Raw genomic sequence first — 124,553 nt, forward strand, 5'->3', positions numbered from 1 at the left:
AATAGATTTTGACATTCCTGTAAAACCTAAAAACATCATCCCTTACGAAACCTCTTAACCCAACCCAAAATATTTAAACAGTCTCATTAGCAAAACCCAAATTATCTCTGCACGATCTTTCCACGGCTCTTCTATGTGCTCAGTGGATGAATGAATGACCAACCAACCATCCACACTATAATTGGTCGTTTATCTGAAAAAAGAAACAATAAGTAATCATATTAACAAAACACTAAGGCTTAACATAGTTTATATCTATTTGATGACCATCGCCAAACTTGTTTAGCCAACTCATTCGACAAACCTTGTGATACTGCCTCCGTTGCAGCACCAATACAGAATGAATGAGATAAAATCCTTTTACCTTAAATAACTATTTGCATGATAACTGGAGAACTTTTCAAAATTTTAACTTAGAAAGAGGAATTCCTGAACTTTCTACATGTACTGGGCATACATTTTCATGAGGAGTAGCTCAAAACTGAACCCATCTGCCTTTCCCTTGCTTGATCAGTTTTTGATCTCCTTAATAAGATTTGCAAAGTTTCACCTAAGGGAGTACATCATCAAATTGTATGCCGGAATGGCAAAACTTGTTAGCCGACATTAATTTGCTAATTTTAAAGGCTCCAAAGCAAGCTAAAACAACCGCAGTGGTGAATCATTGAATCTCAAAAAAATCATTACAAATGGAGCCCAAATTCTTAACAAAATCACCCAATAGTTGAAATGAAATAGGGGACCTGTTATCTCGAACAATCGATACCTTAACCCAAATCCCTTTCAGCATTTGCTGTATAACAAATTCTTTAAAGATAGATTTTTTTTTTTTTTTACCCAAAATTTTAAAAACTGAAATGCCCAATAACAATCTATTTAGTGAAAACCAGACTGAATTTTATTGATGACAAATTGTATAGCATCCTGTATGTTAGAATCAGTAGCGCCCTTTTTGAGATTCACCATAAACCGATTCCTCTCATCCCGTGCATATAAATATGCTTTCCAAGTGATTGATGATAACGATAAACCCAGCAATCGACTTCGTTCTACATTCTTCCACTAGAGGTGCAAGGGACCTGAAAGACTTAGAATTGAAATGGGACAAGGATTCTGCTATATAATTACTTTTGCCATTTACATCTCTTGTTTTTACCCATATATTTTTAACCAAGCAGATTAAAACAAATCTTCTCAATAAATTAATAACAGGGATCAATTTAGCTTGAAGAGAATACATTACCCAAACAACTCCCAAGTTGTCGCCAACTCAGAGCCCCATACTTCCAAGGCTACTACTATTGGAAAGAGTTCCAAAAGTGAAATCATTTTAGTCCATTTTTTTTATTTTTTGAGGCCATCCAGTGGCTCCCTTTTCCCTTGGAAGTAAATACCAAAGCCTTGGGAACCAGCTGCATCGGTGAAAATATCTAAATCCCAATTGGATACAAAATTACTTTGCCAAATCGTGGAACCCTTAAAATTACTTAAAAGCACATTCCAGACTTGTAAATCCTCTTTAATCTGCCTAGATGTTCGCATATGCTGGTGTGGATTTTTTAAAACGGCTAATGCTCCAGACATATGTTTGGAAAAAGCCCTGGCTAATGGCATTATCTTTTATGTAAAATTAAAGAATGTAACACAGACTATAACTTCTTAAATGTTGTTTTGTTAACGCCTAATAATTGGGAATTTCTCACTTCGTTTTAATTATTTTCTCTTCAGTTAAATGAAATTCCATTCTTTCAGTCACTAATTATACCCAAAATTGCAGACATGTACTAGGCCAGACCATTTTTTTCCCTTGCCAAAGGAATGCCACATTGTTAAGCAACAGACATTAACATTTTCAATAACTGAAGGCAGTGAGAGGATCCAACTTTCCTGATTAAAAGAAAATCATTTAATTAGTGAATAGTCGATTGTAAACCTGAAACCTTTTAAGCACCCATTCTAAAAACACATAAACTCCCATAGGTTCTGCCCTCTATATAGACAGAACTTAAACATATCAATAGCCTATAACTAGTGATGTCGCGAACATAAATTTTTCGGTTCGCGAACGGCGAACGCGAATTTCCGCAAATGTTCGCAAACGGGCGAACCCGGCGAACCGCCATAGACTTCAATAGGCAGGCGAATTTTAAAATCCACAGGGACTCTTTCTGGCCCCAATAGTGATGGAAAAGTTGTTTCAAGGGGACTAACACCTGGACTGTGGCATGCCGGAGGGGGATCCATGGTAAAACTCCCATGGAAAATTACATAGTTGATGCAGAGTCTGGTTTTAATCCATAAAGGGCATAAATCACCTAACATTGGTCTTTCAGCCAAATTTACTAATACTAAGTAAAGATTACTTAGTATTAGTAAATTATGCCCCTACTCGTTATACCGCGAGTAGGGGCATGTCTATTAAACAGTGAGCAGCCTCTGGCTGCTCACTGTTAAAAAAAAGAAAAACGGTCCCCCCTCCCTGAGCGGGTAGGGGCCCTAAAGTAAAAAAAGGGGGGAGGACCTATTGTCCTCCCCACCGGCCCCCACCCCTGAGCGGCGGGTGGGGGCCCTAAATCAGAATAGGGGGGACCTAATGACCTCCCCCCTGGCCCCCACCCCTGAGCGGTGGGTGGGGGCACTAAATTATAATAAGGGGGGGACCTAATGTCCTCCACCCGGGCCCCCACCCCTGAGCGGCGGGTGTGGGCCCTAAATCAGAATGGGGGGGACCCTAATGTCCTCCCCCCTGGCCCCCACCCCTGAGCGGCGGGTGGGGGCCCTAAATCAGAATAGGGGGGGACCTAATGTCCTCCCCCTGGCCCCCACCGATGAGCGGTGGGTGGGGGCCCTAAATACTAAAAAGGGGGGACCTAAGGTCCTCCCCCCTGGCCCCCACCCCTGAGCGGTGGGTGGGGGCCCTAAATACTAATAAGGGGGGGACCTAATGTCTTCCCCCCTGGCCCCCACCCCTGAGCGGCGAGTGGGGGCCCTAAATACCAATAGGGGTGGGACCTATTGTCCTCCCCTCCGGCCCCCACCTCTAAGTCTCTACATTTACCTGTCACAGCACTCTGATTGGTTGGTTTGAAATCCACCAATCAGAGTGCTCTGTGTCGTTTTACACAGCGTGGGAAAGTTCTTTGGAATTTTCCCACGCTGTGTAATTTGACTCATAACACTCTGATTGGTGGATTAAGTAACCAATCAGGAGGTGACTAGGGGTTGGGGGACCCCTAGTCACCTGGGGGCATTTTTTTTAGGGTCCCCACCCGCCGCTCAGGGGGGAGGACATTTGGTCCCCCCCTTATTAGTATTTAGGGCCCCCACCCCCCGCTCAGGGGTGGGGGCCAGGGGGGAGGACATTAGGTCTCCCCCCCCATTTGTATTTAGGGCCCCCACCCGTCACTCAGGGGTGGGGGCCAGGGGTGAGGACAATAGGTCCCCCCTATTGGTATTTAGGGCCCCCAACCGCCGCTCAGGGATGGGGGCCAGGGGGGAGGACATTAGGTCCCCTCCCCTTATTAGTATTTAGAGCCCCCCACCCGCCGCTCAGGGGTGGGGGCCAGGGGGAGGACCTTAGGTCCCCCCCCCTTTTTATTATTTAGGGCCCCCACCCGCTGCTCAGGGGTGGGGGCCAGAGGGGAGGACAGTAGGTCCCCTCCTTATTAGTATTTAGGGCCCCCACCCACCGCTCAGGGGTGGGGGCCAGGGGGGAGGACATTAGGTCTCCCTCTTTTTCTTGTTTAGGGCCCCCACCCACCGCTCATTAGGTCCCCCCCATTTGTATTTAGGGGCCCCACCCATCGCTCAGGGGTGGGGGCCAGGGGGGAGGACATTAGGTGTCCCCCCCCCTTATTCTTGTTATTCCTGAGCGGTGGGTGGGGGCCAGGGGGAGAACATTAGGTCCTTCCCCCTTTTTTTAATTTAGGGCCCCCACCCGCTCAGGGAGGGGGGACCCTTTTTTTTTTTTTTTTTTAAACAGTGAGCAGCCACAGGCTGCTCACTGTTTAATAGACATGCCACTACTCGCGGTATTGCAAGTAGGGGCACAATTTACTAATACTAAGTAATTTTTACTTAGTATTAGTAAATTTGGCTGAAAGACCAATTTAGGTCTTTCAGCCTTTTGGTAGATAACTCCCTAATACCGTGGGAATTAGGGAGTTATCTACCAAGCGGCTGCAACAAAAGTCCCGAAAAGTCCGGAAATGCGGGAGGGATAATGTATAATAAACACAGGTTACTGGCTATGGGAGGATAATGTATAATCACACAGGTTACTGGCTATTGGAGGATAATGTATAATAAACACAGGTTACTGGCTATGGGAGGATAATGTATAATAAACACAGGTTACTGGCTATGGGGGGATAATGTATAATAAACACAGGTTACTGGCTATGGGGGATAATGTATACTAAACACAGGTTACTGGCTATGGAGGATAATGTATAATAAACACACAAAAAAAATGAATGCAGCTTCAGAATTAATCTAAATTGTATGCTGTCTAGGAGGTGGGAGGGTCTGGGAGGGAGGGTCTGCTGCTGATTGGCTGGAATGTGTCTGCTGACTGTGAGGTACAGGGTCAAAGTTTACTCAATGATGACGAATAGGGGGCGTACCGAACATCGCACATGTTCGCCGTCTGCGGCAAACGCGAACACGCTATGTTCGCCAGGAACTATTCGCCAGCGAACCGTTCGGGACATCACTACCTATAACCAAACACCAATGGGTTTTAAACCCCCAGAGACCTTAACACATGACTTTCCATAGTTCTGCCCTCTATATAGCCAGAACTTAAACATATCAATAACCAATACCATTTAACTCGATAAATGATCAACAAATACCCTTAGGACTCCGCTGAGACACGTTAGCCTGAGCCTTAGGGGGGAGCTGCTTGGTAGCATAATACTTATCCAATCCCTCGTCCTTCATACCACAATGCACATTCTTATAAACAGATAGTTTTTGATGAAATATTTTGCCATAATTGTACCCAGACAAACCACCAAAATTTTTATAAGCCTCCAGTATTGACTCTAGATGTTGATTCAGCAGTCTGTATGTGTGTATGGACTCAGCAGTGTGTGTCTATGGACTTAGCAGTGTGTGTGTATGAATTCAGCAGTCTGTATGTGTGTATGGACTCAGCAGTCTGTGTTTGTGTGTGTGGACTCAGCAGTCTCTGTGTGTGTGTGTGTGTGTGTATGGACTCAGCAGTCTGTGTGTGTGTATGGACTCAGCAGTCTGTGTGTGTATGGACTCAGCAGTCTGTGTGTGTGTGTGTATGGACTCAGCAGTCTGTATGTGTGTATGGACTCAGCAGTCTGTGTGCCTGTGTGTGTGTGTGTGGTCAGCAGTCTGTGTCTCTGCGTGTGTATGGACTCAGCAGTGTGTGTATGAATTCAGCAGTCTGTGTTTGTGTGTGTGTGTGTGTGGACTCAGCAGTCTCTGTGTGTGTGTGTGTGTATGGACTCAGCAGTCTGTGTGTGTTTGTGTGTGTGTGTGTGTGTATATGGACTCAGCAGTTTGTATGTGTGTATGGACTCAGCAGTCTGTGTGTGTGTGTGTGTGTGTGTGTATGGTCAGCAGCAGTGGTGTATCTAGGTTTTGTGCTGCCCTAGGCAGATCATCAAAATCATTTGCGAATGTGCATCCTGATTGGTGCATTCAGCTTATCCTCAGCCCACAAGCGGTCTTAATAAATCTCAGATTCCTGTGCTTTATATTGGTTCGAATGCGGATATTAGGGATTTTGATTTTCAAAACATTTCAGTAACATATGTTACATTATTTTTTCTGACCGAATCCTTTAGTGAATCTGCAAATTATCAATGTGGCTGGAATTCGGTCATTTTCAATGGATTTTTTGTGAATATTTTTAGAGAATATTTAGTGAATAACCTTGATTATGTCTGCATTCAAAGGGGTATGTTCACAGAACAGTGAATTGAACATTTTTTTTACAGCCGTTCCTAACTTGTCATCAAAAACACTTTTTGTCAATTGTCTTTTTTTTTACATTTATTTTATTTATGAAGTGTTTCTTTTTTAAAGTATCAATAGAAAAATAGTAATGGAAAGCACACAGAACATGCATTTTGTAGACACACTTCATGCTCCACTCCTTTAGAATGCATGTTTCAATAATCAGTGTCCTCTTGAATGTATATGATGTACATCAGTGATGCCCAAAAGGTAGATCCCCTGATGTTGTAGAACCACAACTCCCATGATGCATTGTATGCTTTTAGAATGCCTTAAGAATGACAAAGCATCATGGAAGCTGTAGTTTTAATACATCTGGGGATCTACCTTTTATGCATCCCTGGTGTACATAGTAGAATGGTGCATAGGTTTTTCCAACACATTGATGGATGGATCATATTATAGGAGATACATATATGGTAACTAAATAGCATATTTCAGTAGAAAGAGATGCTATGCAATTACCAGAGTTATGTTTATTTATTTTAATTAAATGGGGAACTGTTACTAATCCCCAGGATTTTTAATACTATGTTTACCTATCCTTACAATTAACAAATAATAGTTTGTGCGGTATTAAAAATAAAATTAAATCAATAAATACACATCTTTCTCCTGCAACTGGGTGCCACCATTTTTGATCTCTGCCAGTCATTGTTACAAGCTTTCAAGCTGGGCGAATTTATCATTATCCACCCAATGATCAGTCAGGATCTAAATCCAACAAAGTAGAGATGGAACTGATTAGTTACAAATAAGGATTATTGAAGTGATCAGTTGTCCATATGTCATGGTAAAACAAAATCATTCTTGCCAATCTTACATAGATTTATATATATATATATATATATATATATATATATATATATATATATATATATATATATACACTAAAACAAACAGTAGCATGCAACTTAAAAAAGTGCAGGGAATAGTTCGAGTTATTTAAAGAAATCCCATACATTCACCAAGATCATTAATCTTAATTTTCAGTGTGCTACACCTAGGTAACCAAGGGTTACTCAGTTAATCAATTAACTTTTTTTTTTTTTAATATATCAGTGAGAATTTGTTGATTAGTACAAAGCTGATTGAAGAAAATCCCATGACTCCTTCAGGTCCAGCAATCTTGGTTGCTGGAGGTTTTGCACAGCATGTGGTCTGATTACCTTACAGTGAGAAGTCAGTGTTATCCCATTGTTCAAAACTGGTATTTTAACAATTGATGTGGAGTTTCTGAAGATCATGAAATATCATTCCCCTGATGGCCTATAAAATAAGGTAGTTATTAAAGTGTCAGATGAGGAAGCTGTAAAACAGGGGTTTACTCTTTTCCCTCCCATCTGGCGCTGTCAGTTTGAGCAATTGATTGGTGTGGATACCTATCTATATTTCCAAACAGTAGCAGCAAAGCAGATGCTTCAATCAAAGTGCAAACTAACAATTATAACATTGTCTCCAGAGGTGGATTTATTCCAAAAAATACAAGTAAATTAGATAGAATCATGGTATGCCACATTAATTATTGCAGCCACGACGATCATACCTTGTTATTGGAAGTCGACTACTTAACCATCAATTAAGGAAGCACTGATTTTAGTGCTCGATAACAAAAGGTATGAACTGGCATTGCGAAAACCCTCACCTCAAAAAATTAATTTGCAGTTTCATTGGGATGCCTGGGGAAAATGTTTCTCCTGTAGACAATTCCACACGCCCTGTACAATATATCAAGACATCCAATTGGTTATATTACTCTCTGTATTATAGTCTGACAGGAACAAATCCACTATTTTATTATTATACATTTGGATAGTATCCGTCCCCTCTTAATTATTTTCTTATTTCTACTCGTTTCTATTGTTAAATGTTGATTTCATTATATACAAAATGAATGTGAAATATGTTTTATAAAATCCTGCTCAATAAAAATAGTTTGAAATGAAGTGTTCGTGGTGGTAGAAGCCTTTCTGCACATGCAGAGATATTGCAGGTAAGTTTATTGTTTTCAATGTTTTAAAAGGGGTGGCAGTGAATAATGTCCAGCAAGGTGTTTTAAACAAAGACACTTCAACATTTAAAAAAAGGCTTAGAGAAACCCTTTAATTATTCATTTCCATTTCCTAGCAAGTCACACATTTATGTTCAGTACCCTGTTTTTGGTGCAATTTATCTTTTTTTGAATGCAGAACATGGAAAGCCAAATATAGGTTCTTGCCATTCACTATATGTGAGGAATTTAACGTTAAGGAATTCATTGCATGTACCTCTACTCATACTGTATACTGTATCTCTGTCCTAATTGGTCTCTCCAGAACCCACACTGCCTCTCTATAGTCAGTGGCGTCGCTGTGGGGGTGGGGGCAGAGGGGGCCATGCCCCCCACTACATCATGCTGTGCCCCCCCTTTGGGCCCCCCCAAAATGACAGCAACTTCCTGGCCATGTGTTTAAATTCTATTCCCTCGGACTGTAACAGTGTGTGACAGCCCGAGGGAATGCAGGGCAGAGCAGCTGGAACAGTGCTGGGTGTTTTCAGCACCCGGAAGCTTCCCCGGCACAGGCCCTGCCCCCAAACAAAGCCCCACCTCCCGCACATAAGCCCTGCCCCCACCGTTAAGCAGCAGCCCATGCTGCTGCTGGAAAGGATGGAAGGATGGAAGATGGCTGCCTAAACACGAGCAACAGACTCCAGTGACAGGTAGGCTTAATGTGCTTGTGTGTGTGTGTGTGTGTGTCTCTGTCTGTCTGTCTGCTAGTGAGGAAGCTTGTGTGTGTGTGTGTATGGACTCAGCAGTCTGTATGTGTGTGTGTATGGACTCAGCAGTCTGTATGTGTGTGTGTATGGACTCAGCAGTGTGTGTGTCTGTGTGTATGGACTCAGCAGTCTGTGTGTGTGTGTATGGACTCAGCAGTCTGTGTGTGTATGGACTCAGCAGTCTGTGTGTGTATGGACTCAGCAGTCTGTGTGTGTATGGACTCAGCAGTCTGTGTGTGTGTGTGGACTCAGTAGTCTGTGTGTGGACTCAGCAGTGTGTGTGTGTATGTACTCAGCATTGTGTGTGTGTATGGACTCAGCAGTCTGTTTGTGTGTGTATGGACTCAGCATTGTGTGTGTGTATGGACTCAGCAGTCTGTTTGTGTGTGTATGGACTCAGCAGTCTTTGTGTGTATGTTTGGACTCAGCAGTGTGTGTGTGTATGGACTCAGCAGTGTGTGTGTATGGACTCAGCAGTGTGTGTGTATGGACTCAGCAGTGTGTGTGTATGGACTCAGCAGTGTGTGTGTGTATGGACTCAGCAGTGTGTGTGTGTATGGACTCAGCAGTGTGTGTGTATGGACTCAGCAGTGTGTGTGTGTATGGACTCAGCAGTCTGTGTGTGTGTGTGTGTGTGTATGGACTCAGCAGTGTGTGTGTGTATGGACTCAGCAGTGTGTATGTGTGTGTATGGACTCAGCAGTCTGTATGTGTGTGTGTGTATGGACTCAGCAGTCTGTATGTGTGTGTGTGTATGGACTCAGCAGTCTGTATGTGTGTGTGTGTATGGACTCAGCAGTCTGTATGTGTGTGTGTGTATGGACTCAGCAGTCTGTATGTGTGTGTGTGTATGGACTCAGCAGTCTGTATGTGTGTGTGTGTATGGACTCAGCAGTCTGTATGTGTGTATGGACTCAGCAGTCTGTATGTATGGCTTAACATGCAGGGGTTGGGTCAAACTGCGGTGAGGGCGGGGTTAAATGTGCCCCCCTACTTTTGTCCCTGGCCCACCATGTGCCCCCCCCCCCTAAAAATGAATCCTAGAGACGCCACTGTCTATAGTCCAATGAATGCTACTGCCAGGCTATTTTCCTTTCCCATTGCTCCTCTCACACCTATTTGTCAATAATTAAATTGTCTTCCAGTAACCTTTTGAATTATTTTCGAGAGAGTAGCCCTCACCTTTAAAAAGACACAATAGCTATAGCAAAACAACTTTAGCTTAATGAAGCAATTTTGGTGTTTTGATCATGCCCCTGCAGTCTCACTGTTTAATTATCTGCCATTTAGGAGTTACATCACTTTGTTTATGCAGCCCTAGTCACACCTCCCTGCATGTGACTTACACAACCTTCCTAAACACTTCTTGTAAAGTGAGTTTTAATGTTTAAACATCCTTTATTGCACAGCCTGTTTATTTTAGAGTTTCCCTTCTCTTGTACTGTTAACAGCCTGCTAGACCTTGCAGGAGCCTCCTATGTGTGATTAAAGTAAATTTTACAGAGCAGGAGATAAACATCTAAAATAAGTTAAAGGGACACTATAGTCACTAAAATAACTTTAGCTTAATAGAGCAATTTTGGTGTATACATCATGCCACCACAGTCTCACCGCTCAATTATCTGCCATTTAGGAGTTACATCACTTTGTTTATGCAGCCCTAGGAACACCCCCTGCATGGGACTTACACAGCCTTCCTAAACCCTTCCTGTAAAGAGTCATCTAATGTTTACACTTACTTTATTGCAAATTCTTTTTACTTTAGAATGGCTTATCTCCTGCTCTGTTAATAGCTTGCGAGACCCTGCAGGATACTTCTGTGTGTAATTAAAGTTCAGTTTACAGAACAGGAGATAAAACCTTTAAAATAAGTTACATCTGATTAAAAATGAAACCAATTTGTTTTCATGCAGGCTGTGGAGGTGTGGCCAGGGCTGCATAAACAGAGACAAAAGTGATTTAACTCCTAAATAGCAGTTAATTGAGCAGTGAGACTTCAGAGGCATGATCCATACACTATGACATTCATTAAGTAAGGTTGTTTTGATGACTATAGTGTCTCTTTAAGACGTTTAACCACTCTACCTCTCAATATGTTTCTGCCCTAATTCATAGATACACTCCTCTCGGTCACTCCGCTCTGCCGGTGATCTTTTGTCCTCTGTTCGTACCTGTACTGCTACTTCTTGTTTATAAGATTTCTTAAGGGCTGCTCAGTTCCTATAAAACATCATGACTCACTGCCCTTCAGACGCCCCCTCTAGTTTATAGACTTCTTGGTTAATTTTCATTCTTTAAATCTGTATGTCCGCTCTCTTCTAAGATTATTAGCTCCTCAAACTACTTCATGCTCTCAACTTCCAATGCCTCTGCTTTGTAGCATGCTTATGGAACGTTTTCATCCACCATGCTGGTTTCCTCTTGTATTTTTATATCATACCTAGAGGTAATTTTTTGGGTTTCCTCTTGTATCCCCACATTAACATTGTAAAGCTTTGAGGAATATGATGGTGCTATATACATGAAAATCATAATGATAAATTGTACACATTGTGTTATTTGCAGTGTACAATATGTAGGTGAGACGTTGGTGGGTCTTATCAGGTCTTCATTGTTTGATCATGAAATCAACAACAAAAAATTTGAATTGTCCTCAGGGCTCCTCGCCTGGCTGTAAAGTTATGAGTTTTGCAACAGTTAAATCTTCACAGAGAAGATAGAATTCAGAGACTCAAACAGGGGGGAGCTTTTTGGATATATACATTATAAGACTTTAGAGACCCTTTGGTCCTTAATAGGCACCAAAAGGTCTAAAGCTCTCTGTAGTTTTGTAATCCTTTTTGTAAGTCTTTTTTTTTATGGTCAGATATCTTTGTTATATTTTTTTATTCATACTTCATTTTTATGAATTGCATTTATTTATTTTTTTTTACTTTATTTTCCTTCATCCACTCATCTGCAACATTTGATGTGAAAATAATTTATTTTGCTTGAAAAGTTTTTTATTTTTTATTTATTAATATGAATACTGAGAACATAATGGGTTTTGACAAACACAAATCATTGTTTCTTTGAGCATATTGTATTCGAGTGACACTAATGTGTCTATTCATTAAACACCTATCGGCAACAGAACAGCACAGAATGCTCACAATACGGCTGTTTTAAGGCTTATTGTAGAAGACAAATTAAGTTATTGCAATCAAATGTGCTCTTCCATTTAGCTGAAGTTCAGCTGTCAGGTGAAATCAGCAGAATCTAACATGGATAACTCAGGACTTCACAAACAGCCAAATTGCAGCTGAACTGCCTTCCTTCAGTTTTTCCAATTTTCCTGATACAGCTCATATGCAAGGCTCCTAAAACTCTTAAAGGGACTCTCCAGTGCCAGGAAAACAATCCGTTTTCCTGGCACTGCAAGTCCCCTCTCCCTCCCACCTCCCATCCCCGGTTACTAAAGGGGAGAAAACTCCTTCAGTGACTTACCTGAGACCCCCGACGATCCTCCTCTTCATTCCGTCAGCCAGCGGGGGAGACTGATCCCGCCGGCCGGCTGAGGAGACCTAATGCGCATGCGCGGCAATGCCATGCATGCGCATTAGAGCTCTCCATAGAAATGTATTGGAAATGCTTTTCAATGCTTTCCTATGGGGAATTAAGCGACGATGGAGGTCCTCACACAGCGTGAGGACGTCCAGCGACGCTCTAGCACAGAAAACCTGTGCTATGAAGCAGGAAGTGCCCTCTAGTGACTGTCTGGTAGACAGCCACTAGAGGAGGAGTTAACCCTGCAAGGTAATTAATAAGAATTACAGTTGCAGGGTTAAGGGTAGTGGGATTTGGAACCCAGACCACTCCAATGAGCAGAACAGGTCTGGGTGCCTGGAGTGTCCCTTTAACTACCTTAATCCTAAATCACACTAATTCTGGTACCTATATTGTGGTATATATGTGCAGCGCCACCTGTTGGTTCAATTCAATTGCATTGGGATTACCTTTAACCAGGGGCGGACTGAGAACCCTCAGGGCCCCCGGGCAAAATAAATCAAGGGCCCCCTTACAGGCCCCACCCATACTCCGCAGCAAGCGCCACCCTTGTCCCGCCTCCATGCACTGCCTCCAGCCACACCCTACACAATCTTTAGACACATGGAACAAAAGTGCAATAATCCCTTCGAGGCCCCAGTAGAGACTACAATTGAGGGCTAATGGAGGGGGGTCTTTCTAGCAGAGGCTCAGTTTCCTTTAGAGAGTGTGTTAAAAATAATCCCCTCCAGGCCCCATTAGAGACTACAATGGAGTCTAATAGGCTTGGAAGGGGGTCTTTCTAACAGAGGCAATCTCAGCGTCCCTGCTGGAAACAGTCGCCTCCAGACCCCAGTAGAGACTACAATTGAGGGCTAATGGGCCATGGAGGGGGGGGGGGTCATTCTAGCAGAGGCTATCTCAGTGTCCTTTAGAGAGTGTGTTAGAAAGAATTTCCTCCAGGTCCCATTAGAGACTACAATGGAATCTAATGGGGCCTGGAGGGGGGTCTCTCCAACACTCTGGTTCCTATTCACAATATAGCAACACAACATAGCTCGCTGATACCTAGGCCAAGTTGGCTCCTCTTACCTTAATTACTGTTGCTGGCTGGCAGTCTGTGGGCTTGCTGGAAGGCTGTGGGCTTACTGGCTGCGGCTGGCAGGCTGTGGGCTTGCTGGCTACTGCCGGCAGGCTGTGGGCTTGCTGGCTGTGGCTGGCAGACTGTGGCTTGCTGGCTGGCAGGCTGTGGCTTGCTGGCTGCGGCTGGCAGGCTGTGGGCTTGCTGGCTGTAAGCCTGTGGCTTGCTGTAGGCCTGTGGGCTGGCTACTGGCCTGTGGGCAGTGTGTTTGTGTGTAGTGGAAGCAGTGTGCATTTGTGTATATGGGATGTATTGTGTGTTTCTGGTTGTGTGTAAGGGATGCATTGTGTGAATCTGTGTTTGTATGCATAAGGGATGCAAGGTGTGTGTCTGTATGTGTGTGCATTGAGTGCAAGAGATGCATTGTGTTTCTGTGTGTATGTAAGAAAAGCAGTGTGTGTTTGCATGTGTGTGTAAGGGTTTGCATTGTGTGTTTCTGTGTATGTGTGCAAAGGATGCATTGTCTTTGTGTGTAAGGGTTGCATTGTGTGTGTGTGTGTGTAATGGATGCATTGTGTGTTTCTCTGTGTGTAAGAGAAGCATGTTGTGTTTCTGTGTGTAGGGTTGCATTGTGTGTGTGTGTGTGCGCGCGCGCGTAGTGTGAAAGAGCTCCCTGTCTTGCCCCCTGTCCTATAGAGCTGTCCCTTCTGTCCCTTAGAGCTCTCCCCTGCCCCTTAGTGGTCTCTCCTCTCCCCCACCCTCCCCTAGCGGTCTCTTCTCACACTCACCCACCCTGTGCTCTCCTCACCCCCCTGTGTTCTTCTTATCCCCCCTCCTCCCTGTGTTCTTCTTACTTCCCCCCCTTTGATCTTCTTACTCCCCCACCTGTTCTTCTTATCCCCCTTATCTCCCCTCCTTCTTACTCCCCCCCTTCCCCTCCTCTTACTCCCCTCCTCTTCTTATCCCCCCTCTTCTTACTCCCCCCTCCCCCTCTTCTTACCCCCTTCCTACTCCCCCCTCTTCTTACTCCTCCCTCTCCTTAATCCCCCCTCCCCCTCTTCTTACTCACCCTCCCCCTTTTCTTACCACCTTCTTACTCCCCCCTCTTCTTACCCCCCCTTCTTACCCCCTTCTTACTCCCCCCCCTTCTTACTCCCCCCTCTTGTTACCCCCTCCCCCTTCTCACTCCCCCTCCCTCTCTTCTTACCCCCTTCTTACTCCTCCCCCTTCTTCTTACTCCTCCCTCTTCTTACTACCCCATCCCTCTTCTTACTCCCCCCCTCTTCTGACCCCCATCTTCTTACTCCCCCTCCCCCTCTTCTTCTCCCCTCTCTTCTTAACCCCCTCCCCCTCTTCTTACCCCCCTTCTTACTCCCCCCTCCCCTCTTCTTACCCCCATCTTCTTACTCTCCCCCTCTTCTTAACCCCCTCCCCCTCTTCTTACCCCCCTTCTTACTCCCCCCTCTCTTTTTACTCCCCCCTCTTTTTACTCCCCCCTCTTATTACTCCCGCATCCCTCTCTTCTTACTCCCGCATCCCTCTCTCCTTACTCCCCCCTCCCTCTCTTCTTACTCCCCCTCCTCTCTTCTTACCCCCTCCCCCCTTCTTCTTACCCCCTCCCCTGTGGCGTGGCCGAGCTGCTCTCTGGTCCGCGTTGCCCGGCCGGAGTGATAGGAAGGTGCACACTGAGTGTGCACTTCCTGTCAGTCCGACCGGGTACAGGAAACAGAAACTCCGCGCGGAACAGGAGTTTCTGTTTCCTGTACCCGGCCGGACTGACAGGAAGTGCACACTGAGTGTGCACCTTCCTATCACTCCGGCCGGGCACCGCGGACCGGAGAGGATCTCGGCCACGCTACAGGGGAGGGGAGGTGAGAAGCAACTGCAGCCGCCTGAGGCTCTTAACAGAGCGCTCAGGCGGTTGCAGCATTTAAAGGGCCGGCCCTGAACGCGGCCGGCCCCCTCAGAGTGTGCCACCGGACCGGCCACCCGGTGGCACCTACTTGCTTAGCCCCCATGGGCCAATCTGGCCCTGCCGCCGGGCCCCCTGATGGCGGGCCCCCCTCCCGGCCGGGCCCTCAGACCATGTCCGAAGTGCCCAACCGGTCAGTCCGCCCCTGCCTTTAACCATGTTTAACACCATAAGGCAAGCATACATTCTGTAAATGAAAGGGTACAGGCACACAACAGGTAATGGGAAAGTACAATTTATTCACGGTAGAAAAAGGTATCATGTCAGTAAACAGTATGAGAGTCTGACAACAGTAATGGTGAATGCAGACAAAACAAAGACTGTGTCAGAGGAGAGAAGTTAAGAGGCTAATTGATATGCTTTCCTAAAGAAGTGTTCTTTGTTTTTTTCAGGCTTTCTTAAGTGAAAGAGTCGCAAAAAGATTAATAGATTAGGGAAGGGTATTCTGTACAAATGGAGCAGCTATAGAGAAGTCCTGAAAATGGGAATACAAATGCAAAAAAACACCTGCAATCAAACTCCCACTACTCTTGAGCAGCAGCAACGACTATAGTACACATCAGCCCCAATACATACAGAAAAAAAAAAAAAAAAAGAGCTACCTGCGCTCTTTCCCAAATCCCTATTGATATTTAAACAAATGGAGGTCATTTAGTTACTCCAATGGCCATTAGAGGACATGTAGTAATAAGTATGTAGGCGTGTATATACAAAAAATACCCCTCTGGGCATTCCCTCTAATGGCCATTGGAGTAACTAAATAACCTCCATTTGTTTAACCCCTTAAGGACCAAACTTCTGGAATAAAAGGGAATCATGGCATGTCATGTGTCATTAAGGGGTTAAATATACATAGGGATTTGGGAAAAAGCGCAGGTAACTTTCTTTTTTTTTTTGGTGAGAGGGTCTGATGCCAGATGGTGATAGAGAAAGGAGGGGTGATACAATGTACAGAAATACAAATTGCAACATCACTCACAGACACATTTACACAGAGATAGACCCTACCAGAAATGCATATAAATTAATAAATACTGGCAGATACACACACACACACACATACACACTATTACATACACACATACACACTATTACACACATACACACTGCCATACACATCCATACAGATACACCCAGATACCCACTGATGGCAGCTCTGGAGATGTCTAATTAAATTGTGAAGACGATGGATATTTGGGGCACACCCGGAACATGCATCTTGCAGGAATGGTGCTGCTGCAGTGACCAAAACAGCATTTGAATTGCATTTATCACTTTAAATTTGCATTATATACCAACTAACACTCCCCCCTACCCTACAGACTAAGATGAGTAGGGGGCACATACAGAACCACTTTCCACCCTCCCCAACCACACACCCACTAACACTGGGGCCACAGGCCACGACGGGACCTAGCCCCGACCCAAACCAACAACCAGTTTACACCACACAGCCCAGAAGTGGCCCCGCCTACAAACACTCGGGAGCTCAAACAGGTATACAGATGACAGAGGAAAATGGCACAACAAACCGCTGTCACCGCTATAACCTCACACTTAGAAACTGTTTGTCTCATTATAATCTTTTTTTATTCCATTTGAGAAAGCCTTTTATGTGAAACGCGTAATGGTTATTTTATGAGTGTCTGAATCAATATATAATGAGAGAAGTCATACTATACCACCATCAGTGTCTGGATCAATATATAATGATAGGAGTCCTGCTATACCACCCTCAGTGTCTGAATCAATATATAATGAGAGAAGTCATGTTCTACCACTCTCAGTGTCTGGATCAATATATAATGAGAGAAGTCATGCTGTACATCCCTCAGTGTCTGGATAAATACATAATGATAGGAATCATGCTATACTACCCTAAGTGTCTTGATCAATATATAATGATAGGAGTCATGCTATACTACCCTCAGTGTTTGGATCAATATATGATAGGAGTCATGCTGTACCACCCTCGGTGTCTGAATCAATATATAATTATAGGAGTCATGCTGTACCACCCTCAGTGCCTAAATCAATACATAATGATATCAGTCATGCTATACCACCCTCAGTGTCTGGGTCAATATATAATGCTAGGAGTCATGCTATACCACCCTCAGTGTCTGGATCAATACATAATGATAGGAATCATGCTATACCACCCTCAGTTTCTGGATCAATGTATAATGATAGGAGTCATGCTATACCACCCTCAGTGTCTGGATCAATACATAATGATAGGAATCATGCTATACTACCCTAAGTGTAGGAATCAATATATATTGATAGGAGTCATGCTATACCACCCTCAGTTTCTGGATCAATGTATAATGATAGGAGTCATGCTATACCACCCTCAGTGTCTGGATCAATGTATAATGAAAGGAGTCATGCTATACCACCCTCAGTGTCTGAATCAATATATAATGAGAGAAGTCATGTTCTACCACTCTCAGTGTCTGGATCAATATATAATGAGAGAAGTCATGCTGTACATCCCTCAGTGTCTGGATCAATACATAATGATAGGAATCATGCTATACTACCCTAAGTGTCTTGATCAATATATAATGATAGGAGTCATGCTATACTACCCTCAGTGTTTGGATCAATATATGATAGGAGTCATGCTGTACCACCCTCGGTGTCTGAATCAATACATAATGATAGGAGTCATGCTATACCACCCTTAAAGTCTGGATCAATATAGAATGAGAGAAGTCATGCTATACCACCCTCAGTGTCTGAATCAATATATATTGATAGGAGTCATGCTATACTACCCTAATTGTCTGGATCAATATATATTGATAGGAGTCATGCTATACCACCCTCAGTGTTTGGATCAATATATGATATAGGTCATGCTGTACCACCCTCGTTGTCTGAATCAATACATAATGATAGGAGTCATGCTATACCACTCTCAGTGTCTGGATCAATATATATTAATAGGAGTGATGCTATACCACCCTCAGTGTCTGGATCAATATATAATGAGAGAAGTCATGCTATACCACCCTCAGTGTCTGGATCAATATATAATGCTAGGAGTCATGCTGTACCACCCTCAGTTTCTGGATCAATATATAATGATAGGAGTCATGCTATACCACCCTTAATGTCTGGATCAATATAGAATGAGAGAAGTCATGCAATACCACCCTCAGTTTCTGGATCAATATATAATGATAGGAGTCATGCTATACTACCCACAGTGTCTGGATCAATATATATTGATAGGAGTCATGCTATACTACCCTAAGTGTCTGGATCAATATATGATATGAGTCATGCTGTACCACCCTCGGTGTCTGAATCAATACATAATGATAGGAGTCATGCTATACCACTCTCAGTGTCTGGATCAATATATATTAATAGGAGTGATGCTATACCACCCTCAGTGTCTGGATCAATATATAATGAGAGAAGTCATGCTATACCACCCTCAGTGTCTGGATCAATATATAATGCTAGGAGTCATGCTGTACCACCCTCAGTTTCTGGATCAATATATAATGATAGGAGTCATGCTATACCACCCTTAATGTCTGGATCAATATAGAATGAGAGAAGTCATGCAATACCATCCTCAGTTTCTGGATCAATATATAATGATAGGAGTCATGCTATACTACCCACAGTGTCTGGATCAATATATATTGATAGGAGTCATGCTATACTACCCTAAGTGTCTGGATCAATATATGATATGAGTCATGCTGTACCACCCTCGGTGTCTGAATCAATACATAATGATAGGAGTCATGCTATACCACCCTCAGTTTCTGGATCAATATATAATGATAGGAGTCATGCTATACTACCCACAGTGTCTGGATCAATATATATTGATAGGAGTCATGCTATACTACCCTAAGTGTCTGGATCAATATATGATATGAGTCATGCTGTACCACCCTCGGTGTCTGAATCAATACATAATGATAGGAGTCATGCTATACCACCCTCAGTTTCTGGATCAATATATAATGATAGGAGTCATGCTATACCACCCTTAATGTCTGGATCAATATAGAATTAGAGAAGTCATACTATACCACTGATGTGGGATTATTTAAAAAACCTTATTGTACTTGTATTCAATTATTGCACTAACTCCATTTTAACTTTATACTGTGACAATCCTCCATTTTGTCCTCCTAACCTGACTTGTTCAATCTTCCATTTTGTCCTCATAACCTAACTTGTTCATTTTAAAATCACCTTACATGACAGAATTTCCCAGCACATCTAATACAATAGAACAAAGACTGTATTTTCTGTAAAGACATGATTAACACAGGAATTGCTGACTTTCCCTTAGATTTGCAACATAGTATAATTTGAAGGCCATGCGAACACAGTAGTAATGAAATGTTCTATTCATAAGAGACCTTGCACCTGGCCACGAGGCCTGAGATCACCGACCGTGTAAAATGACGCTCAAGACCCCTTGTCCCCCACCCGTGTCCAGAACAATCCCACCTCTTGGTGGGTGGACACGGGATTAACCACTTAGTCTTTTGAGCCAATTAATAATATTGATATGTGGACACTAATCCCGACACTTGACAATTAATCCAATTAATGATGTTTATTTACTGATATTCTAATAATCAATGATGACGTAAAATGTCTCTTAAAAGGACCTGCGCGTCCACTTTTTAATCACTTGCCAATAAATTTTCTCGAAGTTATTTTAACCTGAACCCTGTGTGTCAGACTTAATTACTTCAGCGTATATACGCAATTTATTTTATTGATTTGGACAGGAACAGATAGACATTTAAACATTTTGGTTTACTGCTAAAAAGTACCATAACAACTTGGCTGCCCAACGTGGGGCATCGGGCTATGTCCGGCCGGTGAGCCGTCCTAAGGAAGACAAGGGTGGACGGAGGAATCCAGGGGGAAGGAAGGGAGATTGATCACCTCCAGATACACGGTAGAGACTTCTGCAGAGCCACCGGTACGTTCCGGCCCCTTTGATTGACCCGTCCACGTGTCTGTGACTGCTTCCCGGGAGGACATCAAAGACAGGTAATATCTTGCCCGGTGTCTCGTTACTCATTTGTTTACCTGCATTTTAGTCTATCTGTTGCCTGGGTGTGTTTGAATTGTGTTTGAATTGTTTGCCTGTTTCCCCATTTTGAGATAAAGGGGGGGTGGACCTGCAGGGGATTTGCCTGGGGTTCTGTCTTGCTTGTTTTCCCCTTTTTGGGATAAAGGGGGGTGGACCTGAGGGGATTTGCCTGGGTCTTCTGTTTTGTCTGTTTATCTGTTTGTATTTTACCTCTTTTGGGATAAAGGGGGGTGGACCTGAGGGGATTTGCCTGGGTCTTCTGTTGCCTGTTTTACCCCTTTTAGGAACCACGGTGCTGTGGTTGTAGGGAAAAAGGGGGGTTGACCTGTGGATGTGTTCCTGGGGGTCATCTTTTCCTGTTTAACTCTTTTAGGAGCCTCGTGGCTGGGGCTGTAGGGAAAAAGAGGTGTGTTGGATCTGTGGAGATTGTGTAGACTCATAGTTTCCTGGGGATCCTTCTTGTGTCACTTTGATAGCTTTGCTAGCTTCTCTGTGCACGTTACTCTGCTTGCAGAGTGGTGGTACCCTCCAGCTTTGAGCGCTGAGCTGGAGCTATTCCAATTTTTATTTTGTGGTGTGTGAATTCGGGCAGGCATTGCTGTCTTCATCACCACGGAGTAGTGGGACTTATAAAGTGGGTTTTTATAGGGGCACTACAAGGGTGAGGGTAGCGCAGACACCATTAGTGGGCTGCTGTGACGAGGGAGGCATATGGATTTCTGACCGGTGTTAGCTGTTATCCTTGGCCGTTGGTAGTAAGATACTACGGGATTGAGGGAGGTGACTTTGGAGTAAGCACACGAGTAAAGGAAAGGAATTACTGTTGAACTGTGATGCATGCACTGTATTTCAACTGTATTGTTGTCTTGGTTGTTTAATGAGGAGTCTCATGTACTCCTGTGTCTGTCTCTAAGGATTTTTCCTTGCCTTTCATCTTTTTCTACACTTTCTATATTATTATACTATCCACTCCCATTCCTCTTAAAAGAGAAGTGATTGGTCACACACTCCTCACCTCGCTCCAATCCGTGTCTACCACTCCGGGTAGGCGGATTCAGTGACTAGTCTACGTTTTGGGAAGACGCACCTGAGAAAGTCCCACGATTCTCAGGTGGCAGTCGAGCATTGTAGACGTTCCTGTTCAATTTTCCTTCTCTCTCTCTATATCTAGGACGCTGGTATAGGGGTAAAGGGACTATGGGACAGGATTTAGATAAGCCCAGTAAGGGCTGGTTAGCATGTGATTTAGTAGAGAACAGAGAGGGTGAAGAGATGGTTAAAGGTGTTGAAAAGATTGCAAAAGTATGTAAAATTGCTGTACCGACATGTGGAAGATTGCAACCAGAAAGTTGGCGCAAGTTACTAGCAGAAATGAAAGGCAAGCTTACAGATAATGATTTATTAAAGACTGCTGAAGCATGGTACAGAGTAGCGAAGGCTATTCAGTTAGAAGGTTGGGTTGAGGAAGAGATAAATCACAAGGGTGTGAAATTGTTTGTGTATCATAAAAATTGTGTTGCTGGGGTCTTCCCTCAGCCAGCGCCCCAAAATGGCGCCCAGGGGATGTCTATCCCCAAGGTTCAGTCAGCCATAGGTGATAGCCAGCTGACTATGTTCCCCACTCCCAATCCTCCCGAATCCCATCTCACCACCTCCCCTGTCTGCCCGGTCCTGAATTCTGATGGATCTTTCTTTACCCCTTCCCCTTCTCTAACAGTCCCATCATCCCCAGCCATCCCCACGCTCCCTTCCATGCCTAATCCTAACATCTCATCTGCCACCTCCTCCCTGCAATCCCTCTCCATGGTTAATCCCCTTCCATCAGCACCCGCCCAACTAACTACCCCTCCCTCCCTTGCTGCTACTCCTCTTTCTGCATCCATCCCCACTAATCCCGTCCTGTCTCCTCCCATAACCAGCTCCGCCCCAGTCCAATATCCTACCTCCTTAACCGTACCTGCCCACCCTACTCTTTTGCCCTCCCCTGCCTGGCCCTACCCCTTCCCATATCCCATGGCCCTGCCCTACCCCGGTTACCCTCCCTTTCCCCAAGCCACTCCCCAGGTTCCGGTCATGCCCAGTCCGGCTCAGTCCGTCCCGGAAGTGCCCATATCAAACATGGCCGCCACTTCTTCCCTTAATCCTAATGCAACTCCTTTCCCCGCCTCCAATATGGCGGCCCCCAGTTCAGCCCTGATGCCGGTAATCCCCGGTGACTACCTGTCTCCAGGTTATGACTCGCTAGCCACCCCTGCATCTGGGGCTCATTCCCAACCACCGATCCTTTCACCTCATGCGGGCCCTGCACCGCGCAAAAGAGCCAATATCATAGAATTCGATGATGACGAGATGGACAGGGTGTCCCATGTCTCATCGGAGCTTGCCGCGGGAGCCCCAACTCATCGTTCTATCGATGACCCCTTTGGCCACAAGGGTCGGGGAGAACGGGCCCCTCCTAAATATGTTGCTTTCAATCCCACTCAAGCTAGTGCTCTAATGAAATCACTCCCTGACCCAGAAAAACAGCCTATGCCCTTCTACCGAGGGATAGTTCAAATTCAAAAGACTTATTCCGCCGCATGGCGTGATCTACTGAGTATTTGTGCTATTAAAGCAGGGGATGCATATTGGCCAAGCATGGCCCGACACCTAAGTACAGATTTGCTCAGCAGTGATGTTGATTACCCCTCCGGAGTAACTTTTTGCGCCCAATTAAGAGAATGGGCTAAGGACAAACTTGCAGATCAGGCTGCTGGCCTTACTGATGTTATTCAAGATAAAGGAGAATCAGTGGAAAGGTTTCATGCAAGACTGTATCAAATGTTTACAGATTTGGGGTTTGATCTTACTGACAAGATTCATTCACAAATGCTGTCAGGTGCGTTTGTCCAAGGTGTTAAAGACTCTATACGCAAGGGAATCATTGCTGCACGCCCTGAATATAAGGTTGTTCCCCTGGATACCCTACTTTTAGTTGCTAGGGGCTTAGAATCTGCCCAGACCCCCAGAAGGCCAAGCTCTGCCCCTCTTATGGTATCACGCAGTACCCCTGTCCCCAGGGGCACCAGACCAGAGGATGGTTTCTGCTTTAATTGTAAAGCCAAGGGACATTTTAAAAGTGACTGTCCAGAACCCAAGAGAGAGCCAAGAAAGCCATCCAGGCCTGCCCCGGCCCCTAAGGCCGAAAAAGAGGTTCCGATAATTGAGGAACCCGATGATTAGGAAATTGGCAAGCCTGTGTCTGTAACCCCTGTAATGGCAGTGTCTACAGGGGATAAAGGGGGAAGTCACTTGCCACAGTGAAGGCCACCCTACCACCTTTCTAGTTGACACAGGTGCAGCCCGTAGTGTTCTCCGTGAACAAGACCTGCCAGATCCATCCTTTCTGTCAAATATTGATGTCTCTTGTGTCGGAGTGGATGGCCAGCCAAGACATAGCCCTTTAACAACTCCACTCCGAGTTGGCTCCAGCCTGCTAGCTCGCTTTGTGGTATCCTCCACATGCCCAATTAACCTGTTAGGTGCTGATGTTCTCTCACGCCTGCAAGCATCCATTACCTTCACCCCGGATGGGCAGGTAGAAATGTCCACACCTCTATCTGAATCAGACACCTCAGCCTTGTGCTCCTTGCCTCTAATGCTGCATTTAGAAAAGCCCCGTGAGAAAGCAGCAGAATTAAGGTCCAATTTCCCAGAGGCATTAAAAACACAGGTGCCCGCCAAGTTATGGTCCTCAGGCCCAGAGGACATAGGTCACCTAAATGTTCCCCCTGTGGTGGTAAAGCTTATTCCAGGGGCTAAATTACCAAGAAAACCACAATATCCATTAAAACCAGCACAGGCTGCTGCCATTTCTACCCACATCAAGGCACTCTTGGAGAAGGGTGCCCTAGTGAAATGCAAATCTGAATGCAACACCCCATTATTCCCTGTGAAAAAGAAAACTCCAAAAGGTGAGCCAGAGAAGTACAGGATGGTTCAGGATCTCCGTGCTGTTAATGAAGCTACCGTCCTGGACACCCCTCTTGTACCAAATCCCCATACTCTGCTCTCTGGAGTCCCACCATCTGCAAAATTTTTCACAGTCATTGACCTAGCAAATGCCTTTTTCAGTGTTCCACTGGACCCATCCTGCCAATACCTGTTTGCTTTCACCCATGAGATGCAACAGTATACCTGGACTGTCATGCCCCAAGGGGCACAAAATTCACCAAGTCAATTTGCAAAGGCCATGGCCACCATCCTTGACCCATGGCAAGCCGAGCACCCAGAAGTTGTTCTGCTTCAGTATGTGGATGATTTGCTGCTCTGTGGAGATGATATACCCACTACTGAAAAGTGCTCAATTAGCCTGCTTTGTTATTTGGCAGAACAAGGATGCAAAGCTTCACTCATCAAGCTACAGTTCTGCCAACCCTCAGTAATTTTCCTTGGACATTGCCTATCTCAAGGTACCAGACATCTTACCCGGGACCGGGTAAGAGCCGTACTGGATATTCCAACTCCAAGAACTTCAAAATCTCTCCATGCCTTCCTAGGCCTCATTTCCTACTGCAGAGCATGGATCCCAGAAGCCTCCCTGCTCATGCAACCCCTCTATGACGCACTTAAGTCTGACCCTTTCTGTTTAACTAATGAAGCTCTGGACAATTTCAATGCTCTCAAACGTGCCATTGCTTCTGCTCCTGCCTTGGGCCTACCTGATTACTCCAAACCTTTCAAATTATTTGTCTCTGAAAGACAAGGCCACGCAACAGGAGTTCTCACCCAAACTAATGACTTAAGAGGCTGCCAGAGGCCTATTGGATATTTCTCATGTCAACTGGACATTGTGGCCAGAGGGACTCCTTCCTGTCTCAGGGCTGTTTTTGCTGCAAGAGAGCTCATAGAAAGAACCTCAGACCTGGTCCTTGGCCACCCCCTGGTTGTTTTGGCCCCTCATGACATTTCTGCCATCATCAACCAAGTCCAGCTCAAGCACGTGTCTCCAGCCAGACACCTACGCCTCCAGTGCCATCTTCTTCTACCTGACAACATTTCCATCCAAAGATGTCAAGTTCTTAACCCATCCACTCTTCTTCCACTCCCTGAGGGGGGTATCTATTATGGATTACCTGCTTTGTGGATGTATCAAGAAAGTCATGCATCCACATTTGACATTTTATGAAGGTGAAAAGCCTCTCTGTGAAGGCCCAGATCACGCCTTCTGTACCATGTGGTACAAACCAGACATTACTCCCGAGCCTTGCTATGAAGATGAGCTCTACCATTGGACTGATGTTAAGCTCACTGCTCAAGATTTCTATTGTGACTCTGAAGGCAATAGCATGGTCTTGGTCCAACTACCTCAACAACTTAACTACCTCTACCGCCATTGGGATACTGCTATCCCACATATTCCTGTTACCAAATTGAAGACAAAGTCATGGAATGATCTTGGGCCCATGGCAAAGTTATGGGCCACCATGGATGAAGAACAGCTACAGGAAAATGGTATTGTCAAATACCCAACAACTGACCTTCTGGAAGCATGGCCACGCCACTTCCTAGAAAAAGAATTTCAAGATCTGGTCATAGTGAATGATTATGACCCCGAAACACCTCATGACTGTTTTGAACAGATGAAAATGGAGACAGTGCACCTACCAACCGTGCACGAGAATCCATTACCAGATCCGGATTTTACCCTGTTTGTGGACGGTTCAAGATATGCTAATGAAGAAGGAAGATACCATACAGGATATGCCGTAACCACAACAGATGAAGTTATCAAATCATCATCCTTACCACCAGCAATGTCTGCGCAAGAAGCTGAATTACAGGCTCTGACTTCAGCATGCAAAATTTCCGAAGGAAAACGTGCCAATATCTATACAGATTCAAGATATGCTCTAGGCGTGGCACATGACTTCGGCCTAATCTGGAAGACAAGAGGATTTCTTACCACCGCCGGTACGCCAGTCAAGCATAGTACTGCAATCAAGGAGCTAATGGATGCCCTCCTACTCCCTAAAGAAGTGGCCGTCTTGAAGGTAAAGGCCCATGGGAAGTTGGATACAGATGAAGCAATGGGCAACCATTTGGCTGATCAGGCTGCTAAGCTAGCAGCCAGGGATTTGCAGGAAGTGGATGAAGACGTGTCCGGACAAGAAGAAGAAGAAGAAGTCCCTATTTTTGCTCTGCAAACTCTTCCTACTGATTTGCGAATTTTGCGAGAACAGCAAGCTGCAGTCACTCCTGAAGAAATCCAGAAATGGAAAAAGAAAGGAGCTGTCCAAAAGGACGGAGTATATTACAACAACTTCAAATTCTGTCTCCCCAAAAATTTATATCCAGCAGTTGTCCAATGGGCACATGGGCCTGCACACTTGTCAAAGGAATTAATGGCCGCCCTCATACAGAAGTATTATGAAGCACCCGGAATCACAACATTGATCAGCAGCTTCTGTAAGGCCTGTGTCATTTGTGCAAAATGCAATCCAGGAAGACCAATCAAGGTGCCTGCAAAACACCTGGCAAAGCCCATGTACCCCTTCCAGCGAATTCAAATTGACCACATCCAGATGCCCAAGAGTGGGCCCCATGAATATGCACTAGTCATAGTGGACATGTTCTCAGGATGGCCAGAGGCCTACCCAGTGGCCAATATCACTGCGAAAACAACCGCAAGACGCCTACTTACAGAGATAGTATGTAGGTTCGGACTCCCAGAAGTCATTGAAAGTGATCAAGGCCCAGCCTTTACAGCAACAGTGACTAAAGAAATTTGGACTGCTCTAGGGGTGACCTTAGCCTTCCACACCCCTTACCACCCACAAAGTAGTGGTAAAGTAGAGCGCATGAATGGCACTCTAAAGGCCAGAATGTTAAAAATGTCACAAGAAACAAAGATGCCCTGGCCAGAAAGCCTGTCAATAGCTTTATTTAGTGTTAGGCACACACCTAGAGGGAAGCATTCACTGTCCCCATATGAGATTCTATTTGGGACAGCACCCAGACTAGGTTGTTATTATCCGCAGCAGTTACAACTCCAATCAGATGTTTTAGTAGATTATGTAACTGAACTTGCAAGTGCCTTGAACAAAATACATGCCCAAGTTTTCTCTTCAATTCCAGATCCCGAATTGGATACAGGTACCCATAACCTGCTTCCCGGAGATTGGGTTCTGGTCAAGAAGTTTGTGCGGAAAAATACCCTGGAACCAAGATTTGACGGTCCATTCCAAGTTCTCCTGATTACCGCAACCTCCGTCAAACTGGCCGGTAGGCCAAATTGGATCCACGCTTCCCACTGCAAGAAATCTCCAGCCCCTGAGGAAGCAGATACCGCACAAGCATGTACCTCTGGTACACCTTCTTCTTAATTAGCCTTATAAAGGCCCAACAAGTAGCCATCACCAAAGATATTAGTGGGTATACCTTCTGGTACAATTCATCATGCACCCATGTGGCTACTTACACCTTTGACTATTGTGATATTGTAGAATGCCCGTTCCCCACATCACAAATCCAGAGTATTTACAAAGATATCCCTCATTCAAAAGATCCATATGTTTGTGTAGTTGACAAACAATGGGGGCACAATTGTAATCACTGGGGGGCGGCGGGATGGAATGCCGGGCCTGCCTGGGGTTACAAACCAAAAAGTGCCCTATCTAAAGTAGATGATCAAGGTAGATCCCTTCTCCAGAGAATGACTTTGAGAAAGCCTGGGGGGGGGTACACCAATGAAATTAATCCTTAACATTGAGCATCCAAGCCCAACGGATGCAGACCAGTATGTGATGGGAATGTATTGGAAAAAGGGTTCCTACCGTAAATTAGGGCATTTCTTCTTAAAAGATATGTGCAACTCTTCTGAGTGGCAAGGGGCCACCCATATGGTCCCTAACCCATTAAAACCTCACATCCAGACCTTTCAAGACATGATGGCCATTGCTAACCCCACCTTTGAAGATACCATGGCCGCTGAAACAGGTTTTAATGATGTAAATTTATGGTTAGAATGGATGAAATATAATGCTAATAAGCATAATAAGACTGCATGCTATGTGTGTGGTGGTGCCCGGCCTCACCTGGGTACTGTACCTCTAATCCTGCCAGTAGATATAGAGGAATGTGTTTTAAGCCTTTTTGCCTATCACTATGATTTTAACAGGTCCATATGTATTGCATGGACAAAGGAGTATCCTCTCCTAACCAAGGATGTCAAACCCCCAGATGGTATTACCGTGTATAAAGGTAATTACACTTGTTATGCTAATTATGATGGAATTGGTAAATTCTTGGGTAACTTCTCTAAGGGGTATTGTGCTACCTACAGGAGTGTCTCTATGAACTTGTTGCAGTTTCACACCAGGTCATTAGGGGATATCTACTGGTTGTGTGGGGATTTACAGCTAAGATCCAGAATGGACAAGGAATGGTGGGGGGAGTGTACTTTGGCTAAAGCTATTATGCCTATACATATCATCTCTGACACACACCTCGTCACCCATGAGTCCAGGCACACTAAGGTTAAGCGTGACGCCCCAGTGAAAGGAAGTTTTGATCCTCATGTTTATATTGATGCCATTGGGGTGCCTAGGGGGGTGCCCAATGAATTTAAAGCGAGAGATGAAGTTGCTGCGGGATTTGAATCACTTTTTGCCATAGTTACCACAAACAAGAATTTAAATTGGATAAATTACATTTATTATAATCAACAGCGTTTTGTTAATTATACCAGAGACGCCCTCCAGGGATTGGCCGAACAATTGCAGGCCACATCCCAAATGGCTTTCCAGAATAGAATGGCCCTAGATATGATCTTAGCCGAAAAAGGAGGGGTTTGTAAAATTTTGCCCGACACCTTGACATGTTGTACCTATATCCCAGAAAACACAGGCCCTAATGGTAAAGTTACATTAGCCATAGAAAAATTAAATGACCTGTCTATAGAGTTGAAAAGGAATTCTGGGATACAAGATCCCTGGGAAAGATGGTTTGGTTGGATGACAGGATGGCAAAAGGCTTTAATGCATATTGGTATGGCTATACTAATTTTTCTTTTTCTCTTTGCTCTTCTCTTTTGTTGTATCCTCCCATGTCTGAGAAAATCCCTCCTGAAGACTGTTGACCAAGCGGCACCCACTTTCACCCATCTTGAAGTTGATGACCAAGATTTCCAAGACATCAACTCACCCTGTCTGCCGCTGCAAACAATCCCTTTTGTTGATAAAGTGCAGGAATTCTAGGAAGGGACTAGCCCAGGGACAGCATCTGTCAGTGAATGGTAAAGACCCCGTGTGGAGAAGTGGTGGGTTAGCTGCCATGGGATACCCGTGGGTGTGAAGTGTTCGAGAGCCATACTGACGGATGAGTTAGCCTATTAGGGTCAGATCTAGGGACAGCCTTGCACTTTGCATTAACACCTAGCTAGCGGCCACGGGGTTTCTGTGCCTTTGGGTTAACACGTCTTCCTGGTACTAACTTAATAAAGTTTTATCTCTTAGAATCTAACATTTCATAGGGGGGACTGATGTGGGATTATTTAAAAAACCTTATTGTACTTGTATTCAATTATTGCACTAACTCCATTTTAACTTTATACTGTGACAATCCTCCATTTTGTCCTCCTAACCTGACTTGTTCAATCTTCCATTTTGTCCTCATAACCTAACTTGTTCATTTTAAAATCACCTTACATGACAGAATTTCCCAGCACATCTAATACAATAGAACAAAGACTGTATTTTCTGTAAAGACATGATTAACACAGGAATTGCTGACTTTCCCTTAGATTTGCAACATAGTATAATTTGAAGGCCATGCGAACACAGTAGTAATGAAATGTTCTATTCATAAGAGACCTTGCACCTGGCCACGAGGCCTGAGATCACCGACCGTGTAAAATGACGCTCAAGACCCCTTGTCCCCCACCCGTGTCCAGAACAATCCCACCTCTTGGTGGGTGGACACGGGATTAACCACTTAGTCGTTTGAGCCAATTAATAATATTGATAGGTGGACACTAATCCCGACACTTGACAATTAATCCAATTAATGATGTTTATTTACTGATATTCTAATAATCAATGATGACGTAAAATGTCTCTTAAAAGGACCTGCGCGTCCACTTTTTAATCACTTGCCAATAAATTTTCTCGAAGTTATTTTAACCTGAACCTTGTGTGTCAGACTTAATTACTTCAGCGTATATACGCAATTTATTTTATTGATTTGGACAGGAACAGATAGACATTTAAACATTTTGGTTTACTGCTAAAAAGTACCATAACACCACCCTCAGTGTCTGGCTCAATATATATTAATAGGAGTCATGCTATACCACCCTCGGTGTCTGGATCAATACAGAATAAAAGGAGTCATGCTATACCACCCTCGGTGTCTGGATCAATACAGAATAAAAGCAGTCATGTTATACCACACTCGGTGTCTGGATCAATATGTATTAATAGGAGTCATGCTATACCACCCTCAGTGTCTGGATCAATATATATTAATAGGAGTCATGCTATACCACCCTCGGTGTCTGGATCAATACAGAATAAAAGGAGTCATGCTATACCACCCTCGGTGTCTGGATCAATACAGAATAAAAGCAGTCATGTTATACCACACTCTGTGTCTGGATCAATATGTATTAATAGGAGTCATGCTATACTACCCACAGTGTCTGGATCAATATATATTGATAGGAGTCATGCTATACTACCCTAAGTGTCTGGATCAATATATGATATGAGTCATGCTGTACCACCCTCGGTGTCTGAATCAATACATAATGATAGGAGTCATGCTATACCACCCTCAGTTTCTGGATCAATATATAATGATAGGAGTCATGCTATACCACCCTTAATGTCTGGATCAATATAGAATTAGAGAAGTCATACTATACCACCCTCAGTGTCTGGCTCAATATATATTAATAGGAGTCATGCTATACCACCCTCGGTGTCTGGATCAATACAGAATAAAAGGAGTCATGCTATACCACCCTAGGTGTCTGGATCAATACAGAATAAAAGCAGTCATGTTATACCACACTCGGTGTCTGGATCAATATGTATTAATAGGAGTCATGCTATACCACCCTCAGTGTCTGGATCAATATATATTGATAGGAGTGATGCTATACCACCCTCAGTGTCTGGATCAATATAGAACGAGAGAAGTCATGCTATACCACCCTCAGTGTCTGAATCAATATATAATTATAGGAGTCATGCTGTACCACCCTCAGTGCCTAAATCAATACATAATGATATCAGTCATGCTATACCACCCTCAGTGTCTGGGTCAATATATAATGCTAGGAGTCATGCTATACCACCCTCAGTGTCTGGATCAATACATAATGATAGGAGTCATGCTATACCACCCTCAGTGTTTGGATCAATGTATAATGATAGGAGTCATGCTATACCACCCTCAGTTTCTGGATCAATGTATAATGATAGGAGTCATGCTATACCACCCTCAGTGTCTGGATCAATACATAATGATAGGAATCATGCTATACCACCCTCAGTTTCTGGATCAATGTATAATGATAGGAGTCATGCTATACCACCCTCAGTGTCTGGATCAATACATAATGATAGGAGTCATGCTATACCACCCTCAGTTTCTGGATCAATGTATAATGATAGGAGTAATGCTATACTACCCTAAATGTCTGGATCAATATATATTAATAGGAGTAATGCTATACTACCCTAAATGTCTGGATCAATATATGATGAAAGGAGTCATGCTATACCACCCTCAGTTTCTGGATCAATGTATAATGATAGGAGTCAGGATATACTACCTTCAGTGTCTGGATCAATATATAATGATAGGAGTCATGCTATACCCCCCTTAATGTCTGGATCAATATATATTAATAGCAGTCATGCTATACCACCCTCGGTGTCTGGATCAATATAGAATAAGAGAAGTCATGCTATACCACCCTCAGGCTGACATCTCTGCTGTACCCCTGTAGCCTCATTAGCAGTCTAATTCACTGACTAATAGCAGCCTCTTTGTTTTGGTCTGCCACCTTCCACTTATTTGGTATATACATCTTTTAATTACATTTTTTTCCTTAGTATTATTAAAGGTAGGGCTTCCTTTTTACTATTATCCTCCTCTCTGGACCCTTGTCCGTCTGTCTCTTTTTTCTTGTATAGCATGACTCCTATCATTCTATATTGATCCAGACACCGAGGGTGGTATAGCATGACTCCTATTAATATATATTGATCCAGACACTGAGGGTGGTATAGCATGACTCCTATTAATATATATTGATCCAGACACTGAGGGTGGTATAGCATGACTTCTCTAATTCTATATTCATCCAGACACTGAAGGTAGTATATCCTGACTCCTATCATTATACATTGATCCAGAAACTGAGGGTGGTATAGCATGACTTCTCTCATTATATATTGACCCAGACACTGAGGGTGGTATAGCATGACTTCTCTCATTATATATTGACCCAGACACTGAGGGTGGTATAGCATGACTTCTCTCATTATGTATTGATTCAGACACCGACGGTGGTACAGCATGACTTATATATATTGATCCAAACACTGAGGGTGGTATTGCATGACTTCTCTCATTCTATATTGATCCAGATATTAAGGGTGGTATAGCATGACACCTATCATTATATATTAATCCAGACCCTGACATTGGTATGGCATGACTCCTATCAATATATATTGATCCAGACACTGAGGGTAGTATAGCATGACTCCTATTATTATATATTGATCCAGACCCTGACATTGGTATGGCATGACTCCTCTCATTCTATATTGATCCAGACATTAAGGGTGGTATAGCATGACTCCTATCATTCTATATTGATCCAGACACTGAGGGTAGTATATCATGACTCCTATTATTATATATTGATCCAGACATTACGGGTGGTATAGCATGACTCCTATCATTATACATTGATCCAGAATGAATCAATATATATTGATAGGAATCATGTTATACCAACCTCAGTGTCTGGATCAATATATAATAATAAGAATCATTATACTGCCATTTATACATATGGTACAGGGCTTTGCAGATATTTGTATGCTTTTGAGCCAAACAGAGACATTCTGGAGCCAGGAACTTGTACTTCTATAGAGTTCTATTTAAAGCAATAAAACAAACTTATGGCTCCCTCGCTCCTGGAATTGTCAAATTCTAAAACAGGTTGGCAAGCTGTGTTCTCTGTGAGATTTTTGTTAGATTTATGCTTAGATGAACTAGGTGTGTTATATTTACAGAATAGTATTTTTATTATAGTCTATTGAATAAGACCCTACAATGAATTCTAAACGACCAAGTGGGGCAGAATACCGTAAAAGAAGAAAACATGCCAAAATGGAAAAACATGTCATCATCATTGGGAAAATGACTAGGAAAGACGGAATCATATGATAATACTGAAATACCCAATGTCTCTCAAGACACGATTTCAAGTTTGTCTCCAAAATCTGATAGTAAAAATGGGTATTCAGCTTCAGAATTTAAAGGACTACTATAGGCACCCAGACCACTTCAGCTCAATGAAGTGGTCTGGGTGCCAGGTCCATCTAGGATTAACCCTGCCTGTTGTAAACATAGCAGTTTCAGAGAAATTGCTATGTTTACAATAGGGTTAATCCAGCCTCTAGTGGCTGTCTCATTGATAGCCGCTAGAGGCGCTTCCGCGCTTCTCACTGTGATTTTCACAGTGAGAAGACACCAGCGTCCATAGGAAAGCATTGAGAATGCTTTTCTATGGACTGGCTGAATGCGCGCGGCTCTTGCCGCACATGCGCATTCAGCTGATTACGGCCAAAGGAGCAGGAGAGTCCCCAGCGCTGAGGGAGCCCGGTGCTGAAGAAAGGTGAGTGTTTAACCCCCTTCCTCCCTCTTCAGCCCGGCAGGAGGGGGACCTTGAGGGTGGGGGCAAGTTTGTTTTCCTGGCACTATAGTGGTCCTTTAATGTTACTAATAGTCAGCAATTGGGTTGGGAGGTTACACCATCACAGTCACCATAATTATCTACTACTGACAATGATGAAACCCTTAGCACCTTATCATAAATGATACTCATACTGATGCAAACATCTATAATCTGCAATGTTATTCCTATCCAAGGATTCTACATTTTAAATGATTCACCTTCATGGCCTTCCGTAACAGATGAAACAAGGTGTCATCTTATTGAGCATGGACCTGACCAGGGAAAAAAACTGCAGATTTTTGAGCGTCAACATCCGAAAATGGTAGGAAATTTTAAAAAGGCAGGTTTTTTTAGAAGCTTTCAAATGGTGAAATTGTTGACCGTAATTGACTTATTTATTCAGAAAAGTGTAAGTCCATTTTTTTGTTTCCCATGTATGCATGAGGCAGCAAACCAAATATTGCCATCGTGTTCCACAATACAATGTAAATTGTATTGTGAAACACGAAAATTCAGCAAACATCTACCTAATGTTTTGTGGATGGAAATCAATGGAAAAATGATTGTTAAGCAGAGTCTATTGATGATTTGCTAGAAAAAGCTATTAAAACGGAAAAATAAAATGGAGACACTTTCTAAAGGTAACACTTCATGCTGCAATATTTTGCGATAAAAACAATTTACTTCTTAGAGCAGTGGTTCCCAACTCAGTCCTCAAGTACCCCCTAAGAGTCCAGTATTTAGGGATTAGGAGAAAAAAAACACACTTTAGACACAACAGGGTAGTCTCTAAATCCTGGACTGGTAAGGGGTACTTGAGGACTGGGTTGGGAACCACTGTCTTAGAGGGTAATGTAACAATACTGAAGACCCTAATCCAGGAATATTTCTTAGTCTGTTAGAACTTATAAGTCATTATGATGAACCAATAAAACCTCATATCACAACTCACAAAAAAAGTTCACTGAGTTACTTTTCACCCACAATACAAATGAATTAATTGGCCTACAAGGAGAGCATGTTCGTGGTGGCATTATCTCCAAAGTGAAAAAAGCTAATTATCATTAAATCCGTTTGGACTGTACACCAGACATATCTCATCGGGAACAAATGTCCCAGATCGTGAGATATGTGTGAATTGAAAATGGAGACAGCTGTGGAAGAAAGTTTCATCGACTTCATTGAAAGGAAAAAAACAGCAAGTGGGCCAGAATACCATAAAATAAGTTTGTCTCCTGAATCTGATAGTAAGAATGGGTATTCAGCTTTAGAATTGAATGTTACTATTAATCAGCAATTGGATCGAGGTTACACCATCACATTCACCATCATTATCGACTACTGACAAGGATGAAACACTTGGCCCCTTATCATAAATGATAAGAAATAATCAGAAAGCTTGAAAAGGATGGACTTGATCTTCAAGAAGTGAGAGGCCGCGATTATGAAAATGGTTCTAACATGTCAGTAGAGTACAATGAGCTGTCATTTTGCAAAAAAAACAACAAATTTCCTAACTTTGTTCCAACTCGTTGCCTGAATTTAATCAGAGTTCATGCAGTTTCCATAAATTGTGCTATGGTGAATAAAATCACACATTTGTTCCATTTGTTCCCATCAACACATAATTCAGACACTTTAATGGGTTTGTTAAAGGTATCAGCATGAAGGGTCGTACTGATACCAGATGGAGCTAGTGAAATGCAAGCTTTAAGTTCACAGTTCAATAGTGACGCAGGCTTTAAAACATGTTGCTAACATAAAATATCCGGAAACAGTGCCAACAGCTAATAGCCTTCTTAAAAAAGTTAATTATGATTTTTTTTTTGTGCACGTTATACATCTGGTGTAATATATTGACTGAGTACTATTTTTATGTTGAATGTCTTGGTTTTTAAGGCTCATGTTATATGTCAAAACTTTTGTGTGGATTAATCTCTTCTGTAAAGCATGCTTTTCAATGTTTAAACACTGATTTTGTTTGAGATACCACTAAATATAAGCTTAATTTTATCGATAAATTAATTTGTTATCCCTGTGAATGGTTGTGCAGGCAGAGTACCAGTTGTATAGGCATTCAATGTTAGAAGGGTAGATATAAGCTATGTTACAATAAATGCAATATTTTTTATAGCACCAACATATTCGGCAGCACTGTACAATAGGTAAACAAGACAAATCATTCTTTCTAAAAGCATTTTGATATACATTAGGTGAAGAGGACACTGCCCCAAACAAGATAACAATATAAAATGTTCATAAAATGAAATCAGACAAAAATAGAGATTTACTGGATCCTGGGATTAAAAGAGAGATCAGAATTAAATAAATGTATATGAAACTAAATTTCTCAGTTAACTATAACAACAAAGTATATTTATTTATTTATATGCATTAATACATGTGCAATGACAGTAACCTCTTATTGATGGCTTTTTTTTTTATTTATATGGAGTTTAATTATTGTTGCTATGGTATTGTCAAATGCAGTAGATACTTTGAAACGGAAAGTTTCATGTCTGCGAATTCAGTAATTAAATTTATTAGTCATCTTTAGCATTCCACAAATTTAAACCAGGGACACATTTTTCGTGAGACCTAAATTTAAATTGCAGCAGCACCATCTTGTGCCTATTTACAGTATAACATTGCCAACACTGACAAAATATACAAATAGAGTAATATATATATATATATATATATATATGTAACAAGGGCTTGCACTCCTGGTTAAATTCTTAATGCCCGGTGCAGATCTGGCAAAATCATATAAATATAGTAGAAAGGACCGCACTCTAAGGTCCAACATTTTTTCTTGTCCTGATGAAAGCTCCATGTGGGGGCTGAAACGTTGACTTTTATATGGATTAAATAAAAGTAAAATTTTATTTGAAAACTATCACAAAGACCTTGGAGTGCGGTCCTTTCTACTATATTTATATATTTATATATTTTTTGTATTATTTACTTACTAGCTCTTTCATAGGCCTTATATCTAAAGTATTTAACAAGTTTAGCATATAATCACATGTAGGGTAAAGACAGGTTACATTCGGGTATAGTATCATATACAATAGAGATATCAACTCTTCATGTGATAATAATACATTTAATATATTATATGAATTCCATTATTTTAATAAAAAAAAAAAATTAGATACAGCAACAAAGAAATCAAAATCAAAAAGAAGCTATGATACAGTTCAAACCAAGATCCAATTTTGACCCACCAAACAACAGCGCGAACATTAAAACATTTTTGTCTACAGTTCAATCTGAAACAACAGAGGAAACGGAACAACCATGTCGCATACGTAATAATTTAAGCAAAAAATAACGACAACTGCTTGATAATCTGGCACATGATCCATCCATCGTAATACGCCCCGCCGATAAAGGCGGAGGCATAGTTATTATGGACTATAAAAAATATGCAGCGGAAGTGAAAAGACAACTACAAGATGAGAGTACGTACAGATTACTAAGGGATGACCCGACGGGGGAAATACAGGCGAGAATAGAAGAGGTCTTAAGTATGGGACTGAGAGCCAACTATATAGACCAGAATCTATATCTGACCCAGAAACATCCGAGGACACCTATAATATATACAATACCTAAAATACATAAAAGCCAGACAGATCCACCAGGCAGTCCCATAGTGCCAGCAAGAGGAGGGGTTTTACAACCAATCGGGAAATGGCTTGATGCTTTGTTTAAAGATACATTTCAAAATTTACATACATGCATTAAAGATACCCCCCTCACTTCTAGCAGCTTTGGAACAACTTTATATAGAGGAAGAACAACCAGTGCTTATCACGATGGATGTGAGTAGCCTCTATACCATCATCCCACATGATGGTGGTATAGAGGCTATGAGACAAGTCCTGTGTGCTTCATCAATAGAATACACATTGGAACTACTAGAGGTAGCGTTGAAGAATAATTATTTTCGTTTCGAACAACAGTGGTACATGCAGACATCAGGAACGTCCATGGGTGCAGCCATGGCGCCAATTTACGCAAATGCGTACATGTACGTCTTTGAAACAGAATATATACTGAAATCGTTCCAACTAAATATTATAAAATACTTCCGTTTCATAGATGAACTCTTGATAATGTGGGGTGGTACCATAGTACAGGCTCATGAAATGGTGGAACACATTAACCAACTACTGACACCGGTACAGATGACCGCCAATGTAAGCACAGAGAAAGTACAATTCTTAGATGTGGTATTATTAGTGGAAGAACATAAAGTTGTCTATAGTCTCTACTCCAAGCCCACGGATGGGAATACTATACTACACTACATGAGCGCCCATCCAATAAGTTTGAAAAATTATATACCTCGAGCACAATTCCTCAGGGTTATGAGAAATAATTCAAAGGAAAAAGTGAAACAGCAACAAATATTTGAAATGAAGATGACATTTTTGGAAAGAGGGTATAGTGAAAGAGTCTTAAGCAGAGCGTTGGAGGAAGCAAAGAAAAAAGCGACCACGCAACAAGACACCACTACAAGCTCCAAATTGGTCTTTCCCATGACATTTCATAACAAATCACAGAAAATATCCAATATTGTGAAGAATAATTGGAATATGTTAGCACATGATGATAGCTTACCAAAGGAGTTTAAGGAACTACTGAGGATTTGTTATCGAAGGAACAAAGTCTCAAGGAAATATTAATGAGAACTGATCCAGAAGAGAGTTATATTGAACAAAAGAAAACACAAGTGAGGGGGAGTGTGTGCTGTTTAGGGTGCGTGACGTGTGGTCACATGGTTCCATCACGAAATTTTAATCATCCACACAAAAATAAGATCTATAATATACGATATACCATCACATATAGAACAACCTTTGTTATTTACGAAATATCATGCCCCTGTGGTTTAGTCTACATAGGGAAAACCGAGACACAACTATGTGACCGGATCAGGGGGCACAGATCCAATATAAGGACGGCGTATAGAGATGGACATCCGGATGAACCAGTGGCGAAACATTTATTAGAGCACAAACATCCCCTGACAACGTTAAAATTTGTAGCAATAGACTGTGTACCACAATCCAGAAGAGGAGGAGATAGAGGCAATGCATTATTGAGACGAGAGACATATTGGATACAGTTGCACCCAGAGGATTAAATGAAATGATATCGTATCATCCATTTATATGAGCAACTTTATGGAAATGAACTGGACCCTCAGAGTTATAGATAATTTTATTAGAAATACTGTTACCAGAATTAGAGGAAGGTTATACTTGGAGTCATATACGACTTAAATCTATAGTATAATGCCAGAGTTGGAGAAAAGATTAGGATATATATATGGACCTATGCAGAATGGCACAGTATATAGTTTAATTCAAGTATATATTATGCATTAGGTATAGAGACGTATCATTCTATGCACTTGGTGTCACTAAGCAATGGTGTCACTTTAACAGATAGAGCACTTTATTGTACAAATAAATCACTTTTTCAGCACTTTAATGTACATAAAAGTAAAAGTATCACTTTAAGAAAAAACAGTATTTTTACTGTATTTATGTAAATATAGGATGGGAATCACATTGCACTTTATTGCACTTTATTGTACATAAGACACACTATGTCACTTTACAATAAAACACATAGTACAGTATTTGAGTGCATGGAATGGATATGTCACCTTAAATATGGCCGGAAAGACATCGGCAGAACAAGTTTTTAGAATGATTTTGAATTATGCATATTTGATCTGAAATTGTGAAATAAGGAAGAATTTTGAATAAGAGAAACCTCCTATTAGTTAACAGTAATTGTTGTGTTTTTAAAAGTTTTATATGTATTCATGATTAGGTATGTTTGATCGGTATGGCTGTATGATCGGCGCAGAGTGATTTTGTTTATTAGGTTGCCAGGGAGCCTGGAAGAGTACCGGGTAACCCTGGCAACGGTTACGTCAGCATGCTACTTGGGGTAGCGGCATGCTTGCGCATGCGCAGATGCAATTGAGAGACGCCGAGGAGGTGAGACAGCTCTACAGGTGGTGAGTGATTTATTGATTGATTTATTAGTTTGTTTAGCTATATAAGCATGTTAGTTGTAATGTATATTTGAGCTGTATTGATCCTGATGAAAGCCACGGATGTTGGCTGAAACGTTGATCATATTTTAAAGGAATTAAATAAAGGAACCTTTTAAAAGAAAAAAAGACTGTGAGCCTTTTTCAACATATATATATATATATATATATATATATACACACTTTTTTTTTTTAATGATAGATTTTTATTTTTGCTGAACGTGTTTTTATATGCAGACCATATTGAAACACTGCATAGTGACAAATGTTTTGTTTCCTGATATCAGCATTGCTAGTTCCACTCACAAATGGATTTAAGGGGCACTATGTTTGTTTACAGTGTTGCCATTGAGTTTTATGGTGCTTGGTACCAATGTTTTATTTGTTTTTGCTTTGATAACGTTTAATCTGATATTTTTTTGTTGTTGTTGTTGTTTTGTATTTATTTTTTATTTACTGCTCCTCTTTTTTGCTTTATTATTTACTTACCACTTGATCTATGAATAAAATCAACATTTAGTCCAGTAACCAGCAATCGTCTTTTTCCACCAATTATCTTTTTTTGGCACCACTGAGATGATTAGTTATTAAGAATATAGTTCACTTTATGTCACAACACCATTCAGACACTCAGTGAAAATTTTCTTAGTTGCTCTGAATATTGAAACTTTCTCTCAGTCAGAGAGTCTTTTCTAGGAACATATCTCCATACTGCTTAGTCAAATGTATCATACAGTGCTTCTCTATTCAGAGAAAGTTCACTATTTTGCAATTCTAGACTGTTTCCTCTTAAATAAATATTTATCTGTTTTGCTTTTCTGTCTCTTAATACAGAGTTATCTACAGAATAACAAAACACAGAAGGAGACACAAGATAAATACTTTCTTCATCTTTTAGAAGTCTAGATCTGTGACATTAAAGGGCATAATAATCTTTTGCAATCTTAGACATTAAGCTCCTTGCTTCCTGTTTTTTTCTATTAACGTATATGTCTTTTTTTTTTTTTTTTTTTTTTAAACTTTACCTCAATCTTCATTAGGAAGAGGTTTTGAGTTTCACTGCAAGAATAACTGAAGTAATTGTGGTATTTTTGCAATGTGTTTTGTAATGTTTATCACTTTCCCACCATCTTATATTTATATTTAACAATTTTATGAAAACATTGCTAATGTGAAAAGCAAGAAATAAAAGACAGACAAAATAAAACTTTCTACAAAAAAGATTTTGAGGAAAAAGTGGGCAGATCAATTTATAACTTCCCCACCCCCAGTATAAAACCAATAATAATAAATAATCTTAAAGTAATAATGGTGTGAAGCATTCAATAAATATATGTGATTGTGTCTCCTCTGCTGAGAAATATTTGGGGAAATCTCAGGAAAAAAAAAATGTATATACCCATGGAGCAAAATGTAAAAACGTATGCACAAGTAACAAGTGAAAATGAAGATCAGTGAAAAGGTAGAACCCCAGAACATTTTTAGGAAGGGGCGAGACCAAAAAGATCACATGATTACCAATTATTTGCAACCCAGGTGAAACAACTGTAAACAAAACATAATTCCCCTCTCTAACAGGATTTGATTAAAAAAGAAAGAGGATACTTAATACAATGTTAAACACAATTACACACACCAGGAAAGCCATAAGACTTGCTTTTACCACAGAAATCTCACTTTAACAGTGCTCTAATTTCTGGGTAGGCGTATGCAAATGAACTCAACAAAGAACCGCATTTTTTACTTCCTAATTCCACTTTATACATGGATTGCTTGGAGTATGTGTCTGCTACATACAACAGCTTTGAAACACAACTCGAGAAGAGATGCAATGCCAGTGAACCACTCATGGACAGCTGTTTCGTTGTTATTTCAACTCATCAGCATGAGATAAGCATTACTTGTTAAGTACATACCAAAAAAGTTGTGGTGGGGAAAAAAAGTATGGATGAAAACCCCTTCCAGCTGAAATAAGTGGATAGTATATGCAATGTTAAACAAAAATACACACACCAGGCAAGCCATAAGACTTGCTTTTACCACAGAAATCTCACTTTAACAGTGCTCTCACTACTGCAAGGGATTCTGGGTAAGCGCCTATAGTGGATCTTTAAGCCTTATTGCTATTTTTGTAGCAATTTCCACCTCAGTGTTCTAAGTGTTCGTCTGGGTGGGCGGCCATCTTGTTCGTGTGAACGCAGGCAGCGGTGTTTGGTCGTTGAGTTCATAGAAATATATATATATATATATATATATATATATTTATTATTATTATTATTTACTTACTAGTTTTTGCATAGGCCTTATATCTAAAGTATTTAACAAGTTTAGCATATAATCACATGTAGGGTAAAGACAGGTTACATTCGGGTATAGTATCATATACAATAGAGATATCAACTCTTCATGTGATAATAATACATTTAATATATTATATGAATTCCATTATTTTAATTTTTTAAAAAAAAAGCCTTGTAATAATAAATGTTCATATAATTTATGTATTCATGGGATATATAATTAGGACACAAATAGGGCAAGAACTCTTAGTAAAATTAACCTAGATTATGGTGAGTATGTGAGGTTGCAAGGATATGTCCCTTGATTGAAGCAAACACCATATTGTGTTCATATTTTGATCATAAAATGAGTGTCCAGGACATACCTAATGATTTTTCATCCTGGTGTTTTGGATGTCTGGGGCTGCCCATAGTGTAGCGTATATGTACCTCATAATTAAATACCCATATCTGATCCCAGTTGAATAAATTAGTGGACTAAGGCATTACTATTTTATGATGCTAGGTATGAGGCAAAATTAGATAGATTTCCCCTAGGAAACATTACTTGGGCTCTAATAACTACAGATGCCAGGCAATGGGGATGGAGAGTCTGTTTTTAAAAAAAAAAATACATTTTTTTAAAAAAACAAATACATTCAAGGTGTTTAGAAAAAGAAAAAAAAACACCTTAGATTCTTTTTTTTCTTTTTCTAAACACCTTAGACACACCCAGGTAATTCCTAAATCCTAGACTGGTAGGGGGTCCTTGAGGACTGGGTTGAGAACTCCTGTACTAGAACCTTCGAGAAAGTCCTTTGAGCTGTAAAGAGCATGAAAGGAAAGGCTCTGAACTGGAAATGGCCTTCTTTTACAGCAATTCTGAGGAACTTCTGATGTTGAGGAACAATGGTTATGTGAAAGTAAGTGTCTATCAAGTCTTTTGAAATCATCCATTAGTATGGAAAGACAGCCTTTTAGACAGATTGCAAGGATGCCATCTTGATTTTGGGTATGTTTAGATGCTGATCCAGTCTGTTAAAATCCAGAATCTCCAAGCTCCTGAGAACTTTCTTGTGAGAAAGAGTTGCAAATAGAATCCATCGGTTGAGTGAAACTCAGCAGCTAGAATATTGAATTTGGTGCCTAAAAAGCAGCGTCACATCATCAAATTTGGAACTCATGTATCCTTGAAAACGCATGCTATTACAGAATGTGTATGTGAATGCACGGTCCACAAATGCAATGTCCATATCTGCCAATTCTCAGCGGAAGACGCCGTACAGAATGACAGCTGCTTAAAACTAGGGGCCGTGACTTGCCTCTAAAGCGGCGAAAATGCTGCCAAATGTCCTAGGAAACCACTAGGGCAAATAAAAGAAGCAAAAAGGAGGAAATTAACAAGACCACGTGAGAAGAAGGCAAAACCCCAAAGAAAAAATAAAGGTAAGTGAAGAGATAATAATATATCCTGAAGGGCATACTTTCTTTTTCTAATGAAAACCTTATTTGCCTGACATTCGGCTACCCCTTGGTTCACTGTGTAACGGATCGACGGGCACCCCGATTGGGTACCTTCGTTGAAGGATGCTCCTAGCGCTTCCTGAGGACTCCAAGCACTGCAGCAGACACCACAACCACCGAACCGGAGAAGCATACAAATGCTCTCAAGCATATGAATGCTGTAAACGGCTGAACAGGAAAAGCATACAATCAGCTTACCCTCCTGGCAATCAGCATACAATCTAATTCCCCCAATAACGAGACAACACTTCGTTTTGAGGTCAAGCAGGACTGACTGTACTGGCACATACAGCCTCTTTTATTCACAATCCACAAACATAGTACTGCCCACAGGGTTTTTGAAAACAACCAATAAACACGTACAATACACTCAGACACTCCCACACAAAATCCTCCCCTCTGCCTGTGATACAATTACCTTACAACATTCACATAAAACTTACATTTTCCGAATCAGCATACTCCAAATACAAACATATGTCAAAATCATCCAAATTGGTCCATTGGTTCAAAAGATAGATCAAAGTCCTTTGTGGCCAAATGAAGCATGGCTTTTCTGCCCAAAACCAGTTCCACAGAGTCTTCTATCCTGGAGATAATTGAGAAGTAATCCAATTATCTCCACAGACAGAGGGAAAACTCCATTAAGCACATGGCAGTAAAAAGACAGTAAAATACAATAAAATACACAAGGTTACGTTTATTACATCAAATACAGACATGCAACATATCCCCAGATAGCTTAGGTCTGAGCGCACTTATTACTGAATGGCGATCAGACCTCACACATACAGTTCAATTGCCATGGAGCCAAAGTCTTTTATTACACGAATAGGCTCCATGGCATAGCTATCTGGGTTAAATGAGTTCATTCAGTAAATTTGAGAATCTACCGAACGCCAGGGCAGAAATACATGAATAGACCTTTCTGAATAGGAAAATAAAGTATTTAAATGCCGGTCCATAGTCAAAAGGCAGCAGGCAGGCAACCAGGCTCCTCCAGTGCACAGTGGCGAGGTTGGTTCCGCCACACACTGCAGTAAGTTGGACAAGGCTGTAGTCTTGCTACCCCATGGGTCAACGTAAGTTTAAACCCCTGGTCCTATAGGGATAGGATGGCAACAAAAAGACTGAGGGAGGAAGGGTTGGGAGTGGGTTTATACACCTTCTTTTATTTAGTTCCTTTCTAATTAGGGATAGGGAGGAGCTACCAATTGTTGTGCTGTTATGGATATGGCTAGGTAATGTATATATATATATATATATATATATATATATATATATATATATATATCCATAGCAGCACAACAATATATATATATATATATATATATATATATATATGTGTGTGTGTGTGTGTGTGTAAATTGTATATTTTATATATACACTACCTTGTATAGTACATGTCTAAAATGAATGGAACGTGTGCCTCATAATGTCAGCAGCTGTAATATGCATCTGCTAATATTTCCATTCAGGCCTTTACCAACAGCTATTCTCTGCAGGCATTCGTGTTCCAGTGTTATCATCAGGTTAAAGAAGGCCCTGATACAAACACTAACATTGACACAAAGGGGAACAAATGGGCTTTTGTTATGCTTCATTAAATTCTGCATATGTGCTGTTACTATTTTTATCAATTTTTGCAGGGTTCAAACAGAAATCATTCACAGATTCTATTTTTGCAATGTAATTTTTTTTTGTAGAGTTTATCAAAATGGAAAAAAAAACTGTTAAAAACCAAAACACCCTGAAAAACAGGAAAGAAGATGTTCCATTATACAAATAGACGTGGGCTGTGGTTTCATAAATAGATATACATATATAAATCTTAATCACCACCTGTTTCGTGTACTTCAGTCACTGCCATATGACTTGTAAATAGTAAAAACAAACTTTGTGTTGCTTTGTCTTTCACTATTCACTAGCAGTTGGTGGGTGGTGCTATGGTTAGTGTACAGTGAGGAGGGGGGGGGGGGGGAGAGTATTTGATCCCCTGCTGATTTTGAACGTTTGTCCTGACAAAGAAATGACCAGTCTATAATTTTAATGGTGGGTGTATTTTAACAGTGAGAGACAAAATAAAAAAAAATAAAAAATCCAGAAAAACGCATGTCAAAAAAGTTACAAATCAATTTGCATGTGATATAAAATCAGTCTATTTTGTTGTAAGATCTGCAAACTATGAGGGAGCAGAAATGAAGATCACTGTGCAGTAAAATGTATCTTGCTTGACCTGTTACAATTATTATTATTATTATTATTATTATTATCATTAGCATTTTTATATTGTTGACTTATTCTGCAGCACTTTACAATATTATAAAGGGAGGCATTTAAAAATAAATGAGACAATTACAAAATGTTACAGGAACAACAGGTTGATGAGAACCCTGCTTGAAAGAGATTACAATTACAGGAAGTGTTGTATAAAAACGCAATAGGAAGGGCAACGTGGGGGATAGCAACCAAGTGGCAAGGTAGGAAAGTAGCCAAAATGAAAGGTGGCAATGGATTGCGGCCCTTTAGGAGAGAGCGAGAGACGGGTTTGTGGAATAAAAGTTATTTGGGAGGTCATAAGCTTTTCTGAAGAGATGAGTTTTAAAGGACTTCTTACATGATTAAAGACTATGGGCAAGGGGACTGGTGGGGGTAGCTTGACTGTTCTAAAGGAAAGAAGGCGCTTGTGAGATGTCCTGTCAGTGCGAGTTAGCAGTAAATGTTTGAGCCACAGACAGGAGAAGGTCCACAAATTAGTGAAGAAATGTAGCATGGTCTAGAGTTTTTTAGTGCAATTAAAATTCTTTATTTTCATTTTCTGTGTATGAAGAAGAATCAAGACACATGCTTGATGCCAAAATCATAACAAGTGTTTATATAGATAACAAGGTAAAATATGTACATGGCATTTATAAAAGTTGCACTTTTTAAGTGGGCTAGACAGTCGTAAGGGTCTGCCCAGCTTTAGTACTTCATTTCTAATATGGATTAGGTACTGTGTGGCGTTGCTTGTTATAGTATGAACATACTATTCTTAGATTGTTGCCATCAGGTGAGGTTTCATTTGGTAAGGCGGTCTATTTTAATAAGTTAGGATTACTCTTGGCTGTTATTTAGTACATGAAGTTGCGTCTATAAGTAGATTAGTTGGTTCATGAGGCTCTGGATGTGTTCGCTTGTTAGGCCAGTGTGGTCGTGGCTTGCTTTCAACAAGCTTGGCAGTGTGGGTTGCGAGGGCAGTGGCCTGTGTCTAGTGGTGCCTATTAGAAACTTGCGTTCCGGGGTTTAATCTTGCGCACCGCCTGCTTGCACCCAACCTGGCTTTTCCCCAGTCCCATAAGGGATGTACGTCATACGTCACTGGAGTTTGTTTTTCAAATCTAGTCTGAAAAGGCTCGGATAGTCTTGTCATTTGGTAGGTACACTTAAATAAAAACAGTAAAAAACATTAGAAACAAAGGGAACATAAACAGTGTGGAAGGCGCAGCTTTCAGGCCACCAGGTCTCCGTCTGCTCCACTGGTTAAGAGTGGCGTTTTTGCCAGAGTCCCGGGTTGAGTGTGGGGTATTCCTTTGGTATTGGGGAGGAGCCCCAGTCTGGTGAGCAAGGCTGGGCCTTCTTCTGGGTCTGATATCTTGTATGCTTTTTCATCTTTGATTACCCATAATGATGTAGGTGTTGCCTATCTGTACGTGAGTCCTGCGGTTTGTAGAGTGGTGGTAATGGGCTGCATGCTTTTGCGCCATACTAGTGTGGCTCTGCTTAAGTCCTGGAAAAAGGGCAGTTTGGCACATTTCAAATTCATATGGCATTTTCTGTTTGATGACGACCATTGGGGCTATTTTATCAGTTAGATGAGGTTGCGTATCTTGCGGTGATTTGGCAATCTATTATACTCCATCGAAGGTGAAGTGTTTGGCTTATCTTGTGGGTAAAAGTGACGCTACCAGGCACCTTATAAAATGAGGCAGTTAATCCAGGGGTATTGATTCCAAGACCCCCCTGATTTTCACATTCTCCCTCTGTCATCCAGCAGGTTGACATTGGTGTGTGTAGCTTGCATCAGTTGTACTGTTTCTCAGTTCATTCAGGCCTTGTAGTAGGGTTTTCACCTCTTCCTCTGTGGCCTGAGTATGGGCTATGACTGTTTGTACTTCAGCTGCGAGACCCTCTTGGTCTGCCTGCCACATTTCTTGGAGGTTGCGTTGGAATCCGTCAGCATATCTTGGATGTTCTGTTTGGATGCTGAGACAGGTAATGCCTTTAATTCCATCTTCATGCATACTATGTGTCCCTATTGTTCTGATCTGCAGACACATTTATATATCAATAAATCTACAGTCTCGGCTATTTTTATAGCTTAAGGCTCTATATAATGTCTTTCTGTCGCTTAAGGTCAATGCAATAGAAATAAATGCAGAGCTGGGATGGGTATGAAAAAAAGTCCTGAAAATAAATTCATACCAGCTCTTTCCCTGCCTGAGCTAGCTGGCAGAGTCCATCATGGGCAGCGGTAGGGAACTTGAAACTAAATGATTATTGGCCATTTTTCTACACCTATTTCTTAGAGATTCTATTAATGTAGAGATATACTATTGATGGCTGAGCATGTTTGTGTCGGGACGTGATTATGAATTCTGCCCATGGCCCCAAAAGAAGAGATGTTTGGTGGGAAAAAAGATCATTGATGGATATTAGACAGTCAGTAAATGTTGATTTTATTCAAAGAAAAGTAAAAAGTGACCCAAAAAAGGAGGAGCATTAAAAAAAAATCTATTTTTATATATTAATAAAAATATAATCTATAAATATAGTAGTTTTTTTGTTTTTTACTGTGCACTTGTTTTTTTTCCTCTACTGGTTACTTTCTCACTTGATCTGTGAATCAATGGTAGGACAAAACACCTATCAGTGTACTAGAAAAATATATACATAATAGTACACTGATAAACCCATTTTCATGCCCTTCTGGTTCCCTCATTCATTTCCGAACCAGGTTTTTGGAACCAAAATTCTGCCAGCAAAACTAACATAGCTGAAATTTGAGCTTCCCGAAAAACTTTTCTTTTTTGGGGAATTTTTTTCCCACTAAACTGAATTTTCTCGCCATGCACCAATCTAAAACAATATCCAATTAGCAATCATGTAAGGTGTTCTATTGCCTTTTAACATGTATCATGGATTGTAAATGTGATAGACCTTCTGGTCACCTAATCCTGGCACTGGTCTCCTCAACTCTCACCCTCTCCAAAAATACTATTTTTACAATGTGTTGACTCTCCACTCCGTGTCTCCCGAGCCAACCAGACTTGTTCTCAGTCCCAGAAGCAGCCTTTAGCAACCAGGAAGCTGGGAAGGCAAGGTACGCCCAGGGCTGGTGCAAGGATTTCTGCCGACCTAGGCAAAGATCCATTTTGCCGCCCCCTCATGTCACTCACTCACTCACTGACAGACACACACTGGAAGACACACACACTTCCAGACAGACATACACTCACACACAAACACACTGACACTTACTGACAGACATACACTCACTCACTGACAGACACACACACACTTACTGACATACATATGCTCACTCACTGACAGACACACACTGACAGACACACATGCAGACACTCACTCCCAACACACACTGACAGTCAAACACTCACACACTCACAGGCAGACACTCACAAACATACATACACTCACTCACTGACAGACACACACACACAGATGCAGACACAAACTGACAGTCAAACACTCACACACTCACTGACACACAAACACACACACACACACAGGCAGACACTCACTAACATACATACACTCACTCACTGACAGACACACACACAGGCAGACACTCACTGACAGACACACACTCACTGACAGTCAAACACTCACCTCCTTGGGGTGCAGTGTGGGGCAGCTTCTCACTCCTTCCGTCCACTGTTTAGTATGAATGAAGTCATATTCTGGCTCCCGGCATCACAGAGGGACAGCCTCCCTCGCCACCTGGCTTTTATACCCCCCTCTCCTCCTTGGGGAACTTGGGGAAGCTCTATGTACCCACGGAAAGCGCTATAGCTTTAGGTGACCAGAGATCTCTACCCAGCATTCTGGAGCCTTGTGGTGGATTGGAGGCGAGCCGCGTCCTGCTGAACTTTGCACTTCGGTCTAATTGAGGGTACACCTGTCTGATGTCTTTTTGGACTGACTGGGTACTTCAGAGAGACCTTTCCGAGAGGTATGACATGGGGGGTGCTTCATTGTATTCTACATGTTTTCGGAATTTTTAGGTATTTGTCTTTCTGTGTCAGGGAGCTGACTCAATTATGTCCCAAAAGCAGAGGAGCATGGGTGGGCTTGTGTTACATTGAATGGAGACCCCATGATGGAGGGTCTCTGTATAAATTTGGTGTGCTTTGACTCAATAAAACACCCTTTACTAAGTTTTGGCTAGTGTTTGGGTGAGACAGCGGTACCTTGTACAGGAGGGTTTAATCACTCTGGGAAGGGACAACCTAGGCGGTAGTAACCCATCTTCTCAAGGGTATACCGTCACAGTAAAGAAGTGTCAGTATTCCAGTGTTCTGTGTGCAGGCCTTTAAGTGAATATTAAAGAAATCAAGAGTTATATTTTAAGAAAGGATGCCAGTAGTGGACCAGTTTTTCCAGTTAATAGAGTTCTGTGACCTGTGCTGAGGGAGCTAGGACAGTATAATTTTCATAGTGATGTAGAGCCCTAATAAAGCACATGGGCCTCCGTGAGCCGTTTACCATGCAATATATTATTTCTGTCCCTTATATACATGTCTATGCTTTTGGGCATGTTTAATTGTGTCTTAATGATTATGTGTTCATTGTGACAATGAGTATGCATGTGACTGTAAATGTATGCACATGTATATAACTACATGGGTTAGAATCTATAAATGTAATTTTACAATAAATAAAAAAAAAGCTTAGATATGATCCATTGCTTTTACAAGTGATACTAAAGCCCCAACCAAATATTCTTGTCGCTGTTTTTATTTTATAATTTTAACAAATAAACTTAAATCAATGCAAACTACAAAATTAGCACTTTTGGTGGCAGGAAGGCAATTATCACTGTAAGGAACAAAGCCTAAATTAAAGTATCTAAAACGATAACCCATTTGACAGACAGCCATTATATTATATATTACTACCATACATGCTCAATTTTTCTCTCTACTTTCATTGTACAAGCTGTGCCTACTTTCTTTTTCAAGCTTAATTAGAACTGTGATGCTAACACTGCAATCCATTTAGTCCAGGTAAAGTTACTTTTCCAGAATAGTAAATGGTGTTGTCATCTCCTTGATTGAGTTTCTTTATGAGGTTCTTCTCATACATAAGTGGGTGGTAGGCTCCCATCGTACATGCCTGATCAAAAAATCTGTGATAGTAATGGCATTGGTCAGTTCTTCTTTTTGATGGCACAAATTCATACACGTTGACCTCGTCACAAAGATTCATAAGCAGTACTATTCCTGAGATGGGAGAGATGATAAAAAACGATAAATCTGTTTATATGTCTCTGCTTTGTTTTATAGACTTGTATATATCATTTCTACATATTGTGTGTTAACATCCCCAGTAAGTTTAAGATAAATTGTCCTGATCCTACAACATTATCTGTTCTTATATCTGGCTCCCAAATATCCAGTGTCAGGTGGGACCTGTCCTACCATCCTGGTTTTGTTCCTTGGTGTTGAGGAACAGATTGAGGGACACGAGAGAGCTGTCCCATATGAGTAGAGTGCGAATGCATCAATTCCATAAGAACTCTCTGCTTGGTCCACCCTAATGGGGCCAACTGGGATGTTGTCAATCAGACAGGTTGACATGTCCCTTATCTTGGTGTGCCCAGCCCCTTAATCACTGAAACACAACTTTAGGCCCACTCACCCCTGTCACTCTCTCCCTGTCACGGGTGGAGGTCCGAAGACCGGGACCCCTGTATGCCTGATGGAATAAAGAAAGGAACCCAGCATAAAAAAAACAGACATAGAATAGAAAACCAGAAAAAACAAGAAAACAAGAATTGTAAAAAGAGTACTGGATATCAGAAGCCAAGACAGAAATAATCCGCAACAGGAGGAGGATGTGACATAACTCCCCTCTTAAGGAGCGACCTCCGAGGAAGACTAGCAGCTCTCAAGCAGAAACCAGGAAAAGAGCGAGGATCTTGACTTACTATAGGCAAGGATACCCTGTCTTTAGCCTTGATAAACTGGAGTGGAGTTCATGGCTCGCAATGCCTTCTTGAACAACTCCAAATACTTTGATGAGGTCTCCAGCAAATGAGCCACCAGCCAGGAATAAAGATCCACTCTAAAAACAGAGCACTGTCGAAACAGAATCTGGAATCGAAACCAGGCACTAAGCATCACAAGTAAAAACAAGGGTTATAGGCGCTCTCTATAGATATGTGGGGGCTGCTGTATACAATACAAGGATTCCCAAGACCTTGTGTGATAATTGAACAAAAGAAGGATATGGCGTATACTGCGCCCAAAATCATACGTTCATAAAACTTCAGAGGGTATGGTGTTGTAAACCTCAGGATAATACAATAAACCTCAGGAAAAAGACAATAATGGTACAGTACAATTTGATAAAGTACAGATAGTACATGTAACGGATCAACGGGCACCCCGACTGGGTACCTCCATTGAAGGATGCTCCTAGCGCTTCCTGAGGACTCCAAGACCTGCAGCAGACACCATAACCACCGTAGACTCCTTCAGGTAGCAGAACAGGTCTTACAAGAGCTCTTACAAGAGCTTAGAAGTGATATTGCAAGGGAGTATGAATAGCATAGCAATCCCTTGTAGCAGATTCCCCCAATAAGAGACGGCACTCCAAATTGAGGGTGAAGTAGAACTAACTGTACTGGCACATACAGCCTCTTTTATTCCCAATCCACAAACTTAGTACTGCCCACAGGGTTTTACAGAGCAACCAATATCACACGTACATTACAGAAAACACTCCCAGCAATTACACACAAAATCCTCCCCTCTGCCTGTGATCTAATTATGGTACACAATGGGTTAACATAATTATCACAAGCAGGAAAAATACAGTTTTTATATATGTACTATAACTTTAAAAATATACATCCAATCTTCATAAAAATTATATATATTATTAATCAGCGTACTTGAAATATAAACATACTCAAAAATCATGCAATTCCTTCCATTAGTTCAAAAGTTAGCTGGAAGTCCTTTGTGACTGACCGCAGGCACATTTTCCTGCCCAAAACAGTTCCATAGATTTGGGATGTGCGGTCGGTCAATTTCACACAGAAAAATGACTAAGTCCCATTCGAATTCACGAACAGGGCCATTCGTGAATTTAGCTTAGTATAGCAGTGAGTTCAAACTGCCGAACGGGACTTAGTCTCTGCAGCTGAAAACGGAGTGTAGGAGAAGGTAAGGGTCAGCAGTTATCATTGAAATGTGTAGCCGATTTCAGTTCCATGGATTTGGCTACACATAACGCTGACCTCATTTGAATGAACAAAGATGGCCGTCGCCACGTGTTCGTTTGTCGAATGGCGGCCACTTCGACTACTTCGGCACTTCGGCTGCATCCGAAGTGCCAATTTAAAGCTGCATAACTACTCCAATACAATTTAAAAGGGCAGCAAGTCTTTTAAAATCCAATCTGCTAAAATATTCTTTAACAGGCAATATCTTCCAAGGGCCATAGTCTTAAAGGAGCATTGTTCCCAAAAGTCACAGTATGTCCCCAGATGGTTCTTAAAGGGCCAGCAGCAGCATAATAAAATACAATATGCCCAAATACTGTATTTAAAGGGTCAAATCTCCCAGGGGCCCTAGTCAGCAGGCAGGAGGCGGGCAAACAGGCTTCTCCAATGCCCAGTGGCGAGGTTGGTTTCACCACGGTACATGTAATAGCTATAGGAGAACCACTCACATTTGGTAGAGCTATGTTAGAGCTCTGCTGTATTGCGCATGGACGGTATTATCCCCGTCTAAGGATATATGGTGGTATAAGTGGTGCTGGTCCTCCAAATGCAAATGCAGATAGTTATATGGATAACAAATAACTATTTATTATAAAAAGCATAGGAACAATAAAAGTATCCTAAGGTATGACATAAGAGTGTCCCACTTGACACGTTTTGACTGTCCAGAGGCTTTTTCAAAAGTGTCACAAGAGGACAGCTGTGGAGAACACCGACCCGCTTAGCAGATAAACCTCCTCCAGGACAGGTATCAGACAAACTGAAAATAAATGAAGAAGGCATCTACAATAGAAAGGTCCAGATACAGGATATCTTGAGTGCAGAATTCCCAGGCAGGACACGATACAAACAGAGCAGGCCTGGAAAGCTTCAGAGTCCAGTCCACGAACTCCATGTAAGCCTACAGCCATCTGTCATGGGTGGCGGTCTGAAGGGCACCAGCGTCTGTGCGCCCACATACCAGAGCCCTGATGTAGCTTCTACGGATGACAGGAGCTAGATGATATGCTGACATGTTTCCAGTACTAGAAACAAGACAAGACTTGAATGGGCACCAAACAAGATAACAAGACAAGACTAGAAGAACCCAGAACCGAAGCAGGACAGAAAGAAGAACCCAGAACATGTACACAATACAAGAGGGAAACATGAACAGGACAGGACTGTACATGAACTGGGAATACAAGACAAAATAAAACAAGACAAGAGATACAAGGCAAAACAAGAGGAGACATAACTAACTACTATATATGTAATAAACATTGGAGATTTAGACATATATAAATGGCCAAGATGTATGCAGCCCACCACTGCGCCAAAGTACTCCAATTACGGTGGGTCCTAACTGCCTAGATATGCATAACTAAATAAACAACAATAAAACACACACTGCAAAGAAAGGAGCAGAGGAAATTATATCATTGCTTGCAGGAACAGACTGAATCAAAAAGGATTAATGACAAAGGATGGGTGTGGCAACAAAAAACAAATATTTAATATTTAGGAATACAGGAGACTGGGAATTCCAGGAACGGAATGAAGGAATGAACCCAGAAAACCCAGCATAAAACAAACCAGACGTAGAAGAGAAAACCAGAAAAACCAAGAAAAACTAAACAAGAATTGTAAAAAGAGTACTGGATATCAGAAGCCAAGACAGACAGATAGGTACACTGTTGGCCAGACTTTTCCAGGCAAATCAGGAGCTATTTTGAATGCAAAGTAGGGACATTCAATTGCTTTCCCCAGTAATCGTTCTTTATTTTGCACATTGCCCCAGAATAGCACCTGTTGTTGCCTTAATAATACTCCTTCATTATCTATTTCGGGCAGGCTGTCTGCTCCCACCATGTAAGTTTCATTGATCAGTGACCTAGAAAAGCACATATATTATGACTGGTGATCGATATTCTCAATCAAGGAGAACCCAGGGTGGTCAGAAATTATTTGAGATAAGCTGTGTTTTGGGAGATGACAAATGTATTCTAGTACTTAAACAAGAGAGGTCTACTTCTACAAACCAGAAATTAACTTTAGACTATGGTAATCTCATCAGAAACTAAACTGTAGACTGAAAAAAAGTCCACAAAAGGAATTGTTTGTGTGTCTTTTTGTATACCACTTGGTTCAAAAGGCATCGTCTTTCAGTAGTTATTAGCATAGTGAAATATTGATTCAACAAATATAAATACAGCTTTAAAAAAGTCATAGAAGTGTCTGTCTATGTTATCTGACATGCACCCAAATATTTAATGGGGCATTCAAATTAAAAACTTTTTTTTTTATTGTGTCTGTCTATTTAAACTATCTTCAGTATTTACCCAGCATTCCTGATGATGGTGGATCTGGCTGGATTTTCTCTGATGAATTCTCCTGAATGATATCCCACAGCTGCCAAGAGCTCTGAGGGTTAAGTATATAGAAAGGTTGTTCCGGATTCATTCTGCGGTACTTAACGAAGCGGTCATAGAATTTAAAGTCTGGATTCAGGTGCCACTGCAGAAGAGAAACTTAAAGAATTACATATTAGCATTACATTTGATAATTTCAGATTTCAATCTTCAAGTCTACAACACTAACAATTCAAGCTCTAATATCTTAAACCTTCAACCATATAGTGAAACACCAGCAGACACAGGCGAGCAGTTGTTGTGTAGAATATTTATCTCTCATAGTCATCTACTGCTAATCTAATTCACCCCCCCTTCTAAGCCAGTGGACGTAAAGAGAAAGACTGTTCCATGAATATCCCAAAGCATGTATTCCCATATAAATTACTACCAATGTTTCTAATCAAGAAGTCTAGAACAGCACAAGCAAAGCACTGTATATACTCAGATGGCAATATGTTGAGACCCTACACTGATTAATTAATGTTTGAATTCCAACCTGTGGCTGTGATATTGCCATCAAAAATTGAGCCCACCCTTTTCTCTACAAGATTCCCTGAAATAGGTGATATTAAAAAATACTAATGCATGGTACAAAGGCTTTTAATCTCAGCTGGAAATATATCTGTTTAATGCTGTTTTTTTAGAATTGTTAAGTAGCTTATATCGCAGACAGAAAAAGCCATTGAGACTCTAAATTAGCATTTTACTGTAATTCTTAAAACAAGTTGAATTCGTACTTTCCCTGTTATGGTTTTAGAGAACTGAGTTATGGGACCTTCAATGATCCTAGAGATAGGAGGAACAGTATTCTGGTTCTGCATGAGAACAATAATTTTCATTGTAACACATTAAAGTTGTTCTGTATCCAAAAATCTGATCTTATCTACTTACACTTGGCTCCCCATGTCTAAATCTCTATTTATTTTGTGTTACGATTTTCATAAAATACATAAGGACATGTAGGAACTACTTTTCCTAAAAGCAATGTCCTGTATCAGTTGCCAATCACATTTATCTACAATCCATCCCTAAAAGCAATACCATAGAAGCGCAAACAGCAGACTAAATGGCAGAGGAGTACAAAATGAGATCTTGAGATATTGAGATCCGGCACAATGTAGAAGCGATAATAAATGGAATTAAAAGGCAAGCGACAAGGAGGGCAGCGTGATCATTAAGTTACAAAGTGCAAAGGAGAACCAAAAAAACAAACAAACATTTAAAGGCTATTTTAAGGGAAAATGTCACTTCAAAAATGGTTAATAATGTTTTTCCTTCCCTTGTATTTATTATAAAATATGTATTTGTGAAGTGTGAAAAACAAAATTAAATGTAGAAATCCTCACCTACCGATCGTGCAACAGGGCTCCTCCATATAAGCTCCCTGTCAATCATTGTTATAAGCTCTCTCCTTTAAATTTGACAGTCAGCATAGAGAAAGCGTACAAAGAAGGGAAAATTAAACAATCTGTCTATTTTTTCTGCTCATTTGCAATGTATGCCCTAGTTTTGTCTTGTGTAAACAATGTATTTTTACTTTAGATGTAACATAAATTTAAAGAAAACAGAGTATCTTATGAAGAAGGTCAACTCCTTTATGACGGATGGTCCATGCAATACTAAAAATAGTGGGCATTGATGTCGTTAGGAGGATGAAACGTCCTGCAGTTTTGGTCTGAGTAGTGTTAAATCCCTGTTCAAACTGGGGAGATTGATTGGTTGATACCTGGTGCTTTTCTCTGTCAGCTGGGACCATATATAGTGGCCCCAGACTGACTCATGAGCTATTTGCAGCACTCCAAGTGAGTGCTAAATATAGTCCATTAAATAGATTTTAACCACAGTGCATCAGTGATCGCACTTAGCCAAAATAAGTCTCAGCCTACCCCCAGATAGAGGGAGACCACTAAGGTCTGAAAATAACCTGTTAGGATCTTTCGACTTGCCCTCCTGCCTATAGTAATCGTGCTTGGCTTTGCCAGCTGCCCAACACCGATCACTGTGTGATCGTCAGGGACAGCAAGAAGGAGCTGCAGCATGAGAAGGAGATCTCCCTTTCATGCTGCAATAACACAGCTGAGTGTGCTCATATAGGGCTCTGTTCTGTGTAAGCTAGGAAATCCATCTGCTGTATCAGTACTGACATCAGCAGAGGGAAACACTGCAAGTTAGACTTACAGCTAGGGTTAGGATTAATGTTGGGGTTGGGTCAGAGGCATAACTACAAATATCAGGCCCCAGAGCAAAAATTGCCCTGGGTTCCCCCTCCCCCTTGCCAAACGTCTAGCCCCACATACGTCTACTTCCCCCCATCCCATTAGTCCCCCCCTTCCTCACACACACATACAGACAAACAGATACACATGCAGGCACACACACACATACATACATACCAAGAAACACAGACATACATACATACAGACACACATACACACACACACACATACAAACACACATGCATACAGACACACATACATACATATAGACATACACACACACACACACTAACATACACACATGCAAAATGTTTAAGTCACCCTCCTGTTTCCTACATTTTAGGTGCAGGAGGGTGACTTTTCCTGGGGTCCAGTGGCTCAGGCTGATGGGAGTGAGAGTTCCCACTCTGACTCCCTCCTCTCCTTCCTCCTCCCGCGCGGCACTGTGATTGCTAGGAGGAAGTGACCGGGGAAGTCACTTCCTCCCAGCGTCTGACAACATCAAAGGGGTCCCTGTCTCCCTGTTAAAGTGCAGTGCTGATCAGGCCCCCTGGAAATTAATTGCCATTGGGTGACCCTAACAGCATGGCCCCTAAACGTGTTACATAGCCGGCGAACGGGTCCGCAGGGTGGGCGGGCCCCCTGGAGTGACTGGCTCAATCGCAGGTGCGACCCCTTCAACTGTGGTAGTTCTGCCAATGGGTAGGGTTAGGGTTTGTATAGCATTAAGGTTTGGGATAAGGTTAGGGGAGGTGTATGGTTAGAGTTAGAATAAGCATAGGGTTAAGGGTAGGATTGATGTAGGGTTAGGGGTAGGGTTAGTATAGAGCTATTATTTGCTACCAAAAATTTATTTAGATCCAAACCAAGACTAATGCATGAATTTATTTTGAGTCATTTTGCATTAGTTGCACTAGTTAATTATAAGCAAAACCTGAAACAAATAGTTTTTTCCCATTTTTAACATTTCATTCACACTTAATATTGTGTTACGTCTACATATAGGATATTAACAAAAATCCATTTATGTCCTTTAAAAAATATATATATAATATCTATGGATGCACTTAAAGACAAACTGTCAAATTACTGCTGGACAAACACAGAGCACACATTCTAGGATTTTGTTTTGGATTCAGAAGTTGGAACTGTGCCTCTGCCCTTAATGGGTTAACTTAATTTATATTTAGCATAGAAACAAATGTGTGAAATATAGGCACTTCTATCGTAATCTATTACAGTATATTAAATGTAGCAGCTGAAACACTGTGTGGGTGCTCCAAAATCACCCACTAAATGAAATACTTAAAAACACACAAAACCAGGTGTTTAAGTGGTTAACCCCTAAAACACCACGTGTAAATAGTGCAGCGCTATAAAATGAATAAAGTATAGCATAAACTCACCCATTCAATAATCAGGGTGGGTTAAGTCATACATAGAAAGGAAAACAGAAATATATAGTGTAAATCTGTTACACAATAGGTGAAATATATTGGTGAGGGTGAGTGGAAATAAACTCACATTGTAAATGGTCTTTTGAATATAGGCTCTAAACTTTGAAGCTGGTATGCATTAGGGTGACATACAACCCCTCTTGTTCTTCTGAATATGCAGGTATAGTTGTCTCCGTATAGTATATAAAACAGGGAGATAAAAGATGGAGAGAGATCTCCTAAGTTCAGTGTGTTGAAGGATAGAGATGTCGCGAACATAAAAGTTTCTGTTCGCGAACGGCGAACGCGAATTTCCGTAAATATTCGCGAACGGGTGAACCGGGCGAACCGCCATAGACTTCAATAGGCAGGCGAATTTTAAAACCCACAGGGACTCTTTCTGGCCACAATAGTGATGGAAAAGTTGTTTCAAGGGGACTAACACCTGGACTGTTGCATGCCGGAGGGGGATCCATGGCAAAACTCCCATGGAAAATTACATAGTTGATGCAGAGTCTGGTTTTAATCCATAAAGGGCATAAATCACCTAACATTCCTAAATTGTTAGGAATAACGTGCTTTAAAACAACAGGTATGTTGTTGTATTGATCAGGTAGTATAAGGGTTACGCCCGCTTCACAGTGACAGACCAAACTCCCCGTTTAACGCACCGCAAACAACCGCAAACAGTCCATTTGCACAACCGTAAACTCCCCATTTGCACAAGGTTGTATCTAAGCTAGCCATATCCCGTTCCTTGTCCTCACTGATGTCATTGAAGGTCTCTTCCTCCACCCAGCCACGTACAACACCAGGGGTCCCCGAAAGGTGACAACAAGCCCCCTGGGACGCCTGCTGTGTTTGGTCTTCCCCCTTCTCAAAGCCACCTTCCTCCTCTGACTCCTCTTCTTCAGACTCCTCTCTCTGCATTGTCTCTCTCTGCATTATTATAAGGTGTGTTAAGTAGTTCTATTCCTATCAGTTTAATCCCTGTTATGTCCCCTATCAGGGGACGTGTATATGGCATTGATTTTAGGAACCGGGAGATGGATAAATATGCTTGGTTGGTCCTAGTACTTCAAATTTGGTGCACTGCGCGTGTAATCTAATGTGCCACCAGATAGGAGTTGTGTGTTAAGTAGTACTATTCTTATCAGTTTAATCCCTGTTACCTCCCCCTCATCAGGCCTTTTTTAGTCGAATGTATCGCCCACTGTCAGTCCCTTCGGGATCCATCCCTCATTCATCTTAATAAAGGTGAGGTAATCTAGATTTTTTTGACCTAGGCGACTTCTCTTCTCAGTGACAATACCTCCTGCTGCACTGAAGGTCCTTTCTGACATGACACTTGAAGCGGGGCAGGCCAGAAGTTCTATCGCAAATTGGGATAGCTCAGACCACAGGTCAAGCCTGCACACCCAGTAGTCAAGGGGTTCATCGCTCCTCAGTGTCGATATCTGCAGTTAAGGCGAGGTAGTCTGCTACCTGTCGGTCGAGTCGTTCTCTGAGGGTGGACCCCGAAGGGCTGTGGCGATGCGTAGGACTTAAAAAGCTCTGCATGTCCTCCATCAACAACACGTCTGTAAAGCATCCTGTCCTTGCCGGCGTGGTCGTGGGTGGAGGAGGATTAATTTCACCTCTTCCCCTGTTAGATTCCCGTTGTGCTGTGACATCACCCTTATATGTGTAAAGCATACTTTTAAATTTATTTTGGAACTGCTGCATCCTTTCCGACTTGCAGTAAATCGGTAACATGTCAGGCATTTTCTGCTTATACCGGGGGTCTAGTAGCGTGGACACCCAGTACAGGTCGTTCTACTTCAGCCTTTTTATACGAGGGTCCCTCAACAGGCACGACAGCATGAAAGACCCCATTTGCACAAGGTTGGATGCCGAGCTACTCATGTCCCGTTCTTCGTCCTCAGACCAACCACAACAGGCATCCCAGGGTGCTCGTTGTCACCTATCTGGTACCCGTGGTGTTGTACGTGGCTGGGGGGGAAGAACATACCTGCCTCTGCCTGTCATTTTTTTCCGATTAGTGGTACTATGCGTGCAAGCTACTGTGACAACAGATGTGAGTGGCACTGTGCACTGGCAGAAGATGGCAGAGTAGACGCTGTAGGCCTGACACACACGCTTGCAGACAACTAACTGCTGTTCAATCTATTACAGTCAAAACATTTTTTTTTTTAAATGTACACTACTGTTACACCAGATATGAGTTGCACTGGTGTGACACTGTGCCCTGGCAGGCCCTGAAACGCACACGTGTTAAGGAAACTGACTGCTATTATTTCACAGTCAAAAAAGTGTTGTTTTTTTTAATTGTACACTACTGTTACACCAGATATGAGTTGCACTGTTGTGACACTGTGGCCTGGCAGGCCCTGAAACGCACACGTGTGAAGGAAACTGACTGCTATTATTTCACAGTCAAAAAAGTGTTTTGTTTTTTTTAAATGTACACTACTGTTACACCAGATATGAGTTGCACTGGTGTGACACTGTGCCCTGGCAGGCCCTGAAACGCAAACGTGTGAAGGAAACTGACTGCTATTATTTCACAGTCAAAAAGTTTTTTTTTTTTTTAAATGTACACTACTGTTACACCAGATATGAGTTGCACTGGTGTGACACTGTGCCCTGGCAGGCCCTGAAATGCACACGTGTGAAGGAAACTGACTGCTATTATTTCACAGTCAAATTTCTAGTTTTATTTTTTTAATGTACACTACTGTTACACCAGATATGAGTTGCACTGGTGTGACACTGTGCCCTGGCAGGCCCTGAAATGCACACGTGTGAAGGAAACTGACTGCTATTATATTACAGTCAAAAAAGTTTTTTGTTTTTTTTTAAATGCAAGCTATTGTGACACCAGATATGAGTGGTGGCCCTGGGCAAGTGGGCACAGTATACGCTGTGAGCCTGACACACAGGCTGGCAGGCAGGCAACTGCAATTAGATTACACAGGAAAAATCCCTGACAAAACGAGCCATCGTGTCACAGCTAAGATGGCCGCCACTCCGACAGAGCAATCAAGCACACACTGGGAAGCTAAGTTCCATGCAGCCTTCGATGCTCTCTGTGCAGCCTTCTGGAATCAGATTGAATCACGGCAGAGGGCTTTGCTACTCACCTCACCTAGGATGGAAGAGATCTCCAGAGATGCCCCAGCATTGTGCTCTCCTTCGGAACAGAGAGCCCGGGGGCGATGGCATACCAACCAGCCGCCCACGACTGAACAGGACCGATCCCAGAACCTCACAGGTTACTTATACTGAAGCTGGAGGGCTGGGGGGCAACCAGGCATCTTCTTCCACAGTGGACTGGGCTTGGGGAGCAAGGGTGCTGATGCGCCGACCTGCTGACCCTCGTGGACAGAGCGATCTTCTGGTGCACCCGGCAGGCGGTGGAAGCACTACTAAGCGGCACATGGATGCGAGTAGAGTCGACCACTCTCTGAAGCATGTCAGAGGAATTGGCTAAAACATCTCTGCTGCTGAGAATCTAAAATGCCCTTGTTATGAGGTGTAGTCAGTTGTCTAGCATTTAACAGCACTCACTAAGAGGTTATTTAGTCTACTTATTTCTAGTTTTGATATTCTGATTCACACATATTGATTAGTGATGTCCCGAACAGTTCGCCGGGAACGCGCGATGTTCGGTCCGCCCCCTATTCGTAATCATTGAGTAAACTTTGACCCTGTACCTCACAGTCAGCAGACACATTCCAGCCAATGAGCAGCAGACCCTCCCTCCCAGACCCTCCCACCTCCATGACGAATAGGGGGTGGACCGAACATCGCTCGTGTTCTCGACCGCGAACACGCAATGTTCGCCAGCGAACGGTTCCTGGCGAACTGTTCGGGACATCACTAATGTTGATCTATAACTGGTGGTGTTAATCCCCTTACCCCTCTTCAGTTCAAGCATGTGTATTCAAACTTACGAACACTCTCAGCATGTCTGACGATTTCCCTATGCCATGCTTTTCACTTATATCAAGACAAGTTTACCTAGCATGATTGTTTTATATTTTAAAAATGTGCAGTTCCTCTTGACATTTTGTTTCATAACTAAGTCTGTATTCCAACGTTTTGCATTGCACCATATGTCATTGTCACTACGTGTATGTTCACTGCACTTCAAAAATAAAGAATTAAAAAAAAAAGAATGCAGCTTCCGAATGAATCTAAAATGGATGCTGTCCAGGAGGTGGGAGGGTCTGGGAGGGAGGGTCTGCTGCTGATTGACTGGAATGTGTCTGCTGACTGTGAGGTACAGGGTCAAAGTTTACTCAATGATGACGAATAGGGGGCGGACCGAACATCGCATATGTTCGCCCACCGTGGCGAACGCGAACAAGCTATGTTCGCCAGGAACTATTCGCCAGCGAACTATTCAGGACATCTCTATTGAAGGATAATGATAAATCAAACACACACATATAGGAACGCTCACCTGGTAGGGAGCCCTTCAAACTGGCTCCAAGTTGAATCACTTTAGTGTCTATTGTGGGTGACATTTCCCCTGTGGTACCCGGTATGAGGAGTCTGGATCCAGTTGTAAAGTGCACACAGTGCTCTTTATTTGATAAAATACAATTATAAATAATGTGGAAAAATTTAACTATTTGTAAAATAAACAAAAATATAAATACAATGGTAATGTCCTTGGATCCTCCGACCTCCGAGACGTGTTTATCCTACTTAATAGGCTTTTTCAATCGACTGTCCTTCCTGTTCCGGCGTTTTAACTGTGCTTCATTTCCACCCCTTAACCATGCGTTCCAATCATCATACTTCTCATCCTCTGACCGTCTCTAGAATCACTTGTCTTGCATTGCTGATTTTGGCGCCATGACATTTTTTGATACTTGCGATACGTCACTTCTGGGTTGTTTCCGGAACTACAGCACCCATAATACTCAGAGCTGGTATGTTCTGTTCCCGGTATAGTTCATTTTTTAAAGTCCATTTACAGAAATACAGACAAAGAAAATAAATATAGCCAATGGCAAACATATATATCTTCATATTTCTACAGAGACAATAACAAATCTCTCTACTAGGGCAAATGTGATATAGAGGTATATAATTGATATTCCGCAATTTCAGAATGGAAGGTACTCATCTGTTATGGGAATCTCTAATGGCCAATGATTGGTACACATGTCTAGATCTGAAGGACACCTAGCTCTCCATGCCCATGATGACAGAAAGCAGATGCTTCCAGAGGTTCCTCTGGCAGGACTATCCTTGCCAATTCACATGCAACCATTAGGACTCAGCTCGGCACCATGGTGCTTCACCATAATTCTGAAACCGTATTCTATGCAAGGACTCCATCCCTCTATGAATCCTGGCTCCAGTGGTGGGACTCCTATCCTCATCCATCCAGGTGATTTTTTTCCAGGTCCACTGCACCAAAGAGCTATGCAATGGGTGAAAGTCCATTATTTACAGATGGGCCACTCTTACGACCATGGGATTCCAGTAACACCAGAAGTAAGGACAGAACTACATTGGTGGTTACTTCCCATGCAGGCGTGGACTTGCGGAGCAATTTTCGGACACATGCTGGATTTCATCATGGAATTGGATGAGAGTCTATGGGGATGGGATGCCCCCTGTGCACATGCTTCCACGGGTGGACCATGGGCCAAAGAGGTGTCAAGTCTCTACATGAACTGTCTGGAACTGATCACAGGATCGTTCGCAATACGCAGGCTGGCCAAAGATGTATTTAATTGTTGCATACTCCTCCGCATGGACAACATATCGACGGTTCAATACATATACCGCTTGGGCAGAGCACGATCCCGGGATCCCGATACCGATTCTGCCTAACCGCAACATCACTCTATGAGCAGAGTACATACCAGGAATGGACAACCTACCGGCAGACTGGAGGGATGTCAGCGACTGGAGACTGAACGTCGTGATATTCTGCACTCTGAGGACTCTACAGGGACAGCTCCAGTTGTACCTATTTGCATCCTGGACCAGCAGTCTGTTACAGAGATATTTCAGCTGACTTCCAGATCCAGAGTGCGAGGCAGTGGACGCTTTACTTCAGAATTGGACGTTCCAAGGAGCTTACGCTCTTCCTCTTTTCTCCAGGTTGGCGAGAGTCATTCATCACATACGGATCTACAAGATCACTCTGTTACTCATCACTCCCCGATGGCAGAGTCAAGCATGGTGTCCAGACTGGTTGCAGACGTCATCGTTTGACGTGCATGGTTTTTCCTTCCCTCTTGAAGGAATGTCGTTTTCTATCTCGTGTTTGACTAAGACAGACCTTTCCTCCATCTCATATCCTGTTTTCTGACTGTTCTCCGCCTATGAGTGGTGGACACATTACTAGTATATGTAGAGCGTACCGATCATCTATGGACATCCCCGTCGGGACCACTTCTAATTTCATTTGCTGGCTGATATCTCTAGCGGCTTTAGAATCTTGTTTTGGCGCACACTCGGTTCAGGGCGCATCCACATAGGTTTTTCCAGGGGGGGGCTTAGCCCACCGACATATTGCGATCCGCGGACTGGGCTTTTTTCTTTCCGGCAGGTTTCTCATGCTGCTTTTGCTTTTCTTCCACAGCTTTAAAAATTCAAAATACGAAGCCTCCTGTCGTGTTATAAAATTGTAGATTATGCTAACGCAGTGTACCTATAATCTTAATTTTATTAGGACAGGAGGCGAGTATTTCCCCACCCTTTTCCCCCCTCAATCTTTCTATGATTCATTGGTTTGTACTTCAATAAAGATTTTAATTCAGGGTGTTTATTTAATTATTATGTGATTAATTTGATATCACACATATTGAAATTATGATTAATTATTTGTTATGATTACATATTACATACAATTTGAATATATAAATGTATTTATGACAAACAGTTAATTTCCAATTCCCTTTCACATATTTTGTTTCTTTTCAGTTTGATTCACCTTCATGGATCAATACATGGGATCGTCTTCACACTCTACGAAAGACATCCATTCGGGATTCGGATCGTTTACAGTCTGAATCTTCATTGTTATCGCTGTTTATTGTATTTAAAGGATGTGTTTCTTGTTATATCTCATCAAAGAAAGAGGAAGAGATACAGGGGGGGGGGGGGGCTTTTATGCCCTGTCACAATGTTTTTTTCACTAAACTTTATTGTTAAATCTGTGCTGCTTGAAATTAGTAAAGAGAGTTTAATGCAAAATACGAAGCCTCCTGCCGTGTTATAAAATTTAAGATTATAGGTACACTGTGTTAGCATAATCTACAATTGTCTGCATCTTGAACTTAGCTCCACTGAGCTAAACAACCAGGAAGTAACATGATTGGTTGTCTGCTTTAAAGTTTGGGAGGTGTAACCAGTTGAATTTATAAACATGTCAATTTCTGAAGCTGAAGTGGTTTAGAGGGTTAAGAGTGTCCATTTAACATTTCCTTATATCTAACAAGTGGGTTACTTGAAATGACTATTTAGTGACTATTATTTGCACAGCGAAGCCTTGACATAAGCAGAATAGTAAAGATGAAATGTGCATATTGAAGCTCAAAGCATTGCTATGTGCATGTATTACCTGACGTAGATCTGCTTTATATTGTGAGGGATCCCACATAAGTAATATTCCTGTTCTATACATAGGATCTTCCAGGAATCGAAGATTACTTTCAGAGACTAGCTGCAAATAGTAGAGTTATGAATAATTAAGATGGTCGTTTAAAGTTGCTATTATTTCACACAGGCTGGCCAAAGCCTTTCTGAAACTATTGTATCCTCATTAGATCGTAGAATTTGTGCATATACTGTTTTAACCTGCACTTTAGAATATTGCCTCTAAGGGTGATTGAAATACATACACTGATTTCAAAGAATATATATTTAATATGAAATCCAAATCACTGCAAAGGACTGAATCTAGCTTTATCTCTAAACTCATTAATTCTACCTGTGAATTAAGCAAACGAAATGTAGTCTTGGTTCCCACATCTTCCTCAAATCCAGAGATTGGAGCGGCATTAAATCTTATAACAGCGTCATGTGAGTCTGCAGACGGAAGAAACAAAAATTAAGAAGTAATAGAGGAACATTTGAAGACATAATGGTCTCAATATAGAGAATTATTATTACCGTATATACTCGAGTATAAGCCGACCCGAATATAAGCCGAGGCCCCTAATTTTTCCCCAAAAAACTGGGAAAACTTATTGACTCGAGTATAAGACTAGGGTGGGAAATGCAGCAGCTACTGGTAAATTTCTAAATAAAATTAGATCCTAAAAAAAATATATTAATTGAATATTTATTTACAGTGTGTGTATAATGAATGCAGTGTGTGCGTATGAGTGCAGCGTGTGTGTGTATGAGTGCAGCGTGTGTGTGTATGAGTGCAGCGTGTGTGTGTATGAGTGCAGCGTGTGTGTGTATGAGTGCAGCGTGTGTGTGTATGAGTGCAGCGTGTGTGTGTATGAGTGCAGCGTGTGTGTGTGAGTGCAGTGTGTGTGTGTGAGTGCAGTGTGTGTGTGTGAGTGCAGTGTGTGTGTATGAGTGCAGTGTGTGTATGAATGCAGTGTGTGTATGAATGCAGTGTATGAATGCAGTGTGTGCAGGGCCGGTGCAAGGATATTTGCCCCCCCCCCCATATGTCCTGACCTCCCCTCCTCCTCCCTCAGTGGTCCTTACCTCCCCACCCCCGTGTTCCTTCACCCCCCTCCCCCAGTGGTCCTGACTCACCCCTCCCCTAGTGGTCCTGACTCACCCCTCCCCTAGTGGTCCTTACTTCCCCCTCCCCTCCCCTAGTGGTCCTTACTTCCCCCTCCCCTCCCCTAGTGGTCCTTATCCCCCCCTCCCTCCCATAGTGGTCCTTATCCCCCCTTCCCTCCCATAGTGGTCCTTATCCCCCCCTCCCTCCCATAGTGGTCCTTATACCCCCCCACCCCCTCCCACAGTGGTCCTTATACCCCCTTTTTTTTATTATTATTATTTTTTATTATTCTTATTGTTTTTTTTTCTTATTTTATTTATATTTTATTTATTTTTCGTCCCCCCTCCCTGCTTGATACATGGCAGGGAGGGGGGCTCTCCTTCCCTGGTGGTCCAGTGGCAGTTCAGTGGGGGGGGAGAGGGGGGCTGGCAGAGCTGTAACTTACCTGTTCTGCAGCTCCTGTCAGCTCTCTCCTCCTCTGCGCCGTCCGTGCAGCTCCTTCTATCAGCTCACACTGTAAGTCTCGCGAGAGCCGCGGCTCTCGCGAGATTTACACTGGGAGCTGACCGAGGTGCTGAACGGACGGCGCGGAGGAGGAGAGAGCTGACAGGAGCTGCAGAACAGGTAAGTAAGATCTCTGCCAGCCCCCCTCTCCCCCAGTCTGTATTATGGCAATGTAAATTGCCATAATACAGACTATGACTCGAGTATAAGCCGAGTTGGGGTTTTTCAGCCCAAAAAATGGGCTGAAAAACTCGGCTTATACTCGAGTATATACGGTATTATTTTTTATTATTATTATTATTATTATTATTTATATAGCGCCAACAATTTCCTTGGGCCCTGTACAATGGTTGGACTAACAGACACTTAATTGAGATCAGACCACTGGACGTACAGGAACAGAGGGGGTTGAGGGCCCTGCTCGATGAGCTTACATGCTAGAGGGAGTGGGGTATAGTGACACAAAGGGTTAAAGTAGGGGAATTAAATAGTTTGTTAGATAAGGGTTTATTGAGTGCTTGGTAGGTCATTTTTGACAGTTGCAGGAAAGGATAATATTTCAACTAAAGCAGGATTTGGTCTTAAAACCAGCTGATAGGGGTGGTGTTATAGTGATGCTGGACAGGATTGATTACATCATAGAGTTAAACAGTCAATTAATGGGGACACACATAAGGCTATTATTCAGAGAAGCTCACTGGAAATTAGGGAATTTAAAACCCTGACTTCAATAGGCCCTAATTATTATGATCTCAATCCGTTATTATAGACATTGTCATATTGGTTTTAATTTTTGGATTTTAACTATTTTTTGTTTTTGCAGATTATTCTTAGTCTGTGATACTGGTGCTGGGGACATATCTACTAAATGCACATAAATGAATTCTGGACCAGTCAGGTCTTTATCTCTTATAATTTAATCATAGAAAATGTAATGAATTTGATTACTTAATATAGATCTCTGATAGATTTATTGAATAAATTCTATAATATGATCGTTTTTCACTTTATGCACTTTATCTTAGAATTATATAGTTATATAGTTACTTTTTATTGTGATATTTCATATAATACACTTCAACACTTAAAATATAATTATGAACTAGAACTACTCACAGCTTTGGAATCTGTCTATTAACATGTACACTGTCTATCCAAATTCTGTAGACCTTTCTTATATACAACACGTTTCTTTATGTGTGTACATATAACTTTTGGAACACATATACTGATTGTTTATCTTTATCACTTTTATATACCGTATATACTCAAGTATAAGCCGAGTTTTTCAGCCCATTTTTTATACTGTAATATAAAAGCAGTCAGTTTCCTTCACTAGTGTGCGTTTCAGGGCCTGCCCAGTGCCACCACTCACTCACTGGTGTCACAATAGCTTGCATTTAAAAAAAAAAAAACTATTTTGACTGTAATATAATAGCAGTCAGTTTCCTTCACTAGTGTGCGTTTCAGGGCCTGCCCAGTGCCACCACTCACTCACTGGTGTCACAATAGCTTGCATTTAAAAAAAACCAAAACTTTTTTGACTGTAATATAATAGCAGTCAGTTTCCTTCACGCGTGTGCGTTTCAGGGCCTGCCAGGCCACAGTGTCACACCAGTGCAACTCATATCTGGTGTAACAGTAGTGTACATTTTAAAAAAAAAAAAAAATTTTGACTGTAATAGATTGAATAGCAGTTAGTTGTCTGCCAGCGTGTGTGTCAGGCTCACAGCGTATACTGTGCCAACTTTCCCAGTGCCACCACTTATATCTGGTGTCACAATAGCTTGCATTTAAAAAAACTAAACTTTTTGGACTGTAATATAATAGCAGTCAGTTTCCTTCACTAGTGTGCGTTTCAGGGCCTGCCCAGTGCCACCACTCACTCACTGGTGTCACAATAGCTTGCATTTAAAAAAAACCAAAACTTTTTTGACTGTAATATAATAGCAGTCAGTTTCCTTCACGCGTGTGCGTTTCAGGGCCTGCCAGGCCACAGTGTCACACCAGTGCAACTCATATCTGGTGTAACAGTAGTGTACATTTTTAAAAAAAAATAAAATTTTGACTGTAATAGATTGAATAGCAGTTAGTTGTCTGCCAGCGTGTGTGTCAGGCTCACAGCGTATACTGTGCCAACTTTCCCAGTGCCACCACTTATATCTGGTGTCACAATAGCTTGCATTTAAAAAAACTAAACTTTTTGGACTGTAATATAATAGCAGTCAGTTTCCTTCACGAGTGTGCATTTCAGGGCCTGCCCAGTGCCACCACTCACTCATATCTGGTGTCCCAATAGCTTGCATTTAAAATAAAATAAACTTTTTTGACTGTAATATAATAGCAGTCAGTTTCCTTCACGAGTGTGCGTTTCAGGGCCTGCCCAGTGCCACACTCACTCACTGGCGTCCCAATAGCTTGCATTTAAAAAAAACTAAACTTTTTGGACTGTAATATAATAGCAGTCAGTTTCCTTCACGAGTGTGTGTTTCAGGGCCTGCCCAGTGCCACCACTCACTCATATCTGGTGTCCCAATAGCTTGCATTTAAAAAGAAAACGAAACTTTTTTGGCTGTAATATAATAGCAGTCAATTTCCTTCACGAGTGTGAGTTTCAGGGCCTGCTCAGTGCCACCACTCACTCAATGGTGTCCCAATAGCTTGCATTTAAAAAAAACTAAACTTTTTGGACTGTACTATAATAGCAGTCAATTTCCTTCACGAGTGTGAGTTTCAGGGCCTGCTCAGTGCCACCACTCACTCACTGGTGTCCCAATAGCTTGCATTTAAAAAAACAAAAACTTTTTTGACTGTAATATTATAGCAGTCAGTTTCCTTCACGAGTGTGCGTTTCAGGGCCTGCCCAGTGCCACCACTCACTCACTGGTGTCACAATAGCTTGCATTTAAAAAAAAAAAAACTTTTTTACTGTAATATAATAGCAGTCAGTTTCCTTCACGCGTGTGTGTTTCAGGGCCTGCCAGGGCTTAGTGTCACACCAGTGCAACTCATATCTGGTGTGACAGCTGTGTACATTTTAAAAAAAAAATACAATTTTGACTGTAATAGATTGAATAGCAGTTAGTTGTCTGCAAGCGTGTGTGTCATGCCTACAGCGTCTACTCTGCCAACTTCTGCCACTGCACAGTGCCACTCATATCTGTTGTCACAGTAGCTTGCACGCACAGTACCACTATTCGAAAAAACAATTACAGGCAGAGGAAAGCCACCACGCAGGGGCCGTCGTGGTTGTGTTGCTGTGATTCCCTTTGGCCCTAGAATAATGCCCAGTGTTCAGAGGCCACGTACCCTGAACTTGAAAAGTTCTGAGGACATAGTTGACTGGCTAACACAGGACACCCAATCTTCTACAGCTTCCGCTCTGAACCTTGACGCAATATCCTCCTCCAGCTTAGCTTCGGGCACCTTTCAAGTTACCACTCGCCCGCCTGCCGCTACCACCAACACTAGCACCACAGCCGCTTCACTTGGTATGTCAGAGGAGTTATTTACACATCAGTTGGAAAAAATGAGTGATGCGCAACCATTATTGCCAGAGGATGTAGATAACAGGGATATGTCTCAGTCAGGCAGCATTACACACGTACGGTGTGATGATGATGTTGTACCCGCTGCTGCTTCCTTTGCTGAGTTGTCAGATATAAGTGAAGCGGTTGATGATGACGATGCGTCCATGGATGTCACGTAGGTACCCACTAGAAGAGAAAAAGAACAGGGGGAAAGTTCAGATGGGGAGACAGAGAGGAGGAGGAGGAGACGAGTTGGAAGTAGGGGGAGGTCGTCGCAAGGAGCTAGTGGCACAGTCAGACAGCATGCATCGGCACCCGGGGTCAGCCAGACAGCACGCCAATCAACGCATGCTGTTGCCACCACCAGAATGCCGACATTGCAGAGCTCAGCAGTGTGGCATTTTTTTGGTGTGTCTGCCTCTGACAACAGCGATGTCATTTGCAACCTGTGCCAAAAGAAACTGAGTCGTGGGAAGTCCAACACCCACCTAGGTACAACTGCTTTGCGAAGGCACATAATCGCACATCACAAACGCCTATGGGATCAACACATGAGTACAAGCAGCACACAAACTCAAAGCCGCCATCCTCCTCCTGGTCCAGCATCTTCAGCCACGTTAACCACTGCTGTCCTCCTTGCCCCCTCTCAACCATTCGCCCCTCCGTCTCTCGCCTTGAGCAGTTCCTGCTCATCTGCCCACAGTCTGGTGTCTGTCAAGGACATGTTAGAGCATAAGAAGCCAATGTCACAAAGTCACCCCCTTGCCCGGCGTCTGACAGCTGGCTTGACTGAACTCTTAGCCCGCCAGCTTTTACCATACAACATTTTTTAACTATTCGGACACCGCAGTGGAAGGTACCCGGCCGAAATTTATTTGCACAAAAGGCAATCCCCAACCTCTACTCGATTGTGCAAAAGGAAGTAATGGCATGTCTGGCACACAGTGTTGGGGCAAGGGTCCATCTGACCACTGATACCTGGTCTGCAAAGCATGTCAGGGCAGGTATATCACCTACACTGCGCATTCGGTAAACCTGCTGACGGCTGACAAGCATGGAATGCGTGGCTCTGCAGAGGAGTTGGTGACACTGCAACGAATTGCAGGCAGGCCTGTTGCCACCTCCTCTACTCCTCCTACTCCATCCTCTTCCATAACCTCCTCGGCTGAGTCCTCTTCTGCTGCTGCGTATTGCTCCACATCGACGGCACCCCCCAGCTCCCCAGGTACAATTCCACATCCCGGATACGGCAGTGTCACGCTTTCTTGGGGTTGACTTGCCTGAGAGCAGAGAGTCACACCGGACCAGCACTCCTGTCCGCCCTGAACGCACAGGTGGATCAGTGGCTGACTCCGCACCAACTGGAGATTGGCAAAGTGGTTTGTGACAACGGAAGAAATTTGTTGGCGGCATTGCATTTGGGCAAATTGACACATGTGCCGTGCATGGCACATGTGTGTAATCTGATTGTACAACGCTTTGTGCATAAGTACCCAGGCTTACAGGGCGTCCTTAAGCAGGCCAGGAAGGTGTGTGGCCATTTCAGGCATTCCTACACGGCCATGGCGCACTTTTCCGATATCCAGCGGTGAAAAAACATGCCAGTGAGGCGCTTGATTTGCGAGAGCCCGACACGTTGGAATTCAACACTCCTAATGTTTGACTGCCTGCTCCAACAAGAAAAAGCCGTTAACGACTATTTGTATGACCGGGGTGCTAGGACAGCCTCTGCGGAGCTGGGAATTTTTTTGCCACGTTACTGGACGCTCATGCACAATGCCTGTAGGCTCATGCGTCTTTTTGAGGAGGTGACAAACCTAGTCAGTCGCACCGAATGAACCATCAGCGACATCATATCATTTGTTTTCTTCCTGGAGCATGCCCTGCGAAGAGTGCTGGATCAGGCCGTAGATGAGCGTGAAGAGGAAGAGTTGTGGTCACCATCACCACCAGAAACAGCCTTATCAGCATCGCTTGCTGGACCTGCGGCAAAGCTGGAAGAGGATTGTGAGGAAGAGGAGTCAGAGGAGTAATGTGGCTTTGAGGAGGAGGAGGAAGACCAACCACAACAGGCATCCCAGTGTGCTCGTTGTCACCTATCTGGTACCCGTGGTGTTGTACGTGGCTGGGGGGAAGAACATACCTTCTGTGAGATCACTCAAGGCCGAGGAACAGGACATGTGTAGCTTGGCATGCAACCTTGTGCAAATGGGGTCTTTCATGCTGTCGTGCCTGTTGAGGGACCCTCGTATAAAAAGACTGAAGGAGAATGACCTGTACCGGGTGTCCACGCTACTAGACCCCCGGTATAAGCAGAAAGTGCCTGATATGTTACCGAATTACGGCAAGTCGGAAAGCATGCAGCAGTTCCAAAATCAATTAAAAAGTATGCTTTACACAGCGTATAAGGGTGATGTCACAGCACAATGGGAATCTAACAGGGGAAGAGGTGAAAGTAATCCTCCTCCTCCCACGACCACGCCGGCAAGGACAGGACGCTTTACAGATGTGTTGTTGATGGAGGACATGCGGAGCTTTTTAAGTCCTACGCATCGCCACAGCCCTTCAGGGTCCACCCTCAGAGAACGACTCGACCAACAGGTAGCAGACTACCTCGCCTTAACTGCAGATATCGAGACTCTGAGGAGCGATGAACCCCTTGACTACTGGGTGTGCAGGCTTGACCTGTGGCCTGAGCAATAGAACTTCTGGCCTGCCCCGCTTCAAGTGTCTTGTCATTAAGGACCTTCAGTGCAGCAGGAGGTATTGTCACTGAGAAGAGAAGTCGCCTAGGTCAAAAAAGTCTAGATTACCTCACCTTTATTAAGATGAATGAGGGATGGATCCCGAAGGGACTGACAGTGGGCGATACATTCGACTAAAAAAGGCCTGATGAGGGGGACGTAACAGGGTGTCGCGGCTGCCGGTCCGCCGCGTGATATTTAAATCCCTAGCTCACCCCAGTACCTTGCCCTGTCGTGGTTTCGTGTTCCAGGTTTCCTGAGAGTGCTTTATCATTGTGAATCTGATTTCCTGGTATCCTGAGCTTGGCTTTTCCCTGGTTATTCTGAATTCTGGTTTCCCTGACTTGGCTTGTTTAAACGGTATTGTGTATTTTCTGGCTTCCTTGACCTCGGCTTTCCCTTTGATCATTCTCTGTCTCTAGCGTATTAGTCTGGCCATTCTAAGGTCCGGTTTACGCTCTGTCCTTTTATTTTCCTTTTCTTGCCTATGTATATGTTTACATAGTTTCTGCGTGCTGGACCACAGTAGTAGTCGTGACATTGGGATTAAACTGATAAGAATAGTACTTTATTTATTTAGTAATTAGATTGCACGCGCAGTGCCCCAAATTTGAAGAAGGAGGACCGACCAAGCATCTTTTTCCATCTCCAGGTTCCTAAAATTGATGCCTTATATACACCTCCCCTTATAGGGGACGTAACAGGGATTAAACTGATAAGAATAGTACTACTTAACACACCACTCCTATCTGGTGGCACATTAGATTGCACGCGCAGTGCCCCAAATTTGAAGTAGGAGGACCGACCAAGCATCTTTTTCCATCTCCCGGTTCCTAAAATCGATGCCTTATATACACGTCCCCTAATAGGGGACGTAACAGGGATTAAACTGATAAGAATAGTACTACTAACACAACACTCCTATCTGGTGGCACATTAGATTGCACGCGCAGTGCCCCAAATTTTAAGTAGGAGGACCGACCAAGCATCTTTTTCCATCTCCCGGTTCCTAAAATCGATGCCTTACATACACGTCCCATGGTAGGGGACGTAACAGGGATTAAACTGATAAGAATAGTACTACTTAACACACCTTAAAATAGCGCAGAGAGAGGCAACGCAGAGAGAGGAGTCTGAAGAAGAGGAGTCAGAGGAGGAAGGTGGCTTTGAGGAGGCAAACACAGCAGGCATCCCAGGGGGCTTGTTGTCACCTTTCGGGGACCCTTGGTGTTGTACGTGGCTGGGTGGAGAAAGAGACCTTCAATGACATCAGTGAGGACAAGGAACGGGACATGGCTAGCTTGGTATCCAACCTTGTGCAAATTGGGAGTTTGCGGTTGTGCAAATGGACTGTTTGCGGTTGTTTGCGGTGCATTAAATGGGGAGTTTGGTCTTTCATTGTGAAGTGGGCGTAACCCTTACACTACCTGATCGATACAACATCATACCTGATTTTTTAAAGCACATTATTCTAAACAATTTAGGAATGTTAGGTGATTTATGCCCTTTATGGATTAAAACCAGACTCTGCATCAACTATGTAATTTTCCATGGGAGTTTTGCCATGGATCCTCCTCCGGCATGCCACAGTCCAGGTGTTAGTCCCCTTGAGACAACTTTTCCATCACTATTGTGGCCAGAAAGAGTCCCTGTGGGTTTTAAAATTTGCCTGCCTATTGAAGTCTATGGCGGAACACTTGCGGAAGTTCGCGTTCGCCGTTCGCGAACAGAAAATGTTATGTTCGCGACATCACTACCCCACACTATACCCACAATAACTGTCCTGTCGCTATTTTAAAACTTTTAGTAGACATGCAGTAGACCTGCTATATGACAGGTGGGGGGCAAAGGGAAGTTTTAAACCTCCCATATAGTAATTCGTGGTTCTTACTAACGCCATAGGATTTGATTTATTTTACTGTTTTAATATGGCGGCTGGCAAGCAAGCGTTGGCCAGTTGTCACATTATTAAACTTTGCATTGCCAGGGGTTATCTTTCTGACCACCGTCTGCTTTTGGTGCCAGTGGGGCAAAAAGTATATACAATTATCATTTGCCAGCATGAAAGCAAGTGAACCATAATTTGCAAATGTTCATCCTACTGGATGCATTTGGTCCTTAGTTAATTGAAACTCAGTGCTCTGTGAATCTTCCAAATCCTATACTTTGTATAGGATTTGGAGTGAAAGCACTGATTTGGACATCTAATGCATTTGGGAGATTGCTGCAGATTTGCTCAAGCCTACCGAATTCTGGCTGCTTTTGGCTTTAGTAAATATGAGAATTGACATTGTGATTGGAATTTGTTTTTTTGTACCGACATTTGAATAAAATTCAGTGTTCAGCAAATAATCCTGTAAGTGTTGGGCGCTTCATTACCTGTTATAGGAAGCAAGTCTGTGTTTCCCAAAAGTGGAAAGGAAGAGAGGTGTATCAACAAATGTAACATCCACTGAAACATGATTGAGGCTCTCAGCTGGAGACAGGGGCAATGAAAATAATGGGCTTTTAATAGTATTAAGGGAAAAAACACTTTATTGTATAACATGAGTCAAGTCAGATGGTAAGAAAACTGCAAAACTATATCAGTCATGACAGATTCACTTTAAAAGAATTAAGAAATCACCAACGACACCGCCACCCTATACAACACTAACTACCATCCACTCTTCCGCAAAGCACATGCGGACCTCCAACGCTGGAAACCCATGAACATCTCATGGCTAGGAAGAATAACCTCTGTAAAAGTTAACCTATTACCCAAATTTCTTTACGCCTTCCAAGCACTACCCATCCCATGTAAAAAGACAGACCTCAAGCAACTACAAACGGCAATAGATCACTTTATATGGAACGGAAGGAAACCTCGGATCCGCCGTTACATCCTATATGTCCCCACACCATCAGGTGGACTAGGCCTCCCCAACTTCACACATTACCTTCATGCAGCGCATTTAATGCAAATCCAACACTGGCACCTCCCCCAACCCACAAGCGATGGGTAGACCTCGAACACCTCATCTTCGGACGCGACCACCCATCCCAATACATGTGGCTACCAAGACAACATAGACAACTACCACCCCCCACATCCCCAACAATCACCCACTCATTAGACCTCTGGGACCGCCTCAGCGATAAATTCGATCTATCCACTGGCATATCCCCCCTCACAAAGAAAGAAGAATATATATATATATAACACACGTGCTCCCCAGTGGTAAGAAATATAAAATTAAATTACCAAATATCCCCCCTCACCCCTATATTACGCAACAAAATGTTCCCACCTGGCCTAACACCACAACACTATGCCCACTTTGAAGAGAGGACCATCAGCAGACTAAAACACCTCTACCCAGACGGCAAACTCCTACAATTCACGGACATACCCAACCCCGACTCCCTGACGACATTCGATTACTTTCGCTACCTACAGCTCCGTAGCTTTGCATCAACAAACAAAGTCATGCTGGCAGCCACATCGACCCTCACGCAATTCGAAAAAACAAGCCTCCGCGCACCATCTCGTAAAAGCCAAATATCCGAACTATACCTAACACTAACAACTCACCAACCCAGGTCACACTCCCATACATCTCTGCATGGGAAAAAGACTTAGGACCCCCAGAGGAACCCACAGATTGGGCTGACATATGGGCGACCACCAAATCCATTTCAATTTGCGTCACCCACAAGGAGCAGGCTTACAAAATGCTCTTCAGGTGGTACCTCACACCCCAACGCCTGAAGGCCATGAAACGATCCCCCTCAAACCTCTGCTGGAAACTATGCGGGGACACCGGCACTTTCCTCCACTGCTGGTGGACCTGCCCCAAGCTCATCCCCCTATGGACAACCATTACAAACCTTCTAACCAAAATCCTCTGCAGGCCTGTACCCCTGGACCCATGGGCGCTCTTGCTCTCTAAACCCATCGACGCCTTCACCCGCAACGAAAACAAATTAATAGCTAGAATAGCCTTAGCCACCCGCAGAGCAATAGCGGAAACATGGTCCACCCCACACATACCTACCCACAACCAAATACTCCATAAAATAACGGACAACATAGACATGGACAAACTCACAGCACAAATACACGATACCCCGAAATCCTTCCATAAATCTGGGACCCATGGCTAGAGAACCCCACCGCCCCACCATGGTAAAAACCATTAAAAATATACCCTCTCCACCGATCAGCAAACACCATAACGATAACCAACACGAACCCCACCACCCACCCAAAACACCCAAACTGGACCCGGGGGAGACCCCGGGAGGACAGCAGGAATACTCCCCCCCCCCCCCCGTAAATCTCAACCCCCCATCCACCACACCCACTATGAACAATTAACAGCACCAAGCCACCTCATACCCCCCCACTGGCACACAAAACCCGCCAACTATGCCACAACCATAAACTAACAAACAAGCCAAGCCGACTGCACACTTGACCTGGGGCACAACACCCCAACCTGACCCATCCACCTGGAGGGAAACCCAACCTACTACGCTCATAACATCTAACAGAGCCACAAGACCTCCACCGAACACGGTCCACGAATGGAAGGCATATCCTATAAGAACCACACCCATTTGCTGTGATGCCACAACCCAACCTAACCAAACTGTTACAACACCACTATGTTATTACCCTACCACTAACCCAACTGTTTTTTTTTCTTCTGTACAACTGTTCTCTTGCACCTTGAAAATGAAAAATAAAGAATCTTTAAAAAAAAAAGAATTAAGAGAAATAAAAAGTTTGAATTTGTTGTAAAAGTCTCAGGGTAATTATTATACATCACTTATAATCTAAAGTAGTACACAGAAAAGGAGACCCTTGAGTCAAGGGGATCCTGAGAAGCAGCTTTGGACACGGAAAAGGCACTTGAATGCCTGGTAACAGGAAAGGGAGAGAGAGTAATAGGAGAGAAAGCAGGTAAAGAGTATCCCTATGCCGTCCCCCCAACTTCCTTAATATACCACTCCTAGCAGGGTAGTGAAAATCAATAGCCAAACATAGGAAATATAAGGAGGTAAAAAACAGGACTCTCCAATTGCTGCCTGAGTAATATTGCCTGTGGAAAACTTCCACCAGGACTAAGGCCAGCTAACCTAAAGACCTGAAACCACTGGCAAACTCGAAAGTCACCTAATGATAACTACATAAGTGCAACCTAAATAAAGTGCAAAACAAACATAAAGAAAAAAATAATAAAGTGAAGGAAAAAATGCTCAGGAGCGTTTTTTCCTTCACTTTATTATTTTTTTCTTTATGTTTGTTTTGCACTTTATTTAGGTTGCACTTATGTAGTTATCATTAGGTGACTTTCGAGTTTGCCAGTGGTTTCAGGTCTTTAGGTTAGCTGGCCTTAGTCCTGGTGGAAGTTTTCCACAGGCAATATTACTCAGGCAGCAATTGGAGAGTCCTGTTTTTTACCTCCTTATATTTCCTATGTTTGGCTATTGATTTTCACTACCCTGCTAGGAGTGGTATATTAAGGAAGTTGGGGGGACGGCATAGGGATACTCTTTACCTGCTTTCTCTCCTATTACTCTCTCTCCCTTTCCTGTTACCAGGCATTCAAGTGCCTTTTCCGTGTCCAAAGCTGCTTCTCAGGATCCCCTTGACGCAAGGGTCTCCTTTTCTGTGTATTTTTTCTGGGTTACCCCCTATTTTGCAGCTCTGAGGTAGGCCATGTATAGGACTTTTTTCAATATTTTACATTTGCTTTTGTGAATTATTGCATCTATCCTATCCATTCTCTTTCTTGTACATCTAAAGTAGTAGTTTCCAATGTTTTACTTGTGTACCCCTTGGCAGCTCATTTCCATAAATTGTACCTCTCATATTGGCAAAATGTTTGTAATTAATATAGTTGCAGTTATTTTGAATGTATCGTTTTTTTCTTCCGCTTTTTCTCCATCATCAGCTACCGTGCTTCTCGTCTGCCCCAGTGCAGATACATGGACACACACTGACACATGCTAATACACAATTACAAACGCTGCCACACATACAGATACAGAGACAGATGTACACACAGTTTCTGTGTACCTGTCAGGGCCGGACTGGCCCACCGGGATACCGGGAAATTTCCCGGTGGGCCGCGGCACCTGGGGGGCTGGAGGGAGAGAGGGAGTCCTGCTCCCTATATTTTAATAATATTGCGGCCGCCGGCCGCATTGTCGGTGCCGCCGGGTGGCCGGTCCGGCGGCACACTCTGAGGGTGTATACTTACCTTGTGGCCGGCGGCCCCATCTCCTGTGCCGTCAGCTGTACCTGCTGTCAGTATCAGTGAGTGAGCCGGGCGGCCGCCTAAGCGATCCAGCGGCACACTCACTGATACTGACAGCAGCATAGCTGTCAGCACAGGAGGACTGAGGGAGGGGGCGGAGCTAACGACCATGCTCCCTCGCGGTTCCCATAATTCCTAGCATCTACACATCATAGAGTAATCACTACTCTATGATGTGTAGATGCTAGGAATTATGGGAACCATGAGGGAGCATGGTCGTTAGCTCCGCCCCCTCCCTCAGTCCTCCTGTGACAAGTTAAGCAGGTACACAGAAGGGGAAGGGTGGGCAAATAGAGGGGAAGGGGGGGCAAATAGAGGGGAAGGGGGGCAAATAGAGGGGAAGGGGGGCAAATAGAGGAGAAGGGGGGCCAAATAGAGGAGAAGGGGGGCAAATAGAGGGGAAGGGGGGCAAATAGAGGGGAAGGGGGGGCAAATAGAGGAGAAGGGGGAGGCAAATAGAGGGGAAGGGGGTAAATAGAGGGGAAGGGGAGAGGCAAATAGAGTGGAAGGGGGGGACAAATAGAGGGGAAGGGGGGCAAATAGAGGAGAAGGGGGGGCAAATAGAGGGGAAGGGGGGTAAATAGAGGGGAAGGGGGACAAATAGAGGGGAAGGGAGGCAAATAGAGGGGAAGGGTGGGCAAATAGAGGGGAAGGGGGGGCAAATAGAGGAGAAGGGGGAGACAGATAGAGGGGAAGGGGGGCAAATAGAGGAGAAGGGGGGAGGCAAATAGAGGGGCAGGGGGGTAATTAGAGGGGAAGGGGGGTAAATAGAGGAGAAGGGGGAGACAAATAGAGGGGAAGGGGGGCAAATAGAGGAGAAGGGGGGAGGCAAATAGAGGAGAAGGGGGGCAAATAGAGGGGAAGGGGGGCAAATAGATGGGAAGGGGGGCAAATAGAGGAGAAGGGGGAGGCAAATAGAGGGGAAGGGGGTAAATAGAGGGGAAGGGGAGAGGCAAATAGAGGGGAAGGGGGGGACAAATAGAGGGGAAGGGGGGCAAATAGAGGAGAAGGGGGGGCAAATAGAGGGGAAGGGGGGTAAATAGAGGGGAAGGGGGGACAAATAGAGGGGAAGGGAGGCAAATAGAGGGGAAGGGTGTGCAAATAGAGGGGAAGGGGGGGCAAATAGAGGAGAAGGGGGAGACAAATAGAGGGGAAGGGGGGCAAATAGAGGAGAAGGGGGGAGGCAAATAGAGGGGCAGGGGGGTAATTAGAGGGGAAGGGGGGTAAATAGAGGAGAAGGGGGAGACAAATAGATGGGAAGGGGGGCAAATAGAGGAGAAGGGGGAGGCAAATAGAGGGGAAGGGGGTAAATAGAGGGGAAGGGGAGAGGCAAATAGAGGAGAAGGGGGGAGGCAAATAGAGGGGAAGGGGGTAAATAGAGGGGAAGGGGAGAGGCAAATAGAGGGGACGGGGGGGACAAATAGAGGGGAAGGGTGGGCAAATAGAGGGGAAGGGTGGGCAAATAGAGGGGAAGGGGGGGCAAATAGAGGAGAAGGGGGAGACAAATAGAGGAGAAGGGGGAGACAAATAGAGGAGAAGGGGGAGACAAATAGAGGGGAAGGGGGCAAATAGAGGAGAAGGGGGGGCAAATAGAGGGGAAGGGGGTAAATAGAGGGGAAGGGGGGTAAATAGAGGGGAAGGGGGAGACAAATAGAGGGGAAGGGGAGAGGCAAATAGAGGGATGGGGGAGACAAATAGATGGGAAGGGGGGCAAATAGAGGGGAAGGGGGGCAAATAGAGGGGAAGGGGGGTAAATAGAGGAGAAGGGGGAGACAAATAAGGGGGGAGGCAAATAGAGGGGAAGGGGGTAAATAGAGGGGAAGGGGGAGACAAATAGAGGGGAAGGAGAGAGGCAAATAGAGGGGAAGGGGGGGACAAATAGAGGGGAAGGGGAGAGGCAAATAGAGGAGATGGGGTAGGCAAATAGAGGAGATGGGGTAGGCAAATAGAGGGGGAGGGGGGGAGACAAATAGAGGAATAATAGAAACACAGGGAGAGGGGGGACACAGAGACTGAGGGGTAATAGAAAGACACCAGGTTGGGGGGGGGGGGCAAAGAGACAGAGGGGTAATAGAGAAACAGGGGATGGGGGGGGGGACAAAGAGAGGGGTAATAGAGAGACACCGGAGAAGGAGGACACAGAGACAGATGGGGTAATAGAGAGACACAGGGGATGGGGGTACAAAGAGACAGAGGGGTAAGAGAGAGACACAGGGAGGAGATGGGGAAGAGAGACACACAGAAGGTTTGTTGGGGTGACAAAGAGACATACAGTAGGGAAGGGGGACAAAGTGACACAAGATTTGTGGGAGGCAACGCTGGACTGGGGAAAAAGAGATAGAGAGTGGCTGGGAGAAGAGAAAGAGGCACACAGAGTCTGGAGTTAGAAAGAGACACACAGATGAGATTTTGAAGGGGAGAAAGAGACAAAGTGTCTGGGGCTAAGAACAACACAAAAGGAGCTGGGGGAAAGAGAAATACAGAGGCTGGAGAAGGGTAAAAAGAAACACACATGGACTGTGATGAAGTAAAAGATGTACAAGGGTCGCTGTAAGAGAAAAAAAAGGAGACAATTGGAGACAAGATACACTAAACGAGGTAAAGGTAATAGACGTAAATTGATGTGATCCTGACAGTAATACACACATATATATGCATGTATATTGATGTGTGTATTATTAACATATAATTATGCCTATAATATTTACACATATTGTAATATACATTTATATATGCATAATACACACATAAATGTCATTAATATATATATATATATATATATATATATATATATATATATATATATATATATATACACGTGTGTGTGTGTGTGTAATGAGCACGTATTGGCCCTGTCTTGTTGCTAGTTGCATACTCATGCACAATAACATATTCAAAGTGAAGAGCGCACCCATAGAACTTCAAAATTAACCAGATCACTTCATTTTTTTAGTTGTGCAACTGCAGACATTCAGCATTTCAGTACCATTACTAAAATGTCCTTAATAGGCCAAAGTAGTTGTACTGAAACATTGATTACATGCAAATGTACGTCTACTTAAAAAAAAGGCGCTCTTTTGTTTATTTTGACGCCCTATATGCGTTCCTTCGTTGGAGTAAGAGTTTTCAATTTCAATGTATTTTTTCACCCTCTATATCAGCACACTATGCTGTCGCGACGCATTATTGGGCTGGTATAGAATTTTTTTCCAGGGCTGATTTTAGTTCCCAGTCCGGCCCTGGTACCTGTATATGCATGTGTGGCAGTGTTTGTATCTGTGTGTCCATGTCTGTATGTGTGTCAGTGTTTGTATCTGTTTATCTGCATGTGTGTCAGTGTGTGTATCAGTGTATTTGTGTATCTGTATTTGTGTCAGTGTGTGTATATTTGCATATGCATGTGTGTCAGTGTTTGCTTCTGTGTGTCTTGCTCCCACACAGTGCTTGTTGTTAGGTTCTCATTTCCTCTCAGTGCAGCGATCTTTAAATGGGGACATATCCATCGGGTGGCCCTAAGTGCATGGCTACTGATGGATCCCCCCAGTACGTGGACCGCTATTACAATTTTGTTTGCCCTTACGCCTGGGGTAACTGGTTTGTTCCATAGGTTGGGACCTGCTGGTTTAAGGCAAGGATGCCCAAAGGAACATCCTCATATGTTGTTAAGATACCCTTGTTAAGACGCTTCCATTAAGGCTGACAAAACATATCAGGCTCAGGCATCCACAGTTTGTGACTCACCAATCTCTTCCCCAAGTTTTGAGAACTTAATGGATCCTGCTGAAGATACCACCGCACAACGTCCCAGTCTCCCAACTTTTTTTTGTAAGGACTCTATGGGCAAGTAATCACTCCAGTAAGACGATTCAGGGGGCAGCTCAGATCTTTCAATAGTACTCATATTTACTCTGTCTCTTAACTGACAAAGAATACTCTGTGGACTAAGTTTCTGACCAAATGTCCCCTGATAAGATACTCTGTATTTGTTAATTTTCTGGAAATTACTCCTTTCCTTCTGCAGTCTCATAGCAAGGTCCTTGGATGACATAGTTTCATTCCATACACGACCACGTTTAATTGTATTGCTCTGTATTAGCACTTTTTTCTTCTCTGTCTTTGCTACTGTACTGTGTCTCTTCCCAACAACTGGGTGTCCATTCGTGCTCTCTAACATTATTCTATCTGTGGATTCTGTGATATTCCTTCTGGCATCATTGCTTAGTGTGATATTTATCCTTTGTTTTTCTGCCCAATTCCATTGTTGAGCCCTAAAGTTCCCATCAATAACAATGTGAACCTCTTCTTCCATGCAATTCTTTAAGAGTTTGTATTTTTCAAAAATCTTCAGGATGAGGAATAAAAATATGCAAGTGAACACCAAGATTATTACTCGTGATTTATGGATGGTTTTCAAAGACATGACTCTCAAGAAAGGGAGATGGACGTCACGTAATATGAATCATCCTGAGGAATGGAGAAAATGTTTTAACATAAATGTAATTATAGGTGCTTGAGAAAAGTCTTGTTTATCTTACTTTTTTAACAACGCATTGTACTCATGTAATATATGTAAATTAGTTTCTATTTGTGTATGTATTGAGCAATGCTAAATTATTTGACAACATAATAAAATAAAACATTTTACATCAAGCAAAATTCTAAGATGAAACAATGTTTCATTAATCCATTCAGGACCATTTTTGAAAAATTGTGTGGCATATTAAAGACCAGAACAATTTTTGTCAGTTTTATAGTCCATATTCAATCCTAAATTGTTCATTGAACCCACACAAATTAAATATTTTTAAAGGGCAGATAATACTTTTGTTTCTGTACCATTTAGATATGTCATCATTTAACAAGAATAAAATCTTTAAAAAGTTGAAAATATAAAATTATTTGTTTCATGGATTTTCCTGTAAAGTGAAAAATATATTCATCATTATTGCCTGGCTTCCTGAATACCTCATAAGCCTATTTTTGGGGGTTTGTTTGTTTCAAGTAACATATTATATGAAACACATCTGTCACTTGAGTTTGCCAAATGCAAAGCCCACTTGAAAATCAAATGACAAAAAAGGGAAAGGAAAAATAATAAAGTCAAAATAGTGTTTACATATGTAATTGTTTCATTTAGTCTGTATTTAGCCTGAAGAGTGCATAGTAAAAAAGGTACCTCCAATTTTGTTACTCATTTGCACCTTTGGTTAATATCGCTGGCATACTACAGTCTATTGCTGGAAAAAAGAGACACAGATCTGAATCTGAGCATATGGAGCTGAATAAGTGAAAAAGGTCTACAATAGTGATGTCCCGAACAGTTCGACGGGAACCGTTCGCTGGTGAACATAGCGTGTTCGCGGTCGCGAACACGCGCGATGTTTGGTCCGCCCCCTATTCGTCATGGAGGTGGGAGGGTCTGGGAGGGAGGGTCTGCTGCTGATTGGCTGGAATGTGTCTGCTGACTGTGAGGTACAGGGTCAAAGTTTACTCAATGATGACAAATAGGGGGCGGACCGAACATCGCGCGTGTTCGCGACTGCAAACACGCTATGTTCGCCGGCGAACGGTTCCTGGCGAACTGTTCGGGACATCACTAGTCTACAACAATAATTCCCAAACCAGTTCTCAAGGCACCCTTACCAGTCCAGGATTTAGGAATTACCCAGTTATGTCTAAAGTGTTTTTTCTTTTTTCTAAAAACCCCTTGGACACAACTGGTTAATTCCTAAATCCTGGACTGGTAGGGGAGCCTTGAGGACTGGTTTGGGAACCACTGGTCTATAAGCAGGGGCTGGCTGGGCCGGGGGGCAGGGAGGCAATTGCCCCCCAGGCCGCCCTAAATCCAGGGCCGCCCACATCCAAAAAGAAAAGAAAAATGTTCCCCCCAGTGGCTGAAGTACCGGGTTCGGCTGCTCTGTAGACCCCTGCTGGCAGGACTGGCTCCCCTTGCAAAACTGCTATTTAGTATATTGCTAATTCGGCAATATACTAAATAGCAATTATCCTACCTCACTGATTGGCGATTGGCCAGTAACCTCAGTAAAGGGCAGAGTGGGGTGCAGATGCATGGTCCCGCTGCATTCATTGTTTGTGTGTGCCGCAGAGGCACACCGGAACTCGATGTATACCCTCACCTCTTTCTGGGTGGAGTTCTGGCAGAGCTGCCTCCATATCCTGCCTGCAGGCCCCTCCCTCTCTTCCTAGGAGGCCAGCACTGGGACTGCACAGGGGAGCTCCGAGCAAGCCCAGCAGCCCTCAGGCCCCCAAGAGATCCCTGTCCCAGCTTTCAGTAGTGGCACACAGGATCAAGGTGAGTGAAATACTCTACCACACCTCTCCCTGCACACATCCGAGGCTGTCTCTTCCTGGCTCTACTTCTTTCTGTGTGTCTCACTTTCTTTCTGTCTCTGTCTAGTTTTTTTTTTTGTAAATATATTTTTATTAGCAGTATCAACGTATGTTCACAGTGAGACTCGCAGGTCTCTTAAGCATATCGTGGTGAAGACATATCTGACATTCACAGTGAGACTCGCAGGTCTTCTTCGAGAGCATTGGAAGTAGGGCACTACATGTGCCAGGTCTTGTATGTCAAAATTAGTAAGTATTCAGGCTCGCAGGCCCACATCAATGATGGACTCGCAGGTCCCTATTCAGCAACACAGTGGCTAATTTTCATTGTGGTCATTGCGTGAACCCCCCCAGTTGATTGCACTCCGCTGCCCCTCCAGGTCCCATCAGGGCATCTATGATTAGCGTGTGTGTGTGTCTCTGGTTTAGTGAATGAAGGGGGGACTGGTTAGTGTTGCGTTAGTGGCTCCCAAGTCCCTATAGCTGTCATGTGATGGGTGTCCATCAGTACTCGTGATTCCACTTTCGAGTGGTCAGACATGTCCCAGTGTCTTCAGAGTATGGATCCACGGCATCCGTGAAGGTAGCAGGGGAAATTAGGAAGGGGGGAAAGAGGGGGGGGGAGCGGGTCGGGGTGAGGGGGAGGGAAATACTGGCGGTGTTCGATAGTTGGTTGTACTTGAAGGTTTGTAGGAATGTGGGGGGTGTGTTCTCTGTCAGGTTAGCTAGTGTCTTCCGGCCGGTGTGTGTGTATATGTGGTGTAGTCTGGGGATGGGCTTGCGAATGACGTCTCTGAAGGCGTTCGGATCGAAGCCTGGGGGGAAGTCATGGTTATGGATTAGGGGCAGCAGGGGCGAAGGGTGCCGGGTGAGACCATGTACCCGGGACGCTCTGTGCCATGTCTGTAGGGTATGTTGTGCCAGCGAGGAGCATCCCCGGCCGAGGCCACCCCCGGAGCACCACGGTAGGGCCGATACTGGTCCAGCTTTCTCTGTCTCCTCTACCACCTTCCACAATTTGTGGACGTTGGTCTTGGTCCATTCCATGACCCTCTGTAGGTGTCCTGCTGTATAGTATAGGTGGAAGTCAGGGATGGCCAGCCCTCCTCTCTCCTTGGGTAAAGTAAGGGCCTGGAACTTAATTCGTGGTCTTTTCCCGTTCCATATGTAATTACCTGTCATCGAGCGTAGGGCAGTAAAAAATCTTTAGGGGATTGTTATGGGGAGCGTTTGAAACAGGTATAGTAGGCGTGGGAGGAGGTTCATTTTAATTACCTGAACCCTTCCCAGCCACGAAATATGTGGATAGGACCATTCAGTTAGTTCTCTCTTGAATATATTTAACATAGGGGTAAAATTCTCCCTGTATAGGTCCTCCCTCTGCTTGGTCAACCACGTACCCAGGTAGCGTATCTTGTGTTCTGCCCACTGGAATGGGAAGCTAGCGCGGAGAGGGGAGGCTCGGCTATTGGGTAAATCAGCATTCAGGATGTAGGATTTGGAGTAATTTATTTTTTAGGTTGGATATGGCTCTGAATGTCTGATGGCCGTCAAAAACGGTTCAAGGGCAAGGACGAAGAGCAGCGGGGATAGTGGGCACCCCTGGCGGGTGCCGTTGTATATCGGGAACTCGTCCGTTAGTGCCCCATTCACTATTACGTGTGCCGTGGGTCTGTCATACATGGCTTTGATCCAGCTGCGCATGTGGGGTCCAAGGCCCACCTGGGTGAGGATCTAGAATAGGTATTCCCATCCCACCCTGTCGAAGGCCTTCTCCGCGTCAGTGGACAGCAGAAGAAGGCCTCCGGTGTTTCCGTTTGTGTTGTGCATGAGGGCGAGGGTCCTGATGGTTTTGTCTCTCGCCTCACGGTTCGTTACAAACCCGACCTGGTCAGGGTGTATCAGTGTGGGGATATGCGGCTGGAGGCGCATGGCCAAAATCTTTGCCATCAGTTTAATATCACAGTTGATGAGGGAGATGGTTCTGTAGTTCCCACAGTGCTCTGCGGCCTTGCCCTTTTTCGGGATGATGGTTATGTGCGCTGTCAATGCTTGTTTGGGGAAGTGATGGCCTTCTCTTATCGCATTAAACGAGGCCAGCATCGGTTGGTATAGTGTGTTAGCGAAATGTTTGTAATAGCAGAGAGGCAGGCCATCAGGGCCTGGGCTCTTGCCGGGCTTGGTGCATTTTATTGCCAGCGCCAATTCCTCATGTGAGAAGGGTTCGTCTAGTTGGTCCGTCACCTGTTGGTCTAATGTAGGCATCTTGTGTGCTTGCAGGTATTGCTGGATGGAGTCTTTTAAGCGGGCAGTTGCCGCCTCCGACTGCGGTCGGGGGAGCGAGTAGAGCTCCGAGTCGTAAGCTCTCACCGTTTGCAGGATTTCCGTCGGTAGGCGGCGTACTGAGCCCTTCTTGTCTCTAATTGTGTTAATATACGTCATCTGGCGTCGTTTCGCCAGCATTCTGGCTAAAAGTTTGCCACTTTTATTCCCTTGTAGGGAGAAAAATGCCTTGTGTCTGAGTACTTCCCTGTGGTGTTTGGATTGGAGCAGGGAAGTCAGGTCTCGTCATAGTTGTAGTAGTCGTGTTTGGTGGGCTGGGGATTGTGCCTGTTTGTGTAGTGTGTCATGTTTGTGTATGTCCTCTATCAGTTCTACGAGTCGGGCTTCTCGTTGTTTTTTGAGTTCTGCACCCTTCTGTATGAAGTGTCCCCGTATGACGCTTTTGTGTGCATCCCACCTGATCGTCGGAGGGGTTTCCTCGGGGGCATTGTCTTGGAAGTAGTTAGTCAGGACCCTACCGAAGTGTGCAGCCAGGTCCTGGCGTGAAAGTAGGTATTCGTTCAGCCTCCATTTGGCTATCGCAGGCCTAAGGAGTGGGGACCGGAGGGTGAGAATGACGGGGGCGTGATCCGACCAGGTCGCTACCCCCACCCTCGCATCCCGTACCAAGGGAAGGTGATAGTGTGTTGTGAGAAAGTAGTCTATGCGGGTGTATGTCTGGTGGGGGTGGGAGTAGAATGTGAAATCCCGTTCGTCCGGGTGGTGTGCTCTCCAGCAGTCAACAAGTCTGTGATTATTCAGTAGGGAGTTAATTGCTCTGAGGTGCTGTCTGGGGAGGTGGGAAGTACCCGTGGAGCAGTCCCAGGCCGGGTCCAGAGCAATGTTTAAGTCGCCCCCTATAATGAGGACCCCTTCTGCGAATGTGTGTAGTTTATGTAAGGTGCTTTTAAGGTAGCGGTGATGCTTGTTGTTTGGTGCATATAGTGTGGCGAAGGTGTATAGGTGGTCAGCCACTGTGCCTTTTACAAAGAGGTATCTACCTTCCAGGTCAGTCATGTTTGCTTTCTCTATAAATGGTACTGTTTTGTTGAACAGTATCGCCACTCCCCTGGATTTCCCTTTGTGGAAGTCGCTGTAATACCCTGTTGGGAAGTGATGATTGGTCAGTTTGGGTCTGTCCCCTTCCCTGAAGTGGGTCTCCTGTATCATGACTATTGATGCTTTTTGTGAATGGAAGTCCCTCAGTGCCCCCGATCTCTTCTCCGGCTTGTTAAGCCCTTTGGCATTTATGGAGAGGATGGTAAGGTCGCTCGGCAATAGCAGCTTGTCGGTCATAGTAGGGTTTGCGGGTGCTGTTGCACTAGCTGGGTCCTAGTCGTGTATGTCTGGAGTCAGTCAGGTCGTCAGGTAGGGGGTGGAAGGACAGCGGCTATGAGGGGTAGGGATGTGGTAGGGGGGGAGGCGCGGGGCAGGGGGGGTGGGAAGACAGGTAGGGAAACTATGTACAAAAACTATCTAGTCACTCGAAGGTGACTGTTGAGGAACGAGCGTCGGAGGACAAGGCGTGGCGGTGTCCCGCCAAGTCCCGTCCGCCTATCTGTGGGCGCTCTATCCTATGGGGGAAAATGGAGTAGGCCGGGAGTCTCCGTACGGGTCCCACCCAAGGAGTCCGGGATCTTACGGCTCCCAGTGCCTTCGCTCCCGAATCTCACTCGAACCGGACCTCGTCTGGAGCCCTCGACTCCCCTGTGGCTTTAAGCGTGAGTGGTGGGTGGGTGTTCTACCCTCGTCCTAAACTGTAGCGGCCAAAGGCCTTTAGTGGGTAATGGATTGCCCCTTCGGGCGTCGGAGAGTGCTGCGGTACATAACTCAATAAACATGTAATAACGGTTTGAAAGAACAACATAGTAAACAGTAACTGCCGGTTACAAATACAAAATCCCCAGAATCCTCAAGGTAAGTCCTGACACCCAGCCCCAAGGTATCGGGTTCCTGTCCACCCCTCTGTTCGGTGGCGAGGTTAGAGTGTTACTAGACCCCGTAGTGTGGGGAGAAAGGGCACCCGGACTGTGGTGCTAACGAATGTCGCTGGTAGTTCAGGTTTAAAGTGTTGCGACCCCCGGTATCATGTATCTATCCCAAGACAGGGGTGGGCCCTGATCACGTTCTCCCCCTCCAGGTTCAGTCCCAGGTTATCCCTCCCTTCCCGGTTCTTATGGGGGGGTCATGCCCCAGGTGAGCCGTACCGGCGCTGGTGCCCCCGCCTCTGTTCCCCTAGCAGTTCCTCGCAGGGCGATAGACACCCCGGCGGCGCAGCCCAGCCAGGGGGCGCCCCCCACCTCATTGCCAGTGGGCCCCACGGTAGTCTATTGTGGGTTGTATAGCTGGCCAGGGGGGTATCTATATGGGGTCGGTTAGGGCTCGCTAGGGCATGTGGTGTGCTGCATCCTAGATTGCGGCCCCTCCCGGGGTAACCTCAAATCCTCACATTGACAATTCCCCCCCCTTCTTCATCGCATGCAATTGGGTCAAATGAAAAGTCCCACATTCAGTGCCTGGGTGGTCATAGTCCCTTAGCCCGTAGGGCAAATCAGAATACTTGCGGTTGGGTTCGGTGTTCATCACTAGCAATTGGGTCAAATGGGAAGTCCCTCATTCAATGTCTGGGTGGTCTTAGTCCCTTAGCCCACAGGGCGAATCAGAATACTTGCGGTTGGGCTCGGTGTCAGTGAGGTCCCTCAGTTTAGGAGGTGGTCCCGAATGGGCGGTAGTTGAAGTTCCGCAGTCAGGTCCGCGAGATCCTCTGATTCACCATAAACGGGCCATTAGGAGTAGAGGCCTGTATTCCCGAGGGAAAGGTCCAGCGATAGCGTACTTTATTGGATTGCAGGACTCGGGTCAGGGGTTTAAGTGCCCTCCTGTATGCCAGAGTCGCTGGTGATAGGTCCGGGTACAGTTGCAGAGGTGTGCCATTTAACAGGACTTGGTCAGTGTCTCGTGCCTGCCGCAGGATATCTTCCTTTAGTTGATAGCTGGCCAGGCAGCAGATTGCATCCCGAGGGGGGGACTCTGGTGGCCCCCTGGGTCTCAGAGCCCTATGCGCCCGTACAAATTCAATATGGGCGGTTTCAGGGCGTCCGAGGAGTCTGTTAAACAGTCCCGTGAGTGTTGCGCGGATCAGGGTATCCTGATCCAGGTCTTCTGGTATACCCCTGACCCGGATATTTTGTCGGCGCCCTCTTTTATCCAGGTCTTCAAGGTGTAGGGCCATTTGGCGCAATTGTGTCTCATGTACCTGTAGGGTATTAGTGGTGGCATTCTGCGTGGCAGTTAGGTGGTCACTGTCTGCCTCTAGCTGGGAGACATTTTGGTGTAGGCCCTGAAGGTCTTCGCGGAGGGAATGGATTTCCGCGGTGATGGAATTATGGAGTTCCGTGTTCGCCTCCTTGAGGTCTGTCTTGGTGGGTAGTGCCCGTATCAGGGCCACCCAGTCCGGTGCATTCTCCTGATGGGAGATAGAGTTAGGAGATTCTGTGCAGAGCTCTGTGCTCGGGGAGTGTGGGCGCGAGGCCCATGAGGTACCGGAATCAGTTGAGGCCTCTGAGACCAGGTCCGCCGGGGCCTTCAGTTATTTGTGCAGCGAGGAGGCCGGGGTGCCTTTGGATGTGTCGGCGGGCTTACCGGCGTGCGATGTGCGGTGTGTTTTACCCATTTTGCGGTTTCAGGGAGCGTATGGACGAGGATTCGTGATAAGCCTGTGGGGAGCTCTCAGGTTAAGCTGCCATGTCTCTCGGCCTCCAAGCCACGCCCCTCTCTCTCTAGTTTTTTAACTGTCCCAGTCTCTCCTTTCCTTGTGTCACTCTCTGTCTCTCTATAGCTTTCTAGCTGTCTCTGGCTCTCCTTTCCTTGTTTCACTCTCACTCTCTCAAATTTTCTAGCAGTCTCAGTCTCTCCTTTCCTTCTGTCATTCTTTGTCTCTCTCTAGCTGTCTCTGGCTCTCCTTTCCTTGTGTCACTCTCTGCCTCTCCATATCTTTACATGTGTAGCTTTGTCTCCCTTTGGTTCTCTGTCTCTCCCTCCCTCTCTGTCTTCTCTGGCACTCTCTATCTCCCTCTCTGTTTCTTTGTCTCCCTCTTAAACAGCCACAAATACAATCACACTCAGCCAGCTCTCACACACCCACACAATCACACTCATCCAACTACACAGATGCATGCAACACTCACTCAGCAACAGTACAATCACACAAAGAAACCACACACATTTCAACCATGTGTATTGCTTAGTGGGGAGTGACGAGGAGCGAGAATATGCACAAGGTAGAGTGACAAGGGGGCCCTACTTTAATTCTTGCACAGGGGCCCAGCGGTCCCCAGTTACGCCCCTGGCTCCCCCACATGGGCCCGTGGTGCTGGTACAGCTGTTGCCCTGGGGCCCACACACTAAGGGGGACCACCGGGTGGCCCATACACAGCTAGCAGAGCCAGACCCCAACTCCCAAGCACCGTAGCCAGCACACTGGACCTTAGGAAAGGTACCAGCAAAGGTAGGAAGCTGGATTTAAAAGTGCAAAGTGTGTGTATGAGTATGTCTGTGTGTTTGTCTGTGTTAGTATGTCTGTGTGTCAATATGTCTGTGTGTGTGTGTCAGTATGTGTGTCTATGTGTGTGCAAGTATGTCTCTGTGGGTGTGCAAGTTTGTCTGTGTGTGTGTGAGCCAGTATGCCGGTATCTTTGTGTGTGTCATTTTGTATGTCTGTGTGAGTCAGTATGCCTGTAACAGTGTGTCTGTCAGTGAGTGTGTGCATGTGCCAGTCAGTGAGTGTGTGTTTGTTAGTGTGTGTCTGTAACGAAAATATACCCCAACACGCAGGATTCAGCTAAACAGAAGACAACACAGATGGGACCTTAGAGTGGCCGGACTCGACGTATATAGGAGAAGTACAGAGTCAGGAACAATCCGAGGTCAAGGGCACAAAGAGACAGCGTAAACTAGGACTAGCCGGGGTCTGGTACACAGTAAACAGCAAGCCGGCAAACAGAACAGATAAGGATAAAGAAATAACGTAGTCAGAAAACAAAGCCAAGGTCAAGTACGAAGGAACACAACTGAACACAACAAGCGCTAAAGGGAACTGAAACAGAAACCACGATAGGGCAAGGAACCAAGGGAAAAAAGTGAGTATAAATAACTAAACATCTATTTTGATTGGTCCCTGTCATCTCCACGCCCCCAAAAGGTAAGTGTATGGGGAGTGTGGCATGACAGGGACCAATGGGAGGCCTTTTCCAATTTAGGCTCCCACTGTCCCTTTAAGAGCGCGCCCGAGATCCGCGGCGCGCTCTTAGAGTCAGGCGGGACACGTGACTGCTTCTCGCGGTCACTGCCTGCCTTCCTGTTCCTGCCTTCAGGTGAGCCGCACGCGGCTCGTGCAGCAGCAGGACCGCGCGCGGCTCGAACAGAGGACCCCGGCCAGCCCCTGGAAAGGGTAAGTACCGCTACAGTGTCAAATCAGCAAGTGTGTGCGCCTGTCAGTGAGTGTGTCTGTTTAGGTGACTGCCCCCCTTTCAATCACATGGGAAACGTGTTTTTACTCTCTTCTTGGTGCGATGGGCCGCTTGACTGGATTTGCCCCCCAGGCCTAACTCTGCCAGCCCTCCCCTGTCTATAAGGTATATCAAGTAAGGTAAGTAATTGTAACACAATCCCATATGTAGTAGCGGGTGAACAAAGATGCTCCCATTCAGCTAAATGGTGCTGGAGGACATCTCGTCTGTTGTCAAACTTCCAAGAACCATCCCATGACACTTACAGTTGATAACTTTGCATGCTGTTATTCCCACTATTGCAAAGGATCCCAAATTAAGGCACTGTTCCCTAATTTGGTACCTTGAAAATGGTGATCGAATTTAAGCAGAAAGATCAAAATGAATACTAGGGCTATAGCTATACAGTGCCCTAATTTGTTATCCATAAATATGGCAATCCCACATAAAGGTACCAAATGAGGAAGCTGTTGTGCTTAGTAGATAGCTCCCTTACCAGGAAAGGTTAAAGGATCTTAACATGTATAGCTTGGAGGAAAGACGAGACAGGGGAGATGTGACAGAAACATTTAAATACATAAAGGGAATAAACACAGTAAAGGAGGAGACCATATTTAAAAGAAGAAAAACTACCACAACAAGAGGACAGTCTTAAATTAGAGGGGCAAAGGTTTAAAATTACTATCAGGAAGTATTACTTTACTGAGAGGGTAGTGGATGCATGGAATAGCCTTCAAGCTGAAGTGGTAGAGGTTAATACAGTGAAGGAGTTTAAGCATGTGTGGGATAGACATAAGGCTATCTTAGATATAAGAGACTAATGAAATAATTTTAGAAAATTGGGCAGACTAGATGGGCCGAATGGTTCTTATCTGCCGTCACATTCTATGTTTCTATATGTTTCTAGGCTATCCCACAGAAGGTTAACAAGTTAGGGAGCTATCTACGAAACATCTCCCTAATATGGTACCCTTAAATATGTTGACTTCACTGTGACCGGTGATGGGCAACTGGCAAAGCCGAGCACTGATCACAATCGGCATGGGGACATGCTGGGAGAACCTGTCAGGGTCTGCCAAGACAATGGAGGTCTCTTTTGAGCACCTGCTGGTCTAGCAACAACGTGGCTGAGTGCAATCATTCAGTAACTGTGTTTGATAGAGTTTAGGGGGCTGTGTGCACCTCTCACTTTCCGTACTGCATACAGCTAAATAATCAGCCTAACAGAGGGATCCCTGGATATCTATTAATGGGTGGGTCTCCTGGTGTGATCAGGAATTTAACCCACTTCAACTGCATTGCTATCAATGGGGATTCAAATCCACATTTAAAGGGCTGTATACAGTGCTCACTTTGAGTTCTGTATACAGCACACTTGACAGCCAGGGATCAGCCCCTGGTATCAAATGATACCTGAGTGTCCCAGCTGCTCACATCAAACTTTAAGGACGTTCCATTCCATCCAAACAGCATTAAACCCCACTTTGTGGAATATGCCATGCAACAGCCTAAGCCCTGAAGGGGCTTAGTTTAAAGCCACATTGCTGTAAGGATTATTGTTAAATTCAGACACATTAACAATGTGAGCTCCTAAAAAGGGAAATTAGGATAGAAAATGAATTTTGACCCAAAATAGGGATGTTAGGACAAAGGGATTTTGCCCCAAAATATGTCCTTCATAAATAGGGAGATGTAGGTGGTATGGGTAAATACAGTGTAATATCTGCTTTATATAATTTTATTCTTTTGTGAGGCAACTTTGTTTTCTGTAAATGCTAATAAACAAACCAAATTGTAAAACCGTTCCACAATAAAATAGTATTTTACTTCTTGTATTTTGTATCCTGTGACTATCAAAAATAAACTTAAATCCCAGACAAATTATGTACTCTGTAAATCAGGACAAATAAATTAATTTATTTCAAATGACTTTTCTTTAGTTGTGCTAATCATGAACTTAAGCACTTTTTGTGTTTTATATAACAAAATATAACATGCGTTGGTGCAAAAAAATAAGAAAGGTGGAATATTACAAATTGCTTGGTCCTTAAGTACAAAACAAACGACCTGCAGATGTGTCCTTTAGAAGTAATGAAACTGCCTAAATATTTTGCACATTAGTGCTGCTGTGGGGCAGCCTTGTGCATGCTAGACTTTTTTACTCTGCCAGTGGTTATCACTTCCATTGGAAGTCTAATTCAGGTATTTTCTGCATTACGTTAGAGTGGAGTTTCTATGTCTCTAAGAACTTACATGTGCACAGATTGAGAGTGTAATGTCACTGAAATGTCAGTGTAGGCAGTATGTGTTGTATGGCTACAAGCAGTACATCGTGGCCAAGTATGAAAACTGAGCTTTTTTGCAAACATGAAAACATTTCATCTGCAGCTGCAAACATCAAACAAATTATCATATCGTTACGAGCAGCCCTTGTAGCTAAGGGGAAATTGCTCTTAACCATGAAACCACACGTGTAGTTTCACTATTGTTTTCAACAGTCAAAACTCAAGAGAACTGTGCCTTTTTAAATAATCTATTTTTATAGGAGCTGCTGCAATTTTCTGTGTGCTTATTGATAGATCTCAGAATTGGGCAAGTTATAACTCATATTCCAAATTGTGTAGGTATCCATTTTGCTTCTCAGCTCTGATGCGTCGATGCATGGACTCCACAAGACCTCTGAAGTCATTAGAAGCAGATCCTTTAAGTCTTGCAAGTTGCGAGGTGGGGCCTTCACAGATCGGATTTGTTGTTCGAGCACATCCCACAGACGCTCAATCAAATTGAGATCTGGAGAATTTGGAGGCCAAAACAAAACCCTGAACTCTTTGTCAGGTTTCTCAAACCATTCATGAACAATTTTTGCAATTTCTAGGTAGGTGGTTTGTGTCAAAACATTATGTTTTTCAACAATTTGAGCTACAGTAGCTCTTCTCTATGATCACACGAGACTGAATAGCCTTCACTCCCTAGTTGTTTCAATGAACCTTAAGCACCCATGCCCTGACAACGGTTCACTTGCTGTTTGTCCTTGCACCACTGCATACCGTGAACATCCCACAAATCTTGCCGCTTTAGACATGCTCTGACCCAGTTGTCTAATCATCACGATTTGATCCTTGTCAAAGTCACTCAGAACTTTTAGCTTGCCAATTTCTTCTGCCTCCTACACATGAAATTCAAGAACTGACTCTTCACTTCTTAACAGGTGCCATTGTAATGATATGCTCAATGTTATCCACTTCACCTGTCAGTGGTTTTAATGCGGCCCAGTCATCTGTTTGTGTATTGCTTATGCAAAAGTTCCACTTCCACAGAAAGTATTTTTCCGGATTGTGGTGGCTAAGAAGTTTAAGGAAGTAGGCGTATGGTGCTGTATTCGTCAAAACATTTAGTTTTGGGGGGAAAATCTATAAAGTTTTCAGCATGAAAATGCATACAGCTTTTTTCAGAAGATCAAAACTTTAAAATACACTGAAGTTGTATTGGTTGCTGGAGTGTTTCTTTAGGTGTTGTCTTTCTAGCTCCCCTCTCACTTTGCAACAGTTTCTGGATGATGTTCCCCATCTCCACTATTTCTGATGGAGAGCTAGAAGCTCACAAGCAAGTGTATCTTTTAGCTCTCTATAGTCCTATAGTGCACGGACAGCTCATTGCCTGGCCTAAGTGTGAGAGCATCAGTCAGAAATACACACAGCCAGATACACTGTATGTCTGTAATTGTCAATGTGTGTATCTCTTTGCAGTGCTGTATTTTGGTTATGTGCTGCCCTGGGCATGACAAAACTCAGCCTCCCCCATCTCCCCCCAACCCCTTCTAAAAATGTCACTTCCTGTTAAAAACCAACACACTCTTTGCCTAACAGACAAATGCCTTCACCGATGCATACACTGACATACACTCACTGATAGATACACAGTAATTGTCACACACACACTGTTTAACCAACACACACTTTCACTGAAACATACACACTCACTCACATTCACTGACAGACACACTAACTGACACATGCATTCACTGACAAATGCAAATACACACTCACTGACAAGACACATACACACTCACTGACAGACGCACACTCACTCAGTGTCAGACACACACACACACACTCACTGACAGACACACACTAACAAACACACATACACACTCACTGACAGACACATATACACTCAGTGTCAGAGACACACATTCACTAACAGGCATAAACATTGACAGATATACACTCAGTGACAGACACACATACACATACTGACAGACATACACATTGACTAACAGACATACATACTCTCACTGACACACACTTTTTGACAGACACACACAAACTCACTAGCAGACACAGACAAACAAACACTCTCACTAACAGACACACTCTCGTTAACAGACACACACTCTCACTAACAGACATATAAACACACTCACCAACAGACACACACACTAGCACACTCCCTAACAGACACACACACTCACTAACAGACGTACTAACACACTCACCAACAGACACGCACACTAAAACACTCACTAACAGACACACACACTCTCTAACAGGCATACTAACACTCAACAACAGACACATACTGCACACACACACACACACTCTCTAACAGGCATACTAACACTCAACAACAGACACATACTGCACACACACACACACACACACTAACACACTAACCAACAGTCATATTAACACACACAGTCTCACTGACACACTCACTAACAGATACAGACACTCTCACTAACAGACACGCACACACACACACACACACACACACACACTCTCTCATTATCAGACACACACTGACACTCTCACTAACAGACACACTAACAAACACACACACTAACACACTCACATTTTTTTAATATTATTTGCTTACATTTTGGTGGCAGTCCAGTGGGGCTGCCGCTGGCTGGGCTAGCAGGCACACAGGCAGGTGGGCGGGCAGGCTCATAGTGGAGGCAGCAAGGGAGCAGTGATCCTCCTATTCAGCTCCCTCGCGTGCCTCTTAGTGATGCCGGAGCCGGAGTGACGTCATATTGAGCATTGAGTGCTCTGATGTAAATGTCCCTTTGTTTTTGTGCGCTGTAATCATGCACTGCGTTTGCTAGTGCCTTGTCTCTGGTATAGTGGGATATCAGAGAGCAAAAGTGAAACAGAGCTCTTAAAGTGTGTTGTGCATATGTATGGATGCTCACTCTGGTAATGTATGTGTTTAGAAGTTTCCTGTACTATTACATTTGTGTAGAGGAGACTGTTTGTGTCGAGTGTGTAAAAGGGTCTGTTTGTGGCATACTATGTGCGGCTAGGGGGTGCAGTGTGTGTGTTTCTGGGTTGTAAAGTATGTGTGTGTGTTTATATAGGGCATGTGGTGTGTGTGGGCCTTCGGGGTGTCGTGTGTGAATGTAAGGGCTGTACTGTGCCTGTGTATCTAGGGGATGCAGTGGGTTGCATTGTGAGTGTATCTAAGAGCTTTAGTGTGTATGCGTATAGGGATTGTAGTGCACATGTGTGTATTGGTGTGGCAATGTGTGTATAGCTGGTGTAATGTTTTTATATGGGTATATTGTGTGCATAGGTGGTGTAGTGTGTATGTATAGGGTTGAAGAATGTGTATTTATATGGCATATAGAGTAGTGTGTGTAAAGAGTGTGTGTGTGTGAATGTATGGTGGGGTGTGTATAAGGCATATAGAGTGTGTGTAGTGTGTGAGTGCAGGGGGCGTACTGTGTGTTTATAGGAGGTATAGAGTGTAGTGTATGTTTAGGAGGTATAGAGTTTGTTTTCTGTGTGTATGTGAGTACAGCAGATGTGGTGTGTGTATAAGGAGTATATAGTGTGTGAAATGTGATTGTGTGGAAGTGCAGGGGGTGTGTGCATTTAAAGGGGTATATAGTGTGTGTAGCGTGTTTGTGTGTGAGTGCAGGGGGTGTATACAAGGAGTATAGAGAGTGTGTTGTTTGTAAGTGCAGGGGGTGTCGTGTCTGTATTTAAAGGGGTATAGAATGTGCGTAGAGTGTTTGTGTGTGAGTGCAGGAGGTGTAGTGTGCCAACAGGGGGCAAGATGGCTGTGAGTGTTGTGCTTTAATAGGGGGCAGCGTTCGGCCAGCGGGCCTGATAGGAACCGCAGTCCCGCCTCACGCAGCCGCTGGTTCACAGGCGCGAGGGCAAATGCGTCCCCCAACGTTCCTATCTCTCCAACTCGGCCCCCACACCACGCCAGGATGCTCAGCACATGTCGAAAGGGGAAGAGTGTAGTGTATGTTTAGGAGGTATAGAGTTTGTTTTCTGTGTGTATGTGAGTACAGCAGATGTGGTGTGTGTATAAGGGGTATAGAGTGTGTGTAATGTGATTGTGTGGAAGAGCAGGGGGTGTGTGCATTTAAAGGGGTATATAGTGTGCGTAGCGTGTTTGTGTGTGAGTGCAGGTAGTGTATACAAGGAGTATAGAGAGTGTGTTGTTTGTAAGTGCAGGGGGTGTAGTGTGTGTATTTAAAGGGGTATAGAATGTGCGTAGTGTGTTTGTGTGTGAGTGCAGGAGGTGTAGTGTGCCAACAGGGGGCAAGATGGCCGTGAGTGTTGTGCTTTAATAGGGGGCAGCGTTCGGCCGGCGGGCCTGATAGGAACCTCAGTTCCACCTCACACAGCCGCTGGTCCACAGGCGCGAGGGCAGGTGTGGCCCCCAACATTCCTGTCTCTCCAACTCGGCCCCCACACCACGCCAGGATGCCCAGCACATGTCGAAAGGGGAAGACGCCAGTAGATGTCGGCGCAATGCGCCGTGGCTAAACCATTATAAGAACCGTAAGGCAGCGGCGATCTTGTTTAGGGATTTGGTAAAGGGCTTTGAATCCCTCGTCATATACAGGTTCTATGGTGTTTTCTAAAGTTACAGAGTCAAATATAAGGCTTGCGTTTCAGTTTTTTCACATTGAAATTCACCAAATTGGTTACGTTGCCATTGAGACCATATGGTAGCCCAGGAATGAAAATTACCCCCATGATGGCATACCATTTGCAATAGTAGACAACCCAAGGTATTGCAAATGGGTTATGTCCAGTCTTTTTTAGTAGCCACTTAGTCACAAACAATGGCCAAAATTGGCGTTCAAATTCGTTTTTTGCATTTTTCAAACACAAACAAATATTAACACTAACTTTGGCCAGTGATTGTGACCAAGTGGCTACTAAAAAAGACTGGACATACCCCATTTCCAATACCTTGGGTTGTCTACTATTGCAAATGGTATGCCCTCTGGGGGGTAATTGTCATTCCTGGGCTACCATACGTTTCAAAGGCAACGTAACCAACCTGGCAAATTTCAATGTGAAAAATAGAAAAATTTAACATGCTATATTTGACCCTGTAACTTCCCAAAACACCATAAAATCTGTACATAGGGGGTAGTGTTTTACACGTGAGACTTTGCTGAATACAAATATGTGTAGTTTATTGCAGTAAAAGCAAACAGTATTATGACATTCACAGTTAGAATGTCACGTAGAACGAAAACATTTTTAAAAAATCTTATTTTCTCCCATTTGTTTATATTTTATTCATATTAAATTATGTTTCATACCTAAATATTTGATGTTAGATGAACGCCCTGTTTCCCCTGAATAAAATGATATATAATAAGTGTGGGTGCACATAGTATGAAAGAGGTGAATTACGCCTGAACAGACATATAGTCAAGTTCAAGGTTTTGTTTACATTTTGTTTTGATCACAATGTTTTGATCCCAATGTGTCCTTAAGGGGGTTAAGCACACACAATGTTTCTATAACAGGTTTAAAAGTCTCAAAACTTAATGTTGACTTTATGGTATGTGTTCTCTCTCTATATATCCATTCTCAGATTGGCACAGGCTGACTTGACTGACAGAAGAGGAGAAAGGTTATTTTTTAGTCTTAGATTTTAGAGAAATTTAGACATTTGCTAGCAGTTGTGCACAGACACAATTAGATTTTCTATCATTAAGATTACATTTCATGACAGGTTTTAATAGTTTCTTTACAGTACGGTCAGATTTTATTTAATTGATGTCAAGCTAAAGATTGCAACAAAAGAATAAAAAAAATATGTCTACCTCTACACCACTCCCACCCACGCATATACTGACATTCATATTCAAATACACATTCATATTCATTCAAATACACACACATGGACACATACACATACAAATCAAATTGACATACATACACACAGACTCCTAAACAAACACACAGACACATAAATACACACACACACATATACCTACCTCCACACAAACACTTATTGATTTATAATTTTTTTTACTGAGATCCACCCAGCCTCCTTTTACTTACCTTTTAAGGTTGCTGGGGTGGAACCTCATCCCTGGTGTCCAGTTGGAAACTGCTGAAATCAGTTCCTGAATGGATTGCCCAGCTCCTCATAGCTTAGTACTAATGCCGGGGCTGGCGTGATGTCACATACCGTTACCCAGTATCACTACTGGGCGCACAAAGGAGCTGGGAGATCCCAGCAGCCCCCTAACTGCATTCAGATCCAGAACAGCTGCAGGGTGCACTGACCCAGGAAGCACCTCTAGTGGTCGTGTGAGTGACTGCCACTGGAGGTGTTACTAGGGAGCAATGTAAACACTGCCTTTTCGGTGAAAAGGCAGTGATTACAGCAAAAAACCTAAAGGGACAGGCTATAGACACCAGAACAACTACATTAAGCTGTAGTTGTTCTGGAGACTATCGTGCCCCTTTAAAGCTAATATTTGCTTTCACATGGGTCTACATGAAGCATGTCAAAGTCAAGCATGCGGCCCACAATGGACAGCTTTGCGGCCCGGCGAGCCGCGAGTACATGCCTAATTGCCTAGTGTTCCAAGCAGAGAAGGCACCTGCTTTCCCCACATTGCAGGTGCGTACTCTGCTATAATTTACCTGGCCGGGGAGAAGGGGACGGTGGATGCAGCGAGGGAGCTCAGAGTTCCTGCTCCTCACTGCTCCCTCGCTCGCGCCGTCTGTAGTGATGCCAGGCGCCGGGATGTGATGTCATAATCCGGCGTCCGGCATCACTAAATTGCGCGCGAGGGAGCAGTGAGGAGCAGGAAGGAGATCTCCAGACAGAAGATCCCCACTGGACCGCAAGAATAATAACAATAATGTGTGTGCAAGAATGTGTAAGTGTGTGTTTGTCAGTGTGTGTGTCAGTGAGTGAGTGTGTGTGTCTGTGTTTCAGTGAGTGTGTGTCTGTCAGTGAGTGTGTGTGTGTGTCTGTCAGTGAGTATGTCTGTGTGTCTGTCAGTGAGTGTGTGTGCCTGTCAGTGAGTTTGTGTGCGTGTGCCTGTCAGTGAGTATGCCTGTGTGTCTGTCCGTGAGTATGTTGGTGTGTCTGTCAGTGAGTGTGTGTGTGTGTGTGTCTGTAAGTGAATGTGTGTGTGTCTGTGAGTGAGTGTGTCAAAAGTAAAGACAAATAAGTCAATGGGACCTGATGGAATACACCCAAGGCTATTAAAAGAGCTTAGTGGTGTACTAGCAAAACCATTAACATATTTATTTAACCAATCATTGTTAACAGGAGTAGTCCCAGAAGATTGGAAGTTAGCGAATGTTGTGCCCATTCACAAGAAAGTTAATAGGGAGGAGTCGGGCAACTATAGGCCAGTAAGCCTTACTTCAGTAGTGGGGAAAGTGATGGAAACCATGTTAAAGGATAGGATTGTTGAACATCTAAAAACACATGGATTTCAAGATCAGAGACAACATGGGTTTACTTCAGGGAGATCATGCCAAACTAATCTTATTAATTTTTTTGATTGGGTAACTAAAATTATAGATCAGGGTGGTGCAGTAGACATTGCTTACCTAGATTTCAGTAAGGCTTTTGACACTGTTGCACATAGAAGGCTTATCAATAAACTGCAATCTTTGAGTTTGGATTCCAATATTGTTGAATTGGTAAGGCAGTGGCTGAGTGACAGGCAACAGAGGGTTGTAGTCAATGGAGTATATTCGAAGCTTGAGGTTGTCACCAGTGGGGTACCTCAGGGATCTGTACTTGGACCCATTCTCTTTAATATTTTTATTAGTGATATTGCAGAAGGTCTTGATGGTAAGGTGTGTCTTTTTGCGGATGATACTAAGATATGTAACAGGGTTGATGTTCCAGGAGGGATAAGCCAAATGGCAAGTGATTTAGGTAAACCAGAAAAATGGTCAGAGTTGTGTCAACTGACATTTAATGTGGATAAGTGCAAGATAATGCATCTTGGACGTAAAAACCCAAGGGCAGAGTACAGAATATTTGATAGAGTCCTAACCTCAACATCTGAGGAAAGGGATTTAGGGGTGATAATTTCTGATGACTTAAAGGTAGGCAGACAATGTAATAGAGCAGCAGGAAATGCTAGCAGAATGCTTGGTTGTATAGGGAGAGGTATTAGCAGTAGAAAGAGGGAAGTGCTCATGCCATTGTACAGGACACTGGTGAGACCTCACTTGGAGTACTGTACACAGTACTGGAGACCATATCTTCAGAAGGATATTGATACCTTAGAGAGAGTTCAAAGAAGGGCTACTAAACTGGTTCATGGATTGCAGGATAAAACTTACCAGGAAAGGTTAAAGGATCTTAACATGTATAGCTTGGAGGAAAGACGAGACAGGGGGTATGATATAAACATTTAAATACATAAAGGGAATCAACACAGTAAAGGAGGAGACTATATTTAAAAGAAGAAAAACTACCACAACAAGAGGACATAGTCTTAAATTAGAGGGACAAAGGTTTAAAAATAATATCATTTACTGAGAGGGTAGTGGATGCATGGAATAGCCTTCCAGCTGAAGTGGTAGAGGTTAACACAGTAAAGGAGTTTAAGCATGCGTGGGATAGGCATAAGGCTATCCTAATTATAAGATAAGGCCAGGGACTAATGAAAGTATTTAGAAAACTGGGCAGACTAGATGGGCCGAATGGTTCTTATCTGCCGTCACATTCTATGTTTCTATGTTTCTGTGTGTCAGTAAGTGTGTGTGCGCGTATGTGTCTGTCTGTGTGTCTGTGCGTGTGTGTGTCTGCGTGTGTGTGTGTGAATGAGTGTGTGTGTGTCTTTCTGTCTGTCTGTCAGTGAGTGTGTGTGTGTGTCTGTGAGTGAGTGTGTGTGTCTGTCAGTAAGTATGTGTGTGTCTGTCTGTGTGTCTGTCAGTGAGTGTGTGTGTCTGTCAGTGTGTGTGTGTCTGTCAGTGAGTGTGTCTGTATGTGTGTGTCTGTCAGTCAGTGTGTGTCGGTCAGTGAGTTTGTGTGTGTCTGTGTGTGTCAGTGAGTGTCTGTGTGTCTGTCAGTTAGTGTGTCTGTCAGTGTGTGTGTTTCTGTCAGTGAGTGAAGCGGGAGCATCTGCTTTGGCACAGGGTATACCAGAGACCGCGCTCCGGAGTCGCATACTGGCAGCATCAATGAGTGGAGTCTGTTTGTTGGCTAGAGGGGGGTGCTGGGATTTAGTAGAGGGGGATACTGTTTTTTTTTTTTATACTGTACTTTTCAAAATAAACCTACGTTTCTATGAAAAAGTAAGTTTTTGTTTTGTTTTGTTTTTTTTTTTGGGGGGGGGGTGTTTGCGGCCCACATAAACTTAAACCACGTTTATTTGGCCCTTGCTAGACTTTGAGTTTGACATCATTTTTTTTTTTTTTAATTCTTTATTTTTTCTGTGCAGGGCAATTACAGGTGGTAGGCAGTAATAGACAGCTTCTGGCAGTCATATGCACTACAACTCACATACTGCCCAGCCATGCTGTGAATGATTTGCTAGTGAATATTATTACAACAAGCTGGTTAAAGTGCTTGGAGTGTTCCTTTAACACAGCAATCCCAGATTCTTGCAGCCCCAGTTTTGGTTTTTGCTGCCTAGGGAGATGGTAAAGCCCTGAGGGGCGGCTGATTTTTAACAGTCAGACTGCGCACCTCTGATGTCCCACTCCCTATAGCAGGCACCTGTGGGCAAAAGCCTATTTCACCTAATGGAAAATATCACCCTGCAGCTATTAGCAGTGATTGTCAAAGCAACAAGTAGTTCAATATTTCTAATAAAGAGGATGGCCAAACTCGTAATGTCTGAAACTGGCTGCTGAAAGTGGAAGTTGAACTACACACTAGCCAGAGTGTAATGATTGCAATATTGTGACATATAAAAACTACATGAAAAAGCAACAGTAAATTGTAAATTTGAAATGTTCATTGCACAATGGACTGAAACCCCACTATGCATTTTTTTTTTTTATTAAAAATAGTATGACATATTTTTGTCATTTTTTTTTTTTACAAAAATGTATAGTCCTAGTAGGCTGGTTATAACATTCAAAAGAAATCAGCTGTTTTTTGCTTATTTTAATGAGGATTTTATTATTATGAATTGTAGTATTATTTACCCCAATAAAAACCAATGTCATTCTTTGATGGCTGCAACATGTAGTTTATAAAGTCCTCGTGCCAAATTGACCTAGTCAAATAAAATTTCGGAGCTCCATCTAGCCCTTCTACTTTTCAATATTTAGGACATTTTGTTTTTGGAATAGGATCCTTAACAATTAGATGAAAACAAAGACAATTCTTTTAAAACTCGAGAATATTCTTTTTTTTTTCAATTAAAGTTTCCAGGAGAAATACAGCTGTAGTGGTTATGTTGGTAGAAGTACCATTAGCGTCTTTGCCCTGTAATGAAGCAAACTGTTTTACAAACGGTTTGCCATCTTACTACATGGTCCTGCCGGGAGCCTGGTCTCCTGTGAAAAAGGATTTTTATGGCATCCAGCTTCTCCAGCTCACCAGATCTTGGCACTCATTCATTGGCTCAGAGTATCTGCCGACTGCACCCAAACTATGAATTAGATTCTGTGCATCAAAACTTGAACATAATTGACATTAGCCTGATGACAACCCAATGACGCTGCCAGAGGTGGAGTTACACCTCCAGCAGAAGAAGTGTTAAGCTCAGTATGTGCAGCGTTACAGACTTCCGGCACCATGACCACTTAATATGTAGTGGTCATGATGCCAGTAGTTACAGTTTAAAGAAAAAAAAACAGTATCTGGAAAATAAAGTGTATACATAGAAAGCATACATATGGTAGAATATGTATAAAAAGTCAGGTACAAAGATAGATCTCAGAATATAGTAGCACGGTCTATGTGGAAAATTCTTAGGGTCAGCGTAATAAAATGAAAGTGTAATACCCCAAACCTTGAGATTTAGAGCTAAACTTTTCCCTTGATGAACTATCCACAATGTAGAAAAGTACCACGGGAAGCTGAAGTAAGAAGCAATGTACACTTTAGGACTTCATTAATTTCTTACAATGTGTTAAACACCCCATCACACAATGAAGTTTTTTTTTGGTGGGTAAAGAGAAAGAGTAAAGGTTAATTTGATAAAGATCATTGATAACATAATATGGTCCATGTGGGTGTACATCTGATGATTGCAAGAAAACTGTTAAAAAGGGAAAGATCTCAAAACATGTGTATTATGCCAGTACACCATTCATATTATCTAAGATTATTGCTGTTCACAGTGGTTAATTAAACTTTATTATTAATATCATGAAAGTCATTAAAGGACTTACCATTTAACCAGTGCCTCTGGGTTATACCATCATACAGATCTGTGATCTTGGCTGAAAAAGTTAAATGTTTTCAGAATGTAAGTGATAGAGGGCAGGGCTAGGAAGTCGTGGGTAGGACTTGCTGGCAGTTTGTTATAGACAGGCAAACAGCAAATCAGTGTTCACTGCGGTTATTTGTTAAATGAAAGTGAACACAGCTAGCAAGGCTTGCTAAGGATCATGAGAACTTTGGGTCACAGAATTTGTTATCTAAAGTAAGCAGGTTGAGCAAACGCAAAGTAGGGAATGCAAGCAGAGACGAGACACTATCAAGATAACTTTAATATACCAAGCACCTTTAACCCCTTAAGGACCAAACTTCTGGAATAAAAGGGAATCATGACATGTCATACATGTCATGTGTCCTTAGGGGTTAATGTATATATTTGCATTACATGTGTTACTTCCTCTTTGCAAAATCTCTGTAGTTTTCTTTGAAATGCAGTTTCTGCTTTATATGATGTCCCGCAGTTTACCACACTCAAAAAAAAGTTTTCACAAGATGATTTATTGGTGTATAATGTGTTGAATATAGCATACTACTAAGATATTGACAAATGGAAAATATATTCATACTTGACCTATATTGACATACTTGACATATTGTATCTGACGATAGGCAATGGCAAAACTACTCATGTGTTTAACCCCTCCTCCCAACTCTTATTGGACAGAACAAACCTCAAAATAAAATAAAGAGTCCTAAAATTTTATTTTACCATTCTTATAGCATACCATGCACAGTGAAGGAGCATAGTGCTTCCATGGTGTAGCGCTAGGAAAGGAAAATAACAGTAAGAATGAATAAATGATGTCCTGACAACACGAATAGCCTTGGAAGAGATATTCCACTGCACAAATACACTGGGGCATACATTTAATTTCCAAATAAGTGCGATGAGGGCCCTGGCCTCCAGCACCACCTGCGAAACTAGTCCCGTTTTATAAAATGACCATAGGTGTGGGGAGGTCTAACCACAGACACACCTCATGTCGGGAAGGAAGCTGAATGCCCACGACCCCCAGCAGTCACATGACTGTCGACCACAATTGTCGTATAAGTTTGCATCCCCACCAAATATGGAGCATTGTGCCCTTAAGTGTTTGGCACCTCCAGCATCTGTCTGAGGTAGTAGTGTATATTTTACTAAGCCTGTCTGAGGTCAAGTACCATCGGTACATTAAGTTACTGTGAGCTTCAATGTGTGAGAAACATGTAGTCTGTTTTGTCAAGGCATTTACCAATGTAATCCATTTGTCTGGACTCATAGTCTGCCCACTATCTTTCTCCAATTGTAACCTGAATTGCAGTGGTTGGGATTCTGAGTGATCATGTATGGAATTTTAGCATAGGGATAGAAGTTTGGCTTTGAGAGGAGTGGCCCAGCATGAAGTTAATAGTCCATATTTATTTCCTTATCTGGCAAGTCACCCCCATTTGTAGTGTCTACTTGGTCAAGTATCATGCTCTTAATTTGTAGATAATGAAATATAAATCGTGGAGCTAGGTTATAGGTGTGTTGGAGGTCTGTAAATTGTGTGACCTTATTACCCATTAGAAAGTGGGAGATCTTGGTAAGGCCTGCTTGTTCCTATGGAGTCACTGTGAGTCACGAGGATAACGTGGACAGGGCTTTCAGTGGGGCCTGTCTGTGAAATTTGAGAGGGTTGTGAAATATAGACCGCATCTCATCCCAGATATGGACAGTTGTTTTTGTAGTGTGAAAAAGAGCCTGTGCTTTTTCACGTTTGGAGGGTGGGGACCACATATATGCCAGAATTGTGTCATTAGGTCTTTGGTAGCGTTCCATGTCTACCCAAAGTAGACTCACATTAGGGCCATGTAAATTTATAGCATGTGCCAATAATGCTGCTTTCCTGTTACTTGCTATGGGAGGGACCCCCATTCCTCCCAACTTCAGAGGTCTGTGAAGCATGCTTTTTGCTATTCAAGCCCTTTTGTTTTCCCATATGAAGTTGGCAAAGATGGATTGCATCTTATTGCAATATATTGATGGTATACCTATAGGCAGCATGCGGAACAAATATAACAGTTTCGGTAGTGACATCATTTTCAGAGCATTGATATGTCCCGCCCAAGAAACAATAGTATTCTTCCATGATTCTAATTCCTTGTGTATTGTTTCTAATAACGGTAGGTGGTTGCGCTTATATAAGGTCTGTATAGACTTAATAACTCGCACTCCCAGATATGTTACCGACTCTGCCCTCCAATCAAAATGTAAGGAATCCTTCATTAACTCAACTTTATAGTGTGGGGTGTTAATAGGCATAGCCTGTGTCTTGGCTGTGTTAAGTTTGTAATAGGAAATGGAATCAAACACTCCAATATGGGTAGTAGATTAAAAGCACATCAACTGTGAATAATGATAATTTGTGTTGATGGCCATGAATGTTAACTCCATGGATGTTTGGGTTTTGTCTCATGGTTTGTGCCAGGTTTTCTAAGCAAGGATAAACAGTAGGAGGGACAGGGGACACCCCTGTCACGTCCCATTTGTAATTCGAAAGGGTGGGGATAAGAAGCCTACATTGGAGATGCTAGCTTCTGGGGAGTTACTGGGGAGTAAATCTTTCATTCCGATGGTTATAACTTTTGCGTGCAGTTTGATATCTCTGTTTATTACCGAGATCGGGTGAAAGTTGGCACAGACAGTTGTTTTTTTTGCCTGGTTTTGGCAATGTGACAATGTGAGCGAGTAGCATCTCTCGCGGCAAAGTGCCTTTTGTGAAGCTACGGTTGAATAAGGACAGCAGGTGTGGAGCAAGAACCTCTTGAAATGTTTTGTAACAGATGGAGGAGAGTCCATCTGGACCTGATGACTTAGCATTTGGCAGTTGTTTAATGAGTTGGTGAATCTCCCCTTCTGAAATTGGCTTAAGGAGATCTGGAATTTTTTAGCTGGGCAACGATGGTAGTTGAGGATTATGTAAGAAGTTATTGATCAGTGCAGCATCGGTGTGGGTGTATGGGTGTCCTCCTTGAGGTTATACAGTTTGTGATAACATTTTGCAAATTCTTGTACTATCAGATCAGGATTTGTAATTTATTGTCCCTCTGCTGTGTATATGTAAGCTATCTTAGAGGCCAGTATTTTTTAGGGTTAGGGAGGGTTAGCCTTGCCGCTAAAAGCATTTTCTGCTCTGTTAACCTATTCAAAAAAAATGTGGATTTGAGTCTTCTGAGCATCATTTTTTTTTTTTAGCCAGCTCAAGTTCCTGTAATTGTTTCCTAATGTCTTTAATTTCCTAAAGGTGGCACTCCAGGGGCGTTTGCTTATTTGTCATATTTAGTTCTGTAAGGCATCTGGTAAGGGTTAAATATTTGTTAAGGTGGGCAGCCTTAGCTCTGCTAGCATGTTTAATAAACACACCACGTATAAACGCTTTGTGGGCTAGCCACAGAGAATCTGTTGTTATGTCTGGGTGTGCATTGAGTTTGAAGTAGGAGGTGAGCTCCGTTCGAATGTCTGCTAAAACCTGTGAGTCAGTAAGTAGATGTTCATTGAGGTGCCAAGTCCCCTTACCTTTGGTCGAGAATTGTTCACTTAAATGAAGAATCATCGGCCCATGGTCCAACCATGTTATAAGGCCAACTGTAGTGTTATTGATGTTGCTGATTAGTGAATTATGATATAGGAATCGGTCTATCCGGCAGTACGAGTTGTGGACAAGATAATTAAATGTGTAATCTCTCTCTTGTGGTTGTGTGACTCTCCAAAGGTCTATAAACCAATTAAGAGGATTTGGTTAATGCCTCTTATGGTCTTCAATCTACTAGTCTATGTGGATGTTGCCATGGTGGGGGATGACGATGTATCTAATTGAGGATCTAGGACAAAGTTGGTATCGCCTCCCACTACCACCTCTTCAAATCTCCACGTGTCTAGGGCTTGAAGGATCTTAGCTACGAAGGGAGAAACTGACACTTTTATAAATTAACCTGATTACACCCCCTTGGCATTCAAGCAGATAACAGGTAATTTTACTTCCAAGTTTAATTAACTTAGTGGAGCTAAACTTAAGAGGCCACAATTACTCAGAGCACCTGACTTACAAAGACTTCTCATGTAACTGTTTTGGAAGTCAATGATTAGACAGCCACAGCACGTCTAACGGGGTTAGAAGGGGAGGGTTTGCAAAAGCAGCAGACAAGAAAACTGTAGGTTTTACAAATTGTTTTTAGATATAACTCCAATGAAAAAATACATAATTAAATGCATTCAAGTTTCCATTTGGGGTATATCTACTAAACAGTGATTTTATTTATCTTGTGTTTGGGTAGTGGAGTGTCCTTTTAAGAGTGTGTAATTGCATGTGTCAATTTGTGTATGAAGGTGTGGCTGTCTGCCAAGGTATCACCGCCACGGATATCCTTTTTCCCATATAGACGAGCAAATAATCCCACGGGTAAAATATAACTGGTGTAGCATAATTCCCCCACACATGAGCCGAGAGAAGACTGTTTAATGGAAGTACAGGCATCAAATTTATACAGTCAGTAAACTCCTCCTCTGTGCCTGAGAGATAATTGAGTCAGGAACTGTACAAACTCAAATATCTCCAGGGACAGAAAAGTCTAACAATTTCTGAACAACCCAAAAGTACCCCCAAAACTCAGCAAGTGAGGGATTCCAAACTGGTAGATACATAGTCAATACTCAGGGCCAGATTAAGAGCCCAGTGAGCCGGATGCTGACAATTATGATAGGCTTAATTACAGAACCTTATAGACCAAAAACACTAAAACAGTCATACCTCCCAAGCCTCATGGATCTGGCGGAAGTGGTGCTGGAGGGAAACTCATAGGATGCAGCCATAAGAAAACATATACCCTATGCTAATCTTTCTCTAATTTATGCTTTCATATTTTAAGTAAATCCATACCCGTAACAGCAGTGTCCAGTGAAACAGGCAGTCAATGGACGGGGTAAAAGGGTGGGCCACTGATGCGAATCATGTAATCAGAACTGCCGAAAAAGGCGAACATGCCCAAAAAGGAGGCATGTCTGCCTAAAGAATTGGAAGGCCAGCCTGGCATGAATGCATGTCAGGCTGCCTGCCAATCATGCAGACTAGCCAACTAAGGACATACAATGCAGACAGCACCCTGAGCTTGGCATAAATGTGTCTAATTATGTGTTAACTACACGCTTTCTAAGGACTGTCCCCTAGTACTCATATATCCACTTGTCTCCTTACCTTCTTACTAGCAGGCATACGCTCCTGGTATATAGTCTGGGACAGAGAAAAGGTGTATGTAGTAAGAAAGGGAACATGCCGCAGTGTTAGAGAGACCAAAGTCAGCATTACCTTATAGGGCCACTATAGGCACCCAGACCACTTCAGCACAATGAAGTGGTCTTGGTGCCAGGTCCATCTAGTTTTAACCCTGCTGCTGAAAACATTGCAGTTTCAGAGAAACTGCTATGTTTACACTGCGGGTTAATCCAGCCTCTAGTCTCTGTCTCACTAACAGCCACTAGAGGCCGCTTCCGCGATTCTCACTGTGAAAGTCACAGTGAGAAGACTCTGCTATCCATAGGAAAGTATTGAGTAATGCTTTCCTATGGGTGTTTTTAATGTGCGCACGGCTCTGGTCGCACATGCGCATTCGGCTCCACTCATGAGCCAACGTAGCAGGGGGAGGAGAGGTCACCAGTGCCGAGGGAGCCCGGCGCTGGATAAAGGTAAGTGGCTGAAGGGGTTTTAACATCAAAACTCTCAAACTAGAAAATTAAAGTAAAATAGAGTGCATAGTGCTAAAAATGTTAGAAGACAAAATGCCCAACAAGTGTTTTAGTGCTGCTAATGGCACCTTTGTCAGGGGCTCAGTTTGAGGGTTTTAATGTTTTAGACTTGGTAGGATTTGGAGGGAAGGACAGGTTGTTAATGTGGGTCAGCTTTCTAGCTTATAACACCCCTGAAGGTGTTGTTTAGGAGCTGTAGCCCTATTTGGAATTTCAAGGTGGTAGGTAGCAGGACACACACTTTAGCATTGAATACCCATAGGTGGTTTCCTAGGAGCTGCAGACCATTGTACTATCTGATAGTGAAACTGTTGTGGCTTATACCATTTTAGCTTTCACACCCAGGTAGCTATATCCTAGGAGCTGCTCTGACTTACCTACAAGCAACTAAGAGGTTTATATCTATTTGGACAGTAGTTGTGGACGCCAACAATCTGCTCCCTCTGGAGATCTCACTTTACATCATCTCCAGACTTATTCCACCTCTTAATCTAACCGTCCTCCACCTCCACTTTGTGCAGTTTTTTTACTCTCAGTGGATACTACCCAGTGCACTGTTTAGTAAATAGTCCCCCAGTGACAATTTTGTACCTGTTTAGGCAGAAATATCTAGATGCATTTAAGAGTATCCAGAAGATATACACTGTTCATGATAACAGTCAAGGGTTTATTTTCCACATATTTTTAGAGGTAATTGCTCACCACTCCCCAGCTGGGAATCTCTTTTTTTAAATCGTTTTTATGTACAGCAATAAACATATTTTTTCATTTGGATACATTGTGCTTAATAAGTTCCCTGGAGGACGTATGGTGGTTTATCTTACCAAGTTATTGTAGATATATTGGTTAGCTCTGTTTATTAAGTATTGGCTATTTATCTACCCGTTTGGAATCCCTCACTCTTGCTGAGTCTGGGATTCCCTTCTCTTTTTTCTTACATATCGTATCATTTACAGGGTTCAAGCCCATGGTGGATCTGGTACCACCCACACTGACCTTACCGTCATAAGTCTAAGTTTATCCTGGACAGTTCTCTTCTATCTGAATAGTTATAAAATAAATGTCTGAATAATGATGAATAGATTTCATCCATCAATTAAGGACCAAACTTCTGGAATAAAAGGGAATCATGACATGTCACACATGTCATGTGTCCTTAAGGGGTTAACCACCAGTTCAGATATTAATGGTTTATTTACAAACTCTGTGTGTGGTGAAGGTGCTTAGACGAACATATAATTAATGATAAATCTAGTGCTGTTACTACATTCCAGTGCAAGGGTTCCCAACCCAGTCCTCAAGTATCCCCTACCAGTCCAGGATTTAGGGATTACCCTGTTGTGTCTAAAGTGTCTTTGGTTTTATAAACACCTTAGACACAACTCTGCATTCACTATACACACTCTGCATTCATTATACACACTCTACACTTACTACAAACACACTACATTCACTACACACACTGCACTCACTACACACTACATTCACTATATACACTCTGCATTCACTACAAACACACTGCAATCATTATACACACTCTGCAGTCACTGCAAACACACTACATTCATTATACACACTCTGCACTTACTACAAACACACTACATTTATTATACACACTGCACTCACTACAAACACATTACATTCACTATACACACTCTGCACTCACTACAATCACACTACATTCACTATACACACTCTGAACTTACTACAAACACACTACATTCATTATACACACTCTGCACTCACTACAAATACACTACATTTATTATACACACTGCACTCACTACACATACTGCATTCATTATACACACTCTGCACTCACTACACACTACATTCATTATACACACTCTGCACTCACTACAAACAGACTACATTCATTATACACACTCTGCACTTCCTACAAACACACTAGATTCATTATACACACACTGCACTCACTACAAACACACTAAATTCATTATACACACTCTGTACTTACTACAAACACACTACATTCATTATACACACACTGCACTCACTACAAACACACTAAATTCATTATACACACTCTGTACTTACTACAAACACACTACATTCATTATACACACACTGCACTCACTACAAACACACTACATTCATTATACACACTCTGCACTCACTAGAAACACACTACATTCTAAATCCTGGACTGATAGGGGGTACTGGAGGACTGGGTTAGGAACCACTGTTCTAGTGGATACCTCTCCCACTTAAACAACGTGAAATAGGTAACACAAGGTTAAAAAAAAAAAAGTTTGTTCACCCTGAGGCTGGTTCACCTTTTCTCATATATGGTTTATTTACTTTAACTTCAAAGTGTAATCAATTGTAGATAAAAATATTGTCTTTTGAAAAATTTCCAACGTAAATACAGCCATAGTTTGGCTATGTTATTGCAACTTTTGATATTGAAATTTCAGTTCGCTTTAACGTGGAGTTTAGTGACTAAACATAATTGAGATTCATTAATTCATGGGTCAAACAAACTAATGATGAAACATTATTCCACAATAGCCCATTCTTTAAAGAACTGGTCTAGGTTGTTCTGGTATGACCAGAGCCAGTTTACAAAACTGAAAAAATCTCCCCTAACTTGCTTAAAGGAGCATTGTGGTCTGCACCAACATAGGGTGCAAATCACTTTAAATGTTCCCTTGCGGTCCCCCAGCTCATCTTAATGACTTAGAGTGCCAGGAACTGCGAGGGAGCTGTTAAAGTGATCTGCCTAATAGTGGTGCAGACCACAACTCTACCCCACCGGATCACCAGGGATCCTACTCCCGCTTGTGGGCCATTTTGTATTTTAATGTCAAGGATTCAGTGGAATGAATGTTGATTGGATTCTTTTGGACATTAAAGGGACACCATAGTCACCAGAACAACTACAGCTTAATGTAGTTGTTCTGGTGAGTATAATAGCTCCCTTCAGGCATTTTCATGTAAACACTGCCTTTTCAGAGTTTACATTGCCCCTAGGGACACCTCCAAGTGGCCACTCCTCAGATGGCCACTGGAGGGGCTTCCTGGCTCAGGGCTGCACAGTAAGCAGCCCTGCCATTCAGTGTCCCCATGCTCTGTATGGAGACGCTGAATTTTCCTCATAGAGATGCATTGATTCAATGCAACTCTATGAGGAGGTGCTGATTGGCCAAAATGTTGTTTGGCCTCGCCCCTTGCTGATTTTAGCCAATCCAATGCTTTCCCCATGGGGGAAATCGGCACTCTTGATGATATCACCAAGGGGGCGGGGCCAACACGGAGGACCTGTGGAGAGCTGAAAATAAGGTTCTGGTTTAACCCATTCTGAAGGGGCTGGGGGAGGCAAGCCTCCTAAATAGGGGATTTTCACTATAGGGTCAGGAATACATGTTTTTGTTCCTGACCCTATAGTGATCCTTTAACCTATTTGCTCTTGTGCCTTTTCAATGTTGCTTATGCCTTAGAGTCTTAAAGGGACCTTTGCAGATGTGTTCCCATTTAGATCCAACTTTTGATTTACAATGTATCACAGTAAGACAGCCCTTCTATGCAATATCAGCCGGACAGCTGATTAGGCTAGAGGTATTTAGAGAGTGAGATCAGATGTGAATGTTTATGAAATCCTTAAGATAAACACACCCTCAAGGTTCCTAAGATCAAATGAAAATTAATTAGATCTTTTACTGCAACATTTTACTTTGTAAACAAAAGTTTTATTGCTGGAAAGACATTTTGTTTTCATATAACGCTAGCAGCACTTAAACCAACAATAAAAATAACAAAGCTGTTATCGTCATTACATATAAAGGTCATAAATAAAGAATGATCCAAGATTTGGCTAATTAAATTTGAGCGTTATTCTTGATTTGTTATCATGTTAATAAGATTTGACATCTTGAAATTTTCTACTGTTTAAAGCAGTATTGTGTGTTTTTTAAACTATTTATTTGCCAGTCAGTTGTCTTTCTTTATATTTGTTAGCTTTTTTCCTTGCTAGTTTGCATCCACAATAATTAACACTAGATACAGCTAACGTGCGTGTCCACACTTCCATGTAAACTTCTACAACTTGTTCCTCACTAGTCTTACACATTTCCAGTTTGCCCCATTACAATCCATAATGAATGTGGCAGCTGGGCTCTTCCTGTCTATGTATGTATAGTGAATGCAGTGTCTGTGTGTGTGTACAGTGAATGCAGTGGGTGTTTTTGTGTAGTGGATGTAGTGTGTGTAGTGGATGCAGCGCCTGCGTGTGTCTAGTGGATGCAATGTGTGCAGTGAATGCAGTGTTTGTTCGTGCATGTTTGTGGTGTTGGACAAGGGCTGCCGAGGGGAGGGAATTTTTTTATGATAACATTTATTCCCACCTGCCTGTCTCTTATATGTGGCCAGGGACAGAGGATACTACTTGTCTCTTACCTGTGGCAAGGGAGGGGGCATACTATATTTCCTGGTGGTCCAATGGCTCAGAATTCTGGTACAGCAAAGAGGGGGTCCAGGAATATCATCTTCCATCCCTGGAAACATGTCCTCTCCTGCTGTTGCGGGCCTAGCATGCATTGCATGTTGCGTGGAGCATGGTCATGGCAATCCTCTGATAGACACGGATCACGGGAGGACACTACTGGAGTAACTTAGAGGGTCCACAAAGCATATATTTATATGTACAGTTGTGCTGTATATATAAATATTTTGCATACCCTTGGAGAATTGATAATATTTGTACCATTTTTAAAGAAAACACGAGAAAGCAGGCAAAACACATTTCTTTTATTTCTTATAGGAATCATATTATACAGTAGGTTATAAGTGTCACAATCATAAAACACACCCCCAAAACATCAGGGAGTCAGCACCATGCTTATGGTTGTGACCATAAAGTTCTATTTTAGGCTCGTCACTGCAAACTGCCAAAGGCTGTCATGTTGTTGTCGGGCATTTTGTAACCGGGCTTTTTTGTGGCATTGGCGCAGTCAAGGTTTATTTCTGGCAACTCGACCATGCAGCTTATTTTTGTTCAAGTATCATCGTATTGTGCTCCTTGAAACAATCATACTGTATTATTCCTGAGCAGCCTGTATTTCTCCTGAGGTTACCTGTGGGTTTTTCTATGTGTCTTGAACAATTCTTCTGACAGTTGTGGCTGAAATCTTGCTTTGTGTACCTGACCCTGGCTTGGTATCAAGAGATGCACGCGTTTCCCACTTCTTAATAAGTGATTGAACAGCACTGCTGGTCATTTTTAAGGCTTTGGATATCTTTTTATATCCTTTTCCATCTTTATAAGTTTCATTACCTTGTTACGTAGGTATTTTGACAGTTCTTTTCTGCTCCCCATGGCTCAGTATGTAGCCTGCTCAGTGCATCCACATGAGAGCTAACAAACTCACTGACTATTTAAACACACACACTATTTGCAATTTAAAAAGTCACAGGTGTGGGAAATTAACCTTCAATTGCCATTTTAACCTGTGTGTGTGTCAACATTTGTGTCTGTAACAATGCCAAACATTCAAGGGTATGTAAACTTTTACAGCTATTTGGGCGATTTCTGTTATCATTATGTTTTAAAAAGGAGCCATAATAAATGGCTTCATATGATCACTATCCTTCAATAAAATGATTTTTTTTTTGGTGCATATTTTTGGTCATATTTTAAAACTTAATGCCAAAATTTCACAATTTCTGCAAGAGTATGCAAACCTTTGAGCACAACTGTGTATATATATATATATATATACACACACACACACACACACACACAGGGGTCAGGGGTATAGGGCTATGGCACGCAGCTGATTACAAGATCAGTGCACAGCCCCTAGAAATGCCAGGCCGTGACAACCATCATAGTTTACAAGCGCTTTACAATATTATGAAGGGGGGGGGCTAAATTTACAATAAATGAGACAATTACATAGTGACAAAGGAACAATAGGTAGATGAGGGTCCAAGTAGCACAACTGGAGGTGAGAGTGGAGTGTGGCTCTAGGAGAGCAAAATACAGATATGAATAGGGATAGATAAGTTACTCTGGGAGTCCATAAGCATTTCTGAACAGATGTGTTTTGAGGGACTTTTTAAACAATTGATTTCCAGAAATGCTACCTCTGCTTATGGCTTTACCTGCAGGAATTGGTATTGTAAGTCCTGGGAGTAACTTTTTAAATGCTCTATGGGGCCCAGGCAACAAGAGAGAATCTGGGTTTAGATAAAATAAATTGTGGGTGGGGAAACATTGAGGTGGTACAAACAAATCAAGGAAAAGGCAGATGAGAAAGCTTTTACATTTAGGGATATGAGGGAATGGCAGAGATAAGATAGGTCAAAGTCATAAATAGGGAACATCATAAATTAACAAGGCTTTGAGTGCAAAAACACTAACAAAATCAAATGTTTAACAAAACAAGAGTTAAGGATGAAGGGTGCAACAGTCATCAATGAAGCAATAATAATGTAAGGGATGGAGGTAGATAGGAGTACAACTGAGAAGAGAAATGGGAATTCTTAAATGGATTGTCCAGAAATGCTAACTCTGCTTACGGCTTTTCCTGTAGGGTTTGGTACTGTGAGTCCTGGGAGTAGCTTTGGAAATTCTGTATGGGACCAAGGCTCTGCTTACGGCTTTTCCCGCAGGGTTTGGTACTGTGAGTCTTGGGAGTAGCTTTTGAAAGGCTGTATGGGACCCTGACTCTGCTTACGGCTTTTCCTGCAGGGTTTTGTACTGTGAGTCCTGGGAGTAGCTTTGGAAATTCTATATGGGACCAAGGCTCTGCTTACGCCTTTTCCTGCAGGGTTTGGTACTGTGAGTCTTGGGAGTAGCTTTTGAAAGGCTGTATGTGACCCTGGCACTGCTAACGGCTTTTCCTGCAGGGTTTGGTACTGTGAGTATTGGGAGTAGATTTGGAAATGCTGTATGGGACCCTGGCTCTGCTTACGGCTTTTCCTGCAGGGTTTGGTACTGTGAGTCCTGGGAGTAGCTTTTGAAATACTATATTTGCTGTTTATATTTTGTAAATGTCTATATTTTGTTAATTAATAAGAGTTGAATTATTGCAACTTGAAGTTTTTGAGCTAAAGCTTGCAATCCATGCTTCACGACCGCAGGTTAAGTAGATAAATCAATTTGTTAATTGATGATTGTGACAGTAGTCACCATCACCTAATTATTGTCTTTCCCACCCCTTTATAAATATGTCATTATGTTACTATACGTTCCTGTATGTTGTCTAATGTGATTTGATTGTTTGTATTTTTATTGAGTTACAGCAATCTTGATTTAGTAATCATATGGGCTAGTCCCAAGAAAAATAAAATTGTGTATGTCAGTTCCTTATTGAACTTGTGTCCTGTGTGGGTTTGTAGGGATCCCAGTGACAAAGTCTTTGGACTTGTTTGCTGATTGCAGGATCCCTCTAGCCATGGGTTAAAACAAAAGAGCTAGGCCACAGAGAAGCGTCCTGTTTCTTTGGACACCGGAGTTAAAGGTATGCTACATTACATTGGCCTTATCATTGCTGAGATAAATGCAAGGTCAATGTTAACCATGTCAAAACAGATAATCAGCATAATCTTTGTTATTTTTTAATTATTTGAATAATTACAATAAAAAATGTACATGGGCTTCAAACTGTGATGGTGCATATAAAATGTTTTAGGCCGACGTTGCAATACATTGAATTAACATTGGCACTCGATTTAATATTAACATGGGTCTTGAGTTAATATTTTTGGATAAACTTTAAAAAATATTTTATGTTTTTAATTAAACTTTTGAAATCACTTGAAAAGCTTATCCGAAAAAATTACAGTAAGTACTGATTTGTTATCCACCTACACAAACACTGCCGAGGCAAAAATTAATATTAATAATTATAATATTTAATAATATATAATAATAATCTGATGTGTAAAAAGGGGGATATCGGGAAGCAACGCCTTCAATAATGTCCTCAATTCCAATTTGATATGAGATAATATGAAACAAACAAAAGACAAAATAGCAAAATCTAGTGCAGTATTTTTGTTGCTGGTGATATTGAGAAAAAATAAATACACTTACAATTTTCTGGAGCTTAAAATCAGCTCCAGATATATTTAATTTGACAGTATGATTCCCGTCTATGGATATGCTGGTTCAAGTCTTGGTCCTGTGTTGGGAGATATCCTCAGGCCTGTCAGTGGTGAGCAGCAGTTTCCAGTTGCTTGAAGTGTTTTCTTTCAATACTTTGCATTTCAGCAATAAGAATAGACCAGCAGACAAAATCTGAAAAGAAAATTTAGTGCTCTCTATACGGATAAAACGGTAATAAAAGAGATTAAAGGCGGTATACTCACTAAAGGAGAGCAAAGTTTTGCTCAATCCTAGGGTGGAGCCTAGAGTTGTAGGACGGGGTGATCTGGCCTACATAAACACAAACTTACCTCCATTCCAGGCCGACGTTGATTGATCACTTCCGGTTCCGGTTTCCTTAGGGTAGTCTCCCTGGTGGTCTACTACCGTCGGGCAAACTAGGACACTTACCAGGCTTCCAGCCGGTCCTCGACCCAGTTAAACTTCTCCACTGGTCTGCAGCCGTTTGGACACCTTTACCGCTACGTTCCTGGTACACCTGCCGCACTTCCAGATCAGCTGATGAGCACCCGGAAACAGTGAGTAAAAAACTTTAACAAACGCTACAAACACACAAACTGCATGAACAAACAAACTCATTCGAACGGCTATGCTTACAAGAACGACTAAACTTATAAGACCCACTAATTCACACATACGACCAAACCATACGAACAGCTACACTTACATGAACGGCTAAATTCAGAAGAACGACCAAACTATACGAACGACCAAACCATACGAATGGCTAAAATCTCACGAAACGACTAAGACCTCACGAAATGGCTAAAACCTTATGAAACAGCTAATCACATGAAACAACTAAACCACACGAAATGGCTAAAACACACGAATGGCTCATGCACATACGACTACACTTAAATAAAAGGCTAACTCACACGAATGGACAGCTCACATGAAAGCTTAAATTATACGAACGAGAACTACACAAATGCACTTATATGGTTTAAACTACAAACAGGCACAAACCTCTACTACAAATGGCTGGGGCATTGGGTGGCTGGGGCAGAGGGTGGCTGGAGCAGAGGGGGTAGGGTGGCTGGGGCAGTGGTGGTATTGTGCCTGGGGCAGAGGGTGGTGGGGTGGCTGGGGCAGTGGTGGTGAGGTGGCTGGGAAATAGGGTGGTAGGGTGGCTGGGGCAGAGGGTGGTGGGGTGGCTGGGCAGAGGGTGGTAGGAGGGCAGGGTGGGGAGCGGAGACATAAATAC

At 43.0% G+C, this 124,553-nt stretch overlaps 1 protein-coding gene across 2 annotated transcripts; it reads right to left on the minus strand.

The window, feature by feature from the left end:
* Window positions 1-51,280: 51,280 nt before the first annotated feature.
* ST6GAL1 (ST6 beta-galactoside alpha-2,6-sialyltransferase 1) lies at window positions 51,281-109,494 on the minus strand. 2 transcript variants are annotated; one of them, XM_063442345.1, is made up of 6 exons: window positions 109,406-109,494; window positions 85,369-86,091; window positions 67,786-67,883; window positions 67,417-67,518; window positions 56,099-56,273; window positions 51,281-51,768 (listed from the first exon to the last, which is right to left on the minus strand). In XM_063442345.1, exons 2-6 carry the CDS (start codon window positions 86,045-86,047, stop codon window positions 51,527-51,529), a joined length of 1,296 nt encoding a protein of 431 aa, XP_063298415.1. In that variant the 5' UTR covers window positions 86,048-86,091; window positions 109,406-109,494; the 3' UTR covers window positions 51,281-51,526. The 2 variants fall into 2 exon arrangements, with proteins under 2 accessions (XP_063298415.1, XP_063298416.1); XM_063442346.1 differs by lacking the exon at window positions 67,417-67,518.
* Between the last annotated feature and the right edge of the window lie 15,059 nt (window positions 109,495-124,553).

The sequence above is a fragment of the Pelobates fuscus genome, chromosome 2 (assembly GCF_036172605.1).
Source record: "Pelobates fuscus isolate aPelFus1 chromosome 2, aPelFus1.pri, whole genome shotgun sequence".
Lineage (NCBI taxonomy): Eukaryota > Metazoa > Chordata > Amphibia > Anura > Pelobatidae > Pelobates > Pelobates fuscus.

What these genes read in the sequence shown, in the direction of transcription:
- ST6GAL1 (XM_063442345.1), bottom strand. Translation starts at nt 86,047, where the DNA reads ATGTCTTTGAAAACCATCCATAAATCACGAGTAATAATCTTGGTGTTC. An exon ending in AAAACTTGGGGAAGAGATTG is followed by an intron (nt 67,884 to 85,368) that starts GTGAGTCACAAA and finishes TTCCGTCTGCAG; the next exon opens with ACTCACATGACGCTGTTATA. An exon ending in ACCATCATCAGGAATGCTGG is followed by an intron (nt 51,769 to 56,098) that starts GTAAATACTGAA and finishes CTCCCATCTCAG; the next exon opens with GAATAGTACTGCTTATGAAT.